Source organism: Ictidomys tridecemlineatus, chromosome 13, assembly GCF_052094955.1.
Source record: "Ictidomys tridecemlineatus isolate mIctTri1 chromosome 13, mIctTri1.hap1, whole genome shotgun sequence".
Taxonomy (NCBI): Eukaryota; Metazoa; Chordata; class Mammalia; order Rodentia; family Sciuridae; genus Ictidomys; species Ictidomys tridecemlineatus.
The window spans coordinates 17080812-17211993 of NC_135489.1; the positions used below are offsets into that span (position 1 = coordinate 17080812).

The 131182-nt window shown below is 42.3% G+C and overlaps 1 protein-coding gene across 1 annotated transcript; it reads left to right on the top strand.

Annotated features, from left to right (window-relative positions):
• Positions 1 to 798: 798 nt before the first annotated feature.
• Atp8b1 (ATPase phospholipid transporting 8B1) lies at positions 799 to 118783 on the top strand. Its single transcript, XM_078029965.1, has 28 exons — positions 799 to 1366; positions 58013 to 58215; positions 73297 to 73394; positions 74601 to 74714; positions 76819 to 76917; positions 77032 to 77093; positions 79774 to 79846; positions 79948 to 80018; positions 81699 to 81781; positions 81896 to 82054; positions 82226 to 82314; positions 84241 to 84431; positions 87565 to 87773; positions 89483 to 89526; positions 90485 to 90641; positions 95430 to 95618; positions 98116 to 98228; positions 100658 to 100822; positions 101600 to 101711; positions 103298 to 103373; positions 106419 to 106551; positions 106959 to 107247; positions 111706 to 111929; positions 113030 to 113113; positions 114054 to 114299; positions 114596 to 114734; positions 114964 to 115094; positions 116264 to 118783. The coding sequence occupies exons 2-28, from the start codon at positions 58035 to 58037 to the stop codon at positions 116486 to 116488; spliced, it is 3756 nt and encodes a 1251-aa protein (XP_077886091.1). The 5' UTR covers positions 799 to 1366; positions 58013 to 58034; the 3' UTR covers positions 116489 to 118783.
• The last annotated feature ends 12399 nt before the right edge of the window (positions 118784 to 131182 follow it).

The window sequence follows — 131182 nt, forward strand, 5'->3', positions numbered from 1 at the left end:
GATCAGTCAGTGGGCATTTGAACAGCCCTCTCCACCCAGTTTCCATCCCTAAAGTTGTAGGTTTCACCTCCTCAGTAAAAGCCTCCTTAATGCTACCAGTTGGGAGCTTGAACTAAGGCAGGAAGTCAGCCTCTCTGATTTGCAGGTAACTGATACTTGTCCAGGGGACCTATCTCCTTTACAGCATTGTAAGTAATTTTTCTTCTTGCAGCGCTCAGGCTTGAACCCACGGCCACGCTAAGCAAGCGCTCTGAGCTACATCCTCAGCCTTTAAGCAAATTCAAACCATTGACTTTCCTGGATTCTGATACCAGTGACTTGTCCATAGCAAGTGCACAGTAAGAACCTAGCGAACCGGGAGTTAACTGGTGTGAGGCGTGTACTGTACTTGCTGCGGGAAAGCACGATTCACACTGCAAACACCAACCAGCAACGAAGGAGGCAGGCAGATCCAAAATCACCAACTACATTGCGTGGTTCACACATAGCACCTAAAGTCCGAGCGACTTTGGTCTCAGTAGAGTCTAGTCCGCTTGCTGCAATTAAAGGAAAAGTTGTCTCCACCTCTTTCGGCGTCCTCTCTATTCCTACCCTTGGCGCGGCGAACCGAGGAACAGGGCTCCCCTTACAGAGGGAGTTCAGGTCCCGGGCGCGGAGGCCCCGCCAGCTTTCCAGGCTGGCGCGGTCACCGACCCCAAGCTGTGACCAAGCCGGCAGAGGGCGGGAAAGTGACGCGGAATTGATGGGGCGGGGTAGTGACTGCAGCCCAGGGACTGGAGCGCCTGGGGTACAGTGAGCGACACCAGCTGCCGAGTCACAGGCTGGGAGAAGCGGGAGGGCGCGCTCTGGGCACCGTCAGGGTGCTCACCTGCCGCCGGGACGCACGAAGGACGCAAGACTCGACTTGGGCCGTCTTTGCCAACCCTAGGGCCGCCGGTGCGAGGGGTAGAGGAAGGGCAGACGGCCTGGTCCGCCCCCAGCCCCAGCCCCAGCCTCAGCCCCAGCTTCAGCCTCAGCCCCAGCCGCGCGCCGCGGTTGCGCCTGCCGGAGGGAGACGAGAGGCTCCTCCCTGGAGCAGAGAAACCAGTTTGGCCGGTCCGGCAGAGCCAGGGGAAAAGGGCGGCCGTAGAGGAAGGGCGCACTGACGCGGGGCGGGGGAAGGCGGGAGCCATTGGCGAGCCACGGCAGCCGGAGGAGTCGCCGCCAGCTGGACACGCTTCCCGGGGCCCCCGGCCAGCCCCCGTGAGCCATGAAGCGCTAGCGCGGCTGCAGGGCTGGGGCCGGGCGGGCGGCGGCCAGGTGCGCAGCGAGGATTGGAGCGGCGCGCACCCGGCGGATGCCCCAACCGGGGCCCAGCGAACGCTAGGTAAGAGGAGCGCGGCGCCGGGGCCCCCGGACTCCCCAGTCCCGTCAGCCTGCCAGGGTCCCGCGGCACCGATGGTGGTCCCCGGGCCAGCAGACCCCAGGGATCCCAGATGCGGTGAAAGCAGCTGTCGGCCCCTGGATTTCCGAGCCTGCAAGGGTGGGTTTTGTGTTGGGGGTGCCAGGAGCCTTCGCACCCTCGGGGAAGGCAGACTCCTCTGTGAAGAGGTCCTTGGGATTTTCACCTCTCCCGAGGCGAGAACTTGCGGAAGCTGTTAGAGTTTTTCGTTGGTTTGCATGACGCCGCCGGCCCGGGGTTGAGCTCCGAGGTGTTAAGTCAGCCTGGGCTTTGGAGTGCCGCTGGCTGCCCTGCAGTGGACGCCCCTTTCTGGGAGTACCCCAGTTGTCGCGTTCTGCAGGGATGCCTTCCTGGGGCGGATGCAGACGGCTTAGAAACTGAATTTAAGGCCAAATGTCTCAAGCCTCCGCCGCACCTGCGAGAGGGATGGAGGTGGGGGTGAAATCGATCGCCTCCGGGACTCCTGCTTCAGGGCCAGGTACCCCCGGCCCTTGACATTTTCCTTGAGTTTTAATTCGAGGTGGGGGACGGGATGGGGAAAAGGACTGCTGTTTTTCTTTCTGGTGGCCGTAGGGTAGGTCCGCCAGCTCCCTGGCACTGCCGCGGGCCATCCCGTTCCCTCCCCAGTTTGACGTCTGGCGCTGTCATCTCTGTGCTTGTGAAGGGGCCACTTGTTGGGCGGCGGCGGGAGATGTCAAGGAGAAAGCGACTGCTGTAACCTCCCACAGCTCCAATCCCCTTCCCCTGCCCAAATGAAAGAAAAACCTTGAAGTGTCGGGCCAGTTTCTCCAAGGGAGGTGTGAGCGCATAATCCCCGCCCGGGGAGGCTCGAAGCACGAATCCCCGGACTCCGCCTAGGCCGAGGACTAGGTGCGGAGAGGATGCGAAACGGGGCAGGGGAATGAACACGCCAAAGTAAAAGGAACCCGGCTACATTCGCGCTCAGCGAGTCCCCTCGGCCTGCACGCAGTACCTACGGCGGTCTCCTGCCCTTTCTTGGGTAGCTCGGACACCACTGAATTCCTCTCCGGGAAACTGCCCTCCTTATTAGCGTGAAAGGATTCACTGGTTGCGTTGCCTTCAAAATTCTGCCCCGCACTCCCTCGAGAATTAAACCGGACAGTGCTAGTGGAGTGCTGGGAGACCATTTACCATCAGTTACCAGCACACAGAAGATTACTGACGGAGGTTAACTGCTTTAAGGAACAAAAGCTACAAACCATGATAAAGTCTCTGTGAATAGGAAACAGAAGCTCATATAAAAAGGAGAACAGCACAAAATGGGACGTAGAAGCTCTAATTCTCATCGTCTAAGGAGTATTTCTGGGTCAGGCCTAAAATGCCTTTCATTAACTCTGAGTCTATTGTTGTAGACCTTTTAAAGCCCTATTATAAATGCATATACTGCGCGAAAGATGATGGATGGTTATTAGCTGATTAATTTCTGGGGAGAAGTCACGCCTGCCTGCAATTACTCCTCTGAAGCCTCCTAATGATTTTTATTATGTAGTGGAGGCTTCCTTGTTCTGATTTGGGGAGAGAAACCCTATCCGCTTTGTTCATTTGTCATTGTCTAGTCGCTGGGCTTTGATAATTTTTAGTGGTTCTTTGTGTAGGTTACTGAGAAGCAACCTCCCAGCTAGCTCAGATGCCACCTGTGTGAGCTTAGGGTCGGCTCTGTTAAGGCTTTCCTTCTGATTTTATTTTAAGAAAATTCATACCCATGTTCACTTGTATTATTTCTTAGTGATGGAAGTGGGAGGTTTTGCTCTGTTCGGTTGTTTTAGGTTGAGGATTTAAAATAATGATTCAGTAAATTAGTATTCCTCTGTGAGGCACCTTCAGGAAGGATTCCAGGTTCAGCCTGTGTCGGCCTCTGGGAGCCTTGTGCAATAGCAAAGCAGCGGGGACTGTTTCTTTTCCCTTTTTCCCTCCCTTCTTTCCTTCTATCCATCCCTCCTTCCTCTTCCTTGTAAAGCAAGGAGTAGTGAAAAATACATGGCTTTGGAATTCCACAGATTCCAATTCTTTTACTTACTAAATGTTTAACCTTGGGGGGGGGGATTCCCTAATTTTCTCTGCCTGTTTACTCTTTGGGACAGCGGGAGGTATCATCAGTCTTTTGGGGTGATTAATTTAATGAGAGAACATGTGAAAGTTTCTTGGGATGTTTGAGTGTTGCTTTCTTATTTTCTTTATTAGATTAATATTATTTTAAAAATAGCATCATGCACAGGTTGTATGTGTGTGTGTGGGGGGTCCTGGGGATTGAACCTAGAGCCTTGCACTTCTAACCACACATATTGGCACTTTTGAAATATTTTATTGCCTCATTAATTTAAATCTGTTTTAGTTTTTCATAAGCAATAGTTGTAGAATGTGGGTGATCCTTACAACTTTAGAAAGATTTCAATTTACTAGTTGCCTTTGATCTGTAGTTAAAGTCATTGTAAAAGAAGCCTCTGCACTTATAGATATAGAGGAACCTCCTCTTTAGGGATGGAAACAAGTTTTAGTGGGTTCATTCATGTCCCTGTCTCCAAAGAGAGATATCATCGAAGTTTCTTAAGTACTTGATTTTAGAATCTGTTTCTGCATTGGTCTCCCAAGAAGATTTTCTTTGTGGTGTCTTTAGATATCTGGTAAGTTTTTAGGCTTTTTTTTTTTATTAGCATTGTCCAATATGATCAAATGTATTTATGCCAGTAAGTCCTTATGCCAGTAAGTCTTTATCTACTTATTAAGTAAAAATTAATTTGCTCCCAGAAAAGTTTGAATAACACAAAAAGTAAATAGTTTATCTTTTGTGTTCTGTTAACCAAGTTACTACCAAATTCTCATCCCTGTGTCCAGCTAAAATATCCAACATAAGATCTTTGCAGTCTCTGTCACTGAAGACCGACTCTATGAGGGATGATTCTAGAAAAAAAAATTGTGTGTATGTGTGTGTATACACAAGTATGCATGTTCATATAAATGCACACATATATCAATTTATTTTTATTCTTAAAAAACAACTTTTTATCATCTGAACACGTGCGAAGGTATTAGTACTCTTCTTGAGTACTTCTAATTGTGTTTCTCTTTTAAATACATTATTGCCAAAACCATCCACAATGGCAACTGTGTTTAACAACTGGTCCTGGAGAGCAGAGTCCAGAGGCAGTGAAGTCTCTGTATCCTTTGACCCAGGCTGGGATCCAGGCCTCAAGCTTCCTAGCTGTATGACCTAGGGTGAGTTATTTAATCTCTAGCCTCAGTTTCCTTGTCTCTAAATGGCATAATAGTAGTATTACCTCACAGGCAATGTGATGAGCTCCAAGTGAGATGCTTTAGGTAAAGGAGAGAGCCTAGAGCTTAATAAAAGGTAGTCATGAATACCATCCTCGTGTTGCTGCTGCTGCTCAGTGAATACCTCTCACCACGCCATTGCCTTGCTCCTAGGCTCGGTAGAAAACAGGAATCATTCTACATATTAGTATTTGTTTAGCAAACATTGGTGCCCTTTTGCACCAGGCACTGTTAAGAAACAGTTTCCCAGAGTAGGGGCAAGGTCCTAAGCCTCCAAACCTATGCTATTGTTTTGCAGCTGTGGCTGACAGCTGGGAGGACTGGCTTGCTCAAGGAGCTCAGTCACAGCCATGAGGGGCCCTGGCCGCTCTCTCAAAGAAAGTTTACTGCCTCCTGCACAGTGGGGACAGACAGACCACTGCTGTGTCTCCTTAGCATCTCACTTCCTCCTGTCTCCTCTCCATAATCCTCTCTGCTCCTGGTGTTAAATTCTGTTCCCTGTTGAAAACTCAGTAGAACTTTGTGGCTTCACAACAGTCCTCTCTGCGGGGTTTCCTTCACGGTGGAGCCTGGGTAAGAGTTGCTAACGACGGAGAACCTTGATCTAAGCCTGTTTCATTTATTCCTCCTTCTTTCTACTGTGTCAGGGAATTACCTCCCTCTCCAGGAAAGCCTGTGAGGTTCCTAAAAGGCACAGAAGGCTCAGGTTCTCTCTCTTCTCCTGCCCTAGACTCTGTCCGCTCTGCCTGGAGGGATGGTTGCCTTAGGGCCTGGGCGACTGCTGAGGTCACTTCTAGCTCTAAGTTCATTTTCAGTCCTAAGTCTACTGCCTTTGCATTAAATGGGTCCGAGATGGGCTTAGAAGTTGCAGAAGGTCTCAGGGTGGGAAAAGCACTTTGCAGGGGAAGGTCACTGCTGTGTTGGGAGGCCTTTCAGTAGTGAAAGCCTCTCACTCTCTCCTCACAGGCATGACTGAGGAGCCTGGCACTTCTGCAGTGAGCATGTGTGGAGCCTGACCTTTGACTGGTAGCTTCAGTCTTTATTTACAGGACTGTTGTTTTATGGCTTTGTTTCTTTGCTGAGTGGCTTTTGTTTCACTAGATTGAGGTTTGTTTGATTTAAGACTGGTTATATTTGAATTTTTTTTTTTTTTTTTTTTGGTGGGGGTGGTGAATGGTGGTGGCCAGGGAGTAGCTCAGTGGTAGAATCTGTGTTCAGTATGCATGAGGCCCTGGATATGATAAGCAGCTCCACCAAAAAGTTAAAAAAGAAAGCCAGAGGTCACACAAAATCAGTTTTTCTTTCTTTCTTACCTTTTTCAGGTTTATTTTATTTTCAGAATTATAATTATTAATGTACAAGTTAATAGATTGCAGTGTGACATTTCCGTACAAGTACATGTCAAGTTTTGATAGTACCCACCCTCCCTATGACCCTCTCCTGCCTTGTCCTCTCTCCCCACTCCCCCCAGTTCTCTTCCTCTTCCCTTATCCTAATACTCCCCTCTCTACTTTTGCATCATCTTTCTTTTATAATTTTTTTGGTTTTTTATATATGAGAGAAAACACGTGACACTGATCTTCCTGTGTTTTGGCTTATTTCTCTTAACAAGACATCTTCTAGTTACATCCACCTTCCTGCAAATGGCATGATTAAAATCAATTTTTAACCTTTATCCAAATTGAGTGGAGCTAGAAGATTCTCCTCAGATCTCCTCAGGCACCAAACATCAATGTCACACAGTATTGACAGTCCGTTTTTGCTGTAAGGTGAATTCACTATTTATTTTGTGAAGTGTGTTGTGATTTGCACACAAACCTTTACTTTGTCTTCTCAGGACCCGGTGAACTCTTAAAATGATTCTTTCTCTGCCCATGATCTGTGGATCCAGAAGAATCGCTTCACATTCTCCCTGAGAAAATAGATAGCCATGTGACTTGGCTGGCTTAAATGTTTACTCACTGGGGAGATGGATCAGTTTGTGTGTATTTAATGCTGGGAAATATAGGCCCCGTCTTTATATTGGAAAATAAATGTGTGGGTCCTCTAAGTCGGGCCCTGCCAGCTGTTAAATAAACCTCCAAAAATTTTAATTCAACAAGAAAGCCATGTGTGTGTGGGAGGAAAGGGTCATCATCAGACCACTGAGGTTGTGGGAATTAAGTGAAAAATCTTTGTTGTTTTTGGTAGCAGAACAACTTTGGGTTCATCATGATGTCACTCTGTTAGTACAGAAGTTTATTTCCTGGGAGGCTTTAAAAAAAAATTGTGGATAAATATAGACAAAACAAAATTTACCATTTCAACTACTTCTTTTTTTTTTTTTTTTTTTTTTTTTTTAGAGAGAGTGAGAGAGGAGAGAGAGAGAGAGAGAATTTTTAATGTTTTATTGTTTAGTTCTCGGCGGACACAACATCTTTGTTGGTATGTGGTGCTGAGGATCGAACCCGGGCCGCACGCATGTCAGGCGAGCGCGCTACCGCTTGAGCCACATCCCCAGCCCCTCAACTACTTCTAAGTATACAGTCTGGTGGTATTAAATGCAATCACAGTGTTGGACAACCAGCCAACACCAGGGTCCATTCACAGGACTTTTTCATAATCCCACACTGAAACTCTACACCTTTTAAACAGTAATTTCCAGTTCACCCTATTCCCAGTAATGGTTAACCTTTATTCTGGTTTTCTCTCTCTATGAATTGGATCACTCTATGGTTCCTCGTGTTAAGTAGAATCATATAATATTTGTCCTTTTGAGACTGGGTTATCGTTTTTTCAGCATAAAGACTTCAAGGTTCATCCACGTTGTCACGTGCTCCAGAATTTCCTTCTCCTGCACGGGTGAATAGTATTCTATACCCTTCGTTTTGTGTATCCGTTCATCCAAATGACGCCTGCTCTGGTTTGTCTGTCTTTGAGGACTGGGAATAATGCTGCTGCTGACCTGAACATGTAGGAATCTGTTTGCTGATGTGGGTTTTCGGGCTCTGGAGAAATGTATCTTTCATAAATTATTAGATGGATGGAGACGTGTGGTATTTCATTCCATACTTTGCTCCAAAACTGCTGGGAGAGAACTTGGAGGACTGCAGGAGGATGGCTGTATTGGAGACCCGTGAGGGACAGCCTTGTACCTTCTTTTCAAGCTGCTCTTAGTAAGCTGACAGGTTTGTCTCTCCATCACCCAACTGGCCTGCCATGGAGTTGACAGCTGCTATGTGCCAGGGCAGGTGTGAAAGCTCGGGATCCATGGCTCCAGTACCTGGCCATCTGCACAGACCACAACTGCCTGTGGAGAGGATATACCAGGGTGGAGGAAAAAAAATCCTAAACTTCCTTCTAGAGTTCAAAAAAAGTTTTAATTGAATACTTAGTTGTCAGATTCTTTTCCACCTTAAGGTAGAATCCATGGCTTTAAAACTAGGCTCCAATAAAGAAAATGTGGCACATATACACAATGGAATAGTACTCAATCGTAAAGAGGAATGAGATTATGGCATTTGCCAGTAATTGGATAGAACTGGAGGCTATCAGGCTAAGTGAAATAAGCCAATCCCCCAAAACCAAATGTTCTCTCTGATATGTAGATGCTAACATACAATGCGGGGGAGGTGGGCAGTGGAGGCGCATTGGGCAGGGGTGAATAGGAATAAGAGAGGGGGATGGGAATGGGAAAGACAGTAGAATGAATCACACATAACTCTCCTATGTTCACTTATGAATACATGACCAGTGTAACTCCATATCATGTACAACCACAAGAATGGGAAGTTATACTCTATGTATGAGTAATATGTCAAAATGCATTCTACTGTCATGTGTAACTAAAAAGAACACATTAAAAATATAATAAAAAAATAAATTTAGTTGCTGAAAAAAACAACAATAACAAAAGACAATCTAAGTCTCCAAGGCAGAAGGTCAGTTGTAGACTGCAGCATGGCTGAGTTGCCAACTGTTGCATCCCCCTAAGAGTGTGTGGCAGCTTAAAGCCAGGAGCCCGTTGGAATTATATGTCAGTGGGTCATGTTAAAAATCTCTTAACCTGTATTTTTTGGGGGTGGGGATGGGTGGGGGGGGGTACCTGGGAATTGAATTGTATTTTCTAGAAAACAAAAGTTTGTGATATGAGTTTATACTCATAAGTGCTCTAAAAATTAGCCAAATGGGAATTTGCTCATTTGAAAAGCAGGATTTGGGGGCTGGGTTTGTAGTTCAGTGGAAAAGTGCTTGCCTAGCACACAAGAGGACCTGGGTTTGATCCTCGGCACCACATAAAAATAAATAAATTAAATACAAGTATTGCATCCATCTACAACTTAAAAAAATAAAAATAAAATAAAAAAATGAGAGTAGGGTTTTATTTATTTATATTTTCTTTTATAGCATACTGGGAATTGAACCCAGGACCTCATGCCTGTTAGACAAATGCTGTATCACTGAGCTACATCCCCAGCCCAGGGTTTTCTTAAAAAAAAAAAAAATCTTCAACCTAAAGTACCACCGTCCCTGGGTGTCCCTTCCTCTTTCCAACCTCAAGCTAACCTCAACCACAGCACTGCTCCTGGGGCTAACATAGCCAATCGGGCCATGTGACACTTTGTGCAGCTCTTCTTGTTTAAGATAATTTACAATTTTTTTTATAGTCTTATGCTTCCTCCGTTATAGAGAGAAAAGTAAATATTCTCTCAAAGGTCAGTGTGAGAACGTCAGGCCTCGTGAAGGGTGACCTAACTGGCACTTAGCATGTCCTGAATCCTTGAGATCAATTGGACCAGGACTATTTAAAGCAAAAGAACACTGGCTGGGACCCGACGTCTTAGTTAGGGATTGTTGTCATAGTTGGAGTTCTCTCCTGTCACTTCCTGTCTCCTGGGTTGTTCCCAGGATGGAGGCCCCTCCCACCAACCCTGACAAAGTCTGAAAGACAAACTGAGGCTGCCGCCAGTCAGATGTCCCTCAGACGTGTAAGGGTTGCACTCCGTGTGCCAGGTACCTGGCTGTGCTAGTGAACAGAGGAGAGAGCCTGTCCCCAGGTGGCTCACTCACATTTGGGTGACAAATGGGAGAGACAAGGATATATAATGAATAGGAAAATGATACAGCACGCTCTGAGACATGCTGGGAAGACAGGGAGCAAGCTGCAGTGTCAATAGAGGGGTCACCCCTAAGCACTCAGAGGAGAAGGTGGCCCAGGAAGATCTGCAGAGTGGCCCAGGCAGAGGGGACAGAAAACTTTGACAGGTCCTGAGGTGGGAGTGCCTGGCTTGTCTATTAGCAGAGTGGGCTGTGACTTGAGTGAGTGGGGGAGGGAGGGAGAAGGAAAAGAGGAAAGCAGAGTGGGGGTGGGGGATTGGGCAGGACCTCCCAGGCTGTGTAAGGACTTTGGCTTTGACTTTGTGTGAGCTGGAGAGGGAGGGTGCCAGATGTTGCTCTTTGGAGAGGTGAGATCTAACTAGGGTCCTTGTTGCTTTGTGAAGGAGAGCAGCAGGTAGGGTAGGACTGGGGTGGGGGCAGCAGCCTTGGGGGGCGCGGGGGTAGGTTATGGGACTAGATAGAAAGAGATGCAAATTTGATTTGATAGATTTTAAAGGCATCAGGATTTCCAGACAGACTTGGGTGTGGCTTAAGAGAGGGGCCAAAGATAACCTGGCAGAGCCTGGGTTGCAAAGAGAAATCTGAATCTTGGAGTGCCATAAATTCAGTGGGCTGCATTCAGATGGGTGGCCATAGATCATAAAGAAGCTCCTCAGAAATAGACATATAAGGTTTTGTTCCGAGAGTCCCATCTGTGTTTATCATCAGTGTGTCTTCCTAGTTTGGCAAGGAGAGGTTGTTAGAAAAAGGGAATGGTTGGCAGGGAGCACAGACCGGTCTTTTTATTGGCGGGAGGGTGCTCTGCAGGCGGTCCACGGGCAGCCCTGCAAGACAAACCTCCCCTCCCGCAAAGGTACTGCTCTTTGCCTGATTGGAAAGATGAGCTCTTCCCAACTCCTCAGAAATAAGGGGTGCTTCCTCCCCCATCTCCATTCACATGAACCTTTAAGTTGTGAGACAGAGTTCAGGTGCGATGTCGGTCATCCTTGTAAATATTGGGGTTTTTTTTGGCTTTGGGCAGTAGTGGGGATTGAGCCCAGGGATGCTCTGAGACAGGGACTCATTAAGTTGCCCAGGCTGGCCCCCAGCTTGTGCAGTGCCAGGACTGACTACAAAGTCCACAGAGTTTGTTAGTCATCTAAAGATACTGGCTTTCTGGTGGCCTCGTGATTTTCTTTCACCCAATGATTCCATAATTATTTATTGGATACCCACTATTCTCCAGGCCCTGTGCCAGTGCTAGTAGCAGATACAATGTTGAACAAAACCAGCACGGTGGTTCCCTACACGGAGTTCTCAGGGTTGTTGGGGTGGGGAGAGAAGAATAGATGCTGAACAAAAATAGATGCTGAACAAAGCAAGAGGGATATGAAAGAAGTGGATATTAGAATCAATCTGTGATAAGTGCACTAAAGGAAAATATGATGATATTACTAACAGAATAAAAAGGGCCTACTTTAAAATGGGTGGATAAGAGCCCAGATAAACTAAATGTGATATATCATGCAATAGAGTACTATTCAGCCTCAAAAAGGAAGTTGATTTTGATACATGCTTCGTGAATGAAGCATTATGCTAATGAAGATATTGTGCTAAGTGAAATAAGCCAGACACAAAAAAAGTAAATATTGCATGAGTCCTTTTACCTGAGATGCTTAGAATAACCAGACTTGTAGAGACAGAAAGTTGAACAGTGGTTACTAGGTGCTGGGGAATATGGGGAGTTATTCAATGGATACAGAGTTTCAGTTTGGGAAGATGAAAAAGTTCTGGAGATGGATAGTGGAGACAGTGGCATCATAACCAACTTTTTAAAATGGTTTAAATGGTAAATTTTATTTTGCGTGTTTTTTTTTGGCAGTGCTGGGGATTGAACCCAGGGCCTTGTACATGTGAGGCAAGCACTCTACCAGCTGGGCTACATGGCCTGCCCCTGTTATTTGTTTTAAATCATAATGAAATGGTCCAGGAGAATCTCTTGGAGGAGGCTATGCTTGAGACCTAAGGATGAGAAGGCACCTGTCCAAGGACAGTTGGTGGGGGCATTGTGTGCAAGACCCTGAAGAGGTTGATGCTTAGTGCTGTGTTCTGAGAACTATGTGGAGGCCAGAATGGCTGGGGTGCAGCGAGGGGGCTGAGGAGCATGGATGAGGCCCGGCCAAGTTGTGGAGGACCCGACAGATGCCATTAGCAGATTTTTAAGCAGTGGAATGATATAATTTGATTTCTGGTTTGGGGTGATAAACAAGACTACGTCGTGGAGAATGGATTGGGGTGGGAGCAAGACAGGAAGTGGGGAGGAGAACAGTGCGGAGGCTGCTGTGGCATGTGGAAGAACTCCTGGGGGCTTGGGCTGGGAGGATGGAAGTGGGCTGAGAAGTGGAGGGTAGGAGTTTACCCAGCTCCTGTGCATGCCGGGCAGGCACAGATGTGGACTCTTGGCCTTAATGATGGGTAAGATTTGGGAACCTAAAAAAAGTGTCCGGTGATTCTCAGGACTCAGGACCATTCTTTCCCATAATGTGTATAGGGTGATGCAGCAAAACAACCTGCTGCTTTTATTCAGAGAGTGCTGCCTTTCCATGGTTACACTAGCTGGTCTGTCCTGTAGGGTACGGATTGACTGGTCTCTGTTTTCAAGGGATGGAACTATAACTTGCCTGAGGTCTCTGAACTAGGAATTGACAGAACCAGAAACTGCACTCAGGTCCCTAGACTTCCCAGGTAAGGGGTCTAGGAACACCTGAACGTTGCAAAATCCATCCAAGTGACCCAGAGTCAGGGTTGCCAGATATAGCAATTAAAAATACAGGACACACAATTAAGTTTGAATTTCAAGTTTAAAAGTGAACAATTTCTTTGTTTTGTTTTGGTTTTGGTTTTGGTTTGGTACCAGGGATTGAACCCAGGGGTGCTTAACCGCTGAGCTGCGTCCCCAGCCCTTTTCATTTTTGATAATTAAGTCCAGTATGATATTTGGGACTGACGCTAAAAATTATGTGTTGTGTATCGAAAAGTCAAATTTAACTGTGTGCTCTGTATTTTTTTTCTGGTAACCCCACCCTGAAATGAAGTTTCGGAACATAAAACTGTGATTTGAGAACTCCCTCTTATAAATAAGTGCTGAAACTTCTATGTATTTTGTTTTCCTGCAGATTAGGAGAGGAGGATTGGCTTTTGTAGTCTCTCAGAATGATGATGTTGTGATATTTTCCTGGTCTTCGAGGAGTATCTGTCATTTGAAACAAATATCAGCTCTGTGGGTCATTGAATGGTGGTTTGACTTTGGCTAAGAATACCAATTCTTCACATTTTTAGACCACTTTATAGTTTTAAAATCTGGGGAGTTGGCAGGATAGATGCGATTTCCCTGGAACTCAGAAGAAACCCAAGGGAAAGCACTGTGTGGGTGGTGGGTGGACAGTGGCAGGACCTGGGCGGGGTGCTCTTCCTACTTCTAGTTTAGTGATAAGCTGTCAGTCTCTGAGCTTGAATCCCTTTGTGCTTCAAATGATGGACCTGGTGTTTCACAGCTCACCCTCCTGTTGTAATTTCATGGCTCCACATGATCTCATTTGTCCTAAGATTCCCGCATTTAAAACTTTCAGGGTGGGGGCTGGGGATGTGGCTCAAGCGGTAGTGCGCTCACCTGGCATGCGTGCGGCCCGGGTTCGATCCTCAGCACCACATACCAACAAAGATGTTGTGTCCACCGAGAACTAAAAAATAAATATTAAAAATTCTCTCTCTCTAAAAAAAAAAAAAAAACTTTCAGGGTGGAATTAATTTTAAGCATTGTAGGTTCAGATGACAAGGAAACATGCAGCGATGTACAGTGGATTCTGTTTTATTTGTTTTGCACTTGCTTTTATTAATTACTTTTATTTCTACACAATGAATACTATAGTAGGTCCCCTTTTTAGATAAGGCCCTTTTTGTTTAAAGGTTTTGTCCCCCTATTTTGAGAGATGATAAATCTTCCAAAAAAAAAAAAAAAAACACCAACATTCATGATCCTGACCATTGAGGTTTGACAAGCTTGAGAGTATTTTTAAAGGAAGAGATTTATTTTTGGAAGTTGAAAATAAATGCACCAACGCCTGTAATCCCAGCAGCTCAGGAGGCTGAGGCAGGAGGATAGAGAATTCAAAGCCAGTCTCAGCAAAAGTGAGGCTCTAAGCAACTCTATGAGACCCTGTATATAAACAAAATGTCCTGACACTAAATAGAATAGAGCTGGAGATATGACTCAGTGGTTGAGTGCCCCTGAGTTCAATCCCTGATATACCAAAGGAAAAGAGAAAAAGAAAAATCAGTGAAGCCAAACTATCAGGAAGGTTCTTGAAACCAGTTTTGAAACAAGCTCAAGGCAAGGCAAGGACCAAGCCACCATGAGAGGAAATGTCACATTGTTGTACCCAGAGCCATACAACTTCAGTGATCCCTTTTTATCAGGTGAATTTTATCTTCTTATAGGTTTGTTTGCATGTGTCATAGGAAAATCAGTAAGCATGAAGTGGTTCTAAACGAACTTGGCACATAACTCAGGGTGTATAAAGATCAGGGACCAAGCTGGGTGTGGTGGTACATTCCTGTAATTGCAGCTGCTTGGGAGGTTGAGGCAGGAGGATTGCAAGTTTGAGGCCAGTTTTCAGCAACTTAGACCCTGTCTCAAAACTGAAAAATAAAGAAAAGACTAGGAATGTAGCTCAGTGCTAGAGTGCCCCTGGGTTCAATCCCCAGTACTATAAAAGAAAGAAGAAAGAAAAAATGAGCATTGCAAGAACTAAAGTACATTTTGTTAGCAAAATTAAAATCTTATTTGCTACAAAGATTCTTAGAACTTAACATGAATATTGCAAAGTTGATTATCTTTAAACATTTATATTTGAATACTATTTTTTTAAATAGTATTTCTGTTATAACATCCTGTCAGGCATTCTTTGTATCCTATAGAATTTGTTTAAAGTGTAAGTTGTTCTGGTGTTTTTTCTTTTCCAGAATGCCCCCAAATCAATGTGATCCTTCATGTTTGGCTGCATTTTATCATCTTTTACGAGAGGAGATAAAGATGAGAGTATCTCTTCTTTGAACTCAGTCAAATCTTGATTTTGTAACTGTCTTTGACATTTTGGTTTCTAGTTATCATAAACCATTAAAAGAACCAATTTCATTATGGAGATGAAGGGGCTCAGATGAGAAAATCCAGCAAAACCCCAGCCTTAATGTCCCTGCCTGCATTAAACTTGCTGGCTCCTTCCTCCGCTGTCCCTGCCCGTACCTAACATGAGATCATGAGACTTTTGTTTAACTTCTTTGCTTGTTTTCCAGATTATCTCAGACACCACTTTTAGACCAACTCTGAGCATCCTGTGTTTGCAGGCATCTGTAGCAGTAATATAAAAAACTGTAGGGTTATTAATATTTAATAATTACTAAATAGAAATTTAAATAGATATTAATATTAATTAATTATTAAATATTAATAGGTAAGAGAAAAGGATTCAGTGCCAAAGGAAGAAAGATAACAACACAATGTTTGATTATAAAAATGTCACTGATAAAAAAGGAATGTTTTCACTACTGGGACAGAACCTGCCTCCGCTGGCTCAGGGTCTCTGCACATACTGTGTTCTTTGCTGGTGACTGTCTTTCTCCTCCTTCCCTCTACCTGATGACCAGGTGTGACTACCTCCCAGAAGGCTTCCTGATTCTTTGTCCCTTTCAGGTCAAAGTGAGGGCCCTTCTTGTTTCAGTGGCTCTCTGGACAGTCCTGCCCTAGCATGGTTGTTGCCATCTCAGGATGGTAGCTGGCTTTTATTTCCACGTGACAGTCTGGCTTGATCAGTGCCTAGGTCGTAGTTGCTTGGACACTGGTTTTCAAAGTGTGTTCCCTGGACCAGCAACACTAATGTGATGGGGAACCACTCTGGACCCTCTGACTCAGAAGCTCTGGGGCAGGACCCAGCAATCTTTGTCTGTATGTATATGTTCACACCCGGCTGCCACCTCACCTAGCAGAGAACAGCACCTCAGTAGGGTTTACACCTCCTGCTGTTCTCCAGTCTCGTATTAAATAGTGAGGTCAGAGACATCCCTTTTTCCACACTGGCATTAGCTGCTGTTATTAAATACATATGAGAGAGAAGGCATTGAACAACTTTGAACCAACAACTGTTGGCTGTTTTTATAATGACCTGGTAACAAAAAAGAATCCATTTTGGTCTAATTAGGTTTATGTTATGACTCTCATGCCTTCAATAAATGGCCAGAGGAGAATAACCAAGTTCTTGGACCTTAGAACTTAGCAAAGATTTACAAACACACATAAACATTTACTTAGTAAAATAGTCTCAAAGAAAAAATGGATTTGGCGTAACTTTTAGTATCTATTGTCATGCTTTGACATCTCTGTGGAAAAATGGATTCTTGTGACATTTTGGTTTCAGAGACTTATTTGCAATGGTGTACAGAAACACTTAGACCATTCTTACTGTGAACTATGAACACAGCTAGCTATGAAAACAGCTGGTACCTGTTCTGTCTTGAGTTTGTTATTGGCAAAGCCAAGGGATAGAGAGTTTTCAAGATTTTGAGAGTATTTGGGGGTTAGTGTAACTCTAGTTGTTTCCTAATGCGATGGAGCAAAATCAAGCTTCAAACTTGGCCTGTCTCAGTCAATCAATTTTCAGTGCTTGTCCACAAAACCAGAACAGGAGACATTCTAGTGATCCAGGAAGCTCTTACCCTGGTTTTGCTTTGAGCTTTCAACAGGATCTAGTTTATTAAAGACATTTTGGTAAAGTATCCTTAACCTAACCAACCAGAGTTGATTTTGCCTTCCAGGGGACATTTTAGGTTGTCACTACTCAGGAGATGTTACTAACATCTAGTGGAAGGGACCAGGGATGCTGCTAAAATCCTACAATATGCCGGATGGTCCCCACAAAGAGGTGTCCTGTCCAAAATGCCAATAATGTTGAGGCTGAGAAATCCTGTCCTAAACCCTTAAAATGCTGGGGCCCCACAGGACTCATTGCCGACACATTTCTCACTCCATGCAGTGTACCTCCCAGGTACCCAAACCTACCCCATTGAGAAGTGAACCCCCACCCATTTTAGAAGGTAAGGCCTCTCCAGCTGATGCTTTCATGAGAAATCCTTTCATAAGAAATCTCCAAGGTCTGATGCTTCTACCTCCAAAAGACCTTGGCTCTAACCAGTTACCCCCACCTCTGCTGCCCTCCATTAAGTTCAAGTCACCATCCTCCCTCCCCTCCCTGGACCATTCCAGTGGTCTCCTAACCTAGGTCTCCATTTCCACCCTGCCTCCTCCAACTCAGACTGCCAATCGGATCCTGGGTCATGTCCACACCCAGCAGCAAAACCTTTTAGTGGCTCACCACTGCAGCCATGACAGCTCGGACCCCTGCCTCCTATTAACTCCATTCTTGACCTCCTCAGCCTCAGTATGGAGCGTGGCAAGTCCTTCCCTGTGCCAGGACCTTCACATTAGTTCCTGTCTCACCTGAGACACTCTCCCGCAGAACCTCCTCCTTATCTTTCACTTTTTGGCTTGTGTCATTTCTCAGAGTCTTCTCTGACCACTTCTGCTAGAGGAGGTCCTTCCTAAACCGGGCATGGTGGCACACACCTGTTACCCTAGCTTCTTGGGAGGCAGAGGCAGGAAGAAGATCACAAGTTCCATTCCAGCCAGGGCAGCTGAGCAAGACCCTATCTCCAAATAACAGCCAAAAAGATAACCAAGGAGCTCCCTCCAAGTTAGGCCCTCCGCTGTGTTTCTTATATTCATCAGAGTGTAACCCTTTATTTATTTGTTGGATTATTGGAGTGCTTTTCCTGTGAGGTTGGACACTCCCTAAAAAGGGATCCCATCGGTCTTGCTCACTATAGCTCTGTGGCTAACGAGGACTGAGTCCTGCTGTTGGAATAATGTTGACATAATATTGGTGAGAGTAGTTACTTCTTGGTGGTGAGCGAATGAGGACTAGATATGATTGAGAGAGGCGGTAAGAAATGTGAGCTGTGGGATCATGAGGAGGGGAGTTGCTAACTCAGTTTAGAGGTATTCAGGAAGGTTCCCAAGAAAGGGTTATATTGGAGAGTCATTTTGAGAAGATGATTTGGGGTTTCCCAAGTTTGGAAAATGATAAAAAGTTCCAGTTGGTGTAGGTGGGAGAAATGCTTGAAATTAAATGGATCCTAGAGAAAATCTAGGATCACCCAGAGAGTGCCAACTTCCACCTTGTAGACCAGCAGAGTGTCAAACATGAACTTTCATGAGAACCTCCTGAAGATCTTGTTAAAAATGTAGATTTGGAGTTTGGTCATGGGTGAAGTTCTCCATTCCTAATAAGCTGTAGATGAGGCAGATGATCTGGTCCATGGGCCTCACTTTGAGTAGCAAGGAGAAAGAGAATAGAAGACCAGAAATGTTGGCATGACTATACCACGTCTCTTCACATGTGCTAGAGGAGCTTACTTATGTTCCCTTCAATGCTTAATTTTCTTTTAGATCATCTCCTTGTGCTTTTATTTAAAGTTCTTATTCTCCATGGGCCTTCCCATGTTATTAAAGGAATAGGAAAAAACAAGAAAACTAGTTACGCCACAGGTGTCCACCCTGTTGTGTGCTGGTCATCAGTGTCAAAGGACCACAGTAAGCATGTTAGTACTTTTGTGAAACACCAAGCCACCTCAATATTATCTTATCATTGCCTGCATTCCATCAGGTGCCCTGTCCTCTGCAATCTGCAAATCATTTTTGTTATGGTTTTTCAGTAGAGTATTTTTGGTCTGGATGGTGTGTTTCATCACTTATACTCCTAGGAGTAGGATGGAACTTCCCTCCACCAGCCTCTGTATCTTTAGAAAAGACAAAGTGGGATTAATCCAATCTGGTCATCAGTTGGAGGGTGAATTTGTTCTCCTAAAAAAAAAAATTATAGTTATTGGTATATATACACAATGGAATATTACTCAGCATTAAAATAGAATAAAATTATGGCATTTGCAGGTAAATGGATGGAGTTGGAGAATATCATGCTAAGTGAAGCAAGCCAATTCCAAAAAACCAAAGGCTAAATGTTTTCTTTGATATGAGGATGCTGACTCATAATGGCATGGGTGCAGGGAGCATGGGAGGAATGGAGGGACTTTGGATAGGGCAAAGGGGAGGGAGGGGAAGGGAGGAAGCATGGGGGTAGGAAAGATGGTGGAATGAAATGGACATCATTACCCTGGGAACATGTATGAAGGCACAAATGGTGTGACTTTACTTTGTGTATAACCAGTGACTTGAAAAATTGTACTCTATATGTATAATATGAAATGAATGGCATTCTGTAATCATATATATATAACAAATTAGAATAAATAGGGCTGGGGATGTGGCTCAGCGGTAGCGCGCTCGCCTGGCATGCGTGCGGCCCGGGTTCGATCCTCAGCACCACATACCAACAAAGATGTTGTGTCCGCCGGGAACTAAAAAATAAATATTAAAAATTCTCTCTCTCTCTCTCTCTCCTCTCTCACTCTCTCTTTGAAAAAAAAGAATAAATAAATAATTTTTTAAAAAATAAAATGAATTAATATGAACAAGAAAAAAAATTATAGTTAAGCAGTTGAACTTCACATTGTCCAGGGCCTCCTTTAAGATGCATCTGGCATGGGTACTGAGGAATTTCTATGTGTGAGTGTGTTCATTCATTTTTGGCTTTCTGATAGATGAGGTCCTCAAACTTGGCTGCACATTTGAACCACCCAGGAAGCATAAAAAATGTTGATGGCTGACCTGAGGTCTTCACTTCCAGAGATTTTAATTAATCAAACAGGAATACACCTAGGGCAATTCTAGTGTACCATCAAGCAGAACTGCTTGGGAGGTAGACAGTGTCAGAGTCCATACCATTTATACCATGTTTTTAGTGTATCAGAAATTTGCTTGGGCCAACCAGGCACAGTGGTGCATGCTTATAATCCTGGCATAGAAGGAGGCTACAGCAAAGGATCTCAAGTTCAAGGCCAGCCTCAGCAATTTATCGAGATCCTAAGTAACTTAGCAAGATTCTGTCTTAAATTTTTTTTTAAACAAGGCTTTGGGTTTGTGGAAATGTCTAGATAGGAACCTATAATGGAAGAGATTGAAATACATGAGTGGTGTAAGATAAGGAGGGGATTCTGCAACACATCAGTCGTGAGTGGCCTTGATCAAGACACTGAACTTCATAGCTCAGGTCTGTGGAGTTATTTGCTTATGGCAAAGTGCTTTCACTTGCAATATCTTATTTTCTCAAGAATTCTTAGGAGAGCAGGGCACCTGCCCCTCTGATCCTCTCTGCACAGTCTTGTGTTGTCTGCGATTCAGCTGCAGCATCCCTGTGGCCTGTGGGCCTCCCACAGGTTTCCCGGGCTGGATCATGTGTGGCTTCCCCAGGCTCCCATGTTCCTGGTCGTCCCATCCTTTCCTGAAATTACTGTATTCAACTTCAACAGCATGCATTGGGCTGTCACCCCATGAGATGTAGTGAGAGGGTCACCATAACTTCTTCTTCCCTAGTCCATGAAGGGAGGCCTTCAGTAAATGGCGAGTTAATTAATTAGTACATTCATTTCCACTTTAAAGATGGGGACACTGAGGCCCAGGGAGACTAAATACACCTCCAGTACTCTTAACCTTCCCTCATCTTTCTAAGCTCTGGGATCCATCTTCTCAAAAGAAAGTATCGGGACGTTTTCTTGAACAACTTTGATAGCTCTAAAATGGGTTGGTCTGTTTTATGATTTTAACTAGTATTGCCAAAATTCAACGAAACGCTCCAGGCAGGGGTGAATGGGTCTCAAGAATAAAGATATGATCAAAGTAATCCACCTATTGGCAAGAAAGAAAATCCACATCACACCTCGCCCTAGAACAGGACCTGAGCCCTGACTGCCGGGCATTGTAATCACTTCAGGGACCTTGGAAAAAATGTAGAACTTCCTGTCTGAAATCCCCAAGTGATTTTGAAGCAGAGGAATCGGGATTTAAGGTCTGCTTTTTGGTGCTCTTGGAGATTACTCATCTTTGACCAGCAGTGAATGATTTTCAAACCTGTCTTTAGTCAGGTAACGGTGGTACACACCTGTCATCGCAGCAACTGGAGAGACGGAGGCAGGAGGATCACACATTTCAGGCCAGCCTGGGCAGTTTAGTGAGATTGTGTCTCAGAATAAAAAAATAAGAAGGACCGGGGATGTAGTTCCGTGGTAGAGCACTCCTGGGTTCCATCCCCAGTACTGCAAAACCCCAAAACAGGAACCCCAAACCCCCGTTTGGATGAACTGTAAACAGCTGGCTGATCCCAAAGCAGCCTGCGCTGAGCAGCCGCAGCGTCCAGGCCACACACACTGCTGAGAAGAGGAAGTTGTCTTCTGCTTAAATCATGCCCTATCAGGGATGTGGCTATTGAGACTGGACTCTTGACCACTTAGAAGTCATTTCCTAATCAGTTAGGGTGAGGAGGAGGAGGAGGGCTGGGTGGGCCTGAAATTGAAAGAAGGAAAGAAATGCAGAACCACATCCCTGCTCTGTGAGGGTGAGACTGTCCCCAGGTGGCCTAAGATGTGGGTATTGTGATATTATTGCCATCAGGCAGCCCCTTTGGCTAAAGCCAATTAAGAGATTTTGAGAGTTGCAAAATTTTAAGGGTCAAGCAAGTGTATTTTGTGGAGTTTAAATGAACACTACAGAATCCGGGTGGCCAGGTCCAGCCTCCCCTCCCTGTGTCTTCACAGAAGTTTCTCTGTCCTGGCCTCCCGCCTGCCAGCCCTGTCCTGGAAGCCTGCCCATCACAGTTTTAATTGTTAAATTCCCGGAGCGTGAATATATGTAAACATACAACAGGATGTTCCTCCCAGCTGTGTGGAGGGACCTGGAGCCAGCAAGACGGGCCTCCTCCTTCAAATTGAGCAAAAACTTCAGCTACGTTTACAGGAATGATAAAGTCGTGCGTTTTCATTTTTAAAGGACTTTAAAAACTTCCACCAGTTGAGTATGTTTTCATCCACTCCTACTTGAGTTAAGTACAAGATTAAAAAAAAAAAAAAAGATACTTGGTTTACCTTTTGCAACTTCAGCTTGTGAATATTTCTCTATATTTATTGACATCCTTCAAAGCAGTTTTATATTTACAAAAAAAACTTGGGGAATTTGAGGTGCATGACAATCCATATGTAAGGAGAATCAGAAATATGGACTTGAGTTCCTTGCTTTTTTCAGTTTTTGAAGTCTAGCATGTATCATAGGGTTAGCAGAAAGAGAATATTTACCATTATACCTATTTCTTTTTTTTTTCATTCAATAAGTTAAAAATTGGTAATGAATCGTACCAAAAATAAGATTAAAAACAACATGTTCAGTGTTGCTAACACAAAATAGTGAGCTTTAGGCCATAGTTGATATCAACTTCAGATTTTACTAGTTAATTTTAAATTTTATTTTTGTCTCCTCGGGCAGCCTTCTGTCCATGAAAGCTCATAGTTCTTTGCCTTTCTGATACTGGGGTTTGAGTGAAGTCATTTCCCTCTGGTTTTCATTTTACTGCCAGATTTCTTCTGCTTGTTCCAAAAAAGCTCTCTCAAATCACTTTTGACCAAATTTGGTCACTGCTAACACATCTCAGGATTCTTGTGTAATTTCTCTCTGGTTTTCATTTTACTGCTAGACTTCCATAAAAGCCTTCTCAAACAACCTCAGACCAAATTTGGACCCTGCTAAAGTATCTACTTAGGTACAATTTCATGAGTGCCTCTCCTTACGGATCATCTCCCCTTGAGTGGAAGTTAGGTCTCGTGAGGCCCTTCTAATGAAGAGCATATGGCCATGGTGATGGGATGTTACTTCTGAGGCTGGGGTACAGTTCTTTGGCTGTCTCCCTTGCTCTGAGAGAAGCCAGCCTCCCTCCATGTTGGATCTACCTCATGGAGAGACATGGCAAGGGAATGAGGGTGTCCTCCAACCAACATCCCATGAAGAACTGAGTCCTGCCTGTTAGGTAATAGCTAGCAGTGAGCAGTGAGATGCTTGAAAAGGTCATAAAGTGTTCTTGAAATTACCTCAACTTCCTCCTTTGTGATGAGGTCAAAAAGTGTCCTTTAAATTACTTTTGGGTCCTTCTTTAAACCATCTTAAGAAATCAAATGGTGGGATTTAATCTGTAGAAAACAAACAAAAGTAAGGGAGCTATTTGTAAAACACGTCAAGAGAAAAGGATTCATGGGACCAACTCTTGACGGGGTTCCCTGAGGGTGATGTGAAGTTAGGAGTTATGGCTATAAGCATCTCCAATTTTCTGGGAGGAAAGATTCCTTTAGTAACACAGGTGCATTAAGGAAACTTCTGACCAGCTATTGACCCCAGTGCCCACATCCACTTGGGATTGACTTATAGATGAAGCCACCCTAAATAGGATGGCCACCATGACAATTCCGAAGAGGACTAATTAAGGTAAAAAATTTCACCACCCAACATGAAAGAGGAGTTGAACACCTCATTGACAGAGGTCATGGAAGGGGGACCCCGGATTTCAAGTTAACCATAAAATAATAATAAATGTGGGGACAGCATTGTCTCCTTTGTTGTTCTCTCTCTTGGGAGTGCTCTCTGCTTAAGCCTCACTTTGCTTTTTCTTTACTTTCACCTGTAATAAACTTCTCTGGCGTGACTTTTGGTGTCGGACTTTAAATTTTCTTGTGTCGCAACATAAGAACCGAGGTTTGGAGTTTCAGCTTCCTGCTTGCCTGTGACACTGCCAACAACCCGAGAGTACGCTAGGAATTGGATCCTCCCAGAGTGAACTTTCGGGTGACTGTAGTCCGGTTGACACCTTGATTGTAGCTTTGTGAGAGATCCTGAGCCATACCCTGCTTGCCAAGCACCTGAAACTGAGATGATAAATGCTTGTGTTCTGTACTGCTAAAGTTTGGTGTATTTTGTTAGGCAGCTAGCTGTATCTAACTAGTATGAGGACAAAGTCTTGAAAAGTTCAGCTGAAGTGTCCCCTGCCTTTGGGCAGCTTACAGTTTATGTACTATAATTTCTTTGGTTGTCTGGCATTACTGATAAGGCAAGGTGTGAACCCATTACCCTTACTTATTTCCTGATAAAGAGTCGTAACCAAAAATAATTCAAACTTCAGATTTTGCCCCACATATTTCTTTAGTTTTATTTATTTTTTTTATAAGCAATACGTGCAAGAGGTACAATCTTCACCAACTACAAAAATGATGTCGAGTATGAGATGTGCCTCCTTGCCCTCTTTGACCCCATTACTCACTCCCCTTCTCCAAATGTCCCAGCCATTCCTGGTTCACTGGTTAACTTTCTAGGGAAGGTCTACACGGTTCCAAATAAGTACAAACATGCCCCCTGCCCCCAAACAAATGGCGGTGGAATTTAACAAATTCTACAGATTAAATTAAATTTGCCTAGATAGAGACAGATAGAAATCAGATTGAAATCTTAGGTGGTTTCTGCCTTTGGAATCTGCTCTCAGTTGAAGAGATAAGAGCTGGAGGAAACAGCTAGAAAACATCAGGGAGAAAAGAAAGTGGTCAGTCACCTGTAGCGTAAGGGTGGGCTGGAGAGGGCTTCAGAGAAGCCTTCTGGTTTACCCACTTGCCTTCGGGCAAAAACACCCGGGTAGGCTTCTTTTGAAAAGCTTCTACAATGACATTTGCTGTTGACCTTTGGGGAGGGCGGGATGGGAGGAGTAATTTTCTATATTAGAAAATGTACCAATCTGTTCAGTCTTTTGATATTTCTTCACGTTAAGAACCCTTCTTATTGTGAAAACTTGCTTTGTCTTTGTTGGTTTTGCAGTGCTGGGAGTCAAACCCGAGCCTCCTGTATGCTAGGAAAGCACCCCATGAGCTTGCTCCTAACCCCAAATTGCATGGTTGCTTCTGGCCACTTCTAAGAAGTTAATGTGACTCTGAGCTGGACGGGGACTGGGTGCCAAGGACAGAGGCAAAGAGAGAGAGGGGCTTGCTATTGGACTTCCACTTCTTCCTATTCTCCAGGGCCTGATCTGAGTCCCCGAATGTTATTAATTGGGGTGGAGGGTGTCCCAGGCTACCAGAACAAGAGTTGATCTCTTCCCTGGCTGGCCTGAGACCCTCACCACACATCTTAACTTGCTCCCGGTTCAGTATCCTTTCTGTGAACTGAAGGTGATGAAACCAAATCATTAAGTCAGATCATTAAACCAGCTTCATGGTAAGTGCAGATAATTCACACCCAGCAGGAGGTTGACTTAGGAGTTTGAGGTGGTGTAATTATTCCAGGCATTACCTTTAAACTGACAGGTGGCCTGCCAAAGGAAGTCGCAGTGGAGGCCAAGCGGACAGACTCTGGCTGAACACAGAGGTCAGGTTGGTTTCCTGTGTGTGGAGTGTCAGCTCAAGTGCATCGAATCCTAAAGTTGACTTACCTGGTTGATATGCCAAGTAATAAGAAGAACTAATCCTGTTTATTTTTGTTTGGAAACTATAGAGAAGGCAGCCTTCAAACAAATTGTACTGTTGTTTCCAACGACTCCTGCTTCCCGTGACTGGAATCCAGTGTCCTCTACCCTTGTGCTGGTGCCATTTTTTCTTTTATTGCCATTTTTCTTTTATTTTAGATTTTTTCTTTTATTGTGACTAAAGCAACATAAAGAGAGGACAGATTTTAAATGTTTACTTAATTTTGACACTGCTCCCCAATAGAGTCTCTTGCTCTAGGTAGAAGCACTAATTAATGTTCTTTATTTTAGGCCAATCATCTGTGACCCTGATAAGGTGGTTAGACTCTCCTTCCTTCTCTCCCTGCCTCTTTCTCTTACCTCTTCCTCCTTTTTCGTCTTCTTCTCCCCATCCCTCTCCAAATATTTGAGTACCTACTATGTGCCAGGCTCTTCTAAATATTTTGGATGCAGCAGAGATAAAAAGAGTCAAAGTCCCTTACTTCCTGCCCTGATGGCACCTTCATCTTCGTTTGGACAGACAGAGGAAACCAACACGTGGCATGAACATTTATCACATGATGACAAATGCCATTAGAAAAATAGCAGGAGGAGTAGACGAGGCCAAGGGCTGACTAGTTTGTTCAGGTGATGGGGAGGCCTCATTAGGAAGGTGACCTTTCATCCAGTCAGCAAATATCTCTGCCATGTTTCCTGTGTCTCGGGCTCTGCTCTCAGGGCTGGGGATGTGTCTGAGTGACAGGAAGAGAGTAAGCTGGTGGAAAGAGGCAGATCATTCATGCATTTAGAGTCTGTCCAAAGATTGGAAGTGCTATAGGACACAGTGTAAAGAAGGGATCCCCAGTGTTAGGGTTGCACAGTTCAAACGTGGTGGCAATAGGGCAGGTTCCCTAAAAGGGTGATATCTCAGCTAAGGTGGTTTCTAAGGGGGCTGAGCCCTGTGGCTACTGAGGAAGATGGGCTCAGGGACAGATACTGCACAATACTGGGGATTGGGGGGGATGTTCCAGAAGCTACCAGGAGCAGAGAGGGTGTGTGGACAGAGGAGAGGGAGTGAGGGTGGAGAAGAGGAAAAGAGAGTGGGTAGATTGGGGTTCAGTCTGAGGGAAATGAGAACCCATGGCAGGTGGGACTTTGAGCCAAGGAGTAACAAGATGCTTCTGAAAGAATCCATCTGCTTTCTGTGCTGAATCCAGTCTGGAGGTGCCTGGAATCCAGGTGACAGATCATGGGACTTCAGCCAGGCAGGGAGCAAGGGGATGGGGAGAGGTTGTAGGTTCTGGAAACCTTGGGAAGGCAGAGCCAACAGTGGATCTAGCACAGGGTGGAGAAAGGAAAGTCCAGACATCCCCAGGTGTTTGGCCAGAGCTCCTGAAAGGGTTGGGTTGACTTTCCCTGAATGAAGGAGCCTAGGAGAAGAGTGAGGTTAGGAGTGGGGATGAGCCGGGCACGATGATGCATGCCTGTAATCACAGCAGCTTGGGAGGCTGAGGCAGGAGGATCGTGAGTTGAAAGCCAGCCTCAGCAAAAGCAAGGCATTTAGCAACTCACTGAGATCCTGTGTCTGAATAAAATACGAAATAGGGCTGGGGATGTGGTTCAGTGGTCTAGTGCCCCTGAGTTTAATCCTCAGTACCCACCCCCTCCACAAAAAAAATAGTGGGGATGAGAGGCTCTGTTATGATTGAGTCAAGAGCTGAAGTTTTAAAGTTAGCTTCCTTTTGCAATTAAAAAGACAAAGGAACCACCCTCCTCTTCAACAAAATACTGTGTAGCATCTGTTGCCAAAGTGTATCCTAATGAGAAGAGGAAACTAAAAACTTGCTTGCACTCTTTTCTTCCCTGACGTTCTTCCCCCCAGCCCCCAGCCCTCATGAGAGAGGGGTGAAATGCTGCTGCTTGGCTCAGGGACAACCCACCCCTCCCTGCTGCACTCCTTGTTGGCCTCTGCCCTTGTCCTGTCTGCAGGGACAGTAGGAATTTGCTGCAATCTTGTCTTGGCCACAGATTAGCACTGTCTCTTCCTGGAGTTGCTGGTCAGGGTTATCATTTCCAAAGTGCTCATCTGATTGGGACAGTTCCAGTTGGGGAGGACCCAGGCTTCTTGCTGGATGGGCTCTCTGCCTTCTCACCTCTGCTGGTGCTTCAGACCTCAGGGCCCAGCTCATTTCTTCGGGGACATCTTCCTAGCCTCCTCTCTCTGCTCTGAGTCCCCATTGTCCCTGGGGCTCCTCCATCAGGGTAAAGGAATATTTCTGTGGACTAGAATCCTGTCTGCTCCCCTCCGTCTTCAGCTTCCTGGAGACAGGAGCCAGGCGGCTCTTCTGCAGCTAACTGAGCACCTGTCATGGAGTCGGGTGACACCTGTCCTGTGCTGGGAAGCCTCTAACGGCCTCCCCTTTTCAGTGCAAGAATTCCAAGTGCCTCTAACCCACAAGGCCTTCCCAGCCTTGCCTTGCTCTGCTTTCCAGCCTCTTGTAACCACTGCTGTCCTCGTTCCTCTGCCTAGGTACATTGCAGTGATTGAGCTACTTCTGTATACACAGTAGGGCTGATCCTTTGCCCCAGGTGTCCTTCTCCTGAATACCTTCTCCTTTCATTCCCTCCTCCCTGCCAACCTGCTCAGGGTCCCGCGGGATCTTCAAGGCCCAACTCAAATGCCATCCTTCCTCCGCCCTTGACTGATCATCAGATCAATTGAGCTCTCTGCATTCTCTGTCTAGCCCCCGGAGCAATGGATTCCAGTTAGGCCACTGTTCCTGCACAGACTATGTGTGGATGAGGTGAGGTTGGGGCCCATATTTCCTTTGGCCTTACATTCTTATCTACAGGTACTTTCTAGACTTATATATACAGGCACTTTATATATTATGTACGCTTATATCTTTCGTGTATTTATCTTATCTTTATATACTTGAGTATACTTTGTATCTTTTATATATATATATATATATATATATATATATACTTTAGATACTCTATGTGCTTATATACTTTATATATAAAAATTACTTATTTTATTGCATTGATTTGGGAGTAATAAAGGAAACAGTGAACGTTTATATTTTAGGGGGTTTGTTTTCTAGGATTAATTCTTTTTGTTTTGTTCTATTTGGGTGCTGGGGATTGAACCCAGGGCTGCTCTACCACTGAGCTACATCCCCTGTCCTTTTTATTTTGGGACAGGACCTCACTAACTTATTGGGACTGGTCTCAAACGTGCCATCCTTCTATCTCAGTCTCCCGAGTCACTGGAATTAAAAACATGTGCTACCATACTTCACCCTAGTATTAATTTTAACTCTTCTGTTAACCAAGTTACAGATTTGACCTCAGAAAACTTGGGAAGGTTTTGTTTTGGGGGGTTAGTTTTTGTTTTCCTTTTTAGCACAACTTTAGGAAAGTTTTTAAGAATCAAATCCAATGTAATAGACTTCTTTATAAAAACCAATAGAACATAGTTTTTAAATATAAACCAATATAAATACTTCTTTGGAATAGAAACACTGTAGCCATGCTTTCTGAGAGCCATTATGTTGATGACTGTCTTTATCACAACATCTGTGGTGGGAACTGGAACTCTAAGCACAGGTTTATTTGCCTTGAAGCTAATGGTACACCCCTGTTGATTACCTCCCAGATGTCTCTAGAGAGTTTCTTTGCCCTGAGCTATGTTACCTTTGGAATGTGTTTTTTTTTGTTGTTGTTTGTTTGTTTGCTTGTTTTTCGGGTTGTTCCTACCATAGTGCTAAGTGTGCCCTTACAGGAGATCTAATTTAACTTGTTTGGTTCTACTCATATTTTTTGGAAACTGAATGCGTTCTGATCAGCTCTTTGGCTTCCAAGGTCAGGAATTACAGTAAGATTTAGACCTGAGGCCCTACCCCATGCACCCTGTCACTTGTGTGGACTGAGTGAATCATAAGGCCCAGAGGACAACCTGTCACTTATCAGAAAGGAAGCTCTGCCATTGGCTTTTGAAGTGCACTTACCTAAAAATAACCCCTCAGCCGGATTTTTGGAAACTTGAGTAAGGGAAACTTGATGATCTCAGGTCATTTGGGAATTATAAAAAAGGCCTCGGAGAGACCAGGAAGTCAGGGAATTGTGTCCCACGTCCAGTGCTGAGTCCAGTACTTAGAAAGGAGATGATGATATCCTGGTTCCTTCTAAAGCAGCAGGGGAAAGTAGGAACATCTCAGAAATGTTTGTAAAAATGATTGTCTGCTTTCACTTTATGGGTTCAATAAAACCACGTGAGTGTGTAAGGGATCTTACGTATCCAGTCAAGTAGTTTGTCTGCATTAGAAATAGCTCTATTTGGATTTTATGAAATGGTTGTGAGAAAAGATTTACCATCTTGCTGGGCACAGTTTCAGCTCAGGAGGCTGAAACAGGAGGATAGCAAGTCCAAAACCAGCCTCAGCAATGGTGAGGCTCTAAGCAACTCAGTGAGACCCTGTCTTTAATAAAAAGACAAAAATAGGGCTGAGAATGTGGCTCAGTGGTTGAGTGTCCCTGGGGGGGGTCCCCAGTACCCCCCCAAAATTTTACCATCTTAATTCTCATCATTTGCAACCAGCATTAAATCCTGACCTCCTTCTGAGAAGGGTTAAAGTCCATATATATGAAATATATTGTTTTAGTTATAGATGGACACAATACCTTTATTTTATTTATTTATGTGGTGCTGAGGATCGAACCTAGTGCCTCATACATACTAGGCGAGTGCTCTACCACTGAGCCCAAGCCCTAGCCCTAAAGTCCTTATCTTTAATAAAGAGGTAACACTAAATTATCCATGTCTGGCTGTCCATTATGTTCTGCCCCATTTCCTCAACACTGAAGCATGCCAGCTTATTTTAACCTAGAAGAGTGTGGATGTGTGTATTTTTGGCCCCCAGTACTGGGGATTGAATTCCCAGGGGTGCTTTACCACTGAACAACATCCCCAGCTCTTCTTATTTAGTTACTTAAAATTTTGAGGCAGAGTCTTGTTAAGTTGCCTAGGCTGACCTCAAACTTGAACAGCTGAGATTGCAGGAGCTCCCCACTGTGCACCGCATATCTAGATATACATGGCCATGAACTTGGAATCATCAGCATGGAAGAGGGAGCTGATTAGATCTTGATCTCCTGTCAAGGCAGATCTGGGAAGAAAGGGGTCACTGAAGAGCAAGGAGTCTTCAGGGTAGAGAGGTTGCATGGCTGGCGATGGTGGGTATGGCAAGGCACAGATGCTGGTCAGTGGCTTTGAGCAAGGCAGACACTGGCTCTTCTTTCTTTCTCCTCCCCTCCCCTTTACCTGCCTAGACGGGAGACTATTGAATAAAGAGGCAGTGTCTGGCTTGCCTGTGTATTCTTTCTAAAGCCTCCTGTTCCTTAACATCAGGACCAGAGCACTAGACACCTGGGAGGATCCATCTCACACACCGGGAACCTCCCAGATTCTTAAAGGAAGTCAGAGGGTGGGCGCTTTTACTTAGGCTTCTCAGTTCCTTCCCAAGCAGCTGGGAAAGTAAAGACATCTCTGAGTTGTTATTTATAGAAATTATCATCCTCTTTTGCTTTTTGGGCTTTGTAACCGATTAGAACGATTGCCGCTGTGGTCAGCCCAAGAGTTAAACTTTTCTCTTGGGCGTGTGTTTCATTTGACAGCATAACTCATTTCCTCCTTGCATCAATTTCCATTTTTGTCCTTGGCGTAGGGCTCATTACCATCTTGGCATGCCACCATCTCTTCCCTTTTATATTTAGAATTTAGAGTAAGGATTAGCAAATGTAATATTTTGAATCCTGCATACTGACTTAGGTCGGTAAAATACACAATAGGGAAAGCTTTAAAAGCTTAGCTTTGTTGGCACATAAGCAGTAAAAATAGCCTTTTAGAATTTTAATCTGGGAGATATTTTTCCTCTCTCAGTTCCTGTGGGCCTGCTAATTTTAGGATTTAGGGATGGCTTTGGAGAATCCGTGTGATTCTAGGATTCTTTTTAGTGGATTGAAAAAAGTAATCCTTCTATCTACTTAGAGAAATTGTATCTAGAATGTTGGTAGCTTGAACATACTGTCAGTTGTCTAGTTTTTTTACTCTATAGATTTTCTTTTTTCTTATCAATTTTGAAGTTTGCTGTGTTTTCATGAATGAAGGAACAAACCAATTGCTTGCTGGTTTAAGATGCCCGTCTTATAGCCGGACTACCTAATGGCATCTTGGATTTCTTGGACAGGCACTGTCCAAAAGGAGTGTCTGCCCTGATGGAAGAGCTCTATATTTAGCCATTAGCTACATGTGGCTGTTGAGCCCTTGAGATGTGGCAAGTACAATCAAGGGACCATCTTTTAACTGATTACATTTAAATAGCCTCATGTGGCTAGTGGCTACTGTATTGGAAAGCACTGTGGATCTGGACTATACTTACCTGAGACAACATGTCTCTTGGGCAGCAGGAGGCTTTCTGAGGGGCTAGAGCTTGCATCTGGGAGATGATTCTAGAATCAGTCAGGCTTATGATGCTAGGGCTTTCCCAAGCCCTCGGGCTGTGTGTGTGCTGGACCTGAGCTCTCCCAGGGAGGTGATGGGCTGGCCTTCGTTCTGAGAGCTCCAATCCTTAAATACCGAAAGCCTGGCTGAGACTGGCTCCCTGTTGCCCTGAGGATAAACTCTAAGCTCCTTAACACCCTTTGTGATCTACCTCAGTCACTTTTCCCCTGTTGACTCATCACTTTCCCCATCACCTGCCCATGACTTAGGAAGACATTCACTTCCAACAACAGGTGGCGTGCAGTCTCATCTCTAGACCTTTCCATGCACTGTGTCCTCCACCTGAAATGCCCTTTCCCTTCCCGTTAGCTGGCTCACTCCTATACATCCTGCGGGTCCCAGTTCAGATCTCAGTCCCTGCAGCCCCTCTGCTGGGGATTTCTTGATCCCTTTCAGGACAGATGGGTGTTCTCACTGGTATGCATCCCTAAGAGGATCAATATCATAGCACCTTCCACTCTGTTGAAATTGCTGACTTACACACAAGTCTCTCCTTTTATGTGAGAGCTTCTCAAACTGTGGATCCTGGACCAGGAGTATCAACATTACCAAGAAATGCATATTCTCGGACCCTGGCTCAGAACTCCTGAATCTGAAATTCTGATGGTGGAATCTGTCAATTTTGGCAATCCCTGCAGGGGATTCTTGTGCATGTAAGAATTTGGGAGCCACTGGACTGCCCCCCTAAGCCCCATGAAGGTAGAGAGACCCTCTTATTACCTGTTTGGTACCCTAATCCTAAGCACATACCCTGGCCTGGAAGAGTAGATACTCAAGAATACATCCAGACAGGAAATCTCAGTAATGCTTTGGGCAACTTGTCGGCTCTTGAAATTCTTTTAGTTGAAATTAACTTTAGTCTCTTTTCATTTCTTCAGAAATGATTGGGGGGGAAAAATCAATACTTTAAAAAACTATTATTGTGGTAAAATATACAAAACATAAAATTGATCATTTTAGGGCTGGGAGTATAGTTCATGGTAGAACACTTGCCTACCAATACAAGAAGCCTTAATTTCCATCCCCAGCACCAAGCACATGTGTGCATGTGCACACACAGACATTTAACTAATTTAACCATCTTGAAGTGTACATTTAGTTTAGTGGCATTACATACTACATTCACATTGTTATGTAACATCATCCATCACCCATCTCCAGAATGGGCTAATTGACACTCAGTACTCATTAAACAAATTCAAACTCTGTACTTATGAAACATCTTCCCTTCTCACCCACTCTGCTCCAGCCTCTGGCGACCACCTCTACTTTGTGTCTGGATTTGACTGCTCTAAGAAATTCCCATAAGTGAAATCATGTAGTATGACATCACACTTACATAATGTCTTTGCAGTTTATCTAATGTCATAGCATGTGTCAAATTTTCCTTTTTAGAGTATTCACTTAAAGTAAGTAATGAGGACTTATTTTGAACAATTTACTAAGGTGCATTGCCTAGCAAATGTGAATTTAAAAATATTAAGTAACCTAGTGTTTTTGACTTGGAAATTCAACCCAAATCCACAACTGGAGGAAAAAGAATACATGTGACTGACTCAACATTCATTTTATTGAATTTTTTAATTTAATTTTTTTTTACAATCTGTCTTTAAAGAATAAAATAAGAAAAAACTTTCCTTTTTAAAACTGAATAATATTTCATTGCAGGTATATTCCACATTTTGCTTATCAGATAGCTATTTGGATTGTCTCTACTGCTTGGTTGTGTGCATACTGCCTCTGTGAACATAGGTATGCAAATATCTAATCCAATATTGCTTTCAGTTATTTTGAGTATACACCCAGAAGTGGGATTGCTGGATCATATAATAATTTTATTTTTAATTTTTAAAGAAACTGTCATGTTGTTTTCCACAGAGGCTGCACAATTTTATGTTCACCAGCAATGCACAAAAGTTCCAACTTTTTCATGACTGCATGGTGATGCACTCCTATAATCCCAGCAACCCAGGAGGTTGAGGCAGGAGGATCACAAGTTCAAGGCCAGCTGCAGCAACTTTAGGGAAACCCTCAGTAACTTCATAAGACTGTCTAAAAATAAAATAATAAAAAAAAGGATTTGGGATATAGCTCAGTGGTAAAGTGTCCTGGGGTCCAATCCCCAGCAACCCCCCCCCCCAAAAAAAATCCAACTTTTCCACATCTTCACCACACGTATTTTCTATTTTTTGATAACTGAATACTTAAAAGAGAAAAGTTAATTCAAGAATAATGCAGAGAAAGAGAAAAATCTCCATTTTTTCTCCAAACTTTCTTAAATTTCTTAATATTTGTTTGATCAATGAAAACCTATATACTACCTATAATATAACAAGTTACTGAATTGAAAGAAAGAAAATCACTAGTATTTAGTCCACTTAGTCCCATTTGGTCCTAACAATATTGAAAATGTTTGTTAGGATTTGAGAAAAAAATGCATATGAAAACTTACAGTTTGAAATGTTACTACTAGTTCCTGATATAGTTTGTAGAACAGACTCTATCTTTAGAGAACAATGTTTTGGTGGTGACCATTCCATTCTCAGAATTTATGTTAAGGAAATAACTAGATAACTGTGCAAACATGTTCAAGAAACATTTCCCCACACACACTCAGATTCTCATTATTAAAGCCCCTGACTTTCTTAGAACCTCTTGATCTTCAGATCAGGAGAAGTAATCTCTATGCAGGTCTGGCTGCCATCCCTCAGATGTTTAAATATCAATATAAGGGTATAAAGTCGCAGAAACTGTCACTCATAAATATTTGGGAAGCACGTTCTTAAACACATGGCATCTTAAGTTATAGAAAAAAGATACCCTATGTTCTAAAACAGAAAGCTGCAATAGCAAAAAAGTAGATGCTTCTCTGTTCCTCAGTGGAAACCAGTTGTCGGTTTGGGAACTGTAGAAAAGGCAAAGGCAGGGGGGGCCATGGCAGGGGGCTCCTCTGGCATTTCAAGTTGGTATCCCCATTGTGAGGCTGTTTCCCTCTGCCAGTCTATTACAGGTACCAAGGCAGAAGCTACTCAGATGTCTCTCTGTCCATGCATTATCCCAGAGCGCTTGTGTTTGTGAATTAGTAATCTCCTAAGTCTTGGTTAATTATGTTATTACAATACTGAATTCATCTGTGGATTTCTTCCACTTGTATTTCTGAGACTAATTAAAGTAACTATGGCGGGGATGACTTATAGCCATTTTGTTTCCTCTGACTTTTGTTTATTGGAGAGGTAGACCAATTTGAAAAAGCTACGTACCATAGCACCCACCAGTTTCCCCGTGGTGTGTTTGGTGTTTGGAGTAGCAGCTTCTTTCTGGTGCCTTTGAACTTGGGTGCCAGTAATAGAGTGAGCAGAGCTGCTCGAAGCTCTCCTCCCTGGTGCAAAGGTGGGAGATGGAAGCCACGTCAGTCGGAGCAAAGGAGCCTTGAGTGGCAATTGGCTTGCAAAGAGCAGGCTAGGAGTGGGTTTCTCGGCAGTGGCAGTGGATGGTTCTGAGTCATTCAAATGCCTTATTTTTCCTGGTTGCTTTTATGACCACTTGCCATGAGTTGCCAGATAGCTGTAAAGGATTGAAGTTATATTCCTTGTGAGTGAAGATTAGCTGAGTTGCTAGCGTTGGGTCCACCATGGTGGATTGAAGTGTTGCTTAGGGAAGGTTCTTGTTTAGTCAGAGCTATTTTACCTGGATGACCCGTGTCAATAAGTTCACAGTGGCAACATACTTGCCCTGTTTAAATTTAGTCCTTTAAGAACATAGAGTGGTAGATGAGGACTTTTGTCTTGGAGAATAAAGAAAGGAGGAAAGCAAAGCCTGGTGAGATCTATGGTTTTCTTTTAAAAGTTTTCTAAGGAGATGATGTATGCAGATAAATAAATATTTTTTTTTACTTGTAATTAGATGCCTGAAAAGTAACATTTAGTGACTTACATATTAAGTGAAAAAAAATATATAAAAGCTTATGTGTTCTACTTTTACAAAAGAAAGAAGACATAAGAAAAAACACATCTTCTTATCTTTATAAAAGGAATGGGAAGGATAAAGTTATTTGCCAACATGAGGTGAGTGGGCACAAGGAGAAGGGGGTATGTGAAGAGGCCCACTTGTCTAAGTACATCTTTTTTGTATAGTCTTTTCCCTTTGGAGCACATTTTTGTTCCACATTCAAAAAATTAAAGTAATGTTTTTAATTGTATTTCTAATGAATAACTTAATCACCATGAAGAAGGGGGAAAAGAAGGAATCCAAAGAGCTATGAACAGTGTTTTAATATATATGCTCAGTCTTGGAAAAGTTTTGGTGGCAAGAGAAAATTACAAAGAAATACTAAACTATTTTAGCATTTTTGTGTAGTGACATTGGCAAAGCAATTCTGAAACAATTTTAGATATATTTTAGCATTAAAAAAATGAAGGTTGTTTTGAGTAGTCAGGGTTGACTCCAAGGAAGAAGGAACATATAGGGATGAAATGGGAGAAGAGGGAAAAGGATATTGTGGATATCAACTGGAATTAGAGGTATAGCTATGAGCTCATTTTAAAAATATATGCACACATCAGGGCTTTAATAATGAGCTTTAATAAAAGCATTCCCATCTAGTGTGTATGTGTATACAAGTCTATATGCATGTATGCTACTCAGCCCTGTCAACCAAAGGGCTAAGAAGAGAAGGCCTGAAGTCATGAGCACACCTATCACCCAGAGTTTGTTCTCTAATACCATTTCCCATGAAAAGGAACCAGGATTCCCTGGAGAAATGAAGGGTTACAGGACTGGGGCAGAATAGGTACAATTTGAGACTTCAACATCTCAAATTATACCTATTTGGTACATATGTGGAAATGCTCAGAGCTGGGCATATAGCTCAGTTGGTGGAGTGCTTGCCTTGCATGCACAGGACCCTGGGTTCAATCCCCAGCGCCACCCAAAACAACAACAAATGTGGAAATGCTCAAGGCATGATAAGATCCTCTCAGAAGGACACATGTGCCGGCTTGAAGGGACTCCCACTGGCCAAACCTAGAACACTTTGAACACCAGTGGGCCGTAAGGAAATATAAACCACTGGAAATAAACCAGGAATTTATAATTCATACTGATAATTGCTAAATAGATAAATAAATGGGAAGGGGGGATTGCAATCCCAGTGGACTGCCCAGGCTGACTGACAGACCTGGAGGAAGTGCTGGGGTGGACATCATCCGCTGTGGTCACCATGGTAGCGATCAGATCAGATGAGAACCATTAATGGATGCCACAAATGGGAGGAAATAGTGAATAGTGACTCAGCAAGTCACGTGGGCTGTATTAAAGTGGCTCCCTAAAAGTTGCTAGTTGAAAATATATAAAACATCAACACCTTTACCACATGATCACCAGTGGGGGGCAGGGGACACACTGTCTTCAGAGGTGACATCCTGAGAAGTGTTCCAGTAAGGATGGATAACCTGAGTTCACTCATGAGGGAATGGTAGACAAAGCCCAAAGGAGGTGTATTCTTTAAAAAAGCATCTTAAAAAACAGAGGAGGAGGGCTGGGATGTGGCTCAAGCGGTAGCGCGCTCGCCTGGCATGCGTGCGGCCTGGGTTCGATCCTCAGCACCACATACCAACAAAGATGTTGTGTCCGCCGAGAACTAAAAAATAAATATTAAAAATTCTCTCTCTCTCTCTCTCTCTCTCTCTCTCTCCTCTCTCACTCTCTCTTTAAAAAAAAAACAGAGGAGGAAGAAACTACTATATGCTTTAAAAATCAATGTTGTAAAATGATAAAATATAGATCGTAGAAATTTTACAGATTAAAGGATATAGTTAATTAAGAAACAAAAAAATTAAGAAACAAAAAACAAACAAAAAAAAGAAACAACTGATCCTGTTCTGGCAGGAAAATAAAACTATAAATGACATTATTGGGTCAACGGCAAAGTAGGAACATAAGATTAATGCTATTGTTAATGTTGCCTTGGCTAACACTGATAATTACACTATGGTTATTTATATAAAAGAAGCTGAGAGACTCCAGAAGTATTTAGGGATAAATGAATTACACCTATACATACACAGGAGAGGGTGCACTAAGGATAAACCAAATGGGACAAAAATGTTAATAACAGGTAATGTAGGTAAATGGTATTTTTAAAAAAAAGATTCCCAAAGTGGAGATGGTGTGTTGTTGCACACATATTTCTACTTATATCTTAGACATTCTAATTTGGGACACTCCATATTGATTAACTTAGAAGGGCACCTTCTCCTTTGCAGGCAGATTTTGAAAACCACCTGCATTTGTGTCCTGCCCTTTAGTGTGCTTGTTCCCTCACAAAAAGGAGACAAGTGAGCAGCAGTGTGGTAGTTAAATTAAACACCAATTTGGGGGTGAAGCAGAGATTGATAGCAATTTCAACTTACTGCTGATTGTATGACACTGAGAAATTACTCAGCCTCGTCGAAGCCTCAGCTTTCATATCTTTAAATTGGGAATAGTAATGGTACTTGATGGAGCATTTCCAAATTCCGATTCCCATGAGGGCTGGGGTGAGTTCAGCCTTTCTGGGTGGGGATTATGGCAGCTGGGAGAACACACGTTCACTCAAGGGGCAGTCCCTACCCAGATCCTGCTGGGGTTGTCTTGACCCAGTGTTGCCAGATTTCCCAATTTCCCCAAATTTTTGTGCAAAATCAACAGATTTTAAAAACACAATGAATTGAAACTTAAATAAGAAACCCCGTGGTGAACTTCACATGTAGCTAGCTGCAGGTCAGGTTCAGTTGCTGGGTGGTGCTTTTCTGCTGGATCCCAGCTGATCACAGCCGGCCATGCAGGCAGAGCTTGAAGCTGGGTGGCAGTCCTGTAGGGAGTCCTCTGTGGCTGTCTCTCTGTCCCTGGCAGCATTTGCTGTGAATTATGTTATCGTTGGGGACTGGGTAGAATGGGAACAGCACCACTGGAACTCTATAGAGGGCTTAAGATTCTCTGTTTTTAAGGCTGGAAACGTCCAGAATCCTGGCGGCCTTTACCCACTTTCTAAGCAGTTAGGAGTTAAAACCTGCTTTGGGAGCTTGCCTGTGCAAACAGGTGAGGCTGAGCAGCTGACCAGGGAGGGAAGCCGAGACCAGGATCCACAGATAATGAATCAATCAATCATTAAACATGCAAATAATCAAGAATTAACTTGTTTAAGCAGTGGATATGAAATTACCAAAACTTAGGGTATTTTATCAAGGATTTAAATCTTTTTTATAGGAAAAAACTAAAAAATACAGTCTCCAAAAAAAAAAAAAATCTTTGCCTCTGTAAAGGTCACCATGGTTATAGAATGCATGAATTATACTATTTAAATAGAATACTATTTAAATAGTATCTAACATCTAAACAACTTCATAAAGCAGTTCCGGTGAGAGAGTAATATGGGAATATACAAATATATTCAGATCCGGGTTCTCCCACTTACAATTACACATTGTTGATAAACAACCAGAGACTATTTTTGTCTGGCCAGTATAGTGTGTCTCTTGTTGGCAAGATAGATACCATATATTGTGGCAGAGGTGTCAGATGTAAAGACAGTTTCTATTTCTGAAAAATAACACTTGGACTTTCTGAAAGCTCCCACATGGGTTCATTATGCAAAGATCCTAACTCTTAAGATGCTTCGTTTATATTATATTTTAGATTCTAGAGTTCGGGTTTTGCGGCTCGGATCAGAAGATCTGAAAAGAGTGGTAATGGATACACTGCAGGCTGCTTTGTCCCGAGCAGCTGCTAGAGTAAAATATTTAATGTCTCTCACTACTAGGGTGACATTTTCCTGTGGCCTGAGCACGGAGGTTACGAGCTAGGTATTCCCCCCGCCATCAATGATTCAGCAAATGAAGGTTCACCTGAGCCCCAACGTGGGCTGTAGTAACTTCTTAGCTGTTTTGAAGTGTCAATTTGGTGATTTTTTTTTTCTCCTGGTGTTGAATCTTCTTCTGTTAGAATATCAGCAGCTGATATTCATCGTGCCTTCCCTTGAGTCAAGCCCTATTCCATGTACTTCAGTACCCAAAGCCACCACAAAAAGCAGTCACTATAATTTTACTCCTTTTGCAGATGGTAAACTAAGGAACAGGGACATTACTTCATTTCTCATAAGACCACATAGCTTTTGGAGCCTGCAGGTTTTGCCTGAGAGCTGGCATGCCTGCTGGGGATTCCCTATTACGGCACTGCACGGTGAAGTCACCTTGGCAATGGGGCAGTTTGGACTTGGTTCTCATTTCAGTTTTAGGGCATGCAGTTGTGCCACCTTCATAATCCATGTGCCCTTTTTTTTTTTTTTTAAAGAAAGTGAGAGAGAGGGACAGAGAGAGAGAGAGAGAATTTTAACATTTATTTATTTTTTCTTAGTTCTCGGTGGACACAACATCTTTGTTGGTATGTGGTGCTGCTGAGGATTGAACCCGGGCCGCACGCATGCTAGGCGAGCGCGTTACCGCTTGAGCCACATCCCAGCCCCTCCATGTGCCCTTTCTCAAACTTAGTTTGCTCATCTTTGAAATGGGGGTAACAGTGGTAATCTGCTTATGTTTTGGAATTGAGAATTAAGGATGAATACATGCAGGGTGCACACAATGGCGATCTGCCATTCATACATTAATTTATGTCGAGGACAGTTTTTGATTCTTTCATTTAATTGAGTAAGATTTCATACATAACAAAATCAGAAACAATAGTACGTGTCCTGTCTGTGGCCAGCGTTGCTTCATCTGTAATATACTCTATCCACTTCCTCCCTCCCCCATAATATTTCTTTTTTAAACAATGAGTTCTAAGGGGTGGGATTGTGGCTCAGTGGTAGAGCACTCGCTTAGCATGGATGGGACCCAGGTTTGATCCTCAGCATCACATAAAAATAAAGGCATTGTGTTGTGTCCATCTACATCCAAAAAATGAATGTTAAAGAAAAAAAAAGAGTGATTTTAAAAAAATGTGCTCTAATTAGTTATATATGACAGCAGAACCGCCATAATATTTCAAAGCAAACTCCACCCATGAATTTTTCCATTTAATCTAGCTTTGCAATGTCATTTGTTTCACATGTTCACACCACAGTACAGCCATGGCAAGAGGTTTGCTAAGCAGACTTGGAAGAAAGTGAACATCTGCATTTAAGTGGTTAACTTACTAGCTGTGACTCTTCCCTTGATGACAAAAGAGTGACAGTTTTTGTTTAATTGGGGTCTATTAAATGCTTTACTGTTTTGTGTTCTTGAAGTTATTTTCATCTAGAAAATATAAGGTGTCTTAGACCAACATGGGTCTCTGAAAACCCATCACAGGGGCAGCAGACAGTCTGATGAGGGGAGGGATGCGTGGTTTGGATTCAGATGCTAAGCCCTTGTCATTTGGGTTCCTTTGCCTCCTCCGAGCTCTGAGAACCTGGATATGAATTGAGTTCTGAATTCAATTCTTTATTGGGTAATTCTTTATTATAGTTCTTCTTTAGTCAGACACTATTCTGGGTGATAGAGATCCTGCAGAAAATAAAATAAAAAGCATCAATTTTTTTAATGACATGATATAAATCAAGTATACCAATGGTATACGAAAACCTTTTTGCAAATTGTGAAGTGCAACATAAAAGTTACTATTACTTTTTTTTTCTTATTGTTTTTCACTTGAAAACTTCAGTTCTGCATAGTACAGGTTGACAGTAATTTATAATAAACTAAGTTTTATTGAGGGGGAAAGATTATGAATTCTGTGATATCTATCTATGTGCCTGATTGCAATTCTGATGAAATATCACCATAGTTCATCACTCCATGGGTATTGGGATCCCAGATGCTGTGCATGAGATCAAGATTAAGCTTCCCAAGGCCTGTAAATGTCCATGTTATAAATAAGGGTATTTTGCCCAAGATCGAGCTGGGATTTTAGCACTTATATGCCTTTTTGTCCATCTTGAGACAGAGGCACTTAACTATTTCTTGATGCCTTACTAATTGGGAAATAAGAAGAATGAGGCATGGTTCTGAGACTTTGGAGTTTACTCTGGTAGAGAAGAGAACCACCCTAACACAAGGAAGAATGACACAGTGGTTCAGTCAGTAAATTGAATGCAAACAACAAGGCCATCACCGGGGGATCTGAGGATATCCAGAAAGGAGTAGAGGTGCTCCTGTCCGTGTAAGTGTTTGCATGGGCCAGAGGATGGTGGGAGCAAGGGTGGAGCCTATAGGAAACAGGTCCAGAGCTGATATATCTTCTCCAAACTCAAATGAAACTTGAGTAATCTCTATAGACAGAGTTTTTAAAGTCAACCTTAAAAATCTCACAGATCCCCCTCTGACCTGCTTCTTGAGAGTCATTAAATCTGATTTCAGAATATGTTCACTATAATTGTATTCGTCTAGAAAGCAAAATTTCAACCCCATTCAAAATGATTCCCTTCATATGGATAGATTAAGTTGCTAATACTTGCTAACAAGCATTCAAAATATTTAAATCCTCCTGACCTACGCAAACATGCACAGAGCCAGCTGCATTAGTGTCTATGCAATAGCGTTTCCAGTGCTCGGGTTTAGATTGGAAAATGAAGCTACAAAATCTAGATTTCTAAGGAGGAGGAAAGAGTGGGTGTGGACTCTATGCATGGGCTAAGTTTTATTGAGGGGGAAAGATTATGAATTCTGTGATATCTGTCTATGTGCCTTATTGCAGTTCTGACGAAATGTGTCACCATAGTGCAGGGACTCTCATGCTAGAGGTTGCCTATTTTGTGGCTGAAACACTTAACTTTGGGTCTTGAGTGTAGCTCGACTTTTTATTAATGGATATGTCAAGAGATGATGTATCATATTTAAGTCTCCATCTATTTGGAGTGTTTTTGAAACATGCTCTGAAAAGATTTTAATTAGCTCCAGATATCTAAAGTTCAGATCCATGTGACATTTGAAGGATTAAGCAGTTGTGGGTTTTTTGTCTGTGTGTTTTGTTTGTGTGTGCGTGTGTGTGTGTGTGTGTGTGTGTGTTTGGAGTGTGTGTTATGCAGACAGTTTGCATTTATTCCTGACTTGGTGTGATGATTTGTGGATTATTTAAATCCCTTATTTATTATTGATGCCCTTTTCCTTTTTCTTACTCTAACTCATTTGCTTCTTTCCTTCTTCTCTAAAAAGAGCTCTGGAAAATCAACAGAATTAACATATTGAAATATGAAGTTCAAGTCAGTTACATTTGCTCCTTGGGAGCATTTATTCCTGGTGTTGACTTGGACAGCTGAGGGTTTGCTCTTGATAGTGGGGAAGGGGGCGTAGGTGGGCTGGCAGGTGGGCAGTGCCCTTTGGACACTCTGCTAGAGCCTGCTTCCTCCCCAGACAGTTGTCTTGGAGCCCAGTTTCCTAAATAAAGGACAAGTTTCCTGACTCAACTCTGACTTTTATCATGTGTCTTCACCTAGATCAGATTAATATCAGGGGAATTTTTCGGTTAGTCACAGGTTAAATATTACAAGAGTTTTTTTATAATAACATTAGTAATACTAAGATAAAAGTTATAAATCACATCATGGTAACAACAGGGTCAAAAATATTTTTTCTTTGTTATTTGGAGTCCAGTGGTATTCAAAAAATGTGATTTTTCACTTTGCAGGAAATGGGGGTTGAAGTCTGGGTTTGTGGAGAAGTGGGAATATAGAAGAGAAGGGGGAAAAATCCACACATTTTTGGTTGGTTGTTTTATCTTGCATTTCATTTCAGTTAGAAACATTCTCTCTACTATCCACACCCTTGTGTGGGGGCGGGGGTGGGTGGGGATGGATTGCTAAATCAAACCCCAATCCCTCATCACTGTATGCAACTGCTCCCTAAAAGGTACACAGAGGTTTTTAAAGGGAAACAAATATTGATTGAGAGGAGAAAAATATCACAGTAGAGAAAAGTTCTAGAATGAATTGACATGATTCCTTGGGCCATATTTTTTAAGAGATAGGGTAGAAAACTTACTTAATTAGCATTTCTTTGAAATGCCGAAATATTTTCAAGCTATTTTAATAAATGTAGGATTCTTTTATAAAAAGTGTATGTTTTCTCTTAAAATTAAAATCAGAATAGATGTTTGTACAGGTCTGAGTTAGTCATCCATATTTGGGATTAAATACTATTTGTTTCTTCAGGTCACTCCCTGCAAATAACTCTTAGAACCTGCTGAACTGAAAATAAAACACAAAACAAACAACAACAACAAAATCAATATGTTTTATCTTCAGGAAATTAAAAGAAAGAAAAGAAAACATGGTCATTTAGGTCCCAATTATACAATTTGTTACAAAAGGCACAGCTTTAACTTTGATGTGCCAAGTTGTGGGGAAAGGTGGATTGACAAGGGATTTTGTTTTAGTTACTACCTGTATATCCTTGGGCAAAGAATTTATCCTCTTACATGTCAATTTCCTCATCTGATAAATGGGGATAACAATTTGTCCCTGGACAGATGAAATAAGATAATACATGTAACTAACCACTTAGCACCAAGCTTAGGCTAGGCATGATGGGGCACATATAATCCCAGTGACTTGGGAGGCTAAAGCAGGAGGATTGTAAATTCAAGGCCAGTCTCAGCAACTTAAGGAGACTATGTCTAAAAACAGGGGGGAAGAGGTGATAAACTATAGATGTAGCTCAGTGGTATAGCACCCCTGGTTTAAACCCCCAGTACCACAAAATGACAACAAACACTTAGTATTGAACCTAATGCTTAGAATATGTAGACAGTTTTTAGTTAATGCTCACCATTACCATTCCAGGAAAAATGGAGACTGTCAGAAGCCCTGTATGGGAAGTATTATCCAAAATCCTCATGCCTATCAAATACATAGGAAAACTTAGCCACACTCCTATATATTGCTCACAATCTAAAAGCCCAAATGGATAGAACTGCAGACTGTTGGTAGGAAACTGCAGATCTTTCCTGCCAAAATCCCAGCAAGCATTTCCAACAGACACATAAAGTATTAAACATGCAGTATGATCTTTGTCCAAAACATAGGGTGTGAACTCTGCTGTCTTGAAAGAGTTTGTAATTTAAGCAGAATTTAAATACAGCAGAGGAGACAATGTTTAAATATCAGATGTGGCCCTCATCCCTTAAACCTCTAAAATCTGGAATTTGTAAAAGTATCGATTTGGGGAAAGAGAAGAGAGGTTCTACGGAATAATCAGAGACAGGCAGGAATCTATGGATAGGTCTAGGAAGAGTACCAAGGAGTTGTTCAAATAATATTCCATGTGACAGTCACATAGTGTCCATTTAACACTAAGGTGTGTTTATGTTTGTGTTCTCAGCTGAAGTCACAGGTTTGAGTGCAGATCACTAAAGAAGGATTGGGTGGTATCACTAGGAAATTTACTCACTTTTAAGTCATTATTGTCCCTGGACCGCTGTCTACACTCAAGGCCAGTTGTCCTTAGCAGACAAAGTGAGGATATCTGGTGCAGGTCAGTGGATTGAGATCTTCAGTGGCCTGCAGTGTCAATCAGCAAAGATCCTAAGAGGAAAGATTGAGTTTCATGCAACCCACAATCCTTAGCAAAGAGATGAATCTGCTCGCTAATGACTGGGAAAGACAAAACAAAAGGAAAAAGCCACAAAGTCTCTCCTGTCCTGACATGCAAACCATCCCTGCTCTCTGCTCAGAGATCACCTCTGCACGGAACTAACTTTCATACTACTATTTTTGTTTGGTAGTCACTTGCAAAGAGAATGACATTAATAAAACTTGGGTGGGCATAATCCCAATATCCTGGCATGACTTTTCTCCCAGTTTAAGCACTGTGACTGATCATCAGGAACTTGAACACAGAGACCTGGAACTTCACCGTGTGACCCTGGAGAAGTGATGTAATTTCTCCAAGTTCACAAAATGATGACAATCTCTTCCTTTTGGGTGTGTTGTAAGGATTTTCTAAAAATGTACCTCACATGTAAGTGACTGCTCAGCAGTCTATAGATATGAGAGGGGGTTAGGTATTATCAATTGCTGATTGTTTTAGAAATAAAAACACAATTGTGAATCTTCTTTCAATGCAAATGTTCTTTCCCAAATACACATTTTTATTTATTTGTTTGTTTATTTTTCAGTGCTTGGGATGGAACCCAGGGCCTTGGGCATGCTAAGCAAGTGCTCTACCAGTGAACTTACCCCCACCCCACACGCGTTATTTACAAAGCTACAAAAATAGACAAATTTGGGTTTCTGACTGTGACCCTAATTTAATATTGGAAAGCATTTCCTGTGTTTCTATTGCTATCATTTTTAATGGCTACACTAAAATCATAGACATTTGCGCAACAATTTTCCTATTAGACTTTGAATATCCCTACCTTTTATAGCTAACTACGACAATTGAGTAGAGTTCTTTTGTGGGATTTGTTGGAAAAAAAAAAATCTCTGTACATGAGATTCTTGGTTCAAAGATGACCTTAGTGTTCGGGGTTCATAGTGTGTTTCTGTCTTATTTCCCATAAGGAATCACAGTTTTAATGTCCACAGCAGCGAGTGGGAGTGCTGTAGAGAGGGCAGATTCATTCACCCTTGGGCAGCCCCACTGATGGAGTCATTGAATATTGCTAATGGCATAGTGGTGTCTGTGTTCTCACTAACTCGTCTTTCTTAGTTACTGGTGAGAGGAATCCTTTCCACATGTGTTTATCGCTCTTGTTTACTTACCACATCTGCCCTTCTACTCTTTTATGGCAACCAGCTGTTCCCACTGCATCTGGACAGGAAATATAGAATCATATGTTTGCAGACGGAAAGTTCTGAGGTTTATGTTTAGTTCTGAAAATCTATGCCAATTCTTATGTCTTTCTCTAGTGTCATCTTGACACTGAGAGCTTGATGACTCTTCTGGCATCAATATTAATCGAATGCACGGCCTGTTTTACTCTGGATGTTGGCTTCCAGATAGTGGCAGTTATGAAGTTCCATTGATTTTATGTCATCTAAAAGTAAATAGATATTTAAAACCTAATCATAGTGACAATAGTAATGGAGTCAATTAGGGCCATTGTCCCTAACCAGTAAGGATGAGACTTGAATGTAAAAATAACACTGATTTTTTTTTTCTGGTAACTTTCATTATTTATTGTAAAAGTACATTTTGGATTGAAGCCCAGTCTCCTAAGTAAACACTTTGAGAAGTCTGGCATTACTGTCCTCTGGGAACCAGCTCTAGTCTTTTGTGTACTTTTTTCCCTTGGTTTTTCAGACAAAGGAATGGGGCCCCGCCCTGCCTTGATTTTAAACACATTTTTTTCCAGCGGCCACCACCCTAATCCAGGACCATATTCTTCTTGGCAGCTGCTGCGGGCTTCCCACCCTGTTGTTGCTGAATGCGCTGGAAGGGGATGGGCAAGATGGAACCATGGAGCTTTACAGACTTACACCCCCCAACACACACACACACACACACACACACACACACACACACACACACACAAGCCCTGAATCCTTGGGCTTCTGGCTGGGAGGGTTGCCTCTGGTCAATCTCTTCTGGCTCTTCTCTTAGACATCCTTTCCCAGGGCAGGTGCCTGGTCATTCCACACGTACTTGCCTGCCTCAGGGTCTGAGTTCTAGCTGTTCCCCATTCCTGAAAATCCTGCTTCCATCCATCCTGAGTTCCTGGTCACTTCTGTGACTCCCACACTGTCTTACATGACTTATACTGGGAAGCATTTTGACTTTTATAGCTCATTGGTATAGGATAGATCTGCCTGCCAACTGCAAAGTTGGATTTATTGTGCTTAAGTTCTTCATTCCTTCTGCTTAGGTTCTTCTAATGATGAGTGGTGATCTAAGAAGGTGCTATAATTTGGATCTTGAACGTCCCCCAAAGGCCTGTGCGTGAAAGGCTTGGCCCCCTATCCCATGGCACTATTGATACATTGTAGAACCTTTAGGGGGTGGGCCTAATGAAGGAAGTTGGAACATTAGTGTTTCGTCCTTAAAGGAGATGTTGGACCCTAGCCTCTTCCTGTTTCTCTTTTACTTCCTGGACACTAGGAGGTGAAGGGGCCTCCTTCACTCCATATTCCCACCATGACCTACTGCCTTACCACAGGCCCCAAAGAAATGGGCTAACCAGTCATGGAATGAGATTTGAAAAATTATGAGGCAAAATAAACCCTTCCTCTTTTTGGTATCCTCAGGAATTTCATCACAGGAATGGAAGCTGACTAGCACAGTAGGTGTGTGGAAGGAGGAAGGCAGTTGATGTTTAGAGTAGGTTCTAGTGTTTTCCGGACAGGGCTTTAATTGCAGTCTGAATCCATGATGCATTTATTATGCCACTTGGAGCATAGACCCTGGATATATGGAGAAAACACTAGAATCCAGTCTGATGTTACCACCTAGGAGCTCAATAGCCTTGGGCAAGTTCCTCCACCACCTTAGGTATCTCATGGGTAAAATGACAATAATAATGCCTAGCAGCACACCTCAGAATATTTCCATGACAGTTGTGAGAGACAACTTGTGAACAATACTTTGTGAACTGCAAGAAGCTACCTCACATCACTAAGAAAGCATCATTGTCACTGGGTTGCCTTGTGGAGCCCACGGCAGTGTGGAACTCATAAATCCTTTGAAGCTCCATCCAAGAGAATGGCTCCTCTCCTCTGGAAAGTCAAAGTATCAAGATTCTCTCTGCTTTTTTTCAGTGGTCACCATTGAGAGGCTCAGGGGCAGGAAATTGAGTGGCATCTGGCAACAGCCAGAGAGCACTGGTTCCCAGGTCCAACAACCCTTCAGGAAATGAATTTTGCAGATCTCTATCTCAGCTCCACCTTCAGATGAGACCCCAGGCCAGGCTGAGACCTCAATGGCAGCCTCGTGAGAAACCCTGAAGCAGAAGATCCAGTTAAACTGTGCTCAGACACCTGGTCATACACACTGGGATGGTAGATGTGTGTTTGTTTAAGCTGCTAAGTTTTGGAATAATTTGCTGTGCAGCAAGATAACTAACGTACACTCCATTAATCACAACAGTAATAATGCTATGATAAGAGTCTATTATTTCCAAGTAATTTCAAGGTAGGACAACCATCTAAAAGCAGCAGAAATCTCTATTATCCTGGTTAGTCCAGATACATGCTGCACCCTGTTTGAAATCTACCCAATATTCCTGAAAGTAAAATCTGATAAGCCTGATGACAGTTGTAATTAAACAAATAATCTCATGAAGCAATGGCAATAAAATATATCTAAGATCTAGATTAAATTTGAACCTTGTATGTTACAGAAACAAATAATCATAGTTCCTAACACAAAAAGGGTTTTTTCTTTTCCTCCCAAATCAAAGCCTAAATAGAAGCCTGGAATAACTAATGTGAAATGAAGGAAGATAATTCATATTACCATTGACTAACCACTAATTAATTAATAACATTAATATCACCACTAAAGAGACAATTCAGCCAGGACCTTGATTCATGATTTAAAAAGGTTTCTCTGAGCCACGACTTCATCCCCTGTTCCTTAGAAGCACCTCTGAGTTCACCTATATATATATATTTTTTAAAATTTTTTTTATAGTTGTGTATGGACATCATGTCTATATTTTAATTGTTTATTTTTATGTGGTGCTAAGAATCGAACCCAGTGCCTCACACATGCTAGGCAAGTGCTCTGCCACTGAGCTACAGCTTCAGCCCCTATTTTTTTTAAAAAATAGTAATAATAATAAAGTTAAACGAGGCAAAACGTGCTTCAGAATTACCTTCTCTTGGCTAGGAATGTAGCTCAGTGGTACAATGCTTACTTACCTACGATGTATGAGGCTCTGGCTCCATCCCCAGCACAAGAACGAAAGAACAAACCAACGAACGAAAGAAAGAAAGAGAATTTCTCTTTCTTATCAAGGACAAAAGAGAAGTTATCTTTCATATCAAGGACTTCTAAAGCTATTTTTAAAAATGTGGTGAAAATGAGCAGAAAATGAATATATTGAGTCTTCCTGTCTGAACTGGGATCTCCCTGGACACAGATCCAGTTGTACAACAAAGACATCATTCACTGGGGACCCGGGCCCTCTAAGCCTCTGGGTTTCCACTGCTGTTGTAAATGCTTACAGATCAGTCACAACTAGTGGCAAAACTCCAACATTTTTTGTTCCTATTTTCCCTTCATTTAAGTCTAGAAACCTTGTGATAGCAATGAAAGTTCTCGTCTTCATCACACCGACTTTATGCCTTATTATTGCAAAGGCCAAACAGTAATTCTCTCTTGTCTAGTTTCCTTTTCTGTCTTGTCTAGTTTGGCCTTTTCTCTCTTGAGCACTTCCTCTCCTGCGAAGGGAATAGAAGATTTCATTTTCATTGAATGAAAATGAAATTTGGTAGCCAATACTCGAATGATGGATGTTAGAGGTTCAGGGGTTTATGATCAAGAGGGCAGGATACTCCAGAAAGCCAACTGGGAAATAAGATACCACTTTCTTAAAAGCTAGAAAATTCTAATTCAACGCTCTGATCCAATAGATGCCCTTCCTTCCTATTCTTCACCACCCTTGCCTTTTTTTAGGCAGGTCTGCAGAAAAGTCCAGAATCTACTAAATAGACTCCTGTGTCTGGGGGACATCCCAGGAGGTTGTTGACCACAAGAAGATGGTGAGGGTAGAACAGCAACCTACACAAAATCCTGAACATTAAACTCTAGAAATATAGAAACCCAAAGCGTGCTAGTCAGCTTTCCATTACCACAACAAAATATCGGAGACAGGCTGACTTATAAAGAGGTTATTTAGCTGACACTTTTGGAGACTAAAAGTCCAAATGACATGGTACGGCTCTGGCAAGGGCTCCCCCTTGGCTGTATCACCTTATGGCGGATTGCAGTGGTGGGAGCACTTGTGAGAGTCAGAGATCACACCCCAAACAGGAAGCCAGAGAGAGGCTTGTATAGCTACAGTCCCAAGAGAACTGAGTGGAATTCCATGAGAAATCCCTCAATCCCTCCTGAAGGCACTGACCAAGGACCTCCCACTAGGCCCCTCCTTTTAAAGATTCCGGCTTCCAACACATAGGGACGGGAGGCAAACTATAACCAGACTATAGCACAAGGCTACTAGTAAGGAGGCAGGCTCTGACCACTCTGTGTATCAAGGCCCTCTTTCTGGGGAGGGAAAGGGGAGGCTGAGGAGCACCCCCCCACACACCACCCCCAATGGTGGATTTCGTCTTTGTCTTTCAAGAATAGGAAGAAGCAAGCTGGCACGGAGGCACACGCCTGTAATCCCAGTGATTCCGGAGGCTGAGGCAGGAGGATCTTGAATTCAAAGCCAGCCTCAGCAACATCAAGGTGCTAAGCAACTCAGTGAGACCCTGTCTCTAAATACAATACAAAATAGGGCTGAGGGATGTGGCTCAGTGGTCAAGTGCCCCTGAGTTCAATCCTTATTAACCGCTCCCCCCCCAAAAAAAAAAAGAATGGGGAGAAGCAGAGAATGGAATTTAGCATCTACCTTGGATCTGTTACATACTGCCAGGGGCTTTCACAACCATTAGTTATCTAAATAAACTCTTGCAATATGTGAAAATTAAATAATCCCTTCTCCCTGCTTTTTAAAAAAATCTATGTTAAACATAAGCTTCCAGAATGTTAAACAATATACTTGAGTTACAAACTAATGAATCCAGACCGTATTTTTTCCCATTAATCATGCTGCCTCTTAGTCCCAGCAGCAGGCCCGGCTCACTGGCAGTGGGTGGCTATGGCATGAGCTAGGGGACCAGCAGTACTTGGCCCAGGAACATTCTGACTGCTTGTCATTAGAGCATGACCATAAAGTTGTTCCCCAACACCCAGCTCTGTTTCCTGATGGCCTATTGTATGTCCAGGTCATCTAGCCTGATCCTTATCTTGTTTCCTGTGGCTAATGTCTTCAAAGTTGACCTGCCACAGACCCACTCACATCCTTGGCATTGTTCGTTCTGTGGTGACCACGTGCATCAGGGTTTAATGCTCTGCAGCTATTTAAACTGTCCAGTCCTTTGAGAGGGTGACTTTCCTACCACCTCTGCTGTGATTATCTCTGGAATGAGATTCCCGGAGGACAAGGATGCACAGAGGAGGACATAGGTGCATTTGATTTGAATGGAGTCCATTTATGATTGTTAACCTCTGTCAATGTAAAATTACTTATTTATTTGATAAAATTATAATATTTAGTACCATACTGAAATCCAGTGAGTCTTCATTTTTAAGAAGTACAAATTGTGGACCCGGTGCATGCCTGTAATCCTAGTGATGTGGGAGGCTAGGGCAGGAGGATCACAAGTTGGAAGGTAGCCTTAACAACTTAGTGAAATTCTGTCTCAAAATAAAAAATAGAAAAAAAGGGGGGGGCTAGAAATGTAGCTCAGCAATAGAGCACCCCTGGGTTCAATCTCCAGTACCAAAAAAAGTACACAGCATATGTTTTAATATGTCTATATAGCAATATGAAACACTAAGCAATTTAGTACTCCTCCTGTATAGCTAAGCTAATTAAGGATAGTTTTCTAAAGATATGTGACCAGAAAAATTCATGAATGCTGCATCACCTTGATGAATTTTTTAAAAAATATGCATAGATTTCTGCCCAGTTTCTGTACACTTTTACTTTCAATACATGATTATAAGTACATGGATTAATGATAAATAGCCCATTGAACTGGGCATGGCTCTATTACAACGCGCACACCCACAGTGTTGTCCCCTGATGATGCACTGTCCCTCTAGCTTTTGAAATTGTGCCTTTCCTAGTTACACAGCTTTGAAAAAATTAAAGGGGAAATACCTGAGAATCAACAGGGCAACGGTATTATTTAAGGACATTTTCCCACCACTGCCCCTGCTAGTGTACTTCACATTCTCAGGGCCTACATGATTTACCCACGTGGATACATGTTTCATCTGGCTTTGGGCTTTCGATGTTGACCACTTGTTTTGGTTACTTGTTGTCTCTTATTACTGTTCCTTTTGGTTCAGGAGTCCAAAGACTTGGTCTATAAGGGGTCAGGTAGTAAATACCTTAGACCTTGAGACTATACAATCTCAATTGCAAATAACTCTATTCTGTTTTGCTGTGGTAGTGCTGAAGCATCCAGAGACAGCTCATAAAGAAATGAGCAAAGGTGTGTCCCGTAAGGCCTAAGAAAACAGGTAGAATGGCCAATGGTCCTGGGGTATGATTGCCACCTGCTGCCTAGACTATAAGCCTCTTAGGACCAAGGGGAAACTGGGTTCTCTGTAGCAGACACCTGTACCAGGTGCTGGAGTTACTATGATAAGCAAGAGAGATGGACCCTCACCTTTAAAACCTGCAGTATCTTACCGGAAGCCTCATTTCATTTTGTGTGCATGATAAAATCTCAGGTAATAAGTTTTTGTTGGCCTTGAATGAGTCAGACTCCTACAAAAGCTGCATCGTGCAGGGCTTCTCGACTTGTCTGCTCCTCTTGTCTCTCACCATTGCCCTCAAGCAGAAATGACACAGGTCATTTCCCTGTGTGCATGCGGAGGGGAGAGACCTTTGGTGTGTGTTCTTCTTCTTATAAGGGCATCGGTATTGCCGCATGGGGGCCTCAGCCTGATGTCCTTGTTTAACCTTAAGTGTGTCCTGAAAGGTCTACAAACCTTCATCCGGTCACTGTTGGAATCTGGGGCTGTGTGGTAGGTATTGAACGTAGATGGATGGGGAGGAACTTTGGTTCTCAGAATCCTCCAGGACTTTTTTTTGAAGGTGGATTTTCTTTTCCTCCGAGTCTTTGAAAGTCAACTGTGTGGTACTGAGCATTTCCCAGACTGCGCTCTGTTCTTATGGTCTAGTGGGAGAGGCAGATGATAAGTAAGTAAAAGCAAGTATGTATTTATAAATTGTGGTAAGCACTAGGAAGGAAGCAGAATCGTCAGTGGTCAGGAGGCCAGTGGTAGCAAAAGAGGAGGGCAGATACCTGTTCAATGCCATCAGTGGAAGGGAATTTTAAAGTGGAGACTTAAAGAATGAGGAAACGGTCATGCAAGGAACCAGGAGAAGAGCATTTCAGCAGAAGAACCAGCCTGTGCAAATGCCCCAAGGTAGGAAAGGCTTATTTGCTTAAGAAAGCGGAGCAGACCCATGGGACTGAGAAGGAGGAGTCTGGAGAGCTCTTGGAGTTGGGAAGACTGTGCAGCTGGAGCACAGTGAGAAACCACAGCGTTTGAGTCTACCCAGGCTGCCATGACAAAATACCACAGCCTGGGTGGCAGAAACGAGGCACTTATTTTCTCGTAGTTGTAGAGACTGAAGTCCAAGGCTGAGGTGCCAACAGTGCTGGCTTCTGGTAAGGCCTGTTGCTCTGACTTGTAGACAACTATTATCTTGCTGTCCTCTTTCCTGGTCATTTCCCTGTGTGCATGCGGAGGGGAGGGGAGAGACCTTTGGGGTGTGTTCTTCTTATAAGGGCATCGGTACTGCCGCATGGGGGCCTCAGCCTGATGTCCTTGTTTAACCTTAAGTGTGTCCTGAAAGGTCTACAAACCTTGAGCGTGTGAACTTCGGGGTGTGGAGCCATAATCAGTCCATAGCAATGGATAATGGCCTGACTCTGGTGGCTGTGTGAAGGTTCATTATGGAAAGTTTCCTTAGAGGCTCTGCCTCATTTTGGGAGAGGTATGACAGTGTCCTGAGTGAGGTTGGTGGCCGTGGGATGGAGAGGAGGGGATGGACCCGAGGTGTTCGGGGCCAGTCTTGTTGTACCCTCTGGCCATTCTTGGCAGCTTACATGTCTGTCCCTCAGTAACCCGAAAGTCTCTAAGTGGTTCTGTTTCCAGGGTTCTAGTGCTTGGGACCTCACAGGTGCTTAATGGATGCTGATTAAGGTGCCCCTGTCTTCAGTATTGTGGAGCAAGGCCAAGGATATTATAAAGTTTCCAAATCCATCCTGTCTGTTGTGCCTGTCTTCAGGGAGGATGGTTCAGGTTTGGAAAGCTTCCTTATGCCACTTAAGACTTCAAAGAAGTGAGTCCTTCCTAGTTTTTCCTTGGTTGTCTTAATTAACAGAGTTGTGTGATTCCTGTGTGTATCTGCATTACACACACAGCCAGAGAACTTGACCTTGGTACGTCCTGCCTCTGCCCTCCAACTCAGCCTCTCCAGATCTGTCTGGGTGGTGGGGGTTGGAGAGACATACCTTGCTCATTTGGATCTGTTCTTCACAGTTGTCTGCCCCTCCCTCAACCTGGAAGAACTGGATGCAGGCTCTAACAGGGGAAAGAAGCATCCAGATGCTTGGGAGTTTGGGAGCAACGATGAAAACAATTGCTTGCCAAATGTTTCTATACGGTGCACCTAATGCCACTGAACAACATTCAAAACCGAATGTTGTGGTGTGGGCATGTCCCCAGAATTCATGTGTGCAAAACCAAATCCCCAGAGTCATCTGTCAATGGCATTCGGAGGTGGGCCTTTGGGAGGTAATGAAGATTAGATGAGGTCACGAGGGTCCTGGGATGGTATTAGTGGCTTTATAAGAAGAAGCAGAAAGACCTGAGCTGGAGCGATTGCTGTCTTGCCATGTGATGCCTGTCACATGTCGGGATCAGCAAGAAGGCCTCGCCAGGTATTTGGACAGGTGGCACCTGTCCTTGGACTTCCCGTGACTCTCGAACTGTGAGCTACATGAACCTTGATTCTTCTTATTCCAGTAGTCTTGAGTATTCTATTGTACATAAGAACAGAAAATGGACTAACACAATGGTCAAAGTGGAAAAATCATGTGGGATGCATGTTACCAAATAAAAAACGTTTCTATACAGTGCTTTTAGATAGTTCAATATCTTATAGATGCCCATAGTGGAGAGCTTGGATCCTAACTGCCAATCACCAGCTGAGCCTCGGTCTCCGTATTTGTAAGATCGAATAATGACATCTGTCTCATGGGGGTTGCCCTGCTCTGTACACAGTGGGAGCTCAATACATGGTAGCCATTCTTATTATTTTTGTTCTTGAAAGTTTTTTTGGTGAAATTTGCCTTTAAGAGTTTAGAAATTTCTAAATAGACTTATATTTGGAGAGCAAATGTTTAATACCTGAGCTGAAATCTACAAATTAAGTAGACTCATATTTTAAAGGGGATAATAGTCTAACTTATTACTTCCCAATGAGGTACAGAGAACATTGTACAGGTAATTCTGGAGATGGAAAAGCTCACAGTGATAGAGACCCACCCACTTCTAGTTTTCTAAATATGAAGATAATAGTTAACAATAATAATGGCTGTTTATCGAATTCTCACTGTGGGCTATCAACTGAGTTGAGCCCGTGGTATGGGTCCTTTCACTTAAAAATAATGCACATCAGTTTTTGAAAACTTTGGGACTATTCTGGACATGTGGATTTATAACTCACCTTTCAATTTAATATGTTTGGACTTTTTTGATATCACTAAATGCTCTGCCAATCATAGTCTAAATTAGCGTGCACTGTCCCACCATATAAAGATGCAATGATTCATCTATACAATCAGTAATTCTTGGGCATCCAGGTTGCTTCTGGTTTTTACTGTTTTAAGTACACTGGATCAAAATGCTCAAAGAAGTACTTGAAATTTTCTGAAGTATAAAAATTATTTTAGATGCCCAAGATGCTAGATTTGGTGTCAAACATGAAGTCAGCTAAATACTTCCACTCAAAGCAATTTAAACTCAAATTAAAATACATAATAATTTATAACAGACATGGAATACAGGAGACCTCTCCTTGGAAAGCAATTGTTTTTTCTGCGCAATGTTAATAATTACTGTGCAAGTTATTTAATGTCTTAGAGTTTGGATTGTCTTCTCAGTACAAGTAACAATAATACCTTCATCAGGGTGACATTAAAAGTTTCAGGGAGCCAATGTCTACCAAGCTCCTCGTTTAGGGCCTGGTGCAAAGTTAACACCAAATAAATGTGAGCTGCTATTAGTAACAATACTGAGTCCCTGGCAATGTGAGGCTTGTATAAATAGTCCAGGTTGTATGTCTGTCCTTGAGCAACCTGAGCCATTTATGTAAATGTTTTCCCAACATAAATATAACTAAATGTGTACTTCTTAGTTATGTACAGTCACTTATGCAATAGTAGATACACAAACTCCAGATAGGGGAGTGAATGGAGGTGGAAAGGTGAGGTGTGATCCCTCAAAGTCACCAGTGAAATTGAAGGACCTCAGGTTGTATTTAAAATGTGTCACAGAACAAAGGCTCATTAGCATTAGCAGAAACCAGGCCTCTTAGGGCAGTGGTTTTCCAACTCTGTCAGCCTAAGAAATTCAGTTCCATCCATACCACAATGCAGATAAATGTGGGGTGTGTGTGTGTGTGTGTGTGTGTGTGTGTGTGTGTGTGTGTGTGTGAGAGAGAGAGAGAGAGAGAGAGAGAGAGAGAGAGACTTTTGTGAAACTTTTAACAAAAGGCATTTATTCTTACCACGTGAACAATACTCTGATATTTTTCAGTCTGTTTCATTGAGGGTTTTTGTGTTTGTTTTGTTTTTTGTACCTGGGATTCATCTCAGGGGCCCTCAACCTCTGAGCCGTAACCCCAGCCTGTCTCAGCCTCCCGATCCACTGGGATTGCAGGTGTTCACCACTGCACCTGCCTATTTCATTATATTTTTTTTTAATTTTTAAAATTTCTTTTAATTAGTTATACATAACAGTAGAATGCATTTATGTACTTTAATATATCATACATAGATGGGATATAATTTCTCATTTTTCTGAGTGTACATGTTGCAGAATCATATTGGTCATGTCGTCACATATACACATACAGTAATAATGTCTGTTTCATTCTACAGTCTTACCTATCCCCATTTCCCCTCCCCTCTCCTCCCCTCACTTCCCTCTACCTAATTTAAGGTAACCCTATTATTCTTCCCTAGTGCCCCCCGCCTTATTGTGAATTAGCACCGTATATTAGAGAAAACATTCCGCCTTTGGTTTTGTGGGACTGGCTTTTTGATGTTGGGTGTGGCCACTAAATTTATTTTCCTGGGTAGAGACTCACGACCCAAACCTGGGCAGCAGCCAATAATTCTCCCTGGTTTGCTTTGTTTCCCACCAGATAGTCCCAGTTCACCAGCAGAATGACCACGGAAAGAGACTCAGAAACAACATTTGAGGAGGACTCTCAGCCCAATGATGAAGTGGTCCCCTACAGCGATGATGAAACCGAAGATGAGCTGGATGACCAGGGGCCTGCCGCTGAGCCAGAGCAGAATCGGATCAACAGAGAAGCCGAGCAAGGCCGGGACACCTTCAGGAAAGGTAGCTGGAGGCTCGTGGCTGGGGACACTGGTAGATGCTCACATGGGTCACAGTGACCTATGCCAAGGAGAACCATCTGTTTCACATGGTCTAGGAGGGCCTGTTCCTTTTCTGATCTCCTCCTAGGATGGGCTTGGACAAGTACCTGTCGCCCTCAGCATGGCAGGCAGGAAGGCCACACCTCACAGGTCCTGTGGAGGGGAAAATAGGAGGTCTTGGTTAGTGTGTCTTAAAATCGAGTTGTATGTGGAAGGATTTGCTCGTTACTGCCTCCAAGAATTTAAAAAATATACATATCAATCAATCCTTGGAAGCCAATTATTTGCATTGTTAAATTTTTGGCATAAATTATATCTACGATCACTTGTGTGCACACACACATACACACACGTGTGTATAAATTAATTTGGCTCCATAATTAAGAAATGGTAGCGGTGTATGCTTGTGTGCGGGCTCACATGCCAGGAATGGATGAACAAGGGGGATATTCTGGGACAATTCCTAAGTCATGCCCCAACTAAACGTACAAATTAACCGGAAGGTGCCCCTTTTTAAAATTTATCCCTTTCTTTTTTTGCCACCAGAGTTTGGGTTGCCACTTAGTGAGGGGAAATTCTCAAAGTTATTTCAGAAGCAAGGGCCTTTCTGGGGAGTAATGTTGGAACATTCGATTGTCAAGGACTGTATGTGTGTAAGACCAGCAGGACCAGATTTGAGCCTCTCAACACCTTCACCTTGTGCACCTGGCATTTCACAGGAGTCTGGCGTTCCCATACCTTTTGTTCAGTCATTTGTGAATATAAAATGGCTTTGGCTGTGTGGCAGGAATTTTTTAATGAGCCTCTACTTGCCACGAGGGGCCCCGTTGGGCAGCAGCCGTGCCACCTGCAGGAGTCAGGCCGGCTTCAGGGGCAGGGTCTAGAGGAGGGGATATTTCATGTAAATGGCTGGGCAGGAAATAGTGTAGGCTTTGTGGACCACACAGGCTCTGTTGCAACTACTCAACTCTGCCCACATCACCTAGAGGTGGCCACGGACAGCAGGTCACGTAGGGCGACAGAGTGTGGCTTGCTTTCACCGTTGTGCTTTTTTCTCTGTGGCTTTCTGTTTCCTGCTGGTTCACCCAGCCTGTGAACACACATGGCCTCCCGAGGCTCTTCTGCTCCCGGGAAGCTGAGCCACTTCTTCTGTGGCTGCTCAGAGTCTAGCAGAAGGAACTGCGTTTTGCCCTTCAAAGAGGTCACCCCGCACTGCTGCCTCCACCTCTCCAGCTGTGTCTCCTACTGCTTCATCTCAAAGAAGTCTGGTTTCATTTGGTTTCCCCAGAGTCTGTCTGGGCAGTTCTGTCCTGCTGTCGCTCCTTGTCCCCTACTTTTTTCCCCCTTTGAGATCTGCCACCTGGTGAAGCTGTTGTTCTTTTTCTAAACAGTTTTTACCTGTAGAAAAGAACTCGAGACACCACGAAATCCCACTGCTGTACTGATTCTTCTTCTTGTCTTGGTCAGGATGGGTCACTCTACAGAGGACCTGTAGGGATCCATGAGGGCCCCCATCCCTCCACAGGCTCAGAACGCTGGGGAGCCAGGACCCACGTGGATCCTTGGTCCTCCAGCTGTCCTTATCCAGCATTTAGATGAATGAGACCTGAACAAGGGCTTCGGGGTGTGAATTTAAGGTATTGAGAACTGACCTAATGGACTTTCTGTCCCAAAGCAGAAGGTACTGAAATCATGATCGCTGAGAAAAAATTAAGATGGAAACACCACCAATCTGGACGGGAAGATGGTCTCTGTCATAAGAGGTGCAGAATGGGTATTAGTGGAATGGGGATTCAGCTGAGGTAGTAGCCAGACAGGTTAGCAAGGGAATGCTAGGTGATTGCCCAGAGAGTGAATAAAACTTGCTTCTTCCTCATTCCTTCCCTCTGCTACTTGAAATCTCCTATCACAACCTCACGATCTCTGCAGTCTGTAGATACCTGGTGAGCTGGCAGGAGAATTGGCTCTGTGGGGGTGAAGGGTAAACTTTCCTGTTGGTACCTGGTGCCGCACGGTCAGATGTGTGTCCCAGGATGCAGCAAAGGGACTGGGGTTGGGTGCCTGCTGAAATGTCAGAGGAGCACGTAGTGGGTGGAAACCCTGCCTCTGTGTTTTTCCACTTCTGCCTGCACATTCTGGTGGTCAGGGCCCTTTCCTACTCATTCATTTTCCAGAGCATCTGTTTTGTAGATTTCTCATAATATGGGCTTTGACAGCGCTTAGTCTTGATCTTGGCTCACAGTCTTTTCCAAAGGTGGTTTATATTCCTTGGGGATTTTATTGGTTCTCATTTTCCAAAACCTCTGTCAAATGACTGCCTGTGATTTGTTACAAAAGTTATTACTCCAACAACTCTATTTGTCTTTCCCAAGCACACAAAGGACTTTCAGTAAATGCTCGACCTCTTCCTTCCCATTTCACTTCTGCCCGGCATCCCCATGATGCTCTCCCTCCTGCCTCCCTTCCTCCCCCTCCCCCCACATCCCCTTCTCTTCTTCCTCCTCCTATTTTCTCCCTCCCTCTCCCTCTCCCTCTCTCTCTTTCCTTCTCTGTGGGTTCTTTCTTTCTCCTCCCTCCCTCCCTTCCTCCCTCCCTTCCTTTCTTGTCTCTCTTGGGCATTTCTCAGTCAAGGTTGAGATCACCCTCATCTGTCTTTCTTGACACCGTACACCATGGATATTTTCCTTCCAGGAATTCAACTCTTGGGACACCAGAGCATGAGTCACCCTGTGAAGTGTCAGAGGGCTGAGTAGCCCTGGGCCCAGCCCCCATTCCAGCAGCCCATGAACCCAGGTCATTTCTTTAATGACATCCTCGTCACCCAGAAAGTTGATTTTTCTTTTTTAAAAGAATGAAAATGCCCCAGTCAGCTGAGCTTTCATGTTCAACAAGAGTTTTGAGAGACCCATTGAAAGTGCTTTTCCCTTGAAGGACCTTCATTGTGTGCTGTGAGAATCAAGAACAAGAGCAAACACGCTGCTAGAATGCACGTGGAGGAAGAGATAGCAGGCAGAGTCGCTGGGGTAACTTTGCCCTTAGTAAAGTGCTGGCAGGAACGAGCAGGAACGTTTTCCAGGCTTACGGGCCAACACTTGCCTTTCCTGGTGAACACAGGAGAACGCTGGTTCTCCTAGATGGTCCCGGACACAAACCCAGAGACCGGAAACTTGGGATTCTTGTTCTCTGTCCATTACTGTAGAAGGATCCAAGAAGTTTTAGCTTCAAAGAAACCAGTTGAACCTCATTCATCCAGAGTTCCTATAATTCCTTGACTGTGGGATGCTGTTTTTTTTAAGCCAACCACCCCTGATTCTTGTGACCCAGACCAACTCCTTGGGTAATTCTGTGCCAGCAGGAACCAGCTCAGAGACAAAGTCCTAGGGAAGAAATTAGTGCCCCAGAGAGGGTTTCTGGTTGGCACATAGTGGCTGGGTCCTGCGAGCCTCTGCATGGGATGTGAACACAGCCCCCAGCCTCCTTGCAAAGTTGCTTTATCTGTCCTCGGGCCTTTCAGCTGTGGCTGGCTTACACATCTGCACGCTTCTGACCCAACCCCTGCCTTCCAAATCAGGTGGACGTTCTGCCTCCTGCTTTCATGGCCAGGCTTCTGGAAACCCATCATGGACCATCCCATTCTCCCATTGGGCTGGGTTCTTCCCTCTGCAGGCTGCCCTGCCACCAGACAGATAATGCTCTTTTCAACGTCACCAAGAAGCCAGGTGCCAAGCCTTCTGTCAACTCTCATCCTCCACTGCTGTTTGCTCTGAAGCACCTGAACTTCCTAGCAGAGCCTCTCTTAGGAAGCCCTCCACGTCCCCTTCCGGTCTCTTCTTCCTTCTGTCCCTTGCTCCTTCACCCTTTGTACGTTCCTGTCCCCATTCACACTTGTGTCTGCAGATGCTCCTGTAACCAGCTCACCTTTTTCATGCACCTGTTCCCCATTTGTCACTCTGAGTGGTGTTTAAGAAGAGAGAGCCAGGCTCAGACCACGTGGGCTCTGGTCCTGCCTTCATTTCATTCTAGCTATGTGACCTTGAGGACGGGTCTTTCCCTCTGTGTGCCTCAATGTCCTCATCTGAAAAATAGGCTTCATACCAAGGCCTACTCTATAGGGTGATTGTAAGGGTTAAATCAGAAAGTAAATATGAAGGACTTAGGTCTGCTTTGGGGCATGCAGTAAGTGCTAAATAAATATCAACTATTGCTACCTCCCACCCTGCAGTACTCTCTTAATATTGTTCACTTCGAAGCCAAAACGTCATCTGCCCACCCATCATCTCCTCTTCACTTTGGGGTATTTGGATTCTCCTGCCCCAGCCCCCAAAACAGCTAAAGCTGCGGAGTCCTTCTTATTAACAGATGATTCCCTCCCCAAATCCGAGAGCAATGGATGCATAAACGTCTGGATCAGTAACAGTTCTCCCGGTGATCAATTTGTCCACATATTAAGAAACTTTGGCTGACATTCCTGCCTCTGCCACCGTAAGCTTTTCCCTTCCATACCATCTTCCCTGGGAAAGGCCGCCCCAGCTCCTGCAGAACAGCCGAGCGAAGCCAAGGCGGTGAAACCAGAAAGCCTCATTCATACATGACTTGATGGGCCTGTGTGTGAAGGATGAGGGGAATTCATTAGGGGAAGGGAGAGACCTGTGGGACCATAGGGGCTGACATCCCGAAGTTCTATGGCAGGAGGAAAGGTGGCATGCTGGTGGCATGCAGAGGCACTGACATCAGGCCCTGGGGAATGAGGATGCCCCAGGGAACGTGCCTGGTCTCCTTCCTATCACGCAGAGTGTAAACCTGAGTGACTCACTGTAGATGATCGTGTCAGTGCTGTGAGGGCCTGAGGGCCGACCTGTCCTACTCTGAGCTGGTTTTGGAGCCCTGGGCTCCATACCTGCTTGCTCTCGAGGGGGTTTGTGAATGAGTGGGGAACCACTGGGTTTACCTGAGCTCAGTCCTGAGCAAGAGTGAGTGAGGGGTGATTGAGCTCAGAGGCCTCAGACGCATGAAGAAAAGCTCCAAGGAGCTGGGGGTTCAAGGAACTGCAAAGTATTCTTAGAGCTATGATGGGGGAGGAAGTCCTGCTTACGAGCTTGCACACCATCCTGAAGAATTTGGGGCTAAAAATAACGTGGTGAGTGGAGCAGCAGCCACCTTCCCCAGCCGCCTCTGGGCTGGCGCTGCTCCCCTCGGCTGGTCCTCATCCTAGAAAAAGATTCCGTTGCTCTGGATCCCGTTCTGGCTCCTCCCTGGCCCTCAGCCAGTGTGGTTTGGCTCTACCTTCTCTCCTGGCTGGCCTGGCTGCCCTAAGCCTTATTCACCACGGACGCCTTGTCCTGTCCTCAGTCCCTGGGTCACCTGAGCCTTTCCCACCCGTCTGCAGCCACTGCCTGGAGCAGCCCCTGCCTGTGACTGGCTCCTTCTCACCCTCCAGGTTGTCGTGGGTGTCACCTCCTTAGAGGGGACTTCTTTGACTCTCAATCCTGGGCTAGACCAGATCCCCTCAGTGTGGGGTCTTCAGCCCCTTGTACTTCCCTTCAGACTCCTGATGCATTTAGGAAGTCCTTGAGGGATGGTGTGACAGAAGAAGCCCACCCACCTTGGGAGTGTTGGCTTCATGCTGACCTGGGCCATGTCTGTCCCATGCAGAGCACAAAATCGGCATTGAATGTGGCGGGGGGAGGGCATGAAGTTGTTAGGGAGCCCTCTTTAGCAGCAGTGGAGAGAAGAGGGTGGAGTAACCCAGTGAGAACCTTAAGCAAGAAACTAAAGGATGGAAAGGAAGGAACTGGTCCCGATACGCAGTAAGGATCTGACATTCGGAGTTGAAGGACAAGGAGCCCTGAGGATGAATGTGCAGCTCAGGCTCCTGAATGGATAACCTAGATATCTATTCTCTCTCTCTCTCTCTCTCTCTCTCTCTCTCTCTCTCTCTCTCTCTCACACACACACACACACACACACACACACTCACACTTCCAACTTTGGTGAGTAGAATTACACCAGAGGACAGGTGGCTTGTAATATAGGGTGTTGGGGGAGAGCTTCCTTCACTGAGAGATTAGTGATAGAGGGATGGGGTGGGGTTGAGGCCAGGTGTCTTGCTTTATAGAACTTGTTTTTCACTAATGTGTTTATGACCAACTTTGAGAAGCTCTTGCTCATGGAGACCTAATGCCACTGGTGTTTTTTTTTTTTTCCTCCCTGCTGGTTTGGAGCTTCCAAAATAGACTTACCATGATTGACGCCACCTCAGGAAGGCACTGGCCATTGCACTGATGGGGTTCTCAGTGCTGCCTGTGCTTGGAGCACAGCCCATCCCTGGCAGCCTTTGAGTTAAGGCCTGTCCACCCACCAGCACCATCTCTGTGCTAATTAGAAATGCAGAACCTCTGGCTGCTCCTGGTCCCAAAGTCCCCAGGGGATCCCCAGGTTCCTCGTTCCCCAGGGCCTGATGTCTCAATGAGGGGGTGAGGGCAAATTTTAAAAAGCAGTCAAAACCTGAGGATACCTCCCTTGCTCAGACCTGATGGGGGCCGTGGGCCTGTTTATTGCTTCCGTGGGAAAACAGCTGGTTGAGCAGAGCTCTCAGACACTGCAGCCCAGCCTCGCCTGTTAACCACACCACCCGGGATCTCTGCTGGGCCCCTGACTAAAGTGGAATCCCTGGGGAGGGGCCCAGGCATTGGGATGTATTCAGAGCCCCTTTTGGAGATTCAAATAGGATCTGGAGCAGGGCTTCTCAGAGTCCTGGGACACGGAATCCATCTGGGGTTCTTGTTAAAGTCTATATTCCCGTGCTGGAAGACTGGGCTGCGTCCCTGCATTTCTAGCCAGATCCCGGGTCATGCCGCTAGTCCACACGTGTCCTTTCTGTGCTCTTGCTGCTACTGTCCCGTTTGCCTGGAAGCCCTTCCCCTCTCTCCTCTTCCTTTACTTGCATACTTCTGAGGTGGTTTCTAAGAAATCAATGCAAGGGCAGCTCTTCCAAAAAGTATACCCTGACAGCCCCACCCGGGGCTGGATGAGAATTCCCACCAGCCAAGTGTTTATCATTAGGACACTTTGAGAATTCTGGGTAGGTCTCCCTCTGTGCCCCTACCCTGGCTAGACAATGAAGCCTTGGGAGTTGGGATTAGGCTTGCTTGACAGGTGGTTTCTCTTGGAAATGGGTTTCACAGCTCTTATTCCATACCAGTGCTTCTCAAACTTCACTGTGTATAAGGATTATGTGGGGGGCTCATGAGACACTGCTGGGCTCCATCCCACCATTTCTGATGGCATCATTCTGGTGGGAGGCCTGAGAACGGACATTTCTAACAAGTTCCCAGGTGCTGATGCCGGTCTGGAACCCTCACTTTGAGAACTGCTGCTCTAGGTGATGACTGTTGCAGCTGACCTGCACTTTCTCTATCCTTGGGTTTTAGAGACAATGTGGGTAGAAGTTGAGCCTCAGGAAACCAGAACCCTTGGCCGGAGGAAGATGAGCTGTATCTACCCTCCTAGGCATGGCAATTTTATGGTTTGATGGTCATTTTCTGTTCTGGGCCTACGCTGTATTGGAAAGACTAGTATATTTAGGACCCAGTGACCAATGTGCCACCCGAGAGAGGCTGGGCATAAGGGGTAAGAGAGGACAGGGCACACTTCTTCTTTTTTTTCTTAATCTTTTTTGTGGGGAGCCACTCCAAATGCACACACAAACTTTAAGTCCTGATGCACCATGGGTATCTGAAAGATCGCTGTAGTCTGGCATGGTAGTGTCCTAACTCGTGACTCATGCTTTTCCCTCACTGGGATAACAAGAGGGGGCCCTAGGAGTAGGCGGCACCCAGAGGGATTGAGCTACACTCAACTGTTTCTTTGTAATCTTACCCCTTTGCCCTTTTTGGGATAGAATGTTCCATGGAACCTCCCCTTGTGTGTTCTCTATATAAGAATAAACAATTCCAGTGGCTGTCTCGCTTTCCAACGACCCTTAAGGTCACAAAGCCATCTCTGGATTATTGAAAAGGCAATTCTGGGTGATTGCATGCTTTCTTTGTTGTTTTCTTGAGTTATTGGAATAGTCAGATTTTGTGAACCTAGTCGCCAGCAAGGAGAGATGGCGATACTCCTTTTTTATTCTAATTTGTTATATATGACAGCAGAATGCAGTACAATTCATAGTATACATATAGAGCACAATTTTTTCATATCTCTGGTTGTACACAAAGTAGAGTCACACCATTCGTGTCTTCATACATGTACTTAGAGTAATGATGTCCATCTCATTCCACTGTCTTTCCTACCCCCTGCCCCCTCCCTTCTGCTCCCTCCCCTTAGCTCTGTGTAGAGTTTGTGTAATCCACCCATGCTCCCCTCCAACCCCATTACGAATCAGCCTCCTTATATTGAAGAAAACATTTGGCACTTGGTTTTTTGGGATTGGCTTACTTCACTTAGCATTATATTCTCCAACTCCATCCATTTACCTGCAAATGCCATAATTTTATTCTCTTTTAATGTTGAGTAGTATTCCATTGTGTGAATATAGACCACATTTTCGTTATCCATTCATCAACTGAAGGGCATCTAGGTTGGCTCCACAGTTTAGCTATTGTGAATTGTGCTGCTATAAACATTGATGAGGCTGTGTCCCTGTAGTATGCTGTTTCTAAGTCCTTTGGATATAGACTGAGGAGAGTGATAGCTGGGTCAAACGGTGGTTCCATTCCCAGTTTTCCAAGAAATCTCCATACTGCTTTCCATATTGACTGCACCAGCAGTGTATGAGTGTGCCTTTTTCAGGGCCCACTTAATACCCACCGGACTTGACCCGCACCCTTCAGGCCACAGCCATCCAGTGCCCCTCAGGAGAGCTGGCTTTCTTTCTTTCTTTCTTTCTTTCTTTCTTTCTTTCTTTCTTTCTTTCTTTCTTTCTTTCTTTCTTTCTTTCTTTCTTTCTCTCTCTCTCTCTCTCTCTCTCTCTCTCTCTCTCTCTCTCTCTTTCTTTCTTTAAATATCTTTTTCGTTGTTGATAGACCTTTATTTATTTATATGCAGCACTGAGAATCGAACCCAGTGCCTCACATGTGCCAGGCAAGTGTGCTACCCATGAGCCCCAGCCCCAGCCCGAGAGCTGGCTTTCTGACCTGCCAGCTCATCAACTTTCTCAATTCTTCTTGCCATCATGAGCACCTCTTCTATCTCTACTTTTCCTTATGGCTTATCCTTGTTGAGTCTTTTCTTTCTTTCAAAACATTTTATGATAACAAAAAGTACATAAAACAGAAGTGCATAGTTGATCAGATAATTTTTAAGTGAATCCAAGCGGCACTAACCTCCATGCCAATCATGGGCACATGGCCAGTGATGTGGACACCCCCCAGTCATCACCACCTTTCCCTCCCTCCTTCCCACCTCTGCAGAGGTAAATTTCATGCTCATTTTTATAGCAATAACTCCTTTTCCACCTAATACATGTCACTAGTTTTCTTTTGCATGTGTTTGAACTTTGAGTATACTTGGGGCCATGGCAGTATGGATTCATTCTCATTTAAAGGTGTTTTTAAACATTTTTCCATATGGTTGAGTTTAAATATGGTTTACTTCCATGCCTGCGTAGACTTCCATCTTTTCCAGTATTCCCCGCTTCTCTTGATTTATTCCCACCATTCATCCATTCATCCCCTTGCATATATATATATATATATATATATATATATGCAAGAGAGAGAGATAGGAAGAGTATGTATATATAGTGGAAGAATGTATATACATGTAATACAATGATATAATGACTAAAGGAACATCAAGCAACTTACATATTTCTTTTATATAGAAACTGATAGGAGGAATGGAATTGTAAACATATTTTTTACAAAGCAATACATGCAGATGCATCCAATTATAAAAGGGTACAGGGTGAGAATGAAACACCATCCCTGCCCCTTCTGTCCTTCATCTCTGCATTTGCATTTCCCAGGAAGAAACTGCTCTCACGATTTTCTTATAGGTACTTCCAGATATCTATAGTAGTATGGATAGAAGCCTGTGCCCTGATGTGCTCAGGGATACACATGACATCAGATTATAGGCATGTGTATGTGCATGTATGCATTTATGTTGTGCATTAATTCAGTACATCACACAGCTGAAAGCACAGGATGGTCAGCACCCTTCTGCTTCTGTCACTTTAACTGTGTCATATGGAGAACTTCCCAATTGTCCATATAAAGTCACCTGTTAAGCAGCTGCTTTGGTAGGCATTTAGTTTGTTTCTAATCTCTCTGATAAACAGGCTGCATTGAATAGCCCTGCAGTGTGACATTGCCATCATCAGCACCCTAGGGGTGGTATATACATGGAGAATAAGTCCTACTAGTGGGATTATTCAGAGATGGGGCGGGGGGCTAATGCTCCACAGAGACTATCTACAGGATCTAAATTCTCCCCTTGTTTTTTAACCCAGAGTGTCATTATATTCTTTACTCTGCCAATATTTTTTCTTATATAAATAATAAGGTAAAAATTGGGACCTCTATGAGAAATTACATTTTTCTTTGATGACCATGAATATCTTTTTACACATTGAAGAGCCTTTTGAATTTCCCTTTGTATGAACTGTCTATTCATGTCCTACATCCATTTCTCTCTCTGGCTTGTTTGTTTTCTTTTGGTTGTTATGATTTTAAGCTTTTGACCTGTCTACTCTCCAAGTTTGCTGTGGTTGGTACCAGTCAATGGAGGTTTTTGGTTCTTGGTAGATCTGTAAAGCAAGAATTCAGAGCCAGCAAAGAGGATAGGGCTGAGGCCAGTGTATTTCCTTGCCAGATGGTGGTGATCAAAGGACTTGGTGACTGTGGGAACACTCTAGACATCACGTAGCAGTGTTTAGATGCTTCAATGACACAAGCATTTGCCAGACTGAGGGGAGGTTTGGGACCACATGTGGCTCATGTTAAATGCATCTCTGGACATGTGCCTTGATGGTTTTGTTGACACAACCCTGGAGAGTTGTCTTTGTGGCTTTTAACTAAAGGGCCATATGGTGAAAGTGCAGTTTATTTTTTTGCTGGTAAATTTACTATTTTTCTTCTGTTCATCTGTATTTCCATTCCAGAAAATGGAACAAGATATCTTCTTTTTCTATAAATCAGCCCTGTGGTCCAAGTTTCCAATAAAGGTCTAAGTGGATACTTAATAAATATTTGACCCAAAAGGCAAATACCTCAAGTATTTAGCCTTCCTAAACATACACGCATTACTGCAGCATTTCTCAAACAATATTAATAAGTGTTCAGTGATGACCTAAAAATATGCCCATGATCACATGAATTTTGAAAAGATGAATTAAATAAATTTCTTTACTCCAGGGCTTCTCAGAGCCTTTAATGGTTCAACGCATCCATTTCGTGTCTGAGAGAGGGATGCACAATTTTGCAAATGTCTTTTTGACCACAGAACACCATTTTCACATTCTGTAAGATCTTTGACTGAAATGCAACTCAAACAATTAGCTCAAATCTCAGGAAAAAAATCGAAGAAGACATCACTTTGTTTGCCCATTGATTTGTCTGAATTAGGGCAAACACGGAACCTTAACTGGAAATAGGGTTTTCGATTACTTGACTGCAATCGAAAGTCAAGTAGAAAGGCTCTTGTGGTTAAATCTCAGATAGGAAGACACATCGGTGATTTTCTCTGGGCTACCCTAAGTTTTATCAAATACGTCAAATTAAGAAGCCAAGGCCATACCTCGTAACCTCGAGATGCTCCTACTTGAGGTCAGAAAGCATTCCTCTGAGACTTCCAAATCAAAGTGGACTGGGGGTTAGGGTGTGGTGCAGGGACTAGATAGAGCAACCAGCAGATGGGGGCTTAATTACCAAGTAGATTTACAGAGCCACATGGGGAACCACAGGAAGGCTGGGGAAGCTTGTGACATCCAGCTCATTAACGGGATGGCTGTTCTTTGGTCCTGAGTATTTAAGATTGATTTGAGACCATTGTCATGGGGCCTTTTCTCTCTTCTCCAGGAATCTCATCTGGTTTTCTGCTCAGCCTTTCTGACATTTAATATGGCATCCTGGTATTCTTAGAGGTATTCTAGAACAATAGTAGCCAGGTTATGTCACCAAGTCATCTGCTAGCTCAAGTACACCATTAAGAGCACATACATTTATAGATTACCATGAAATAGAATGGATTCAAGATTACCCTGTGTAATGTCTTTTTCTTTTTCTTTTTTTTCTTTTCTTTTAACTTATTTTCCTTTAGAGCACTTCTTGGAGTGGGAAAGAAATGTTCTGATTGCAGACATTATTATAGTGCTCATGGGTTGGCTTATGGTTCCATTTCTCATTTTCCCTTTTGATAAAAGTGCACTTGAGCAGAAAGATGCCAGGAACGTTTCTATTTGTCACAACATAACACTTATGAATACCCGATGAGTGGCAGCTGAAATCGTGCAAGAAAAGCATTCAGTAACAGTACTGTGGTTTAAAAAAAGTAATCAGATTAATTATTTGCATTCTTCAGTAGACCACACTTGAACCTCTTACAGTATTATCTCTATTTCCTAGGGAGTAGGAGTTGGAAAAATGAGCCATTTAAAAAGTTGAGATGAAATATTTTCGAAAGTATGATGTCTTTAGCTTTATAATAGCCCTAAGATTGATCATTTTGTAATTTCTTACTTGTAAATGCTCTTTAATATATTTCCCTTCTCCAAAAAATGGTTGTGCCACACTGGTAAATTTTATCAAAACCTGGTTTACCCACATGTGGATTTAAAGAATCACAGGGAGGGACTCATGTGCATGCACTTCATCAAGGGAAATTCATGGGAAGGCCAATGCTGACAGGTTCTGCCTGGGATTTTCTTCTTGTCTACAGCCTTCAGTAGCAGTGTGTTTGTCCTCCGGAGCATAGTCACACATGGGGGCAGCAGGAGAGAGGTTAAACCTGTCCTAAGCCACCCTTCCAAGTCAGTGCTTAGGTTCCACCGATAGGTCACCCATTTTGGTAGAAAGGAAACAAGTCGAGGATAAACTGCCCCTCAGCGCTTGTGGATTTTGCTTTTCCTAGTCATGCAAAAGGTATCTGGGGTGCTACTATATGAATATAAGAATAAGCTTGGCATGTTCTAGTCTTGCCCAAGAACCACTCTAGGAAGGAAAGGAACACATGGCACTCGTGGCCTCTGGGTGGCGCAGTAGTGGTGATTGTTGTCCTGGCTGGTGTGGCTGGGATGTAGAGCAGGTGTGTGGGAGAGGGGCTGACATTACCCCTCTTCATAAGAATGTGCTCACTCAAAGTGCACATCTGCCTCATTCCCCATGGTCAGAGTCAACCTCACCCCTGGGAGGCTGTGGAGGGACAGCTGAGGATGAAGATGTGTATGCTGGGGGTGGTAGCCAAAAGAACAGGCCACAGAGGGTCATAAAGGATAGCTGCTGCTGAGGGGTGAATTTCTGTGGAGGCCCGTGTCCTAGAATGTGACGGGCAGCTGCAGTCACTCCCTCCAGCTGGGACTGTGATTTTCAAGACCCAAAGGCAGAGGCAGAGCTGTCGAAGGACTGCTGTGAGTGAGCAGTGCAGTGGCTTGTTCAACATGTCCAGAGGGGACACCTGTCCAAGGGAGGGATGCTTCAGACACACAGACACAAGGGAACAACTTCTTTCAGATCAACAAAAGAGCAGAAATGATCAGCGTGCACAGCTTGGTCCACAGGGAGACCTGGGCCTTGAGTCCACGGCCGGATGTCATACTGTTGTCCTATGAAGAGCATGCTGGGCATGCCCAGCCACCAGGGCAGCAAGTCTGTAACAATCTCCAAGTGAACCAGGCTCCCTCTCTTGAAGCTTTTAAAGATCTCTGGTCATGACCCTGAGAAACAGTGCTACTGGTGAAGTTTGCCACTGGCCAACTTCCTGCTGTAGCTCCGTCTTCCTCCAGACACATGGAAAGATATTCCTGGCTGTGGGGGGAAATTGAAGCCTCTGTTGGAAGGCTATAGCAGCTGGGGACACTTATGGAGATGCCTGGGTTTAAGGCAAAGATAGGAAGAGTCCAGTGACCACAGAGCTCTTGGGAGGATCTCAGGATGGAGCTTACACCAAGAGCCTCTATGCTGGATGATAAATATACAGAGGTACACATGGAGGCTTGGACAGAGTTGGGGACTATTCTATTAAAATAGGAGCACAGTCTTCCATCCCAGGGAGAATCAGGCTAGCAAAGTCATGTGGGGGAGAGAGGTGGGAAGAAACATTTTATGGGACTTTCGTTGGGTGAGAATGTTCTCTCCCACAGCAGACAAGCTTTCTCAAGTTCCCTGGAATCTAGACACAGCAATGGAATGGACGGAGTCCATTCAGAACTTGGAAAGACATTGAACTTGATGAACATTAGTCATCAGGATGAGGCAGTGCACAACATTGACAGGTAACCTCAGGACTGAGAAGTGTTGAATTAGGTGGTGAGATCCTTTTCCTCTGATTTATTCATTCATTAAATATTTAATGCAATATAAATTTTACAAACTATGTCAGTAAGATTGAAAAAAATAATAATTTAATTGAGCTGTGACCTTCTAGGGCCCTAGTATTTTTGTTTGGGTCATGTTTAGATGAGGATTATTCTTTTCAAATTCTAATGTTCTGTGAACACCTGGTCAAGTCACAACCTGGATATTACATTGATAGCACTGCTGTAACAAAGTACCACAAACAAGCTGGGTGGCTTAAACAACAGAAATTTATTTTCTCACAGTTCTGGAGCCTGGAAGTCCAAGATCAAGGTACCACAGATTTGATTCCTTCCAAGGATGGTGAGATCAGGATCCACTTCAGGCCTCTCTTGGCTAACAGATGGCCATCTTCTCCAAGTGACTTCGTATCATTGTCTCTCTCTCTGCATCCAAATTTCCCCTTGTTACAAAGACCTTAGTCATATTGGATTAGGACCCATTCCGATGACCTCACTGTAATTTGATTCCCTCGGCAATGACCCTGCTTTTTCTATTTACATACTTTTTCTCTTTCTCTTTTAAAGATTGCACTTGGCAAGTTAAAGCGAATGATCGAAAGTACCACGAACAACCTCATTTTATGAACACAAAGTTCTTTTGTATTAAGGAGAGCAAATATGCGGTGAGTTGATTCCTAAGTTATATGTATTAAAGCCATTTTCTCTAGTTGCTATCATGCTTGCCAGCCTCAGACCGCACCTGCCTTCCAAGTAACCACTAGCCTGGATCTGTTGATAATCCTCCTTAGTTGTATAAAATCCATTTTTATTGAAGCTTATCTACCCTGACAATAGGTAGAGAAGACTTGAAACAAGTCACTATAATTAGATTATAGGTGTGTGCAAAGCTCTCTTTAAAATATTTTATAAAAGAAGATAAAATAATGTCACCAAAACTTTATGTTGGAAAGTAATGAATTCGAAACAAATCTTAATTACTGATTTTTCTCCCTCCTTTGCCTAAGATGGGTTTAAAGACTTTAACGATTTATTTTCCACCTAAAATAATACTGATTACTTTCGCAATGAAACACCTGTTAGGTGTGGGCTGAGGGCCACCTTAACGAACCACAACTGGGTGGCTTAGAACAACAGAAGTTTATTTTCTGACAGTTCAGGGAGCTAGGAGTCCAGAATTAAGATGTTGGCAGGGTTGATTCTTCCTCCAGAGAAAGTCAGTTCGGAGCCTCTCTCAACTTTGGGTGTTTGCCACAGTCCCTGGTATTACCTGGTTTGTAGATACATCCCTCTGATCCCTGCCTCTGTTTTCAGGTGGCATTATCCCTGTGTGTCTCTGTGTCCAATTTTCCCCTTCTTATAAGGACACCAGTCTCCACCTTAGGGTTCAATCTAATCCATTATGGCTTCATGTAGATTGTATCTGCAAAGACCTCATTGCCAAAGAATACTCCATTCACAGGTTTGGGGATTGGGACTTGTATCTTTTGGGGGACATGGCTCAATCCAGAAGATTGTCTTATACTCTTTGTTCCATGGTCTTCTTCATTCCCCCTTTAATAAAGGTATTTGTGTTTCTGATCTGCTTGTGTTGACATCTGCCTTCACCCCTTTTTCTAAGATGCTGTCATGGGTCAAAGTATTGAGGGCAGGATCATAAGGCTAGTCTCACATCTGTATCTTGTTCCTCCTTCTGACATAAGACTCCAAGTCGTCATTCTGAGGCCTGGCTAGAAGTAAAGTCTTACAGGGAATCAGAATCTTTCTGATGGATGGCCCTAGGTCACTGTAGGCCATGGGATATAGTGACTTTTACAGGTATGGAGATATATGGCACCATTTAGAATAACTTTCTTATTTTTTTCCAACAGAGTAATGCAATTAAAACATACAAGTACAACGTACTCACCTTCCTACCAATGAATTTATTTGAACAGTTTAAGAGAGCAGCTAACTTCTATTTCCTGGTTCTTCTTATCTTGCAGGTAATGCCCTTTGGTTTCTTAAATCTGTGTGAATCATGATGACTTTCTAACATTAAGTTTTGAACACATAATGTGGACAGTTTTGAAACTGTTCTGTATTAACAGCTTCCTACACAAGGAAGTAGTGCCTCACCCACAGAACCAGCTCACTCAGTGTTTGAACAGGGAAGGAAATGCATGGAAGTCGATTCTAGTTCTATTTTTTTTTTTAGTTTCATTTCTTATAACGTATGTGTTGAAACTGATATCCCCAAAGTGAATAAAACTAAAATCTTCACTTTGTAGAATTATTTGTGATGAAACCTATTTTTTTTGTGTTTGTCCTCTATTTTTGTACTTAGTTGCCTAATTTCCCTAAGAATATTATTGATTTTTATTAATATTTTGGTCGTAAGTTTATGTTATAATTTACTTCATTTGGAAATACCGGGGAAATGAACCCAGGAGTAATCAATGACTGAGCTACATCCCAGCCCTTTTTATTTTTTGGTTTGAGACAAGAACTAGTCTTGAACTTATGATCTCCCTGCCTCTGCCTTCTGAGTTGCTGAGATTACAGGTGTGTACCACTGTGCCCAGCTCCAAGCTTATATTTTTGCAAACTGGTTTTTAATATAAGACAAAGCCTTCTTTCTGATTATGTTTTTAATTGTGGCAGAGGATTCGTTGTTTGTAAAGCAAAACTTCTATCTGTGTAGGAACTGCTGCTATAATTGATGAAATGAGTCTGCCTTCAATGCCTGACATGTGGGTCACAAAGACCATGTGTAAGAGTTGGGTTTGGAAAACAGCTCTCCTGCTGGGATTCCAGCACTAAAGTTTTATAAAATGGTGTGTCCAAGGGGGAATGAAGTGGAGAGGAGAGAAAGTAGAGAAAAGACACTCGGGAGAAGTGGACACTCAATAAATTTGGTAGAACACAAATCCACCGACTTGTCATAAAGGATGGTCCTGCTGTTGAGGGGCGTGTTCAGACAGTGTGTGAACAGATTACAAGGTCCTACTGTGTGGTCAATGGACTACTTTTCCTTTAATTCTTTACAAGGGGAAGAGATTCCCATAGTCACAGTGCTGCGGAAGTGACCTTCCTCTCTCTGAGCTGCACCCCGGTCTCCTTCTCTTAAGGTGCAGCCATCCCATCAGGATAATCAGGATAATAGCAATAGACTTAGCGCTTTCCTTGCCTTTCTTTTATTTATTTATTTTTTTGGGGGGGCAGGTGCTGGGGTTTGAACCCAGGGCCTTGTGCATATAGCCAAGCACTCTACCAACTGAGCTATATCCCCAGCCCTCCTTGCCTGTCTTTTCATTGTTTCTTCACTGGATTCATGTACTCAATGAGGTAACGTAGCCTCCATTTTGCAGAGAAGAACTATTTGGAGAGGCAAAGTAATTTGCTCCGAGGCCCAAAGCCTGTGTGTACAGAGCCAAGCAGGACTGGACCTGGGAATTGAATTTCAAATAACTACCACATGATGTGGCCCAATAATCAACAGGATGGTCACAAGAAATCTTTTCAAACTTACTTTCCAAATTTCCATTCAAGCTTGGGAGGCTGCCTTGATGCAGGTAGAGCTTCCTGTTAGGCCAGCCCCTTTGTGGGCTGTACCAATAGCAATGATCATGAAGGGAGCACTTCCTTAAGTGCTCCACCTAATCACCAGCGTCAGAGTCAGCCACTCCTTGCTGCCACTTGGCCTGCATCACAAGGCCCACAGAAATCACTGTCTGAGCAACTACTCTGTACAGCCTCCACGCCTTCCCTGAAAGTTAAGCATGAACCCCTTCAGTTAATTATGATTCCCACAAAACTTCAGAGCAGTTCACTTGTCGTTATCATGTCAGAAAACTCCCTTGATGTCCAGTGAAAGTCACAGTGTGATCATTTCAGGAGCCATTGTCCTCCAGGCTCTGTTCCAGATGACCAGAAGCTAGAGAGAATCACCAGAAAGAGGTTGGGTGCTTAAATACCTTTTTCCTATGTGTTCTACAGCTGTAGACTTACATGATGCTGGAAATTAGAACGAGCAGCTTGGAATCAGCCATCAGTTACCTGTAAGTCAGCTCTGCCTTCATGTAGTCAAGCCTTTTTTATTTCTTTTAGGCAATTCCTCAAATCTCTACCCTGGCATGGTACACCACCCTTGTCCCACTACTTCTGGTACTTGGCATCACTGCAATCAAAGACCTGGTGGACGATGTGGTAAGAATTTCTCATGCAAATTTCCACTTCCTGCTCTAAGCTTATTCTACTTTGACATTAATCCTTTATGTATTAAGATAATTAAAATAACATTTCTTCATTTCTATTTTAAAGGCTCGTCATAAAATGGATAAGGAGATCAATAATAGAACATGCGAAGTCATTAAGGATGGCAGGTACTTTGTCTCCTCCGTTATAAGGATGCAATGTATGTCTGCATATTTGGATAGAGCTATTAAAACCTGGAAGTCTATGAGTACTTTTCCTTTTTCACCACGAAGCCATCTTTTTTTAGGGGATGGAGAAGGGTGTACTTGGAATTGAACTCAGGGACACTCAACCACTGAGCCACATCCCCAGCCCCCTATTTTTTATTTTTTATTTAGACACGGGGTCTCACTGCATTGCTTAGTACCTTGCTGTTGCTGAGGCTGGCTTTGAACTCATGATCCTCCTGTCTTAGCCTCCCAAGCCACTTGGATTACAGGTGTGTGCCACCTTGCCCAGCTCCATGAAGCCATCTTAATTTACAGAGACATTGGTCCTCCTTCATGGCCTGTAGGCTAGACCCACATTGGACTACGTGTGAATGTGTGTAGGCTTCACGTTATCAGCACATCAGCATTTACATGACTCCTTCAGCCTGCAGTTTGCTGCTTTCACTTCCTTGTTCCCAGGCTTATCCCTTCAGGGCTATGCTCATACAGGATGTCATGACACGTTTCCTGGTCCCCCAGCTAAAGTGATTCCACCCCATACTTCCAGAGCATTTTATTTTCATTGTGACATAAATTGTATTGGGATTATTGATGTGAGCATCTCCCCTTTGTCTTGCGCTGTAAGTTCCTCCAGGACACTGTCCCACCTCCAGCATGCACAAAGTGCTCAGTAAATGTTTGTTCAATTAATGCAGTCAGCGGTGACCGAGACACCAGACATCAACTCAGGGATCAGTAATGAGTTGTTTCTTGAGCAAGAGCCTCAAGGTAAAATTGCTAAAAACGGTGACTGAGGCTCAAAAACTTTTTAAAATATGTTGACACTCAGGAAAACAACCCAGGTAGCCATGCTTCCAATCTGTGTCTAATTCAAAAATAGACACCAATAAGCTCGAAATATGTTGACATGGCTTTTTTTCTTCTTGAAGATAAATAGATTCTGATCTAGAAGTTCCCTTCCAAATCATTTAGAATCAATATCGTGAATAGTGGTGAGATACATAAACACCACACGACTCTGTTTAGCTAACGGCATGCCTCACGGCACAGGTGGAGTAGCTGTGATTGACTTGAATTTAGAGTTAGGTCAAATCTTGACCCCTGCAGTGGGTCAAGCCAGTAAGAACTTGGGCATCAGTGGGGCAGGGCACAAGGCCTCGTCATGGGGAATCAGAACATCACACAAAATAGTCCACCAGATAGCGTCTAGTACTTTCAAAGAGCTGGGACAGAAAGGTGCCAATGTGCCATTTTTTTTCTTTTTGGGGTGCGGGGGTACTTGAGATTGAACTCAGGGGCACTCAACCACATCCCCGGCCCCATTTTGTATTTCATTTAGAGACTCACTCTCACTGAGTTGCTCAGTGCCTCACTTTTGCTGAGGCTGGCTTTGAACTCACAGTCCTCCTGCTTCAGCCTCCTGAGCCACTGGGATTACGGGTGTATCCCACAGTGCCCCTCACCACTGTGCCATTTGTAATTTCATATTTATACACAAATGTCTAATTTACACCCTTGGAGATATTGAAATATGAAATAATTTCATTTGTTAAAAGATAAGCCAAGTTTAAAAATTCCTGCTGTTTGGAACTATGTAATAAATTCTCATAAAATTGGGAAACTAGGGCATAAGCATATATATAAAATGACTTTCCAATCTCCAGGTTTCTTTTATCCATAAACAAATTGGAAGACAAGAATAGTAATTAGATTTCTGTCTCCAAAATAATTGAAATGATTACTTATGGTGGGTTCATCATGCCCATTAGTTGTATCTTTTGTATTTATAAAAAATGTTTGGAACTTTTTAAAATGTTGACTTGTTAGAAATTTAAATGGCAATTTCCTATGGAGTTTATTACTAAAGATAGTCATCTTTTTCTTTTATTTATTTACTTATTTTTATCAATAGCCTCATTAGATTTACTGTAAAAGTGGTACATACCCATTAAGGAGATAATTTAAACAATGGAGAGGAAGCCAATCTTAAAGCCCCATGAGGATTCTTGGTGGCCCATGGAGGAGCACTCATGTGTGTCTGTCCTGGGGAGTGAGCAAGTGATGGGTGACCTAGAATAGGGAGGACAGGAGGCGAAGCAGCCCATGAGCAAAACCTAAAGGGGGCACCAAGTATACCCAGCCACACGTGGACATGGCCCCCAATGGACTCTTCCCTGCATGAGGCAGGGTGGAAAGAATATCTTGATGTATTGGTCACATCAAGTTGCTTCTGGCAGAGACAAATACGATTCTCAAGACCACTTCCAGGACTTACATCATTCAAAGGGTGAACTTCTAGCCAACATTTTCCCTGTGATTTACACAACTTCCAGAATCTTTGACATCTATGAAGAATGGCAGGTCTCTATCCTAAAACTTAGAAAACCAATAAACTTTTTTTTTTTTTTTAAACAGGGAATGGTACCTAGAGCTCTACTGTTGAGTGATACCCCAGTCCAACTAACATTATTTTTTTTAATATTTATTTTTTAGTTGTAGTTGAACACAATACTTTTATTTATTCATTTTTATATGGCGCTAAGGATCGAACCCAAGACCTTGCACCTGTTAGGCAAGCGCTCTACCACTGAGCCACATCCCCAGCCCGATAAATGACATTATCTTTAACACTTTTTAGGTTTAAAGTTACCAAGTGGAAAGACATTCAAGTTGGAGATGTCATTCGTCTGAAGAAAAATGATTTTATTCCAGTAAGTGAGCAAGTTCCTTCTCTCTTGTCCCTGCCCACCCTTGGCTCGTGCTCAGGTGACCTTGGGGACCCTGTGTGATAGCTGCCTTTTGTCTTGAACAGGCTGACATCCTGCTGCTGTCCAGCTCTGAGCCCAACAGCCTCTGCTATGTGGAGACGGCCGAGCTAGACGGGTGAGTGCACCTTGGATGGGCCTGCTTCAGCGTCGGCCTTGAGGGCAAGGTCATGACTTTCAGATCTGTGCACTCTGGGCAGGGGACCCTGCCATCTGGCTCTGCCTCTGTCACTTACTGGCAGTCTGGTAGTGTCCCCTGTACACTGGCCTCTTTTCCCCACCCTTAGAGTGGACTGCCCACCTTTCCCTACTTCTCAAGGAGACCACGTGCCTGGGCCCCTGGTGAACTGCTGTGGTGTCCAGACAAATGGAAGTGACTGTGGATGTTATTATCTGTTTCAGAGAAAGGAAAAGGTTTTTTTAAAGTCTTTGCCATTAGGTAATTTCGAATTCTCCCTTAGTTGCTATCACTTCAGAGAGAATGATATTCTGTTTTGGATTGGTTCTCAATATATTTATTAAGTGCTTAAGAGGTCAAAGGCACTTTGCCTATTAGCTTATTTGATTTTTAAAATAACTTTATGAGAAGAGCATTATTATTACCTCTACCTTCCCCATAAGGAGACGGAGGCCCAGAGAGGTGAAGTAGCCTGCCCAAGGTCACACAGCAAGTGGCAGTTGGGACCCTGCTCCCTGTGCCCTTTGATCCTCACACCCTAGAGAGGCACCTGCCACTTATGGAGAGCTGGAATCATGTCATCGGAAATGAGGTCTTTCCTCCCTCTGTTGAACAGTTGGCTGACATTCAGTCTTAGCAATAATCATCCCACCAGCGAGAGACACTAAAGCTTTACAAAGACGTGAAAGAAAACCGAATGGTCAGCTTCCCAATAGCTGGAGATTCCCCTAGGGGTGTTTGTTAAATGTGTGAAGCGCTGTTCTCCCTAGGAAAGCTGCCTTGCTGTGTGTGTGTGTGTGTGTGTGTGTGTGTGTGTGTGTGTGTGTGTTGCTGGGGATGGAATCCAGGGCTTCCCTCATGCTAGGCAAACACTCTACCCCTGACATAGTCTTAACCCTTCTTATCTTGAGGCAGGGTCTTACTTTACTAAGTTGCCCAGGCTGGCCTTGAACTTGCCATCCTCCTGCCTGGGTCTGCTGAGTAGCTGGGATTGTAGGTGTGCCTACAGGGTCCAGCTCGGCCTTCCTCCTGAGAGCATCTGTCCCCACCTGCTGCCATGTGTCCACACACAGTGAACCTTCCCTTGCATTGGGGACGGGGTAGGCCAGGTTTGGGGGTGAAGCTACCACCTCCTTTCCCAAAGAAAAATATTTTTTCAGAAACACATGTTTCATTTATTCATTCTAGAAAATGGGCTGACAGAGGCTAAGTAGAATATCTATAACAGGTTTGTTATGTATCATCACCTTATTGTGGCTGAAATGTTAGAAACTATATTTAAAAAAAAAAAAAAAAAAAAAACAAACAACAGTCCATCAGAGCCCGCTGGTGTTAACTAGTTCAGTTAGTAAAAAGGAGGTCGTGGGCATGCCATGTCCTAACTGCCACAATAGCAAACCACAAAGGAGACCAGCACTTCCCAGGTTAGGAATTCTTCTCTAGTTCAGGGTATAACTTCATTCAAACTCAAAGTTCCAAGATGAAAAGAGTTTAAAGATAAAACAAGCTAATTTACTTCCAGCCATGCCTAGTGGAACTTTATGGCAATTTTTTTTTTTAATGTTCCTTTTTGAACTCCAAAATAGGTTCATTTAATTTTTTTCCCCTTTCTTTCTTTAGAGAGACCAATTTAAAGTTCAAAATGGCGCTGGAAATCACAGACCAGTATCTCCAAAGAGAAGACAACTTAGCAACATTTGATGGTTAGTACAAAAGGCATCTTACTTTGTTTTAAATGTTATTTATTTGATTTGAGTGTCTGTTGAACAAGTCTTTTATATGGGATTATGTGTAACAGATCTTTTTTTTTTTTTAAGGTTTTATTGAATGTGAAGAACCCAATAACCGGCTAGATAAGTTCACAGGAACGCTGTTTTGGAGAAAGAGAAGTTTTCCTTTGGATGCTGATAAAATTCTGTTACGTGGCTGTGTCATTAGAAATACTGATGTCTGCCATGGACTGGTAATCTTTGCAGGTACTTTCAGAGTTTCTTAGAAAATTAATCAGCTATGAGCTATTAAGATTTAAAGTAGGAAATTGCTTTTCTGTCCTTTTCCCCTTGAAGCCAAAGAAAGACTAATTTTATTGACATGCTAGTTAATTGATTTTTCCCAATTGCTGATCCCACTGAATTTTCCATTTTTAGGTGCTGACACTAAGATAATGAAGAACAGTGGGAAAACCAGATTTAAAAGAACTAAAATTGATTACTTGATGAACTACATGGTTTACACGGTATTTATTTTCCATTTCAGTGGATAAGAGAATATACTGCTGTCTTTTGCTCTAATTTTATTGTCTACTTTTCTAATGCAAGAAAATCTCTTTAAGTGGGATAGAAATATGCTTGGGCACTCCACGCCCTAAAGGGAAGTGAGGGTGGAGGGGAAGAGCCTTCCCTTTTTCTTGGAAATGCCACATTTCTAGCAAGAAAATCCTCCAGGAAAGGGAAGTTCTGGTGGTAGGCTCCCCTGAGTCCTTTGGCTGGAGGGAGATCAGTTGAAAAACTAGGGAGATAAGTGGGTGGGGCTGAGCTCCTGAAGTCTTGCTTTGATGGCTGTTTGCTTTCCTCTTATCTTGTTGTTGGTTCGGTGCAACATACACCATATAAATCCGATTGTAAGGCAAGGCAAAAAGGTGTGTTGAGAGGGTCCTCAAGACCACACCCACCTTGGATGACAGACTGGGACCACTTGTAGGATTTAGCATATAGTTTTACTAAGGCTCTGCCTTCTTACAGCAAAAGGATGCAAAGCAAGATAGGCAAGAGGCATGTGATGCAAAGTCCAGAGGTACAAGCTGTTGAGGGGCCTCTCCCAGCAGAGTCACACACAGGAGACACTGAATTCTCACAGTCACAGTGTTTGACAGCAATGTGAAATGTTGTCTTCCAGGGAAGCCCGTTAGGCACTCTTGGCCAGGGTTTTTAAGATGGGGCTGGGCATGTAGGTGCCATCTGCCTTTCATGCACCAAAATCCCAGACTCCCCAAAGGAAAGCAGGTGGTCAGCATATACTGTGTCGTTTGCACAGTTAGGCAGGAGCCACTTTTATCAGAGAATAAGAAATAAGGGGCCAGGAAAGCCTCCCACAATCTAACTTCCCAGATGCCAGCCCAGGGTCAGCCTTGCAAGCAGCACTTTTGGGGAGACCAGTCTTAGGCCTGATGAATTAATTCTTCTCTGTGTGTAGGGTGGCCCCAAATATCAAACAGTTCTCCAACTTCCTAAACAAAGTTGTTGTTCGAATACTTAGTCCTAAAAAACCCTTCGGACTCATAAAATTAGAATTCTGTGATTGCATCTACCTATTTAGAAATCAAATAGAAGTAATAGGGTGACTTAAAGAACTGCCCTTAACCCTGCTTTCATATGTCATGAAAATTTAACTTGAACTTGGCCCCTTCGCCTTCAGTGCCATCATGGTCATGACTAGAGCACTCAGCCCATCGTCTCTCCTCTGAGCCAAGAGGTTGTGAGATAAGGCACTTTTGAAATCTGTGTCCAGAAACTTAAATTTGTCCCTGGAAATTTTATCCCCACTCCCAAATACGCAAACAACATCAGGACAGTTGACTTTTTAATTTGTCTCTTCATCAAGTATTTGCTCAACATTTCTGTAACATTATTCTTGTTGTATTGCTTCTTGATCATGTTTATAATGCTTTATAATCTTTCAGGAATAATTACCCAAATACGGGTGACATTGCCCTGCCTTTCTTTCTTTTCTTTTCTTTTTTTTAATAATTTTCCTTCAATATTTTCCATAAGTATCCCAATTCAGCATTGTTTGAAGGTGTTTCAGGTTAGGGCAAGGTATTTTCCCAAACCACATGTTATTATTCAGAGTCAGAGTAATTGGGAGAATGCCTGTAATATAAAGTCTCTAAGAATCTCTATAAAATACCACCTTCTCTTTTGAAAGATAATTTTGGGGATGAAATCTCACCTTAAATGTGTAAGGTAGAATAAACCTATCAATCATGACAATCAAATAGACTTTCAGAGCATTCTCATGGTACTCTTTTAAGTACATTATTTTTACAAACTACCAAATTATCCTAAACACAGTGTGGAACACGGTTAGTTAACATCTGTGAAGTGCATCAGGTTGGAAATCCATCTTCTCTTTGGAATACATTTACGTGTTTTGTGTCTTCTAGATCTTTGTTGTTCTCATTCTGCTTTCTGCGGGTCTTGCCATCGGCCATGCTTATTGGGAAGCACAAGTTGGCAATTATTCTTGGTACCTCTACGATGGAGAAAACATCACCCCCTCCTACCGTGGATTCCTGAATTTCTGGGGCTACATCATCGTGTTGAACACCATGGTACCCATCTCTCTCTATGTCAGGTGAGGCCATCCTGTCCTTAGCCTCTTGCTTTTAGGGAAAACTGTAGTATCTTTTCCCAACTTGGCACATTTGTGTCTAGCAATAATAGTCTCAAAGGTCAAAAGGAATAGGTAAAAAAAATAACTTCTATTTCAGAATTGAGGATAAGATGTGGGAAGGAAATGAATGGGCCTACTCTGTGCCAGGTACCTTCTATCCTTACAGATAAGGCCACTGACAGTGGAGGTCAAAGGCTACAATCACTTACTTGGTAAGATTCCTTCTCAATGAGTTCCAAAGCCTAGGCTTCAAGAAGGGCCTAGGAGAAAGTTGGAATGAGACTTGGAATGTCATGGAAAAACTTGCTTTTCCATTTCGCAAGTCTTGCTTCCCTCGTATAGGAGACTTCTTCTTCTTTTTTTGTTTTTAGATGTTGATGGACCTTTATTTTATTCATCTATTTATATGCAGTGCTGAGAATCAAACCCAGTGCCTCTCACATGCTAGGCAAGTGCTCGACCACTGAGCCACAACTCCCCCTCCACCCTGACCCCCAGCCCTCTTCTTGACATCTGCCACACCCATGCTTACTTATGGAAGCCACTGACCTTCCTGCTGAGACCTCCTGGTGGAAAAGGTGTCCACCTTACTCCACCCTCTCCCAAGGTTCCATTTCTTATCTTAAGGTCAGTTCCAATCCCTATAGAAAGTCAAGGTTGTGCCCCTGACAAGTGGCTGTCTCCGTGTACGGTGCTGTGTCTTCCTGTTTTGCTCTTCTTTCCTATCAAATTCATTGTCACTGGCCAGTTGGACTTTAGAGGGGCTACGCCTTGGAATATATTGACAGTGGAGTCAGTTCTTGGTTTCAATCAGTAATAGCCTGGAGGAAGTGGACTCACACACACCCCTATAATTAGATGCATTTATTTTATTCTAATTTTATTATATGTGCATTTGTTTTGTTTCTAATTTTATTACATGTTCTTTCTGTTGCTCTTTTAATGGGAAATCATGCCCTGGGGCAGGCTTTTGTCCCAGCTACTCTAAAAGAGTCTAAGACAGTGCTCCCTTGATAAGACAGCCCTCTGTTACATGGATTATTTTGTACAAAGCTATAAAATAATACCATATGCAATTTGGCTGATGTAACTTCTTTATTTCTCTTGGAAATCAAGGTCCTTTTAAAGCGTAAATCAAATCAAGATGATTATCTCTTTTTTCTTCTAGTCCCTGGCAGCTTGGGTGTTGTTTAGTATAGAATCATCAAGGCCACAGGATCACACCCAGGGCCCAGTGGGATCTGGTGTTCTGTGCTCCAGCCCTACCCCTTGGTCCTGCCCCTTAACCCTGGCTCCTGCCACTCCAGACCCTTGATGCCCTTCCTGCCACAGGACCTTTGTACCTTCTCTTATCTCTGCCTGGAACATTCTTCCCTAGATAGCCTAATGCTGCTTTTTCATTTTCTTCAGGCCTCATCCCCCCCCGCCCCCCCCCACCGGCCTTTCCTAGTGCTCCCTATTATGACCAAGCCATCTCTTCCCTGTTGCTCTCTATCTCCCCTTCCCCTGCTTTGCTTTTGTGCAGAGAACCCTCAGCACCCAATAAGTACGTGTTTACTGGGTCTCTCATTTGTGTGCCTTCGCAGGTGATAACGCGCTGACAGACTGGGTTTCCTTCTGCTTTGTTTGTGGATATATCCCCTGTATCTAGAATGGTTTTTGGTACCTAGTAGGACATATTTATGGAAGGGGGACAGGGAGGAAGAGAGTTATCTTTCCATCATTTAACTTGTTATACAAAGATCCTTTGCTCGCTTAACTACTGCTGAATATATAGATGGCTTCCTTCTAACTGAGATGTGTTGAATTCCTATGGTGTTTTGGTTTCGCTTGTGTTTTTGTACGGTGCTGGGGATCAAACCCAGAGCCTCATTCATGCAAGTGCACTACCACTGAGCTAGGCCCTAGGGCCCCTCTAGTTTCAAAATTGAGATGATTCTTTTTGAATATCTTCTTTTGAACATTCTATATCCTAATAAAATTCAGAAAAAAGTGTCACCTTCACAGTGAGGGATCACAATTTAGGAATTATTTGCCAAAAGACTGTTGCCCTGTATGAGAGTACTCAGCAGTCTGTCACCTAGTGGGCCCATGTCCTCTTTGTCCTACAACTGGAGACAGAAATGAATACTGCCATCCCAGGTGTCCCTGGGAATGATGGGGAAACACAGTAAGATAACTGCACCTGGGCACCATCACAGGGGTCCAGGTCACCTGAGCTGTGGATTTTGGACATGGCACTCCATGGCCGTGGCCTGATGTGCAGGAGTGAGTGGGAAGTCATAGTGAGCAGGATGCTTTGAGGAAACACTACTCATCTAAAGTCAGCTTGACCCTGACCTGAAGGACAAAACAACTGGTCAGGAGAGCTCAGAGGCTGAGCACACGGCCACGCATGACTTGTCTCTCTCTCTCTCTTTTTTTTTTTCTTTTTCTTTATTGGGTACCAGGGATTGAAGTCAGGGGCAGTTGACCACTGAGCCACATTCCAGCCCTATTTTGTATATTATTTAGAAATAGGGTCTCACTGAATTGCTTAGCGCCTCACCATTGCTGAGGCTGGCTTTGAACTTGCAATCCTCTTGCCTGAGCCTCCCAAGCCGCTGGGATTACAGCTGTGTGCCACCACCACTGGCGATGGCTTGTCTCTTTGAAGATGTCTTAGTTTGTTTAGGCTGCTGCAAAAGAATGCCTTTACCTGAGTAGCTTGTAGACAACAGAAACATATTGCCCACACTTCCGGGGGCTGGGGAGTCTAAGATCCAGGGCGGGCACTTTTGGTGTCTGGTGAGGGCCACTCTGCGTCTTAGATAGCACCTTCTTGCCGCATCCTTAAAGGGCAGAAGAGGCAAGCAAGCTCTTTTATGAGATCACTGATCCCATTCAGGAGGGCTTTGCTTTTAGAACCTAATCACTTATGAGAGGCTCTGCCTCAATATTGCGTTGGGGATTGTTTTGACATATGGGTTCTGGGGGCCACCAATATTCATCCCGTCGCAGTCGATGGCAGGCCTGTGTGCACAAGTGAGGCTAAAATCCACCGCTGCCACTCACAGCTCAGAACTCCACACAGAGCGATCTTTTGTCTTCCTAGTGTGGAAGTGATTCGTCTGGGACAGAGTCACTTTATTAACTGGGACCTGCAGATGTACTATTCTGAAAAGGACACGCCTGCAAAGGCGAGAACCACCACGCTGAATGAGCAGCTCGGCCAGATCCAGTACATCTTCTCTGATAAGACAGGGACACTCACGCAGAACATCATGACCTTTAAAAAGTGCTGCATCAACGGGCAAATCTATGGTGAGTGCGAGTGGGAAGGAGGGGGAAAGCCAGACCTTAGCCATTTCCTAAGCGGACTGCGAGCTTAGATGATCTTGTCTACAAGATGATTTCAGAGACGTGCTTCTATCTACAAGACACGGGGGTGTTTGGGGTCTGAAATAGAAGGAATGGTTGGCTGTTGAATTGTGGTAGAAGATTCATTTCCTGGGTGCTGCCTAGAGCTGAACCTGCCACCCTAGAGTCCCTTGTGCCCTCCCTATGCTGCTGGCACAGGCCCCCAGCTGAGGGCTAAAGGGGCATAATGGACACTGCTGGGAACACACGCCTGGGAGAGGTCAGCAGATGGAAACAGGCACACGTTGCCAGGCACAGTGGCACAAGCCTGTAATCCCACAACTCTGGAGGCCAGGGCAGGAGGATCACAAGGTCCAGGCCAGTCTGGGCAACTTAGTGAGATTCTGTCTCAAAATGAGAAGTCTGGGGATGTAGCTCAGTAGCAGAGGGCCTCTGGGTTCAATCCCCAGTAACACACACACACACACACAAAGGTACATGCCCCTCAAAAAACTAAACATTGAAATAGCCAGCAATTCCACTGCTGGGTATATATTGTAAGAAATTGAAATCAGAGATTCAAAGAGATATTCGTGCACCCACATTCATAGCAGCATTATTTACAATAGCCAAACTGTGGAAGCAACTCCAGTGTCCATTGATGGATGAATGGCTAAACAGAATGTGTGTGTGTTTATCTATAATATGTGTGTGTTTACACACACACACACACATATATATAGTGGAACATTATGTGTTTCCTTAAAAGGAAGGAAATTCTGATACATGCCACAACGTGAATAAACCCTAAGGTCATCATACTAAATGAAATAAGCCAAAACCAAAAAGGCATATGAGTCCACTTATATGAGGTACTTAGAGTAATCAAATTCGTAGGAACAATGTAGAATATTTACTAGGTCATTAGGGAATGGGGGCAGGGTAATAATAAATTATTGTTTAATGAGTACAGTTTAAATTATGCAATGTAAGCACTCTTCTGGATGGACGTGGTAGTGTTGGTTGCACGACAGTGTAAATATACTTAATGCCACTGAACTGTGCACTTAAAAAGGGTTATAACGGTAAGTTTTATGTGTCTTTCAGCACAACTTTAGTAAAATTGATTTCTAATTTTCTGAAATATGTCTTACATTTAAAAGCAACATTAAGGCTAATCCTATATTTAAATAGAGTGCTTTTAAATAATTTAAGACAATGTATTTTGTTTTAAACACAGCACATGAGTATTCTTTCCACTTATGGAAAACTTTATATTGTGAATGTGGTTTCATTTGATTGAAGAAGACTAGGAACCTGGTGGCAGGTATAGCATTTCAAAGGACAAGGAGGGTCAGGTATAGCATTGCAAAAGACAAGGCTCAAATCTCAAAAGAACAGAGAGGATCCGGCACTAGTATTTGAAACTCTAGTGAGGGTGGCAAATTATTTTTGCGAAAAGTCACATAGCATACATTTTAACCTTTGTAGGCCCTATACGGTCTCTATTCTTTATTTTCAATTTTTATCCAACTCTTGAAAAATGTGAAAACTATGTTAACTTCAGAACCATCTATGTGTAGGCTCTGACGTGTGTATGTGTGTGTGTATTGGGGGGCCCTCTGGACACAAGTAAAAGAGGCTTAATTTGTTTTGTCCTGTTTGCTTCTCAGGAGACCATCGAGATGCCTCTCAACACACTCGTGGCAAAATAGAGGTGAGTCCTTTAGCATGAGGAACTGCTGGGATGCATATTAGTTTTCTAGAGCTGCCTTAACAAATTACCCCAAATTGGGAAGCTTAAGATAACAGAAATCCATTCTCTAATGGTTCTGAAGGCCATATGCCCAAATAAAGGTGTTGGCAGAGTCAAACTTCCTTGGAAAGTTCTAGGGAGAATTCTTCTTTCCCTCCTCCTAGCTTCTGGTAATTGCCAGCAGTTCTTGGTGTTCCCTGGCTTGAAACCCAGGCCTCCAATCTCTGCCTCCATTGGCACATGGTGCTCTCTCTCATAGGACACCTGTCCTTCCATTCTAATCTCACTTGGCCTCAGCTTGGTTACATTTGCAGGGACCCTATTTCCAAATAAGGTCACATTCATAAGTACCAGCAGTTGGAACGTCTACATATCTATTAAGGGGACAAAATTCAATCCACCATAGGATGCTTTTTGTTTTAAGACAGGTGTAAACCTCTTATCACATAAGTCAAGAATGTACTAAAATCCACCAAACATGATTATGGCAGCACATGCCCTTAATCCTATACACTTGAGGACTGAGGCAGGAGGATTGCAAGTTTTAAAACCAGCCTCAGCAACTTATTGAGACCCTGACTCAAAATAAAAAATAAAGAAGGTCTACATCAGGATTCCCAGCTACTTGGGAGGCTAAGGCAGGAGAATTGCAAGTTCAAGGCCAACCTGGGCAAATTAATAAGCCCTCATCTCAAAATTTCAAAAAAATTTAAAACAGGCTGGGGATGTAGGTCAGTGGTACAGCACTCCTTGGTTCAATCTCCTAGTATTACTAAATAAATAAAGCTGGGAATGGGCTAAAATCCAAAATGTTATTTTTACATAATTAAAAACTTGACTTCAAAGAAAAGTTGGTATCAATTTTTAATCCAGACTTTTTTTTTAATCGCCTTTTTGTTTTCTTCTGAATTTCTTTCAGCAAGTTGATTTTAGCTGGAATGCATTTGCTGATGGGAAACTTGCATTTTATGACCATTATCTTATCGAGCAAATCCAGTCAGGGAAAGAACCAGAGGTCCGGCAGTTCTTCTTCTTGCTTGCTGTTTGTCACACGGTCATGGTGGAAAGAATTGATGGTGAGTGTTTCTCTGGCATCTCAGACTTTGGAAGCTAGTTTTTTGGTTTGCAGACAACTCATGCTCTGCTTCCCGTGCATGTTTAATGGTCTGCATGGTAAACTCAAACGGTGGATATGAGCACCTAGCGCTAGATGGTGTATGGAACAACGAAGATTTCTCTGAAGTTTACATCTGATTCACAATTATAACTCTGGATGTGTTTATCACTTTGAAAATGAAACTTTATCATTAAAAGTAAAGATTGGCTCTTGAATTAGGATAGAATCAAACTCTTTCTACCGAACTACTAATGTGTGTTGCCAATGTAAAAATCAGGCCTTATCTGCATTGCAAGTAGACTTTAAACTTGAACAGACTTTTCTACAAAATGATTTCAGAGATCTGTTTTTACTTCCTGGATTCCGATATGTTTTGGGCTTGAACGTATCAGCCAAAGCCTGGATCTCTTTAAGGTCTCTTTCTCATTTAAAAGTGCATTTGCATGGGAACAAGCAAGGCTGAAGTTCATTTTAAAATCCAGTGTGTGCCAACTGTGCTAACAGCATATTCATCCAGTACCATGAAAACAAATTGTTTTGTCATATATGGACATAACAAATTATTTAGATACAAATGGACATTGTAGAGAGAGCAAAAGGAATTCTTTTGATATATCTATGGTGGTGCACAGTCTGCCTTCTCTTCATTCATTCACTTTACGCCATTCTCTACGTTTTACTTTAATCACTGAGTACATAAAAGTCCCTCTTGGTGAAATTCCTATCTTTGTTTCATATGTAACTGATATAAAATCTCCAGGAAAGGAACAGGCCTAAAAACTTAAATATGTAGAAGCCGTATAGGATATCTTTCAGCACGTTTCAAAAAGGCCCTTCTCCAAGATGAATTTAATAGTATAATAAAGTGAGATGTGAGAGTTCAAAGTGGGATGGATCCTGTTAGCAGCGAATGGGGACAGGTAGAAAGAGCTGATGTCAGGTCATGAATTGCCAAAACAGAGGTCAAAGTCTGTTTAAATAGCCAAGCAAATTTTACTTGCACAATAAGAATGAAATATAATTTTAAGCATCCTGCTTCCCTTAGGTTCTGACTCATTAGTAAAACTCTTCTTCTTTTCTTTGAGTGCTAACTGGACATTTTAGGCCAATACCCATTAATCTTACAGTTTCTATTTGTTCCCACTTGGATGTTACTGGCAGAGCCCTGGACTGTGTGTTCCAGGTGAGCCCGCCCAGTTTTGGGTCCTTCCTGCACACCTGCTTCTTCAGTGTTGCAGTAAGGAGGCTGATGTCCAAAGTCTCTTCCAACATAACATTCTGCTGCTCTTTGTCACACTGATAGCCAAGGTGAAGGCCCGTATGTCCTGAGGAGTCCTTCAGTCAGTAAATGACGTGCACTTTGATCCAGCCACTGGGAATGAAGACAAGTTAAATTTCTAGGTGCAGGAGGTTAGAGAAGAATGATGGAGATTAAGTTATTTTTTATTACGTATAATATCATCAAAGGAAGGAGGAAATCCTTTCATATATGTGGCCACAAACTTCTGACTTTAGCAGTCTGTGTGGCCTGTGTGTTAAAAATATTAAGAGGCCATGTATGGAGACCCTTGCCCTAGTTTTCTGTTACTCTGGAATCAATTAGGGCAACCGGGCAGCTTGAAGTACCTGCTTATAAGCTCCCAATTCTATAGGTCAGAAGTCTGAGCTTGGCTATGACCAAGTTCTCTGCTCAGCATCTCACTAAAATCAAGGTGGAGCCATGTTCTCATCTGGAGCTCTGTGTCTTCTTCCAAGCTTATGTAGTTGGGGCAAGATTCAGTTCTCTGTGGTTGCAGGACTGAGGTCCCCATTTCTCTGCAGACTATCAGATGGGCTTGCTCTCTACTCCTGGAGGTTGCCCTCAAATCCTTGTCGATTGGTCCCCTATCCTCAAAACCAGTGGTAGAGACTCTGCCTTACATTGAAACCCTCTCAGGATTCAAATCTCTGTCACAAGGCAAAGCCCTTGGCCCTTTAAGGGCTCACCTAATTAGGTTCAGAACCTTTGGATAATCTTCCTATTTTAGGGTCAACAGGGAAGGACCCAAATTAAATTTGCAAAATCCCTTCATAGTAGCCCCTCGGCTAGTGCTTGACTGAAGAGCAGCAGAAGGTGTGTGTCTGCCATTGGGGTGGGAACCTTGGGTGATGGAAACTCCTGCACCCACAGGCCCTATGAAAGCAGAGAGGGAAAGGCTTGGAAGCCTCTTCTTTGCCTGGAGGTCTTGAATCAGTGAGCAGAGAGCTGGCTCTAGGAGGCCTCAGCCTCACATTGGGTGTGATATTCTGGAGCAGAGAGACAATAGGCCTATAGGGAGGCCGGGGGCCTGGATTAGGGTGGGTTCTTGGGCAGGATGAGAAAGTCACAAATATGGGAGACATTTGGTAAATGATTTGAAGGGGATGAGAGGATTGTGGGGAAAGAGACATCTGAAGGTCTTAAGGCTGGTGACTGGAAGATCTGAGATCCTATTTTTAGCCAGAAGAAGCGAGGAGATTAGGATAATGAGTTTATAAGAGGTGGCAGTTCTGATTTTAGCATTTTTTTAAACATCAATTTCACGATGCACAAATTAGTCTGTAAAAGGGAAGAATGTCTCTCTGGTGGCCTTAAGTGTACGGTAAAGAGTTCTCTTCAGGCATCTGTTAGCCAGGTTTCTTCCTGCAAACATAAGGTTGAAGTTTGCACGGGTCTTCCTAGTCTTTCCGTCTGTGATTCCATTACCAGATCCTAATGGAAGGGTTTTCTTTTTTATTTAATGATAAAGATATCAAGGTGTTGGCTCCAGATAGAGTTGCCTCACTCAAGGAAAGTTTGCCATGTTTTATTATTTTGTTTCTTGCCTCTGTGGGAAGCAAGTTTGCTGTTAATATTATGTAAGGTGTCTCAGTGCAATGAAGGGAGGCACTTTGTTCTCACTGCTGCTTGCTTAGCTCTGGGTAAACAGTTTGCCTCTGGCATTTGTGCATGTTTGTAGAATGGCTGGATTTAGCAAGTACATTTATAACTTCTGGTGTATGACTTTCCAGATGAACAAATAGATAGCCTACAGTGCCATCTTTAATTATTAATTGGAAAATGATTAATGATGCCTTAATTAGAACAAATTATCTGCAGCAGCTTGAGAAGGAAGGAGAATGGGCATCAGTTTAGTTCTAAGTCATTCTCCCTGGAGCAGCCTGCCCTGCCAAGCAGACTGAGGTGGGAAGAACTGCCCATGTGCCCATGGTATGCATCTGGTCACCCTGTGTTGGAAAACTAAATACTCTTTTCCATAAAAATCCCTCTGGCTATGTTGCTTTGAAGCAGAATAATTAGGAAAGAAAATAGAAAATCTTGGGTAGGCAGAATATTTTTTTAAAAACTTTTTAACTGCAGTATAATGTGTGTATAGTCATGCCCATGGCTATCCACAGCTTATAGCCTTTTATGGGAACCCAGACTTATTTTTAAAAATGGTATAGCTAATTAGAACAAAGAAAATATATAAACTATCAACCCAGAAGTCCCTTTCGTATTCCTTAAAGTTATTATCCCTCCAGGAAAATGATCTCCTAACTTTGAATATCAGGAGTTAGCATTGTAAGTTTTTCAAATTACGTGAGCAGAATCTGTGCTCTTTAGTGTCTGGCTTCTTTTACCCAGGATTGTGAGATGTATCCTTGTCCCTGTGAATAGAAGGCAGTTTCCCACTATTTAATTTTTAAAAATAAAGAAACTGATCAGAGGGACAAAGTTTTTTTTTTTTTTTTATGAGACTATAGCTGTGGTGAAATAAATACACTCTCCTAAAGTGGGATCAATGGGCATGACCTTCTTGAAACATAAATTAGTAATATGGGTTTTCAAATAATAAATGTAGGGCTGGGGGTGTAGCTCAGAGGCAGAGCACTTGCCTAGAAGGCATGAGGCCTGGATTTCATCCCCAGTCCACCAAAGGAAGAAAAAAAAATCAATGTTCTTTAACTCAATGGTTTCACTACTATGAACCAGTCCTTAAAAAAACAGAGACAGAAAATATTTGCACACACATGCACAATGGTTATTCCAATGTTATTTTTTATTTTTATTTTTTGGTACTGGGGGATTGAACCCAGGGGCACTTAACCACTGGGCCACACCCCAGCCCTTTTTTTATAGTTTATTTAGAGATAGAATCTCACTGAGTTGCTGAGACTGGCTTTCAATTTGTGATCCTCCTGCCTCAGCCTCTGGAACCAGGCATGTGCCACTGTGCCCTGTTGACCATGTTATTTCTGAGAGCCAAAATTTTTGGAAATAAACTAAGTGCCAATAAGGGAAAAATGGCCACCTGTCCACATATTTAAAAGATTGCTTATGAAGATTCTTTAAAGATATGACAACTTGCTCAAATATAACATTAAAATAGCCAGGTTGTGAATGTCTACCCAGCATGATAGAAACTATTCCAGGAATAGGCGTTTTTCAAAGACTGAATGTCATGATAAAATGTCCATAGCATTTTCTCCTAGGTGGCAGAATTATGGGAATGTCCCCCTCTTCTTGGCTAGTTGTTTTATTTCTGGTTTCTATTACCACTTACAATTCAAAACCATAGTTCCCAATTTAACAAGTTGTAATTTGGGTGTGATCCTTGGGAGCCCAGGGCTGGGGTCTTGGGAATGTGTTCAGCTGTGCAGAGGCACCTCAGTAACCCCCCACCCCACCCATAAGCCCTGCATTTAGTTTTACAGCTTTTCTGGTTTTCTCTCCTTCCCTTGTTAGGTCAGATCAACTACCAGGCGGCTTCTCCCGACGAGGGCGCCCTGGTCAATGCCGCCAGGAACTTCGGCTTTGCCTTCCTCGCCAGGACGCAGAACACCATCACCATCAGCGAGCTGGGCACCGAGAGGACCTACAGTGTTCTTGCCATTTTAGACTTCAACAGCGACCGCAAGCGAATGTCGATCATTGGTAGGTCCACCGCGAGTGGCTGGACGCAGGGTCGTCTTTGCCCGTTTTACTTGGTGACGCCAGGATAAGGCAGGTCATGGATGGACCATTTTGGCTCCTGGGAGATTCCTACAGACTTTCTGAAAAGGGTGTTGTTTCTCTACACTTCACCACGTCCCTGTGCCAAGAGGCGGCTACGGTGTGTCTGCACCTGGCAGAGGCTGGGGCTCTTCTCCACCGCAGGGGCCTGGAGATGCTGCCCACTCAGCTGCTGGCTGTGGGCAGCTTACACACCTCTCTTGGGAGCGAGGCTGTGCTTATGGATCAAAATCGCACCTCCAGGCCACCAAGTGGAGCTGAGGATTGCTTCCTAATTTTTTTTTCCAGTTAATAATTTGAAAGGATTTCAAATTTACAGAAAAAAAATTCAAGGATGGTTTAAAGGACTGTTGGGTACTGTTTAATATTCACCACTTGTTTATATATTAGTATCCTTTGAATCATTTGAGAATAGGTTACAGACCCAATGCCTCTTTCCTCCAAATAGGTTAATAAGTATTTTTTAAGAACAAGAGTCTCCCTCCTCCACCATGCCTCTCTCTGTCTCTCTGTGTATGTCTCCGTGTGTATGAATGATGGAAATCTGAGAATTTAACCTGATACAGCATTATCATCTAATCCACAGACTTCTGGAAATTTTACTAGGAAGTTTATGTATTTATGGCTTTTCTGGTTCTCTCCATCCCTCCCTCTTTCCACCTTGATCTTTTTCTGGTCCAGGGTTCAATCCAGCGTGGCACATGGTATCTGGTGATCATGAATATGAATCAGAAACAGTTCTTCAACCTTATTTTGATCTTTCATATGTTGACATTTATTATATGTTGCCCAGTTATTTTGTAGACTGTCCCTCAGGCTGGTTGGTCTGTTATCCTCTCAGGATTAGATCAGGTTGGGCATGGTGGCAGTGACACTTTGGAAGGCACATGATGTTGGTTTGCCTCATTCATGGTGACGTTTGTTTGGATCATTTGATTAAGGTGGTGTCCACAAACCTTCTCCACTGTTCTGTGAATGTTTAACCCATAGAAACCCATAGGTTTACCTGTGTACTGAATTCCCATCTTACTATTTGCTTTCTGAGTGCCTGACACTGATCTGGACTGATTATTGTGCCTAGCATCTACCTTGGAGAACCTAAGTCTAGTTATTGATCACACTCAAGCTGATTGAATTATCATACATATTTTTAAAAAATAAGAAAACACTCATATGAGTCATGTTATGGCCTGAGCATTGAAGGCAGTAAGTAATATGAGTTGATAGGTAAGAAAAGTTCCTGCTGGTTTGTATGAACATAGAAAATCCTGTGGAAGAAAGCAGTTAGTTCAGGACAGTACATAGTAGGCACTCTCTACCTTTTTTTAAATCCAGGGGTGCTCTACCACTGAGTTACATTCCAGCCCCTTTTATTTTTTGAGATATGCTGTTACTAAGTTGCCCAGAATGGCCTCCAATTTGTGATCCATCTGCCTGAGCCTCCCCAGTAGCTGGAATTACAGTCATGTGCCACCACACCAGTGTCTAAATATTTGTTAAAAGAGTAAGTAAGGATACCACCAGGCATGGTGGCATATGCCTGTAATCCCACTGGCTCTAGAGGTTGAGGCAGGAGGATTGCAAGTTCAAAGCCAGCCTGAGCAACAGCAAGGCGCTAAGCAACTCATTGAGACCCTGTCTCTTTTTTTAAATTGATTTTTATTTGTATATGACAATGGAATGCATTACAATTCTTATTACACATATAGAGCACAATTTTTCAAAACTCTGGTTGTATACAAAGTATATTCACATCATTCATGTCTTCATACATGTACTTTGGATAATAATGTCCATCACATTTCACCATTATTTCTAACCCCATGCCCCCTCCTTTCCCCTCCCACCCCTCTGCCCTATCTAGAGTTTGTCTATTCCTCCCATGCTTCCTCTCCCTACTCCACTATGAATCAGCCTCCTTATATCAGAGAAAACATTCAGCATTTGGTTTTCTGGGATTGGCTAACTTCACTTAGCATTATCTTCTCTAACGCCATGTATTTACCTGCAAATGCCATGATTTTATTCTGTTTTATTGCTGAATAATATTCCATTGTGTATATATGCCACATTTTTTTTTTTTTTTACCAACCTAGAGATCCTGTCTCTAAATAAAATATAAAATAGGGCTGGAGATGTGGCTCAGTGGTCGAGTGCCCCTGAGTTCAATCCCCAGTATCAAAAAAGAAAAAAAAAAGTAAGTAAGGATATGGAAACATTCACATTCATTTTGCTATTACATTCAATGTAGACAAAGGCTTACCAACTTTGTTGATGGTAGCACTTCTAGATGCATTCACTGTTTTAAGATGGATGAATTAGGAGCATAGTAACACTTCAAAGTAACTTTATCAATGTAGTTTTCTATGAAGAAATCAAACTTAACTTTGTTGTGTGTTTTTTCTTCCCTTACTCCCAGTAAAATCCCCGGAAGGCAACATCAGGCTATATTGTAAAGGCGCTGACACTGTCATTTATGAACGGTTACATCCAATGAATCCTACAAAGCAAGAGACACAGGATGCCCTGGATGTAAGTCTCACTTTCATTCTTCTTGCAAGATTCTGTTTCTGATGCTGTCTCTTAAGTTTCTTAACTCTTGACCCTCCCCTGGCTCTGGTGTTATGGGGTGGAAACATCACCAAAGTAGAAAAGTGGCCACCTGGGTTCTAGTTCTTCCCTTGATGGTGATGTTCTTGGAAATGACTATGGAGCCAGCCCTTTCCCAGCATCCAGGTCTGTAGGACAGATGCAGGGGAATGTGCTGGGTTTCTCTTCGTGACTAAAAGGCTCAGGGGTCACTCCAGTTGAACTGGGCTGACTGGGCTGCGCAAAGTAACCACACGAGAGACACGAATACCTTTTTCTTTGGGGTTGCTGTGACAGCTCCTCTAACCTTAAGGGTCTGCAGGAAGAGAGAGAGAGAGAGAGAGAGAGAGAGAGAGAGAGAGAGAGAGCACCCACTGATCCCTTTTATTGAAGAGAAGCTATTCAAATGAGGCAAGGGGTCAGGTTTCAGGGGGCTGAGTCTATGTTCATGATGTCCACTGTCAGCAGGTTGACTGACATCTATGTAGGCCACACCCAAGGGCACAGTAAGAGAAGGGGACACACACAAGGCACTTCCATGGAACATTCTATCCTAAACAGGGCAAGGGGTAATATTACAAAGGAACAGGTGAGTATAGCTTCACCCATGGGGCTGTAGAAAGAAACAGCCGGGGCACAAAGACACAGTCACTCGAACCCTAGAAGAGTGGGGCAGTCTAGCAGCTTGGGTGCCTGACGCCACATCGCCCAGCAGGGGAGTTAACTCAGTCATGTGCGAGGTTGGTCTCCCACAGGAATGGCTAGTCTCTCTTCCAGTTATCCTGAGCCAGCTATAGCTATGCTAAGCTGTAACCTTACCATCTCTGTGGCTTCCTAGAGCTCCACCCTCTTCTAGGTACAGGGGAAGGAACGGAGGCATTCCTGTTTGGCAGAGGTTAAGAAAGCAGTGCGCTGGATCATGGTATTTGTTGTTTTTGCAGTGCTGGGGATCAAACCCAGGGCTCACACATGATAGGAAGCACTCTACCACTGAATTACATCCCCAGTCCTTTTTATTTTTTAAATTTTGAGTCAAGGTCTTGTTCACTAAGGCTGTCCTGACACTTGCTGTCCTCCTGCCTCAGCCTCCCAGGAAGCTGAGAGTCTGGGAGTGCACACACATACACACACACCACCCCTGCTGAATCATTGAGTCTGACGCCTTTGTTCACAAAACAGTTTGGTCTTAATTACGTCAAAGTCCTTATCTTAGGAAGCTGTGTGTGCACAGTCCATTGGTATTGTCACCACTAGAATGTTTTTGAACTTGCGCTTTGGGAACTGCCCACCCATCCTCAAATGGTTTTGGTTCTGCATGCTGATGGCAGTGAGGTCTGGAGTACATCGAGAACTCGTGTCCCAGTTCAGTCTCTTTAGTAGTTTTGTGTGGGGGAAAAGAATATTTATCATATCATATGCGTCGTTAATCCCCCATGTGAAAAAGGAAGGAAATAATTAGAACCATGGCAGGTCATTGTAAAAGAAAGCATCTCGCTCAATTCCCAGCACTTAAGAGGTACTTAATAAAGGGTGGTTTCTTCCTTTTAACCATCAGTTGAGGCTCAGAGTCTGCCAAAGGTGTTCAGAGAGAAGCTGAATAAACCTGTTGTTTACCAAGTGGGGTCACAGTTTTCAGATTAGGTACTGATGCTGATGCTAATGCAATTAAAATGGATGAATTCTCATGGGGGTGTGACAGTGTCAATCTAAGCAACCAAATATAGAACCTTTCAAAAAAAAAAATCTCTGAAAAGTGAATACTCGCTTGGGCCAGTTCTGACCCTTGGCTGGATAAGAAGTAACAATAAAATAATAAAAGATTTTTACAGGTTCATATTAAAGTTATTTAAAAGTGGCTTAAATCTGTTCAAATTTCCAAATACTCTTTTTCATTAGAATGTTTGATCTCAGATTTAACAATGGCTCATGGGTTTTAGAATTGGTTTGAGGATTAGTGTTTGGTTGCAAGTTCACAGTTGATTGGACTTATAACACAGTTTGTGGGAACAAGTTATAAAATTATTGGGACTGTATTTACAACATCATTACATCTTTTGTCTGTTATTTTTAGTCATTAAAAAAAAAAGCTTTTTTTTTTTTTTAACTCTAGTGACTTAATTTAGAAGAAAGGTAGACTTTTCACTTTAACCAATTTGGGAAGTAGAAATATAGTCCTGGAACCCTGGTGATGCTTACAAAAAACAAAGTCTATTATAACACAAAGTTTAATTCCTCTGTAGAATCCTTCACATTTCATAGTCTCTTTTAAAATTCTCGTAGTACATTACTTCAAAGTAAGATTTCAAACTTGACCTTGAGCTACATAAAATTAAATATTCTTACATCGGTGGATTGTCTTTTAAATAAAACAGATCTTTGCGAATGAAACTCTTAGAACCCTGTGCCTTTGCTACAAAGAAATTGAAGAAAAAGAATTTGCAGAATGGAATAAAAAGTTTATGGCAGCCAGCGTGGCCTCAACCAACCGAGATGAAGCTTTGGATAAAGTATACGAGGAGATTGAAAGAGACTTAATTGTGAGTTTTAACCTTAATAATGTTTTACTTGATATTCTAAACAGAAGCAAAATTTTTATTAAGTTTTATTACATTTTGATCTCATGCTTGAAAGATTATTCTAACTCCAGCAAATGAAATTGGAACAAAGAAAGTAGGTCATTTGAATTTCTTCTGTTCTGATAACAGAATAGACATTGTCATTTTAGAAACCAAAAGAGAAAAACCTATAGAGAAATGTTCTGAGTTAATCTAATTCCATGATTTTTATATCACTTATTAAAATGCATTATGATTTTATAGGATATCAAACCAGCACTTATTTATTTGTGAAAATTACTGAAACAATTTATGTTTTGAAAAAATATTGAAACAAAAAAAAACCCCACCATTTCTAAATGAAATTTTTGAAAATTTAGTTCTTATTGCCTGTAGAGTTTAGATTAATGGAAAAATGTTCAATAGCCAGTATTTCCCTTTGGCCAGAGGGATGGGCTCATATCTATAAAGCAGCAAGTACGCAATTATAGTGTGGTTTTAATGTCTGATTTTGTACTTGCATTTTTTTGTCTCAGCTAATTAATTAGTTCATTCTCCAAGAAAAAAAATATTTGTTTGTTTTGCTTTGCAGTAAGTGTGAAGCATGGTGGTAGCCTTCCCTGCCATGCTGGCCACTGGCTGTGGTAGAACACCAATTGGGGTACATAACTAGCCCTTCTCTTTAGAGGCTGGCAAACTATAACTACAGACAGTTTTGGGTTTATTTGCTAATTCCTTCTTTTCAAATGTACATTCCAGCTATTGGGAGCTACAGCTATTGAAGATAAACTGCAGGATGGGGTCCCAGAAACCATATCAAAACTTGCAAAAGCTGACATTAAAATCTGGGTGCTCACTGGAGACAAAAAGGGTAACTCATTTATGTGGGGAAGTGTATCTATTAATTCACAAATATTTAGAACTACTGTTTCCTTTGCCCCTGATGACTTTCTCAGACTTTCCATCCTGCAGGGCCACCAGCTATTTCTTTGGAAGGGAGAGATTTTCTCTTAAAACCCTCCTCTTATCCCATCCCTCCCTGATTATGTCCTTCTCTGAACTCCCTCTATAGCAGAATCTATTCCTTATGATTTAGCTCCCAATTGCATCCTGCTGGTTGTCTTTATCTCTTCGGCCAGATGTGCACTCCTATCCTGAAAGGTGATCCCTTCTGTCTTCCTAGTGCTTTGCCATTTGGGGGCATAGAGATTAACACAAAGTGCTGAATGACATCAACTCTTGTTATCTTGCTCTTTTTATGGTTTGGAAATTACAGTTAAAATTTTATACCTGAGCAAAGTTTTTAATTCTTAAATTTAGAGCTCAACAAGTTGCTGTTTGATATCCATACTTTGTTCTGCAAGCCTCTCACAGGAAACTGAATAATGTCTGTTTCTCTGCCATCAACAATGGGCTACACAATCTGGAAGCACAGCCCTGGAATTTAATAACTACCAAATGGGTGGTTATGGAAAAAAAAAGGGGAACGTGTCATTAATAGGCACCCCATGTGAGGACTGATGGAAACATTATCCTTCCCCTTATAACAACATGTTCAGAGCATGTCAGTATTTTAGTGAACATTCATTTATTAAATAATCAATTTAAATCGTTGATAATATAGCAATTTATTATTAAAAACATCTCAAACCAGATTTTGACTTTCACTTATTATTGGGAAAGGAATTGACTTATTTATAAGAGTTCTACGCACTGCTATAGAAAAATAGTGTATTTTATTGAATCTGATCATGTTCATGAATTGAAGGAAATTATCATTGTAGGTTGAGTATCCCTAATCTGAGATCCAGAATGCTCAAAATCTGAAACATTTGGGGGTGCTGACATGATACCACAAGTGGAAAATTCCACACTTAGGATCTCATGTGAACAGTCACAGTCAAAATGCACCTGTGCTAAAAATAACTATAAAATTACCTTCAGGGGCTGGGGATGTGGCTAGTCATAGAGCACTTGCCTAGTATGTAAGTGGCTCTGGGTTTGATCCCCAGTACTGCAAAACAAAAACAAAACAAAACAAAATTGCCTTCAGCTTATTCAGCCTTTGGGTATAAGGAATATGTAAAACATAAATAAATTTCATAATTAGATTTGTGTCTCATCATCACAGCATCTCCGTGTGCGCGTGTGTGTGTTCCAAAATAAAAAAAGAAGGGCTGGGAATGTGGCTCAAGCGGTAGCGCGCTCACCTAGCATGCGTGCGGCCCGGGTTCGATCCTCACCACCACATACCAACAAAGATGTTGTGTCCGCCGAGAACTAAAAATAAATATTAAAAAAAAAAAAATCAAAAAAAAAAAAAAGAACAAAAAATTCAAAAATCTAAAATACTTCTGTTCCTGAGCATTTCAAATAGTAGATGCTCAACCTGCAGTAGATAGAAATTATTCAACTCAACAATAGGAATGACATTGGACTTGATTTTATCTGTTGTAGAAACTGCAGAAAACATAGGATTTGCTTGTGAACTTCTGACAGAAGACACCACTATCTGCTATGGGGAAGATATAAAGTAAGTAAAGGGCCTGTGGCATGAGATCATGCAGCTGCTCATTTCACAAAGGCAACACTAGTGGCAGAGGCAGCACAGATGGAGAAATAGGGGCGGGGGTATGTTACCTAAGAGAGTCTCCTCCTACTTAAATGAAACAAGAGAACATCGGGCAGTTCTCAGCTATCATGGTGCAGTCTTATTTTGATTCCATTTTAGTTTTAAGGAAACCTTTCGAGGCCACTTCCTCCATTCCTTAGAGCCCTTGGTGCCTTTTTGTCTGCTGAAAAAGAGAACTGAGCCTATGGTATCATTAGCAAATTAATATGACTTATGTTTTGTCCATTGGAGGGATTTTATTTTTTGAAAGTGAAATGGGAGGAAAAAAAAAAAGAAAAAGAAAAACACCACCTTGTCCCAGAAGGAAAGTTTGGAAGGCTTACATTGTCATCTATAGTCTAGCTAGAGGAGGCAATCCTGGTATTTCAAACCTTAGCTTATGCTAGAACATTGGTCATCTCTGAATCAGAGTTGCAGAAGACCTGGAAACATATGATGCAAAAGTCCCTGTCTTGTTACAGAGCTATAAATATAAAGTACACAGTTACCATGATGGCTTTACAGTTCCACTTATTCCTCAAGCTTTATCCTTTAGTGCCTGTCTCAGGCTGGCACAAGGTCAGATTAAGCTGTTAATGTATACCCTTGCTGGGCTGCTGGTCCTTACTAGTCTCCTTTCTAATGATGATAATAAAGCTTTTGTGAGTCAATTCCAGTATGAGAGGCACTCTGCTAGATTAGATAAAATTGGTAGTCTTATAATCTAAATCAGCCCTGTTTGAATAGAGGCACATAAACCATGCCTCTTTGAGCTTTTAGGTTTTAGAAGGTAGCAACGGACAAATAAATGCTTCGTATGTTTACTTAAGTAGTTTTCGATTGCAAACAATATGGATAATTACCATATGGTTTTGTTTATTTTTTGTAGATGGGGGTTTTAACAAATTTCTGGTCTCTCTTTTAAAAGTGGACCCTAAGCTAAATTAAAAGATAAAATTTATGCAAATAATAAATGTTATGATCATGCTTGTAGCCAAGTTTCCCTTTATAGAGAGATGAATTATCTTTCTAGATGGGGCCTGAAATGATGATTCCTATAAAATAGCTTAAATAAATTCATATTTTCTTCACTTTCAGTTTTTTTTATCATTTGTCTTGATTTTTAACTGATTTTCCAACTGAAAATGAGAATTAAATGAATGTGGAAGAGGGATAATACATACCTAATCTTCTAGTGGGATGGTTCTTAATCAGGGAGAAGGGGTTATTTTGCTTTCCAGGGATTGCTTGGAAATGTCTGCAAACATCTTTCGTGGTCCCAACAGGGGAGGAGAAGTGCTACTGGCTTCTAGTGGGTTGAGGCCAGAGATGCTATAAAACATCCTACGTGTGTCCTTCCTAAAATAAGCATCCACATACAACAGAGAATTATCTGTCTAAAGACATCAACAGTGTCAAATCTGAGAAACCTGCTTTTGAGGTGTGCATGAGGAACGGAGAAAGTCTCCCATCAACTTGCTGCAAACAAGTCACATCACCTCTCTTGGCTTGATTTCTTTATTTGCAACATGAAAAGATTGTGCAAGAAGGCCCCTTCCCTCCAAAATCCCATGACTCATTTTTCTATCACATAGAAGTGTTACATGTCATCTTATCAATGATTTGTTGATATAAAGTATCAAGAATTTTTAAAAGCAGACATAATTGTATGGGGAAATTAGTTTTTCTCTGCCAAACAGCAGCCAGGGTATTAATTTAGATGGAAATTGCCTTCCCTTTGTTGCTTATGAACACAGTGTGACCTGTTTCTTCCTTTGGTTGCTTTTGGCAAATTATGAAGTACCAAGAACTTGGTGCCACATAGTATAAGACTATATGTCACCCAATTAAGAATAGATCAAAGAATTTTTAGAAGACATTCCTCCAAGGAAGATATGCTAATGGCTGAAAAGCTTGTGAAACAATGTTCAAATTAAAACTAGTGATATTGTCTCATTTTTATTAGGATGGGGACAATCAAAAAAGAAAAAGAAAATAGCAAGTGTTGGTGAGGCTGTGCAGAAACTGGAACATTTATCTACTGCTGGTGGGAATGTAAAATGACATGGTCACTATGAAAACTGGTTTAGGGATTCCTTAAAAAAATTAGAAATAGAGTTACCATGTGATCTAGCAATCTCACTTCTGAGTATATTTTTTATAAGCCTTTATTTGAAAGCAGTTTTTTTAAGAGAGAGAGGTAGAGAGAGAGAGAATTTTAATATTTATTTTTTAGTTATCGGCGGGCACAACATCTTTGTTTGTACGTGGTGCTGAGGATCGAACCCGGGCCGCATGCATGCCAGTCGAGCGCGCTACTGCTTGAGCCACAACCCCAGCCCCTCACTTCTGAGTATTATACTCAAACTAAAAAAACATTTTAAAAAATTTAAAGCAGGGTCTTGAAGAGATATATGCATACACATATTTATTACAGCACTATTCACAGGAGTCAAGCAACCCAGGTGTCTACCAGTGTTAAGAATCCTTGAATAAAAAATGGAATATTATTTGTCCTTAAAAAGGAAAAAAAATTATGACATACATTATAATATAGATGAATCTTGAAGACGTTATTAAATGTAATAAGACAGTCACTAAATGATAAATACAATATGATTTCACTTAAAAATAGATAAAATGATAAGTCTTAAATTGTCTTTATCAGAATTTTTTTTTAAATATGTCAAAATTGGGACTGGGGATGTGGCTCAAGCGGTAGCGTGCTTGCCTGGCATGCGTGCTGCCTGGGTTCCATCCTCAGCACCACATACAAAGATGTTGTGTCTGCCAAGAACTAGAAAATAAATATCAAAAAATTCTCTCTCTCTCTCTCTCTCTCTCTCTCTCTCTCTCTCTCTCTCTCTCTCACTCACTCTCTCTTTAAAAAAAATGTCAAAATTATCTAATAGTGTAGGGCCTGTGTATGGTTTTGTACTTTAAGTACTTCAATTTATTTTTCTCCAGTTCTCTTCTTCATACAAGGGTGGAAAACCAGAGAAACAGAGGTGGAGTTTATGCAAAATTTGCACCTGTTGTGTACGAACCTTTTTTCCCACCTGGTGAAAACCGAGCTTTGGTCATCACTGGTTCTTGGCTGGTAGGTACCATTAGTGTGTCTGGGTCTTTGGCTCAAATGAAAAAAGTTCACTTTGGACCAATTTTAGATGGTGTTAAATATTTGTTAATTGCCAACTTAAAAATCTCTTAGCCTATAAATTCAGGTGTGATTTCCCAAGTTTGAAGCTTAATATTACAGGACATATGAAAGCAATTATACCAAACGGGTAACAGTGGTTGTCTTGGTTTATTAATTCATGAGTAATTTTCATTTTGTTATTTGTAGATTTTGTATTCTCTAGATTATGTCAAAAATGTTCTGTCATCAGAACAGTATAACCAATGATACAATCCACAAACTCTCCTTCACGCATCTTAAGTCTTGGAAATGATGATACCTTTGGTGTAAAAACTAAAGTGACCTCAGTCCTCTCCATGATTTCACAGAATGAGATTCTTCTAGAGAAAAAGACCAAAACAAATAAGATTCTGAAGCTGAAGTTCCCAAGGACAAAAGAAGAGAGACGGATTCGAACCCAAAGCAAGAGAAGGCTCGAAGCTAAGAAAGAGCAGCGGCAGAGGAACTTTGTGGACCTGGCCTGCGAGTGCAGCGCTGTCATCTGCTGCCGCGTCACTCCCAAGCAGAAGGCCATGGTGGTGGACCTGGTGAAAAGGTACAAGAAGGCCATCACACTGGCCATTGGAGATGGAGCCAACGACGTGAACATGATCAAGAGTGAGTTGCGACCAGGTGGCCCATAAAACCCAACTAGAAATAGCAGGAGGGTTTTGGGGGTGGGGGTCAATTTCTTCAGCTTTCATTGTGGAAGTTTTCATAAAGCAGGTGTTTAAGGAAGGCACTGGGTCACACCTGTGCCCATGCCCTTGCCCTGGGGAAGCCAACAGTCTATCCAGGAGGAGTGGGCAGGACTCACAGAGGGACTTAGGATGCCCAGCAGAAGATGAGTTCTCCAGGGTGAATTTATCATTATTTGTTTCCTACTTTTTCCTGTTTGGTGTGATTTTTTCCCCCTCTTGCCAGATCTTCTCTTTTATTTCTTTAAGCTTATTTAAAACCCTGATATTTAATAAGTTTTGCAAATAGTTCTGCTAAGCTCAGCATAAACTGGTGAACTCTCTCTCTGGTATTCATTTTGGGAATATTATTCTCTCTCATCTGAGCATTTCTCGAGGGCTTTCTTCTTACCTTTGGCAAATTTATTGGATCTTTACCATTGGGTCACCTCATAGAAGTCTGAAGTAACATGTTTAACTTTGAAATAAAACTCCAGCATGGTCTCACCATCCTGACTGACCTCCCAAAAGACCATCCTGGGTCACTTTACTGGATGGAAGACCCTCGGTACTTGCCACTAATGGACTGAGTTCTAGTGTGGAGAGATAAAGTTGTGCTGGTAGTAAAGCAGGCACAACAAACCTGTGGCCCTCAGCCCATGTCTGAGTCTGGTCCTCTTCTCTCCCTGAAGCACTGTAAGAGAAGACAGGTAGAATAACCCTTATGTGTAGTGCCTGGGACCAGAAATGTTTCAGATTTTAGAAATTTTCAATTTGGGAAAATTTGCATAGACCTGACTCTTTAAATGCTGTTCAAAAACTTGGGAGATACTGGGGCATTTGGGATTTTGCAATTGGGGATGCTCAGTTTATATCATGTAATGAAAATACCCAAACTAATGAGACCTTAGCACTTGGGCTTATGATCAGGCCTGTCTTTTCATCTGAAAACAAGAAACATACCTCCAGTGTCACCTCTAGCTCTATGATATTATTATTCTTGTTGTTATTAAGGTGAACTATTATACGACTGTACATACATAAGCATGCCTTGTTGTGCTGGGTATTTTAAATGCATTATATATAACTAGATCTTAATTGAGCTATGTTGTGACTCATGAGGCCATCTTTTTCTTTTCTTACAGTTTTCTCCTCCTCCTCCTTCTTCTCCTTGATAGATACTAAGAATATTCCGACTTTATCTTCCTCCCCAGGAGTCATCTATATGACGTATGTCTTCTTGCTTTTTTATCAATGCATATATCTGCTGCCACCAGCTACTTAGTTCCTCTCCACTGCTTTTTGCATGTGCTTGTCCTATCATATGAGTGGCATTCTTTGCTCTGAATTAAATCTATTTCTTTCTTCTGTAGCCAGCTCTAGTTTATTTTCCATTATACATCCTTGACATAACTAGGGTAACTCAAACATTATTTTTATTCAATTTAATGCAGACTCTTAGATGTTGGGGAGGAAAGAGGCAGGGGATCGTTTGCCTTGCAGATTTATCATGATATTATACCATTTAAGCTGGAGGGTTTTTTCCTCTGAGTCAACCATTTGATACCGAGGAGGTAGAACAAAGTCAACCAAGATGAACTCTTTTTCTTAAGTTGTTTTACATTTTTAATTAAGCTCTGTTATATATTAGGTGCTTTTATATATAAATTACAGATCACGTATTTGGGATGTGATTATGGGAAGCTGAGGTCTTAGAAGTTATCAAAACAGTATTGGTACCTTTTTGTACTCTGTAAAGGCTTCCATCTGTAACAATTTTGAGAACAATATACAGGAAGAAATTGTTGGTCATAAAAGGAGGGAAATTCAGGTGTTGAAAGTAATCTGACCACTAGCTAACATGCTTCATGTTTTGCAGTATAGTATAGTAGAAATGGAGGGAATCATGAACAACACTTTTCTTTTTTTTTTTTTTTGATAACAGGAACTGAACCCAGTGGTGCTTAAGTATTGAGCCATATCCCCAGCCCCTTTTGTTTATTTATTTATTTTAATTTTAAGACAGAGTCTTGCTAAGTTGCTTAAGGCCTCACTAAGTTGTGAGGCTGACTTTGAACTTCTCAGCCTGCTGAACCGCTGGTATTACAGGTGTGTGCCACAGTGCTCTGCTGACCACCACGTTTTGTCCCTAGCAAGTGTCTATAGACTCTCAGAGGCTGCCCTCTTCCTGTTTTGTGCCTGAAGATATCTTATACCAGCTAGGCTGTGGTTGACTCTTTTGGGGCAAAGACCCCGAGAGTACACATGAACTACAGGAGAGATGAAATGAAGGCAGAGAGATTAAATAAAGCCTTTTAATATTCAGTTTGTTGAGCAATGTTGAAGGCATGCCTCCCAGTGAAGAATTTCACACTCCATTTGGAACTTCAGGAAAATCTTATGTTTTGGGGGAAGGGGCAGTTTTTCCCTATAGTGCATCTGCTCAGTTGCCTCCTGTTACCGTGTGAACCGTGCTAGTGTTCATTTCACATGCTGTCCTTGGTCTGCACAGTGAAAAGGTTGAAGAATTGGGTTCCAGGGCCTGGACGGGGTTCCTCTCCTCTGTACTCCCTCTGTGGTTTGTTCATGAAAGGAAAAAGGGCCATGGTTTGGTGGAAAGAGCATTTGGCAGTCACAACTGGTCATAAGAAATGTGTGTGTGTGTATGTGTTTTGAAAGAGATCATAAATGCCAAATGAGATATAATATCTTCTTTTAGAATTGCAAAGTATAATTGAAAACATAGGTTTGGACAATTATTTTGAATTTTCCAGACCTTGGGTTCTGCAATTAGGGTGGGGTTTTTGAAGCTTCTTCTAGTTGGCAACTCTGCAGAGTTGGCAGTCACTTCTCAGGGTCCGAGCCAGGGTCGTTGTGTTCTCCAACACATTTTTTCCAAATGATCTCACTATTGGTCTTTACATTCCTGACTTTTAAAACCAATAAAATTCACAATTCTTTTAACTCAAAAATGTTTTTTTAATGATTTTTGGAAGGATGAACAAAATTATGACTTTTAATTTTTATCCACTCTAGAAACCTACCCCTTTGTAAGAAATGATGTCCTTAGGTCGTAATGGGCCCTGAATAAGCCTTTCAGAGTTGAAGAGGGTCTTAGTTAAAACTCTTTTGATTACAAGTATTGGAAGACAGCCAAAATGAGTTTAAGAAAAACAATTATTAATTAATTATAAAAGATAACTAAGATACCTCACACTGCCCCAAAAAAGCAGGCCTAAGGAAGATGTTAGGACCAGGATCTAGAGTTGCACTAGGAACCTAGTGTCTTGTCTGTCTAACTGCCTCTGTCTATTTTCCTTCCCTGTTTTATTCCTCTGCCTCTCATAATCCTTCAGAAAGAAATATATTCATTTCTCACTTCAATAATTTACATGTTAAATTTCCAGACACAAACTCCAGAATGGTAGTTCTAGAATATCAAGAAAGAGACTGATTTGCCCAGCTAGGTCTTTCTACCAGTTAGGATTTAGTAGAGGAAACACACCCGTGTGTACTTTTTGTAGGAACCAATTAATGTAGCAGATTAGGTGCCTTCAAAAGCTGTGGATGAACTGGAGAAGCAAGTTCCAGGCTGAGTCTCTGACCTCCGGGCCACTTTCCAGAGGAGTTTTTACCTTTGATATTGCTCTGAACAGCTTCGCAGTTAAGAAGCCTTTGCAGTTGCCTATCAACATTAGGACAGCTGAGGAATGGATATGAACTCTGCTCCAGAGTTCAAAAAGGAAAGGGGTTCACTTTGCTTTAAAGTCACAAGTGGGTCTAAGCAATGGAACCTGATTCACAAGAACGTAGGTGTGAGGCAATCCGGGAAATATAGGGTTTTTTAATTTGCTTTCCTACCTCACTAGTTAGAATGGGATAGAAAGCAGATTGAGAAAGCCCATTTGTAGTATCTGTCCAGATGATATATCTGCTGGTGGCTGACCCAGATATGGTCAAGGAGACAGGGAAACAGATTGTATAGTGGATGCCTGGGGCTCACCCTGTGGTGGCTTCTAAATTGGGCAGATAATCCAAATGGAATTCACCACCCACCCAGTCCTTTCACAAATATTTATGGAGGCTCTCTCATGCTTTGTTAAGCAACATGTGCCTCTGACTTTGAGTTGGGTTCACGGGCTGGATGGTGAAGATGGGGAGCAAGAGCTTTTGTACGTATTGTTCCATGAATTGTATACCTTTGTTATTTGTTTTGCTGTGGAAACTTTCCTCCCCACCCTACGGTGCTAGGGATTGAACACAGGGCCTCATGCATTCAAGGTAAACGCCCTACCACTGAACTACATTCCTGGTCCTGCTGTGGAAACATTATTATTATCGGATGTTTTGCTTTAAAATCAGCTTATGATCCTCAGTATTTTCTCCTTCTGTCATATAGCTGCGCATATTGGTGTTGGAATAAGTGGACAAGAAGGAATGCAAGCCGTCATGTCCAGTGACTATTCCTTTGCTCAGTTCAGATATCTGCAGAGGCTGTTGCTGGTGCATGGCCGGTGGTCTTACATAAGGATGTGCAAGTTCCTTCGATATTTCTTTTATAAAAACTTTGCATTTACTTTGGTTCATTTCTGGTACTCCTTCTTCAATGGCTACTCAGCACAGGTAAAATAACATTTTTTCATTAGTTTTTATTTAGTAGAGCTTTTCTCTTAAGTGAATAAAACTCTAGTTCTACAAAAACAAATTTATTTATTTATTTATTTATTTATTGGGTACTGGGGATTGAACCCAGGAGCACTTAACCACTGAGTCACATCCCCAGACCTTTTTGTTTCTTATTTTGAGACAGGGTCTCCTTAAGTTGCTTTGGGCCTCACTGAACTGCTGAGGCTAACATCTATCCCATAGCTGTGAGCTTCCTGAGTCACTGGGTTTACAATTGTGCACCACCACAACGGGCATAAATTTGTTTCTTTATTTTGTAGTTTGCGTTCTGTGTCTTCTCACAGTTGGGAGCATAATTAAGAGTATAACTTACTTTTCTAGAATGTTTCTGGTGCTTTAAAAATATTTTTATTTACTTTGGATGATGAGACAGGATTTGCTTATATTTCTCTTCATTTTAGATTATTTTTTCATGTTACCTTGTTATTAAAAATACTGATCGCAGATTGTTCAGCTGTGAATGTGTAAAATTCTCTTTGACCAAGGCAAAGGGATATAGAAATTGTAGGTAATGATAGCGCTATTAATATCACTCCTCTATTTGAAGGTGGTGGTGGCTTTTTCTTTCTTTCTTAGTTTTTGATGAATGAGAGGGGCACATATTTAATATGTTAAAATGGTGATGTAGCAGAAAAATACATGAGTAAAAATGAACCTGAGTCAGTGCCCATAGTGTTGAACTTTCTCTGAAGCCGTGCCACAGTGCTATGGTGTCAGAGGGGTCTCAGATTGAGCAACAGGAGAGCCTGGGCAGAGTGGGGCCTACTTCCTGTTTCCAGGCAGAACTGCATAGAACTCTTGTCAGGAGTAAGCCTGTTTCCTCTATCCCATGTAGGGGATCAGAGTGCTCAGTGTTCTTTATCCCTTTCAGAAGCCTATTTTGTTTTTATATATGTCTCCAACTGTATTCTATTTTATAAAATCGTTTTATAGAAATCTGGCCTTGCAAAATAAAAGGAAACCAAAAAATTTAAATAGTACTTGTGTGCTTCCAAACTGGTTTCACAAAGTCTTGTAATTAATTAATCCTCCCGTAGACCGCGTATGAGGACTGGTTCATCACACTGTACAACGTGCTGTACTCCAGCCTGCCGGTGCTCCTCATGGGGCTGCTCGACCAGGTAGGAGCCAAGGGCTGGGGGAGCTCTGGGTAGAACGCCTGCTAGAGAGGTCACAGCAAACACTTAAGTGCATTCTTCTGGTTTTTCACTTTGTCCTGAATAAATCCTAGGACAGTTCGCTGTCAGGCAACAACTGCTGTACTTCTTGTTTCATAATGAAAAAAAAAAGGAAGATTTTTGTGACTTGAATTCATTGGCAGTGCTTACATGTTCCTTTCAGACACTGAGACCTGACTGTTTAGACACCTGAGAGTCTAGTCTATCTCTATATTAGTAATGTTCTCATTTTAAAAATAAATTTTTACACTTTCCAAAATTTATGTGTCTAATTCCCAAATTAGTCTGTATTTTATGTAGTAGCAATTCTTAGAGAAGGTGCCTCAATAAATAAAAGGTAATAATTAAAAATTAATTTACCAACTTGTATGGGAATATTTTTCCCCAAAGAATTCAAAGCAATATAAATATATTCTCTAAAGGGGCTGGCAATATAGCTCAGATGGTAGAGTTAGTAGAGTGCTTGCCTCACATGCACAAGGCCCTGGGTTCAATCCCAAGCACCACAAAAGAAAAGAGAGAGAGAGGGAGAGGGAAAGGGAAAGGGAGAGGGAGGGAGAGAGAGAGAGAATATAAATATATTCTCAACGGAAGTAAGAAAAAAATTCTCTTTACATTTTTAACATTTTCCATAAGCAGAAAAATAATAATGTCCTACCTAGTCCCTCTCTAAATTAAATATTAAATATTTATTAAATAATGGTGGATTAAAGCTATGATTGATCTCAGCACAAGAGAAATATTGCAGGATTTATTCCACTCAGTTTGTCTTCTTAGAACTCAACAGCAAGTCACAATTCTTTATGAGATACAGATTGCAGCATATCTCTGACTTCTTGACCTGATGGACAGTATATCACTCTAATTTTGTTTTCTCCTTAAGGATGTGAGTGACAAACTAAGCCTCCGATTCCCTGGGTTGTATGTAGTGGGACAAAGAGACTTACTATTCAACTACAAGAAATTCTTCATCAGCTTGTTACATGGAATCTTAACATCCATGGTCCTCTTCTTCATTCCTCTTGGAGCTTATCTGCAAACTGTGGGACAAGATGGAGAAGCACCTTCAGACTACCAGTCTTTTGCTGTGACTGTTGCTTCGGCTCTCATAATAACGGTCAATTTCCAGGTGTGTGGCTTCCCTCAACTGTGTCTGTTGGCACCTGTATTTTTATAAATAGGCTGGCGTGCACAGCCCGTTCTCCCTCCAAATGAACCTCTACCACTTTATAAAATGAGTGCTATTTTTGTCCCTTATCCCAACCCTATTTCATTCCTGAGTTAAGGATAGTTTGGTTTCTGATTGCTCAGTATTCAAGTCAAATCATGCCTAAAACACAAAATTCCATTTTCAGAATTCTTAGTTCTTTCCTTTCTTGCTAATTCCCCAAATGAGCGCTCTGTTTTCCTCTCATTTCCCAACAGATTGGTTTGGATACTTCTTACTGGACTTTTGTGAATGCTTTTTCAATTTTTGGAAGCATAGCACTTTATTTTGGCATCATGTTTGACTTTCACAGCGCTGGGATACATGTTCTTTTGCCATCTGCATTTCAATTTACAGGTTAGTGTTTTCTAAATCCCAAAATTAAATGAGCAGACAAATGTCATCATTTATATTTGGACGTAACTTCTGGGTATATTAAAAAATACACAAAGGGTGAATTATTGCTGTTTGGAGGAAGCCAATCTGGTTGTAAAACTTTACCATGGATAATCAGTGTGAGGTTACAGAATACGAACTAGGCCCTTAGGATAAGGGACCATGTGACTTACTCCTCTGTTCTTTCCAGGCACCGCTTCCAATGCCCTGAGGCAGCCATACATTTGGTTGACCATCATCTTGACTGTTGCAGTGTGTTTATTGCCTGTCGTTGCTGTCCGCTTCTTGTCAATGACCATTTGGCCATCGGAAAGTGATAAGGTATGCAGAGATACAGTCCTCCTCTAATTCTTGAGTGTCCCCCACAGAAACCAAAGTGTTTCCCAACAGCACTTTTCCTGCAAACCTCAAACCTCATGGGAAGTTTGGTTAGAATGATTTTTATGACTCCTCTTCTCCAACTCCATCTTGCAAACAAGTGCTTGGGATTGGGATTTTTAGTTTGCCTGCATTTAAATAAAAAAAAAAAAACATTTCCAAATGTAAACAAAGAGGGAGAGTAAAATAATGAATCTCATATATTTACCCCTTCAAGTTAACAAGTGTTAGCATTTTGCTGTGTAAATAGTCTGGGTTTTTTCCTCTGTTTGTTTAAAGCAAAATATCACCACCTTGAAGGAGCCTTGGGGTAACAAGGAACAGAAAGCTGTGAACTCAAAATGTCTTAACAATAATGCATGAAAATTAGAACTCACACTACATTGGTTAAGCAACTTAATGTTGCTAAAAAAGAACTTAAGTCCTTCTATGTCCTCAGAAGCTGGTGTCTTCATTATTAGCATCATCTTGGTGCCGGAAGCCACCACAGAAGTTCCCAGCATCACATCTGATGTGTCAGATGGAAGTGGGGTGTGGGGAGAAGAGGCTCTCACTGCTCTGTAGCTTTCCTTTAAGCTCCTCCGAACGCTTCACCCAGGGGCCCCAGCACTCTTCCCTCAGGTCTCATTTGCCAGATTTGGGACCCAGGCCCATTCCTGGATTAGTTATGGTGGGAAGTCAATCAGGCCGTTCCCTTCAGGGATGTGGCTGTATGGAGGAGGGGTAACTGTATAAAATCACTTTCATTAGAAAAAAAGGAGAGAACAGATGTTAGGCAGGCATCCTTCAGTTGTCCCCAGAGCTCTCTTTGGCAGTGACAAAAACATGCAGTAGCAACGAGGACAAGAGGCCCAGAGTTTTTTCTTCGTCCTGTGCCAATCTGATCTGTGACATGGAAAGAGCACTAGCTTAGGGAAAGTGGGACTCGTCCCAAATTCCAGCTGCCAGAATGCAGAACCGCCCTTGCTTCTCCACGTCCCCCGTACAGATTGGGACACAACGTGATGCCTGCATCCGCCCTAGATGCCCCATCGCTCCTTTCTGCCCTGCTCCTTTTGGCCAGATGCCCTCACCTGTGTTTTCATCCCTCCCACTTCTCCCACCTTCTGCAGATCCAGAAGCATCGCAAGCGGTTGAAGGCCGAGGAGCAGTGGAAGCGGCGGCAGAACGTGTTTCGCCGGGGCGCGTCGTCTAGGCGCTCGGCCTACGCCTTCTCGCACCAGCGCGGCTACGCGGACCTCATCTCCTCGGGGCGCAGCATCCGCAAGAAGCGCTCGCCACTGGACGCCATCATCGCCGACGGCACGGCCGAGTACCGGCGCACGGTGGAGAGCTGAGCGCCAGCCTCGCGGGTCGCGCACGCCCGGAAATGTCTTTTTTTTTTTTTTTATGAAAAACTCTCAGGAACTTAAAAAAAAAACTGAATTTGTCGCAAAGATACAGAAGACAATAACCTTTATAAGAAAGGATCTGGGTTGAGCTGTTGAGCAATAACAAAGCCAAGAGACCCTGTCATACATCTGGTTATGCAGTTTGTGATTCAAAGGGAACGTTTCAATTCAGACTCGATCTAGGGTAACGGAATTAGAAAATGTCTTCTATTTCAGTTCCAATGCTATTGCATTGTAAAATGACAATTAAATTTTCCTGTCTGTGATCTTAATAAGCATGAATTTCCCAGAGACTGTTTTCATAAGTGTAAGATTTCAGTCTGTTTGGGGTTTATTTCCAAGTTAAGCTGCACTTTACACATTTTTACTAATCCATATTTTAGTAACTTCCTCTACTACCAAGGGACTTGATTTCCTACTTTTTTTTTTAAGCACCTAAGTATTTAGAGACTTTTTTAAAAAGTTTCTGAAAACTGAGGATATTATCAACAGGCACTAAGAAAGTTACAGTTTGGAAAAATAAATTCTAGCATGCTATTGCATAGAAGGGTCTTTATAATGATAATAAACGTATTTCAAGAAGGCTAGAAGAAAAGATTTTGAACGTTTACACTACAAAGAAATGGTAAATGTTTGAGGAGATACACAAACCAGGATTTGAACATTCCACATGTGTACACATATGGAAACATGGGATGGGCAGGGGCTAGCTCAAGATTAGAGTACCTGCAGGAGGTCTGGGATTCCATCCCCAGCACCAAATAAATAGATATAAATCATCACATAGTATCCCATAAATATGTACAATTACTATGTGTCAAATAAAAATTAATTTTTTAAAAAGAACAGAAGAATGCCTACCAAACAATATTAGTGTGCCTGCCTTTGAAGGGCAGTGTTCTTTTATATCACTTACCCCACTAGATATATGGTGTGGGGGGAGGAAGAAGCTACTCCATTCTTTCTTAGGGTGATTGGCCTTGATTACCAAGGTAACTGAGAGGTTGCTGCTACATAGAATAGGAATGTATCTAAAATGCAGGGGTCCTTTGGATGCCTTCCCTAGTGCTGCCTGGGAGCAATTGAAAGATCAAGTGTATAGTGGAGGAAAAAATGCTTAAGCAGAAAAACCTTGGGTATATCAATGGTAAATTGCAGAACATTTCACAAAACTGTCTTTTAAAAAGCAAACTTTTATGCCTGCCTACACATAAAGTATTTTATAAGGGCCTTGAACAGAAACGTACTCTTTGTATATCATGATGGAAGAAGATAGTGGGAACCTCCTTCCTTCCTTCCCTTTTTTTAACTAAGTATAATCACACTTAAAGTTTTTAAAACTAAATATATGGTATCTATTTATTTATTTGGCAATCTGAGGATATACTTTAATAACCTTTATTCTTTTTTTGTTGTTCTTTTTGGTAATTCATGACAGTAGAGTGAATTTTGACATACATACATGGAGTATAACTTCCCATTCTTGTGTTTGTACTTGGTGTAGAGTTACATTGGTCATGTATTCATATAAGAACATAGGAAAGTTATGTCTAATTCATTCTACTATTTTTCCTATAGGGAACTTCATTTCTAAGACTGAAGCACAGCATAACCTTTGAACTTTGAAGGTAACTTTAGGCAATTACTAAAAATATTCTCCAGAAGGTAATGGTTTCTTCTAGAGTCGTTTCTCATTTAGGTGAGAAACGAATCTAGAAGAAACACACTAGTTTCCACGTTCTATTGAAAATGCAGAAGTATTTTCAACAATTCTTTTTAACGTGGGGCTGGGGAGTAATTTTCACCTTTACCATTAGGCTGTGACTATTCACATTGGTGCATTTCTATGAGGAAATCACAACACGTATATAATTGACACAGGACAGGAAAATAAAATTGTAATTTTATAATGTATTTTCGAGGTATAATAAAAGAATGTGTGGCTATTACATGGAATTTCTGAAAGTTTACAACTTTTATCTTGTAAATAAAAAGAATTGTATGTTCCTCTGTCTTTTTTTACAGAAAAGTTAGCGTGTATAATTTTGTCAGTTTCAGATTTCTCTCCTGTTTTTGAATTGTGGGAAAGGTTGATGATGCAATGTGTCAAAGACTTATACTGTTGGGTGCAATATTAGCAATTTTAAAAATGCAAATTGCTTCAGATAAATTATTTCTATATGCTGTAAATCTAAGATTGAATGTATATTTTTGTTTAAAAAAATAAATGCTTTAGTAAAATCTTTGGAAAATGTAATATTTTAAAACATTTTTCAGTTAGTTTTGTTTTGTTTTTGTTTGTAAGTATAGAAGAATCTACTCCCGAAAGATTCCTCAAGGGACTTAGGAGTTCTGTGCTGGTGAGAAATAAAGTTTGGGACAAGACACTAAATATTAGTGGAAATGTGACTGAAAAAGGCGATTAGACTTTAGGAACATAGGGTTCAGTTGCTAAGATCAAGTCTGCTGCAAGGAAAATGCATGTTGGTATATTTAGACAAGGAACAATTTCTCCAAATGACACCAACTCTTTGGAACCATAAGGGGAAAGGAGTAGATGGTTCTGGAAATATATGATGAAGAGTTGGCAGAAAAAAGGGCAAAGGGGAACAAAGAAGGAAGTAGAAGGGGAGGAGAGTAGGTAAGGAGGAGGTGGGAGCCCGAGGTATGAGCTGGGAGGAGGTGAGCGCAACCACCTGTTGGGTGGTTAGCACCCAGACACAAGGGAAGCAGCAACCCCACCAAGGAAACGTGGAGGAGTCGGGAGTCAGGGAGGTCTTTGGAAGGCATGATTAGTAGAAAGTGACAAGAGAGTATCTGTCTGGAGGTGCTTGAGGTGGGAGGAGAGGGAACCGGCCATTAGTTTATGCAGTAGACTTGGAATAAGAAGGACTCAGAACAGACCTGGAAGATTTTCCTAAAAATATTCAAGGATGCCAGGTGCCTTTAATCCCAGCTACTCCAGAGGCTGAAGCAGGAGGATCACAAGTTTGAGGCCAGCCTGGGCAACTTAGTGAGATTCTGTCTAAAAAAATAAGGGCCGGGCATGGTGGCGCACGCCTGTAGTCCCAACGGCTCAGGAGGCTGAGGCAGAAGGATCTCAAGTTCAAAGCCAGCCTGAGCAACTTAACCTGACTGAGTAACTTGGTGAGACTCTAAATAAAATACCCCAAAAAAGGTCTGAGGATGTGGCTCAGCAGTTAAGCGTCCCTGGATTGCTCTCCAGTACCAAAAAGTTAAAAAAAAAAATAGTAATAATAACAAAAACAAAGGACTGAAGCCATAACTTAGTAATAGAATGCCCCTGGGTTCAATCCCCAGTAGCCCCCACACGTGTATAGACACACACACACACACACACACACACACACACACACACACAATGGACTATGCACGGAAGCTGTTTGAAGGGTATTTTTAACCAAACAGCACCACCTAAAGGTTGCTGTCATATCTGTACTGTTCAGGAATGACAACTGATGGGATGAAATGATGCATAAGAGACCTCATTGTGATAGCAAAATGCACCCTAATGGAATCTAAATATATTCCAACAGTTGCTGCCTTCATGTGATGTGAATGAAACTTAGGAAAATTGTAAGACTGCTTCTAAAAGTCCTGTCAGAACCTGCTAGAAAGATATAACTGCAGTAATATTTCTGGTACATTTACAAAACCAAAAGGTCTGTCAAGACACGGAACTAATTCTCAGGAAGAGGAAGAGGTTGGGATGCTTAAAAATAAACACTGCAAAAATGACTTTCTAAAAGATTTTTCCAGGGCTGGATGTGGCTCAAGCGGTAGTGCGCTCGCCTGGCATGCGTGCAGCCCGGGTTCGATCCTCAGCACCACATACAAACAAAGATGTTGTGTCTGCCAAAAACTAAAAAATAAATATTAAAATTCTCTCTCTCTCTCTCTCTCTCTCTCTCTCTCTCTCTCTCTCTCTCTCTCTCTCTCTCTCTCAAAAAAAGATTTTTCCAAAAAAGATGTATAAATGGTCACCAAGCAAATGAAAAAGATGCCCAGCGTCATTTGTCCTCAGGAAAACGCACATCAAAACTACAATGAGATGCCACTTCACACTCTCTAGGGTGGCCACAATAATAGAAATTGGGGCCTCAAACACTGCTGGTGAAAATGTAAAATGGTGCAGCCACTGTGGAAAACAGTTTGACAGTTCTTCAAAAAATAACAGTAAACTTTTGAAAAGTAAAGAGGTATAAAGTTTGGAAATAATTGGAACTCAACTAGACAGAAAGGCAATAAATTATAGATATAAAATTGCAAGGAAGGAAATAAATATATTCATGTTTAAAGGTGACATAGTAGTATTCTTGAAAACCCAGGATATTCCATTTAAATACATGATAAATTTAATATGCTAGAGGAAAGAAAATAGTTCACTGTTCCAGCCCAGATTTTTTCTGGTGGTGCTGGGGATTAGAACCCAGGGCTTTGCACATGCAAGGCAAGCATACTACCAACTGAGCTATATCCCCAGCCCCAGGTGTGATGTGTTTTGTTAGGCCATTTATGTGCACACATATTTCCTTTGCCCTCAGAAAAGTGTGAGTTGCATCTTAAACTTATGTCAAATAGATGGAAAGCCCCAAGAGAATTTGAGAGAATATTTCAGATTCAAAGAGCAGCATGGATTTGCTTCTAGGTTGGCCAGTCAATAACTAGGCTAAGATGGCCTCAGTAATAAGATATAGGAAGAAATAACTTTGATAGTTTTAAAATTATCAGGAATTTTGTCCCAAAAAATCTGAATAACATAGTAACACAGATATTTATAATACATATACAAGGAAAATAAGTCCTAATATGGAGAGAAAGCCAAATATCCTAACCAATCATGGGGGGATTAAAATCGCAGAGATATTCCTGCCAAATTTAGGATAGACTATTTCATTCCTGATAACCTGCTTATGATCTCTAGTTGGAAAGAAATCAATTTTCTTTTGGTCTTCAATGCTTTTACATAATAGAAATCATTCTCAAAGTTTGTTATAAACCCTGGAATGTCCACTCATTTCTTTTCCAGGAGAGTATTAAAGATATTGGATCTGACTTGTGAAATCAATGTGGGAGGATTTTTTTTTTTTAGTCTAGTATTTCTCATCAGCAATCAATTTTCCCAGGGGGTAGGAATCAACCTTGAGAACAGAGGTTGACTTGTCCACTGGGAGTCATCTTGCAATTTCATTATAAAACTGTTCTTTGAGCCAGCTGCATTATAAATAAATCAGTCTATGGAAATTCTATAAGAGGTTTCTGGTTACCATCCATGGTGGGGATTCCCACCTATCTTTAGCTTTCTTATTCAAATTATGCATGACCAACTTAAAAACTTTATGCTCATCAAAGAGCTTAATGATGTAAAGAACTATTTCTAAAAGTAGAGCTTTGTTCAAGTTTCTGAGAAACTTGTACTGAGACTTAATTACTATGAACATTTTGAGTAAACAGGGACCTAGAATGGCTCTTGAAAACTTAACCATATTTTGACCAAGACTGGGCTATTTCTTGGGATTTTTGACTTGAGCGAAAAGGCTTTATTGGAGCCAAGATGGCTGTGCACAACTCTGCCAGAGTAGAGTCAGGTCAGCAAAGGTGAACCTATTTTGATAAGTGAGAGAGAACTCTGGAAATGAAGTGACAGGAACCCTAATGTTATGGGGAGCCAGAAAGACAAACTAGGGGAACAAAAATTTAAAAATTGCAACTTCAACCCTGGCTCCCTTTGGGGTGATGGTTGCTGAGAGCCCTCTGTGAACTGTGCATGAACCAAATCGGCATGGAAGCCTTTGGGTATTTGGGCTCTCTGGGAATTCACAGCATCACTCCTGCTGGTGAGATCGGCCAGTACATGTGAAATTCCTACCTAGCTCTGCCAAGTTCAGCAATGCACCAGAGATGGGGTGACCCACTGAAACCACATACACACGCAGCCTTTTAGAGATGGGTATGGCCTGCCAAGATGCCAATCAATCTGTTTGCTACAAGTCCCCTGCCACACCAAGCAAGACTCCACCCCCTGCAACCTTATCATCCCTGCCTTTGATGTATATCCACTTAAATAAAAGATCAGAGCCATTTTCTGGCTGTCCAGCTCCAGCTCCTGTGTGGCTTTATCAGGCACTCTATCCCTTTTAAAACTATGTCTTGGCTCTGATTCTTTCTTCTTCGGTAATTACTTCAGACTTTTATTTTCTCAGGTGGTTTATCTCTTTCTGAGCAGGAAAAATTACCCTGGCGAGGTGCTGGCCGCCTTGTGATAGGGGCTCCTGCCCTAGGGCAGAGAGACAGTGGAAAAATGCCAACAATTCCATCGCAGCAGCTGACCAGTACTCCTTACTACAGAAGAACTTCATTCACTTCAGGCTTTAAATCCAGTTCCTGGAGCTGGCTGGTCTCAGAGTGACCCCTCTAGGGCTGGAGATGTAGCTCAGTAGGGGAGGATTTGCCTGTCATGTGCAAGGCCCTTGGTTCAGTCCCAAGATCCACAAAGTAATAATAATATTAAACACATAGATAAAAGTAACTCCTCTCTCACCCTCCAGAACTCAAACTGTCATAACAACCAGACTTGGTTTGGAAGCTGGTAGCCACAAGACTGATCCTGTTGGAAATCTCAGGCTGATGTGTGTTTCACTGGGCAGAAGACAGCCTCTCAATGTCCTACAGCTTCTGGACCAGTGGCTGCCATAGTCACAAACCTGAGTCCTGCCCATGCTTGCTCACAGAAATTAGGGAAGGTCTCTTCCCCAGTCACAACCTTAGGACTCTAACCACATTGTAAAGTTCCAGCTTTATCTCTGGAACTAAAAAGCTCCCAGCCAAACCCCAAGACCCCTAGCTCCAGGTACATAGCAACCAGTGGACCCAACCCTCACCAAAATCCTTGCATACCCTGTGGGATCTAGGGAAGTCTCCTTTCAAGCTCATGACCCTGAGACTGCAGTCACAGATACTTGACATCATTCAAGTTTGTCCCTGGAGACAGGGGAAAAGCCCATCTATGCTTTCAGATACAGGACTATAACAATAAGGCCACAAGCCTTGACACCACTAGAGCCTTCCCTGTATGACCTAGGACATTCCCACCCATAAGCTCTAGGACCACAGATACTAAAGCCACAAGCCCCAACACCACCAATTCTCAATCTACAGGACCTAGTAAAGATCTGCTCCACATCCTATACCTCAAGTGGTATGGAGATAAGTACCACAAGCCAAAACATTACCTACTGTATGGTTTAGATATGAGATATACCCCAATAAGTACCACAAGCCAAAACATTACCTACTGTATGGTTTAGATATGAGATATATCCCCAATAAGTACCACAAGCCAAAACATTACCTACTGTATGGTTTAGATATGAGATCTCCCCCAAAAGCTCACATATGTGACAATGCAAGAAAGTTCAGAGGAGAAATTATTGGGTTGGCACCATTTGACCCAGCTATTCTACTCCTCAATTTATGCCCAAAGGACTTAAAAACAGCATACTACAGTGATACAGTCACATCAATGTTTACAGCAGCACAATTCACAATAGCTAAACTGTGAAACTAACCTCCTTGCCCTTCAAAAGATGAATGGATAAAAAAAACTGTGGTATATGTACACAATGGAATATTACTCAGCATTAAAAGAGAATAAAATTATGGCATTTTCAGGTAAATGGATGGAGTTGGAAAATATCATGCTAAGTGAAGTAAGCAAATCCCAGAAAACCAAAGGCTGAATGTTCTCTCTGATAAATGGATGCTGATTCATAATGGGGGCGTGGGGGACATGGGAGGAATAGAGGAACCTTAGATAGGGCAAAGGGGAGGGAGGGAAAGGAGTGGATATGGGGGTAGTAGAGATGGTGGAAAGAGATGGACATCATTACCCTAGGTACATGTATGAAGACACAAATGGTGTGGCTGTACTTTGTGTACAACCAGAGACATGAAAAATTGTGCTCCATTTGTGGACTATGAATCAAAATGCATTCTGCTGTCATGAATAACAAATTAGAACAAATAATTTTTAAAAGCACAATTTATTTTTTTATTATTAGTTGTTCAAAATATTACATAGCTCTTGACATACCATATTTCATACATTTGATTCAAGTGGGTTATGAACTCCCATTTTTACCCCGTTAAAAGCACAATTAAAAAAAAAAAGAAATGATTGGGGTTGGGAGAGTCTTAACCTAATCAGTAAATTAAACCCTGATGGATTAACTGAGTGGTAACAAGAGGCAGGTGGTGTGTGGCTGGAGGAAGTGATTAATTGTGGGTATGGCTATGGGATATATAGTTGCTATCTGGTGAGTGGATTCTCTCTGCTTTCGGATCACCATGTAAGCTGCTTCCCTCTGCCACCCTCTCCTTACCTCCAGCCCTGAGGAATGGAGCCAGCCTTCTATGGACTAAGACCACTGAAACTGTGAGCCTTCAAATAAACCCTTCCTCCTCTATAGTTGTGCTGGTTGGGTCTTTTAGTTGCAGCAGTGAAAAAGCTGACTAAAACACCTACCCGTGCCCCGGAAGATCTACAGAAAAAACATATCCATATCCCACAGATTTTGCATGACAGCTGCTGGTGCCAAAAGCACCGGTACCACTATGCTTGTCCCGTGGGACCTGGAAACATGGGTTCCACAGCTCCATGAAAGTGGTTAACAGCACGAGAGCCCCAGCACCAACTGCAAATGCCCCACAGAACCTGGGGAAGGTCCCCTTTGTATTTTGAAACCTTGAATCCATGACTACTCAAGGTAGAAAGAAACCAAAAATACACATAATAAGTAGATTACAATCAACAAAATAACACGAAGAAATTCATTATTATTGATAATGTCATTGAATATAAATGGATTAAATTCACCAATAAACTGGCTGAATGGATATTTTAAAAAGACCCCAGTATATGCTACTTATAAGCAACTCACTTCACTGGTAAAGATATACATTAGGCGAAAAGTGAAGGGTTAGAAAAAGGTACACCACACAAATGGGAACAAAAAATCAGCAGGGATAACTACACAGAGATAAAATGAATTTTAAATAAAACACTGTAAAAAGAGACAAAATTATATATTGACAAAAGGATCAATTCAGCAAGAAGATATAACAATTATAAATATATACACACCCAACATGGAACATACATACATATATATATATATATTATTAGATCTAACAGAGATAGGCTGTAACACAATAATAGTGAAAGACTTCAACACCCCATTTTCCTCAATGAAAGTCAACAAAGAACACCAGTGTTGAACCATACCATAGATCAAGTAGACCTAACAGATATTTATGGAATAGTTCATCCAATACCAGTAGAGTTTACATTCTTCTCATCAGCACATTGATTATTCTCCAGGATAAGATTATATGTTAGGCCATAAATCAAGTCTCAATAAATTTTTAAAAACTGAAGTTATATTATGTATCTTCTCAGACCATAATAAAATAAAACTACAAATCAACAAGAAGAATGAAAAATTTACAAATACATGAAAATTGAATAACACTCCTAAGTGACTAATGTTTAATTAAAGAAATTACATGGGAAATAAAAAAAAAGTTCTAGGAACTAATGACAATGACAATACAACATACCAAAATATGTGAGATACATCAAAAGTAGTACTGGAAACAAAGTTTATGGCAATAAATTCACACATCAAAGAAATAGAAAGATCCCAAACAGACAACCTAGCAATGCACCTACATCACTTGAAAAAGTAAGAACAAACCAAATCCAAAATTATTAAAAGGAAACTAATAATAAAGATCTGAACAGAAATAAATGCAAAAACCAAAAAAAAAAAAAATACAAAAGATCAACAAGACAAAAAGTTGGGTTTTTTTCCCAAAGAATAAACAAAATTGACAAACTTTTAGCTAGACTGGAAAAGTGGAAAACCTAGAATAAATAAATTCCTGAGTACATATAACCTAATCAAGAATCAAGATGAAAGAGAAAAACCTAAGCAGAACAATAATGAATAATGAGATTAAAACAGTAATTTTAAATCTCCCTTTTAAAAGAGTCCAGGACCTGATGGCTTTACTGCTGAATTCTAAAACCATTCTTAAAACTAATTCAAATATTCTCAAACTATTCCAAAAATTGAAATGGAAGGAATTCTGCCAAGTTTTTGTTTGTTTGTTTTGGTACCGATGATTGAACCCAAGGGAACTTAAGCACTGAGCCACATCCCCAGCCCTTCTTAACAATATTTTATTTAGAGACATGGTCTCACTAAGTTGCTTAGGGCCTCACTAAATTGCTGAGGCGGGCCTTGAACTCATTATCTTCCTGCCTTAGCCTCCTGAGTTACTGGGTTATAGGTGTGTGCCACTGCACCCAGCCTGCCAAGCTCTTTTTATGAGACCAGCATTCCACTAACACCAAAACCAGTCAAAGATACAAAGTTTGCATAAGGATAGAACAATGGTTACCAGGAATGGCAGAAGTAAGGGGGACAGAAATAAGTTCAATAAGAGGCACTAAAATAGAGGTAGAATAGAGGAATTACGTCTGTTTTTGTTTTTTTTTATTTAGCACAGCATTAGGGTAGCTATTAGTTAAAACATCCTGTATTTCATAATGACTAAAATAGTATAAGATTCCCATTACATTGAAATGATTAATGGTTGAAGAGATGGAGATGCTTATTACCCTGATTTTATTATTAGACATTGTGTATATTATTGAATTACCATAATGTACTCCATATATATGTTTCAATTTTAAAATCTGTGTCTTGTAAACAATAAATAACACTTTAGTGACCTACTCCAGTAGCAAAAAATAAACTAAGAAATTACCAGCCAGGAGTTCAAAGCCAGCCTCAGTGATTTAGTGAGACTTTAGGCAACTCAGTAAGACCCTGTCTCTAAATAAAACAGAAAAAAGACTAGGGATGTGGCTCAGTGTTAAGCAGTGCTGGGTTCAATCCCTGGCACCCCCCCACCCCAAAAAAGAAAGAAATTATTAGCCAGGCCCCCAAAAGCCCTTCTCAGGTGCCTCCATACCTGTCAAAATGGTACACAATTGTTCTTCAAACTAACTTACAAAACATCTTTATTATTGCCAATTAATCCTGCTTTGAAAGTTTCCCCACCTTTATAAAGTTTTCTTCTCTCTTTGACTTTGACTTCACCTTTTTAAAAAAGCTATCCCAGGGGTTGGGGTTGTAGCTCAGCGGTAGAACTCTCACCTAGCATGGGAGAGGCCCTGGGTTCAATCCTCAGCACCACATAAAAATATAAAAATAAGTAAATAAAATAAAGGCATTGTGTCCAACTACTAAAAAATAAATACTTATTTTTTAAAAAAAAGTCTATCCCAAATATCAGATGGGACCCAGGTCAATTCAGTGAAGAAATCAGCCTGAAGTGAAGTGATCTAGGCATAGTGGCACATGCCCATAATTCCAATTACTCAGGAGGCTAAGGCAGAAGGATTTTAAGTTCAAGTTCAGCCTGGACAACTTAGTGAGACCTGTCTCAAAATAAAGTACTAAGATCTGGGGATATAGCTCAGTGGTAGAGCAACCCCTGGGCCACCCCTCTCCCCCGAAAGTATGGGAGGTGAGGGGTTGGGAGCAGGCAATGACAACTCAGAGCATACACAGACTGAACCTGTGAGGATGTTGGGGTACATCCTGAGAGCAAAAGGAGGTCATGGAAATTGCCTTTCCCCCATTGAGAATGAAATTATTGTGTTTATGTTTTTAAGTGTTTGCCCTGGTTGTACCATGAAGGTTAGACTGGAGGGGTTTGGGAAAACTCAGAAGACAGGTGGAGAGGTTGACAAGAGGGAGGATACCACTTGTATTTGTACTAGAAGGATGGATTCTTGAAGCAAGAAAGTTTGTAAGCTTCAAGGGAAGGCTATCAGAGAGCTCCCACGCAAAGACTTGAAGCAAGAGATGGGTCATTTGCTGAGATCAGATCAGGGCAGGAGAATGATGTGCTGATAGTCAGAAACCTTCTGAAATACTGACCAAGGAGCCATTAAGGAGAGAGGGGTGTTGCCTGAGGGTGGGGGATGGAAGAGGGTTCACTAGCAGCCCTCAGCAGTTTGGTTGAAGGCTTGATTCACACACGATCATAAGAATAACAAACAATCAATAATGCTATCTAATTAAATGCCATTTAATCAATGATATCATAATTCAAAGGCTTATCAAATGTCAAGCACACACTAGGCATTTTTGTATACCTGATCACCTATTATCCTCACAACTTATCCAGAAAAGGGTTATTATCACTTTACAAAATAAAACATCTGCAGCTCAGAGAGCTTAAGGAATTTGAGCAAGGCCATGAAGCAAGAAGAAGAGTTCTGTCTTAACAGTGCAATGTACCTTGGTTTCAGAGCCCTGATTATTTGAGTTATCACTATTCATTATTATATTGCTATTCATTATTCATTATATCATCGTTATTCATTCTCCATAAGAAATGATCATCCAGCAGGGCTTTAGAATGGTTATGTATTTACTTCCCTAGGGAGAACAATAAATCTTGTGTTTACAGACAAGCCGATCATACAGCTGGGAAATCACTGAAGTGAAGGTTCTCTAGGAGGGAGTGAGTTAAAAAGCAAACCTAAGTGCTTAAATCTTAACTCCACAAGGAAAAAACAAAGTTACATGTTCATTTCCTTAAATTGGTAATTTCGCCGTAAGGATAACTGCCACTTATTGTTTGCAGGTACAAACAACGATTGATTACCTTCTCTGACAGCTTAAGGGATTCCAAATTAAGGGAACACTGCTTGTACCACGCCCCGTTCTCGGTCTAGGACCGGGAATGAAGCGCTACGGGCATTCAGTGATTTTTAGCCTCTTTTTTCTCCAAAGATTGTTTTGAGCTGCAAAATACTGATTGTACACGAATGCTCTCGCAAGATGTCCTCGACCTTGCTTGGACACAACCCAAGTTAACTCTCTCAACCAGAACCCCCCAACCTCCTTCCACGCCTGGGAATTGCGGCCGAGCGCCGAAACCAGGAGCGGACCGTCACACAACTGCAGGGAGGGCGTGGACATGGCCCGAAGCCAACATGGCGGCCACGACGTCGCTTGCCCTGAGCCTAGGTCAGCGGTCAACTACGGTGGCCGGTGCGGACCTTGTGCCATAATAATGGATTTGCGTTTGGTTCATGACAGGGCGAGGAGAGATCCAGTGGGAAGGCGGAAGATGACCACAAGAGGAGGGCTCCCCTAGCTGGCCAGAGTTGAATAAAAATGAACAATGCCATTCATTCAATATGGAGCATTTGCGAACTTCTGCCTGTTGCAGCTGTGCTATAAGGAAACTTCTGATTCTGGCAGTAGATTGCACTGAATGAGATTGATAGTTCCTAAATCCTTACCGACCGCAAGGCTCTGTGCAGAGTTCTCTGCAAAGACGGTAGCCAGCCACGTTACCTGCAATCCAGTGGAAGCGCATAAGGGCCACCTAGCAGACACAAGAAGTACAGTCATTCCTTCATATCTGAGGTGAATTCGTTTGAGGATCCCAGTGGATAATAAAATCCACGAATACTCCAGTCCCTTAAATAAAATGGTGTACTATTTGCGTATAACCTATGTACCTCGTCCCATATACTTTGACATCTCTAGATTACTTGTATTTACCTAATGCAATTTAAATGCCACGCAAAAAGTGTTTTTTTTTTTACCGTATGCTTATGGAATAATGATAAGGGGGAAATCAAGTGTTAATTTAAAAAAAATTCGTCCATAGTCAGTTGAATCAGACAGATGCACACTGGGTCCATATCTTCTCCAAATATCTCTCTCCACCCTTGCACCAACAGTCCAGTCAGAAATGTTCTGGTGACAGTAGAAGCAAGAAAACAAGATCAACAAAACAAGCCCATTTAAAACCCTTGCTTTGGGTCATATTAAGTAATATCCACATGACTAAAATCAACATAAATGGAGTATGGAAGTATATTCTTTTTATGTAGAAAAGGAAAATATATGTGAATATTTTAACCAATAAGTATTTTAACACAGAGAACATGATTATACTATTGAATGCCATAGATATGAGCTGTCACACTTCTTCACTGAAAATATGTCCCCTGGTTAGAGGAGACATTGGGTACCTTGGAGATGGATATAAAATTCTTTAAGTCCACAGATGTTGGTGCTGTGGCTACACTTGAAGGCACATCACTGTCTCCTCCAGTGTCCTAATTTACCTGCCTTCAAGTAGCCAACTGGTCTGCCTGAAGAATGGTGTCCTATTAGATCATCAGGGCAATAGCCATCAAGATGAGCCATAATGAGGAATAATCCATGAGGTTGGCCTAAATTCATGGAGGGTACTTCAGATGACAGTCTCTTGGTGCCTCCTGGCAAGACTTGTGACCTTCAGGTGAGGATGCAGCCAGTCTGCCATGAGGGAGCTGGGAGATAAGTACTCCAACATTGGTCCCCTCCATCTGTGCTCTAGTATTTTTCCTATTGATGGTACCAAGCCAGGAACCACAGAGTAAGGAAAACTTTGATGTAGTCCTCACAAGCTACCTCTAGAGGATCAGAGCAGAATAGAGAGGGGAAATTCATTGGCTGGGTTATAGCAGGCAGCTCC

Excerpts from the sequence above, each read along its gene's own strand:
- Atp8b1 (XM_078029965.1), top strand. The coding sequence starts at position 58,035 with ATGACCACGGAAAGAGACTCAGAAACAACATTTGAGGAGGACTCTCAG. Across the intron at positions 80,019-81,698 it reads GAGACGGCCGAGCTAGACGG|AGAGACCAATTTAAAGTTCA; the intron begins GTGAGTGCACCT and ends TTCTTTCTTTAG. Across the intron at positions 101,712-103,297 it reads GCTCACTGGAGACAAAAAGG|AAACTGCAGAAAACATAGGA; the intron begins GTAACTCATTTA and ends TATCTGTTGTAG.